This window comes from Colias philodice, chromosome 14, assembly GCF_061535455.1.
Source record: "Colias philodice isolate Cphi_HAF_F1 chromosome 14, ilColPhil1 Martin Lab GWU primary, whole genome shotgun sequence".
Classification (NCBI taxonomy): Eukaryota; Metazoa; Arthropoda; class Insecta; order Lepidoptera; family Pieridae; genus Colias; species Colias philodice.
Window position 1 is genome coordinate 3,475,374 of NC_143099.1, and position 121,896 is coordinate 3,597,269.

Here is a 121,896-nt window from a genome sequence, read left to right on the forward strand (position 1 = left end):
GTGCAATACATTACTGTTTACTTATTAAGATTGGTAAATTAGAACAAAATATTTATTATTTAGTTTACAAAAGCTTGGTTTATGAAAACTTGACAATCAAACTCCCATTTGAACAAATTAACTAATAGCAAATCATGCAAATAACTAACTAAAGGTTGTTCAATTCGGATTTAAACTACCATATGTATTTAATGAAACAAATAATATTAACAGACATCGTTTGAATACATTACAAACCTGAGACGACCAATTTACGGCGCTCGAATCTCTAATTAGTATCGCGTATATCTAGTGACAAAGAGACGCACAGCTGTACCTAAATAAATCATTACGACACAATTAATGGTTTATTGTCTTAGACACGTTTGCTTTAATTACGAGCTTGAACTGAATAAGATAAGAACAACAAGAATCTGTATAACAAACTCCTAATCACTACTGTGTCGTAATACGATTTAATGAAAAGCGAAAGCACTGTTAACGATATTGACAAAGACAATGCAAATGTCGGGCGTGTTGGGATTGATAAAATCTGAATATATTTATGCAGATAATTAAACTAGTGCATTGTAGGAATTGGAATTTTTGATTGATAACAGTTATTTAGCTGTCATATATTAACATTTTCATAATTATTTTTCAAACTATTTGCTAGTTAGTTTTACTACAGATATTAGATATGTTAGCAAATCAAAATGGTTACCATAAACTATATAAATGCTGTTGTTTATGATGATATTTGGGTAAATTAATGAAAAAGAATCGTGTTTGATTATTAAATTATTATTATTTTAATTCAATGGAAATCTCGCAAATGCTGGAGTACTATAAAAATGACTCAACGAATTAACGATAAGGTGAACCACAGATAATATGCTATCTATTAGAAAACAGATAAGTCATAAGCGTGATAATCATCTATTTTGAAGAAGATTATATTTATCAATTATATAATTTTGCTATCTCATAAAAAATTCCGATTCTCAATTAGAGCAAATATTTGACCAACCGTTTAATTATCGTGAGGTCATAAGTCGTGATTGTGTGTAAAGATAGTGTTATTTAATTCACTAATAAATCTATTAAACAAACGTCAGGTCAGTGTTGGAACTTAATTTAGAACTTTAACATTGTATTTATCGTATCATTGATCATAATTATAGAGTCCGCGTGATTAAGCATATTGTAAAATAATTATTTATTTGTAAACTTTGGCATTTGCAAACAATATTGAAACGAGGTAAATTTTAATGATAGGACAAATATTATGTAAAAGTTATATAGAATATATGAAAAATGAATCGATAAAATTTCCTTGTGTAGAAATTTCCTATAAGTACTAGAAATTTCTTTTGCTGGCTTCGATAAGCTATTTATACACAATATATATCACAATACATAGTTGAAGATAAAAAATATCTTTCTGCGTAGTATTTATTTGAAGAGGAAATTTTTTTTTTGTTTTTATTTACTTAAGTGATAAAGAAATATTATCTATCATCTTTCGTAAATTAAGTGAATAGAAATGCGATCGAAATAATACATATTATAGGTACTTAAACTTTTTGTATACCGTACCAGTTAGTATATATAACACAATACTAGATTGAATGCAAGTAAGAATCCTATTTACTCCGCACGCCTGTCTATATTTGTAACTTAATGAAGGGCACATTAAAATTTATATTAGTAATCGTACGAATATCGTAAGGAATGCTTGGATCATGACGTCAACAATGATGCAATCTCACGTCGTGTCCCGTCGCATCGATCACGTTTAGCCAAATGGAAATCAATCAATACATTTAATAATTATGAAGCTTATAAAACTATGCCCAGCGATTTTTCTGTATTGCTCCGCTCCTATAGATCTAAATGTGATGCTATATAGCTATATAGCCTTCCTCGATAAATGGGCTATCTAACACTGATAGAATTTTTAAAATCCGAGGCGTAGTTCCTGAGAATTACACGTTCAATCAAACAAACAAACAAACTCAGCTATAAAGCTGAGTTTGTTTGTTTGTTTATAAATATATATAGATATATCAAGAGAACGTACCTAACCTGTAAGTATTTCGCTAGTTTCAATGATCAGTTTCTCTAAACGGGCAATAATTTTCTGCATTACTGACCTCTCTATTATATCGGCCGTCAAATTATAAACAGACCACCTAGTGGAAATGGTAAATCTTATACCTATCTCTATAACTGACAGAATTCTATACCTCCGCATAATTAGGTATTAATTAATTAATAGATTCTTGCTATCATAGTTTACTTACGGGATTTATCATGTAGACATTTTCTTTAAGATTTTAGAAGTCATTACTGATTTTCAACAGTAAATTAAGTACCCACAGAAGATTAAATCGTCAAGTTTTTATTCTCCGCTGCGTTTTTGCATATTTGTCTGATTACTTACCAAAACTTTATACATTATTTGTAAATTAACTCTTTATTTTTTATTTAAACATATTACTTTTGTAAAATTAACTTATCAACTAGATCTTATTAACCAGACGTACTGTATGATGCTGTCGCTTAAGATCTCTAGTCTACAAACAGTGCTTTTGTGATTCTCGTCTTGTTCAATTACTCATGCTATATGTGTGAGGTTTAATTGCAACCTTCTGAGAGAAAGGCCCTCTTAGATTAGGTAATATTCATTAGTATAAATTGTTAGCGTTTTCTCAACAATAAATTGCTTACACCGATAGAGATTAAAATTTATCAATATACAAATTCAATCATAAAATTCATATTCAATGCTTTGGTGATATTGGACATGCAACGGGGAAAACAAACTCTATTAAAATAAGATATTGAAGACTTATGTCTGCTATACTCTCATCTAATTACCTAGCATAACATATGAAATATTAGACTACTTTTATCAAAAACAAACAACACTGTTGCTTTCCCTCCCAAATTTTCATTCCATAACAAAACATTTATTTCCTGCTAATTGCCACTTAAATATCGCATTTTCATAACTACATTGCCAATAAACAAATATTCGGTAATAGGTAATACCCTCTATTGCGAAAGAAAATTACATCCAAATGAAACATAAAAATTATAAACAAAAGCCTATAAGTTATATTACTATCATGTTCTTGACATTCAACAACTCACAATAAATATTTCACACAACGATAAGTTACCTTATTTATCTATCAGTAACAAGAGCAAAAGATATATCAATTGCAATGAAATGGAGTATTAAATATAAATCAAATGATTGTCTCGATAAAGCCTACCGCAGGCAATACCGGTTAGGCTCTGATGTATGGAATCCCAGAAAATGTAAAACATTTTCACGTCTTGTACACAATTTGCTGTAGTGAAAATCGTGAAAAACTATGAATTAAATTAATAACTAATAGATAAAATGTTTATGAAATAGGCGTTTGCGCTTTCCCGAAAATTTAACTTTATATGATTTTGGATAGACATCTAAACTAGGTGTTAAATATTATGTAGTTACAATTCATTAGAAGTTTATACACGCAGAATCTTTCAAAGCATGAGAGTATAATTTGTCAACTTGAAACATAGAGCAGGCTCCAAGGAGATGTTCGTTTGCAAAAATCGCGGACCTAAATCTGACTTCTGATATATATTGTATAGATCCCAGACATCCTATAGACAGATGTTGCCAACCAGTTTTGTGGTCTCCCTGCCCGCACCCCGGTAATATATATGGCATACAAAGAAAAAAATAAAAATTTCCAAAACATGCCGTGTGGGGTATCAAATGAAAGAGCTTATTGAGTAGATCACGAATATATAGCATACTATATACATTTCTTACACTTTCTCTAAGATTTTTTAGAAAATTTACGAAAATGGTCCATTTTTGAGTTAACTTTAAACCACTATAGATTGAAAACTCATGAATATATTTTTTAAATTATTATTTTAAATAATTAACAATAGTCCATTGTTTATGATTCAATAGTTCGTAATATAATATAAGTGAGCTATGTGGTGGATTTGATGAAAATAACGATATACTATATGAACTTGAAAATATACTCGCCATCTTTGAATGCTCCCCCACTCCCCCATGCAACTATTTCACTGTACGAAATATTGAATCGTAAACAATGGACTATTGTTAATTATTTAAAATAATAATTTAAAAAATATATTCATGAGTTTTCAATCTATAGTGGTTTAAAGTTAACTCAAAAATGGACCATTTTCGTAAATTTTCTAAAAAATCTTAGAGAAAGTGTAAGAAATGTATATAGTATGCTATATATTCGTGATCTACTCAATAAGCTCTTTCATTTGATACCCCACACGGCATGTTTTGGAAATTTTTATTTTTTTCTTTGTATGCCATATTTAATTACCGGGGTGCGGGCAGGGGGACCACAAAACTGGTTGGCAACATCTGTCTATATGATGTCTGGGATCTATACAATATATATCAGAAGTCAGATTTAGGTCCGCGATTTTTGCAAACGAAACTTCACTGAGAGTCCGGTCTAACATAACTTTATAGTGAAGTCACCAACTTGTCAGACGCACAGGTGCCAATTTTAGTGATCTTACTTTGCAATGAAATTTGAGTCTTAACATGTGGCAGTAATGTTCAAATTGCATTGTGGGTTGTAGAACGCTGTGATGAAATGTGCATATTGCAAAATTATGACTTTGGAGGTGTATATCGGTATAACCAATTAGTTTTTATGTGCACTATTTGGTATCTATGAATGTATTGAGTGGTGTCGCGTAAAATAAAGCCATGAGTGTATTTTGCACAATAGGTATCATAGAAGATTTTCTGCATTTGTCTTCAACCAATAGAGGAACTCACAATATGTATTCGGTTCGTTACAAATGTAATAAGTACCTACAATCGTTATTTTGTATAAAGTCCCCAATTTTTATACACGACTGCAAAAAATCTTAATTACGAATTCTTGTCTTACTTAGCCGAAGCTTTTAATTACATAATGGACTGAACCTAAGAAGTGAGTGCACAATTAATCTACATAAAATCGATGAAATGATAGCATCTTATAAACTGTTTTTTTATACGATAAGACCTGATAATCTAAGTTACCGTTGTAAACTAGACAATTACTAAGTGTTCTATTCCAATTTCATATAATATTGTTTTGAATCGTTTTTATTATCTCAGGATTAATTCGAATAAAAACAATTAATGTATTAATAGATCTACAAAATAGATATTCAATTAACGAGGTGTCTAATACGACAATTGTTACACCCACGTATCAAGTATTGAAGTGTGTTAATAAACGGTATTCGGCAACAAAATAGTGACAAATTTAAATTTATTTGAGGTTTTTAGGGTTTCTATTAAGATGTGTTCAAAAATTTTAAAACGTCTCAATTTTCAGTGTTAATTTTTATTTCTATTTTTATAAATAAATCTACTTATATATATATAAAACTCAAAGGTGACTGATATAGTGATCTATCAACGCACAGCCCAAACCGCTGGACGTATCGGGCTGAAATTTGGCATGCAGGTAGATGTCATGACGTAGGCGTCTAAGAAAGGATTTTAGAAAATTCATCCCCTAAAGGGGTAAAATAGGGGATAGAAGTTTGTATGAAACTTTTTGTTACTTGGATGTATTTGCATGAAATTTAGCACACATATAGAGGGTAACTTGGATAAACACATAGCATAGGTTTTATCCCGAAAATCCCACGGGAACGGGAACTATGCGGGTTTTTCTTTGAGAACGCGGGCGAAGCCGCGGGCGGAAAGCTAGTAATTAAATAAAAGACATCGATAATCATTAAATATATTTTCGTGTGTACATGAACTTGAATCCCTTTGTCGTAGTTAACGTTGCTGAGGGTTAGCGTAATTATTATATTAAAAGAAACCAATAATTTTGAAATACAAAATGCGTGAAATAAGAAATCTATAATGTCAGTTGCAATGGTAATATAACCGACAAGTGAGCAAGTCAGCTGGTCACCGACGTATAATTTGCGAAGTAATTTTAATAATGCCCATAATTACATATCTATTAAAGGCACTACGTTGATGTTAAGCTAATGAGGTGAAGTCAGTTTCAGTAAACCTATAAATAAAAGAAAATATTTTTATGCTAAAATTAATTTAACACTAAAGAATTACTTATTTATTAATCTATGAATTATTTATGGGATAGCTAATTGTATAATTGCTCATATTAAAATTTAATTTTTGTATAACTATATTTAGTACATTTTAATGTTTATTCAATAGGAGTACAAACAATAATTCTGATCAGGATTATTTACGAAGCACAGATTCCAATTGGCAGAGTTACAAACACTAGGCCATTGTATTGTTAAAGCCTCATTTGCCTAATCCTGCATATTTGATATAAACAATATTTAATATTATTTCTAATCGAATATATAAAAAACACAAACACATTTTCTTGCAAATTAATTATCTAATATCAATATTACCTATGTTAAATTCTTACCTTATTTGCGAATGGATTACATTTAAAAAATGTATATCTGCTAACACGTCGGCTCTATATTTTTGGGGTACATACCTCATTAAACTATTTACTTTCTATTCAAATATAAAACTGTTTGGTACTCCTGCAAGCTGCAAGTGAAATTCCGTCAAAGCTCTAGGTGTTTATGTTCTCCCATAATTGACTTGTCGTGTCAAATTACGGTTTATTAATGTTGCCACCGCCTTATTATACAACTCTATATTTATTTGCACACGGCTGTCAGTGACTAATAATATAATATAAATACGTTTATTAGGCGTAATTGGTTAATGAGAAGAGCGGTACTCTTGCAAGAAAAAATGTTCATAAAAGTCAAGGTGACATCGCAGTCCGTTAATTTCGAAAGTTTTTTGTTTTACAGTTTTTTAACTTGCTAGCTATATTGGGTTAAATGAAGGGATATAGAAAAAGCGTTCATTGAATTATTGGACGAAATTAGTTCATACAAATAATTGAACTTTAATTAAATTATAGTTAAGAATTTGATAATGAATGTTTTTAATACGTTAAGTTTTACTGCTATTGTTATAAAAAATACGGTTTCTTGAAATAAATTCTAGTTACTAGAATTGAACGGTTTATTTCTCTTTTTCAGATCTATATTAGAACACAGAGATCACGTGTGTTACCAATACCTTCTGTAGGCAAAATACATCTTTTTGTCATCCGTACGTAAAAAAAATATAATGTAATGTGGTATTAGTATTTTTAGGCAGTGTTTTTTTTTTATGCTAGTTTATTAAACTTTATTTATAAAGTCACCTTTGGACATTATTTATAGTTTCAACACAACTATTTTTACACATTACTGAACTAGATTATTGTTGAGTTAACAATTAAACATGTTTTTTTAAGAAATGTAAACTCGATATATGGGTACATACTATTAAGTATTCACAATACTACCTAAAACATGATTCGTAATGTTTTTATTATTTTGTATTACACATGCTGAATAGCAATTATTATTATGGCGGGGATTTAATGAAACCACGCAATAAAGTGATATTATCCGCTTTACTTTTTCCTTTTAACGGCTATGGTAGTAAATAGATAACCTTCACAGATTAAACAAAGATTTCATTCACTTCTAGTTTTTGATATCATAAAGTTAATAGATAATCATGATTTACGAAAAAATAAAGTGAGAGAGCAAATTCAATATTAATATGTATTTTCACACTACATTTTGTTTTTCAAAGTCTCATTTGACACAACTGTTATTTTAGTTCACCCTTGCAAAAAGGAGCCACTCTATTCATTCTAAAAAGAAACAAGCATAATTATTTCGCATATAAAATTTAAGGTTAACATTTTTTATTTGCGTTTAAATAATAGAAGCTCATATTTTAGATACCTATACTTATAGAATTGAAAAATAAGTATGTATTTTATCATCAATACTCTAAGATCTGCAAAAGCAGCACGAATGATCGAATAGAATGATGTTGATGAAGCAATTAATTTTTATTATTGTGTTAAAGATAGTAGGTAATCGTCATAATATTTAATGGGTCCAAAAGATTTAACCGCAATCCTATGAGTAGTCAGTAGGCTAATGTATAAATAACTCCCAACTTCCGATGTTCAGTGACTCACTATAGAATGAAATTGCCATATGTGGCTATGGGGGCATTAAGAGTGAAACATTCGTATGGAATTTGCAATTTAAGAAATGATCTTTTAACTACCGATTGTGTGATCTTTTTCAAAAGATACTGATGATAGAATGGAATTCGAATGAAAGGTAAAAAATTGCGCTCGGCTTATAATTTAAAATTAGTCCAACACTGTTTGTTCTTTAGCGCTGATTTGCTTATGCATTAGACAATAATTTATCATATAAGAGAATAAGACAAAAGTGAGATCGAATTACTCTTTAATTTAACAATTCCGCAATAATAAAAATCTTCAAAAGTTGATGGTAAAACACTCCGTTACAAAAACAAGCTTCTGAAATGTGTTTTCTTTAGTCCATTTTTGAAACAAGAATAAGACAGTAGGTACCCTCAATTACCATAATAATCTTGTTTCATTTTCTAAATGCAGGTTGTAACCCATCTTTGTATGGAAACATTAGTTATTAGCACAACTAATTAACAGCTCATACAAATTACTTGTAAAGCTAGCAAATGTTCGTCTTTCCCTGTATCCAACGAAACAAAAAAAAACAGACTAGTATTCTTTACAAATCTTTAGAGACTATTCCCAATGACTGGAATGCCAGGCATTATTTATTTTTTTAATTATTAAGTTAACAATAATTATTCATAAAATACCTACTAACCGAATAGAAATAGTTGATCTTCTTAATAATACTTAATGAAGTGAATCAAGCCAATTAAAAAACATCTATCAAAAATATGTTACTCATAACATATTTTTCGTGTATCCAATCTTAGATCTATAATGCGAACGAACGGTTCGGTTGATACAAAATGAAGAGTATGTTCCATATCCAGTTAAAGTAAGTATACCTAAACCTAGAGACAATTTTACATTAAAATGTATTTTCAATATAAAAATTTACCTAGGTTAGTGTATTTTTAATGATTTTCCTATGAGAATTTCGTATAAATTGTTAATATTTCAAATATTCAAATATTTCAAATAATTTAGGTAAATAAATACCAATTTTCGTGTAAACAATCCGCGTGAAATCTTTAAACCTATTTATTTATTTCTTAAATATTTCCCAATTAAGGTTACAATACCGGTCTATATGCAAAGGGCCGTAGTACGTGGCCCTATGGCCCGGTGTCGCGTGTCTGTTTGAGTTAAACTCAAACATTGCCTTGACGACTTGCAGCTAAAATGAAGTCTGACGCAAATCTTATGAAGATCATATAAATATAACCTCTCAACTTTGGTTACAATTTCAACTTTTTAGTAGTCTTTATATATGTACTTACTTGCCCTTTAATATCATTATCAATAATTTATTAAACATGTTGTAGTTCGTATTTTTACTAATAGGTATATAATAAATTATGGAAAGGATATGTTCATTTCGTTCTTTTTCTATTTCAATTTTATTGATTATTTTCCTCATAACATAAATTTCATGAATACAGACATAATATGTAAATATTTACGCAATTGGTTTTTGTAATATGCCACATTACTTGAAATTATTGATCAATCCTGAGCCATAAATTTCCATTATTAAATAAATAATAATTCAAATAAAGTATTACAGAGGTTGGATAAAATCAGCGATATATCTACGTAATTGCAGTGGAATGAATATTATCCTCATTAGACCTTTCAATGAGAGGCGACTTATTGAAATATTACACTTAATTTACAGAGTCAGAATATATCCAGAAAATATTCATCACAGATAACCTATTGCCTAGCATTCCGAAAGGATCATCTATTCATAGAAACATGCCAACAAAGCTAGAAATGTCGCCATGTAAATGTATATTATAGCAATAAATTGTAGTTAAGCGTGAGAATAGAAACTTTGACACTGCATTATACAATAAGCGATATATTTGTTAATAGTTAGCATAGAAAGCTTTATGGATCAGACTGTTATTAATTTTATGCCACAAAGGCGACGTATAAAAAAATGAGTGTTATAAGCAACCAAAGCTTTGTAAGTATAGAAAATATTTACAAGACTAGACATTTCTTGAGAAAATATAACGCAATTGTATTCAATGTTTTGAAAATAATGTGTTTTAAAAGACACCAACATTTAAAACCAGGTTAAACAAATTACGGAAGTATAAAATTACGTATTTTAACAGCTTGTTGTTTGTTCCGAGTCAATAGTCAAAGTTATGTCGATAATTTTTATTAAATATTGAGATATATATTAACTACGATACAAAATACATTGTAATGGGAAAATAAATTTATCTCTACAATCTAATAAGAACTTAATGTAGCTCCGAATCTTAATTACCTAGATACTATTTGATGTTTTATTTTTCTGAATTAATTAATATTATTAACAAAATTCATACTTTGAATCTAATTTTTAGATGTTAAGTACACACATCTAAAAATTACGTAGCATAAAATGAGCCTAAGGATTAAAATAAGGATTACTCAATGAAAGTATTATCTTGAGTCTCTTTTTATCAATGCAGTATACGATGACGATATCGAACAAAAACATTAACATGTTTAAATTTTTTTACAGGTAGGTCTACAACTTTATAACAAAAAACATACACGTGGGTCTTAATTCTTTTATATGTTATTTTTTATCAACTTCCATCAAACCTGCTGTTCCGATTGACATTAACAAGATCTAATTGGATCATTAAACATTCATAAGTTATCAATCGATACATTTAAATGATAAATGTTGTAATTTACGTTTACGTATTTACCCCTTTGGTATAGTAATTAGCATGTGCCTTTATAATATTATACGATCGATTTACAGCACAACTAGGAAAAAGGTATTTGAATTTTCGAAGGTGCAACTTCCTTCACTGCCTTCCGTTTCACCAGACTAGTCTTAATATGTGTGAGTTGCGACTTGTTCAATATAGGTACATAATATTATGTCGTCTGCCCAGCTAACTAGTCCCAATACACGTTGAACACTCGAACCTGAAATTCACATAGGAATAGATACTTCATTATATAAACAATACTATCTAGCTATATGCATAAATTCCTGTAAAAATTTTGGTAAGTACCTAGGTGACCCGACAGACGTCCTGTCTTCGTGCGAATTTTCAAACCGGAGAAGTTTCTTAAGTTTTTCGTTCATCTAGATCTTTCGCCTGATAATAACGCATAACGGATATAAGGGTTCATTTTTATTTGTAGAAGATAAAAGGTTCTTCTCACATGTGACCTGTTTATACATATATCATTTTACAAAGCCTTTTCAGGCATCACAGGCGGCATGTTCAAGACACTAGCTTGCTCACGCTACCATTTTGTTTTAAGGCAATGTTTTGGGTTCATTGACATCGGTCTTTATTATATTATACAAACATAGGTAGTTGTTATAACTTGTCAGCAAGTTTGCCGGCGTTTAACATTTGTAGTAGTAATATAACTAGGTTACAATCACGATCTTACATCGCGCTTTGCCATAAGTATAATATTATGATCTAAGTAATAACGTGGTGAAAGAAATTAAGGTAACCCTACCTCATATAAATCAATTATTTTTATATTTTAAACTTCGATTAAATAAATTTGCAATAACGTTGTGGCATCAATATTAGAAGTAGGCTTCAATATTAAATTATATGCAAGTTGGATTTTCGATACTGATCAAAAAAAAATTACTGCAGTACCAAGAACAGGGTATCTGGTGGTAGATTTATGTTTTAGAAACCAAACAAAACAAACACTTGCATACTTATGATGTTATTTTCTAGTTCAATGAAATCAGGAGTGATGCGGATTTTATCTTAATACTAGCGGTCCGCCCCGGTTTCGCCCGTGGTACTTAATATTTACGTTTTCTCTACATAAGAACCATCCTCGTACTTCAAGGAATATAATAAAAAAAGAATTATCGAAATCGGTTCAGCCGTTCTCGAGTTATGCGCTTACCAACACATTTTGCGATTTATATAAAAATTCTCTTGTCACAATGTTAGTCTGCATACTCCTCCGAAACGGGTGGACCGATTCTTATGAAATTTTCTGTGCATATCGGGTAAGTCTGAGAATCGGCCAACATCTATTTTTCATATGTACCACGGGCGAAGCCGGGGCGGACCGCTAGTCTTATATATAAAATTCTCGTGTCACAATGTTAGTCTGCATACTCCTCCGAAACGGGTGGACCGATTCTCATGAAATTTTCTGTGCATATCGGGTAAGTCTGAGAATCGGCCAACATCTATTTTTCATATGTACCACGGGCGAAGCCGGGGCGGACCGCTAGTTTTTATATATAAGAAGATATATGTATAAATTTCGTGTCACAATGTTTGTCCTCAATGGACTCCTAAACCACTTAACCGATTATAATAAAATTCGCACACCATGTGCAGTTCGATCCAACTTGAGAGATAGGATAGTTTAAACACATGTTACCTACATAGGTACCACGGGCGAAGCCGGGGCGGACCGCTAGTTATTTAAAAATGATAAATTCTCAATTCCGCCGATTTAGAATGGATAAATGGATAAAATAGTTTCTGTATAACTAGCAGCTATAAGCAAGAAGCTTTCTGAAAACACTACTCACAGATGTCTACCATCAATTACTGATAAAACATTTAATTTTATTACTAATTGCATGACATTTATTTATTTGATTAAGCCTCATTCCTGAGGCGTTTGGATAAAAGCTATTTAAACAAGATTAGAATTTTAATTGGCTGACATTTTTAGGTTATTAATAGCTTGACATGAACGAATATTCGAAAAATGTATTTCAACAATTTACTGGTGCATGCTAACGTAATATTTTAACTAATAAAATAGGTTTGTAAGTCGGGAAAAATCTTTCAAAGACATTTTCGAATAATTTAAACTCGGTGTCCATTAATAATATATCAGTGACGGCAGCCCAATTCTTGGATAGAGCCGCTATAAAGCACGCATTGTAAAATTATTTACGTACATAGGTCTGAATAAACATATTTATCTTTTATCATGGCGCCAGAGACTTATTTCCCTTATAATATTTATTCCAATATAATATTTATTCGTATTGCTCATAATATCTAGAATTATATTTATTGATATATTGAAGCGATTAAATTTAAATAATTTGTTGTACGCACAGACTAAAATCCGAATTGATTGGTAAAAAATTGTCCAAGTGTGAATTTATAAATTTTAAAATAATAGATATGTATGCATGAATATTGTTTACTTCTTCTACTTCATCTATATATATATAAATAAATATATATTATAAAATAACAATTTATATTATGTTCTGTAAGAATCGCCACGTTGAAAAAATTGAAACGAAATATAGGTACATGTTTGATGCTTGACAAATGTTTAATATCAATTACCAATATCAATACCAATTTTGCAATATAACATTAAAATGATTAATATTTTAGAACCAAACAAATTAAAAGTACCTTACGTTAAAAATGACTACTTCAGATACCTTTTTTAAACAGAATCCGTCCCCGGGTCGGAGTTGCCGTCAAAGAAAAAAAAACATTTTTAATTTCAGAACTAAATAAAATACTACTATAATATACATTTGCCCACAACTTACGTCACGAAATTAGTGATGACACTTTATTTGTATTTTAGTTCAAAGTGATAAGTTATCAGTGCGATAATCCACAGTGAGGTGTCAGTACTTCACGTTCTAAAAATAGCATGAACGTCAATTTAAGACGTGTGAACGATCTTTTAGATATAATTAGTTGGCTAACAGATGTAATTGTTGTTAAATATTGATATTTATAATTTTTAATTCAGACTTGATGATGATTAATATTGGTAGATTCAATAAATTTAGAATGTAGTCTATCATTTCACGTCACAACATCATAATCAGCACATATAATTTATATGTTCCCATTGCAGGGAACAGCAGTGAAGTTTTGGGCCTAGTCCGAGATACTTATAAACGATCTCAAACTCCCGGCTTTTCGTACATTTAATCACTGAGTCCCCACTGCTCTTATAGTACAAACTATTACAAACTAGTTCGAAAAAATGAAAATATATTTTCAAAGAATATGAAAAACTGCTAAATATAGTTTCTTTCTATTATTATTATAGGTAAGCTTTTTAATGATATAAAACTAAAATAATGTCTACACTAATTTAAAATACCTATTCAGATCCTGCCCGAACCAAGTCCCTACCTCAATTAAGTTCACAGCACTTAACCAATATTTGTTTGTTATCGTATCAAAACAGCTTTATATAAAAAGAAACAATATTATGCAACTCACATGATTATGGCAATAATACATAAGTTCTGAGTAATCTTCAATGAAACCTTTAAAAACATAATCTTACATCCGTGTATCGAGTCCTGATAATGTGACGCAAAATTTACCAACAAAGCCACGCCTAATAATATCAAATAGGCGTCTGAAAATTCCTAGAAATGTATCGCAAAAAGCGGCTGCATGCCCAAGCTTCGCATTCGCACTTCGAAACGCGTCAAAGTACGCTCCGTGACGCAATTGCCATGCTTACCCAAGTGTTCGCGTGCGATTATCGCCAAATATTTGAACGGTAGACTGGACCATACCCTATGGCCAGATTTTATACTTTTCATTTATTTATTGTGTAAACTTATAACTAGACATCGGATTATATGCATTTGCATATTTGCATATCAAATGCATAAAACTCTCTAATTACGGCGTTAGTGCATATTATAGCCTTTTTCCCCAATCGTGCATATTTCGTTAAGTAGCGGAAGTTTTGATTGGTCGACTAACCTTTATTAGCCAATCAGAACGCTCAGCGAGTAAACCAACCCTATTTTGGCATGGTAAAATGGCAAAAAATTACAAAATGGGCTCCATTTTAAGTAATTTTTGAGCCATTCAAAATAGGGCTAAATTACCCTTTTGGGGCTAAAAACTTAAAACACGGGTTGAATTCCAAAAAAAGGGCTAGATTTAGCCCGGAAAGGTCTAAGGTGGCAACACAGGGCTCGCGGGTGACAAAAGTCACAAATTTGCGATCGAAAATTTGGTTAAAATGCTAAATTATATATTGGCACAAAAACTATACTTACTTTCAAGAAAATTTCACTGGTTTTGTGCAATCTTTGATTTAAATTTAAAATTAATAAAGGTTTTTTGATTTTGTATTGTGCATATTTTAGGCATATCAGTCGTTTTTAGTGCATATTTCGGCCTTTTTTAGTGCATATGTATTTGCATGCATATTTTGGCATTTTGTTAGTGCATATAATCCGATGTCTACTTATAACATTAGAGCCTTAGAGGGTTATGATAGTGTAAGACATGTTTGAAATCGGTTTGCATTGTTTTCCTAAGGACTGAGATGATGATGAGAATGTTTAATAAAAGTATGTTGAATAAGGGAATCTAAAACATTCTAATCTGTTATTTTTTAAATATTTATACTTCATAGTTCAGCGAGTGAACACCTGACTTATAGACCACACCTTATCATAGTTTTATGAATTTTCGAGGCTTTGGAAAGTCCCTTCAATGCCGCAAAGAATTGATTCTGTTAAAAAATGAATTGTTGGTCCACAGTATTATGTAGTCACGGCAACCGCAATTACCATGTAGGTACTTAATTACTAATTTCTAATTGCGGTCCTTTTAACATCTAAGCCTATAATTTAATATATTTCCCTACTTCTTAATATTATAAACACAAACATTTATGAGGATCGACGGATAGACAGATGCCCCTTTTGCCCGTGGTTTCTACAGACGAAACCGCAGATCACAGCTAGTTGTATGATAAACGTGTGACTAACTAAAATAGTTTAAGATTTACGTAAAATTAAGATCTAACGCTGGGACAATACAATATGATAGTATTGAAATGGAGGACTGTTGCAACTCAGCGGGGGCATGAGATTGCGATCGGATGTAGGCGCTGCAGCGGCCTACGTTCGGTTATTCACGAACAACCCGGAGAAAATTGTTGATGGCCCGTGAAATACAGATAATAAAAGACTCCCATGATTGTACATAAATTATAGTGTAAAAGTTTTGTTTTCATAATTATTATAGACTGTTAAATGTTTGGTTTGTACAATAATTTCTGTGTTATAAGTCGCAGCCTATGAAGGTATAACGCAAATATTGGTTGTAACATGAAAAATTTTTGTGTTTTTCTCATGTGTTATCCAAGCATAATTGTATACCTAGGTACCTACAGGAAATTATTTGAAAAGTTAAACGTATTTAAACAAGCAAAATGTTTGAATTTAACCAAAATTGACATGCACTGTAAACGTTTCAAAGCTTAAGTTCATTGAAAATAAGCAATCGTGACCTGTGGGCTAATTAATTATTAAGAGCAATGCTACGCTCCAGTTACTGTGACAAAGTTGATACGTAGCTAGACACGTTCTTCACTTTAAAGCAAATAAAATAATTGTTACTAATTTAGAAATATGTATTGCTGAGCATTAGCTATTTTGTATCACAGCACATTTATTTCTCGACAATTTTCCTCTACTACTTATTCTTCTGGATAATCAATTAAAAATGGATCTTTAAAATTACATATACATATAAACAATTTGTCAAACTATGATCATTTAAAAAAGCAGTCTCCTATCGTTACAACAACGTTGACTTTTTTTCGAAAGGTTCGCGAAATTAAAAATGCAAGCTAAAATAGAAAGCTGGCTTGTTTCACATATAGATATAGTATTTATTTATTCAGACAAGGAGACTGTGTTTGTGTGTGTTATTATAATTAATATATAAATTCGTAACGAATGTTCCTAATGCATCTAAAATATAGTTGGATAATTTTTTTTAGGGGAATATATTTTGTGTGACTTTAATTTTTGATTGTTGTGTATTGTTTGATTGTTTGTTTCATTTGATTCCATAAATTTTTAATATTTTCCTTATAAGTTTTTATATAAAAAACGATGAATTTGATTCAAAGAAATCTTCACCACACTGGAAACTCCATTGTGTCAAGGCTTTCTCTATTAATTAAAACCAACAATGTTATAAAAAATATTCTAAGTACCTTATTTATCCTTTCAATTCTAGAACTAAAACCACAAAAATTATAAACTAAGAAATAAGTGGTTTCTTATGTTCAATTATACGCGAGGATAATTTATTTACTTTATTTATAAACGAAAGACTTAATGATTTATTCATTAAGCATATTATTTAACCATCTCTAATTTCAAAATAAAACTAACTTTCTTTTCAAAATATTTCGTAAACAAACAAATAAATTACATTTGCAAATATGTAACTATTAAAATATATGCACGTTAGAAAATTCCGATCTTTTTTTATATTATTCATCATAGTATCTAAGTGAAATTAATACTTACTATAAGCCGTAATAATTTCTAAAAAGAATAATGAATATAAAATAGACGAACATGTTTCAAACAAGACAATATTATCTTTTTATATAGGTAAATAGCTTTCCACCCGCAGCTTCGCCCGCGCAGTCAAAGAAAAACCCGCATAGTTCCCGTTCCCGTCGGATTCCCGGGAAACCTATCCTATTTCCCGGGATAAAAAGTAGCCTATGTCCTTTCTCGGGTATCAAAATATCTCTATACCAAATTTCATGCAAATTGGTTCAGTAGTTATGCCGTGATTGAGTAACAGACAGACAGACAGAGTTACTTTCACATTTATAATATAAGTATGGATTATTTCTACGTAAATATACATTTAGCATGAAATGCTTGTGCGATAGATGACAATTAGAAAAAAGTAACTCTCGCACCCGTTGTACAGTCTACGAAAGCTCCTACTGGCATAAGAAATATATTTCCGCATTAAACAAGTAATAACCGGCTTATGTACTTATTGCGGTGTCGAGTTATGGTCTATTCATCACGAGTTAAATCGAAAGCTGGCGAGTCCCGTCCCCTCATTCATGCGAACCGTCGGAATATTCACTTAAAGTGAACAATCGGCATAGTGCGGAGACAGCTATGAAAATAAATAGGATTCTCGCTACCTGATTGACTACAATGCCAGCGACGTCTGCGGCTATTCCGTTACTGTTTACGGAAACATTGATTTTAAGAACGATCGCTCGTTGAACAATTATACGACATAGCTATTTGTTTATTTATACACATGCACACACATTTTAATGTATACAATTACCAATAAAAAAAACATTGGAAAATTTAAGTTGATTAAAACTTTATATCTCATATTTTCACTTGCGAATTAAATGAATCGATGACGGGGTTATAACTTATTATACTGTTAGTAATTAATACTGTTTTCAAATTGGCCTAAATATGTCATACAACTTGTAGCAGCTGCTGTTGATGTGCAGTAAAATGTCTTCAGTTTAATGCAATATTACTTGATTTCTCCAATATTTAGCTCCTTGTCATCACTTATCTAGTACTTTATTGATGTTTTATGTTAAACTTAGCCTAGACTTCAATAAACGGATAATACAATTACTGGGTTGGTATGTACACTCCTATAAAATAACTAATCGGTATATGAAATATGCTAGAGCGATAAATTTTTCTTACAATTAGGTAAGACACTTCAATTCTGAATCCTTTTTAAAGACACACTGATTTTTTGCACTAAATCACTACTAGTCTACTAAACAGATAACATTTGTGGAATAACCGACAAACCATGTTTAAATACCGGCGGAGTCTTATTATACTTATTACAAATCATAATTATGACTAAAATGTATTAATTGCAATATGTGGAAAGATAAAACAATGACGGTAATAATATTTATTATACATGAGTATAAGGAAGAATTGTCATTATATTTACACATATAAGATACGTTTCTATTAAATTAGAGTCATAGAATTTACCATGTATCCATGCAATATGACCTCAAATATATATCGATTAACTATGGAGTTTCTTGCCGGTTCTTCTCCATAGATACTGCTTTCCGAATCGGTGGTAAATGTTAAAAATATGTAATGACGATTCGAAAGTGCTTCTAAAAGAAGTCTAATCGAATAAATTTTTGAGTTTGATTAAATATGTAATTGCACATTGTACACTTAGGTACATTTATTAATTAGTACATCTAAGCTGAAATAATAACTTTAAATCTAGTTTTGGTCGCCCAGTAGTCTACTAAATTGCAATGCAGGTCAGGCTTCGTGGTGGGCGTTCGAATCGTCTAGACACCTCTTAACGGAAGCTGTAAGGCGTAAGTTGACATTATCGTAAGGAGCCATTACCGATTTAATACATTACATGACAAATGCTCTCGGAACACATTTTTAATTGGGTGTAAACGTTGGACTCGATTCTCATTGTTGAAAGAATACAATAACCGTATGTGTACTTTTAAATGAAAGACTGAATAACGTTTATTGTTTTGATATTTAACATTAATTGTAGGTAAATGTTTTTCGAAAGTGGTGTTAATTTATGCTTTATATATATATTGATTACTTAATATGGTGACATTTAAAGGTAAGAATTCAGAAAATAGATGGACATCAATATAAGTTAAATATATCTTAAAGCAATTGCCTCTGTGCTTAACTTAAACATATACATTATTAATTTTCAGTCCTCAGGTCCCAAATTAAAATTGGAATAGGTACTGAGAAAAATTATTCCCTGGATGACATTAAGGTATGTTTCTAGATTCTGTATTTATTGATATTAAAAAGTATTTTTAATTATAAAGAACAGGCTATCTTTCTGGATGCGTAACGCGACGCGATCAAAAACAATTCCCTTATTTTGCTAAATCATGTAAAATGGGGGATCATTATCGAACTGCACGCATACTATAAGTATCAGTTCAAACATTGCATCATAGATAGCAGTTACACATAATGCCGGATGCATAATGTATACTTGCGGCGCGGTGCGTACGACTCTTTATCTGTCGTAACCGGACCATTTTTGGCGCCTATCACTGATTCATAGACAAATAGGTAGGCGGGCGGCATTTCATAACGTCACGCGAACGTCACCGAGTGGTATGGTAACGTGACAGGTGAGCTGTAATCGTATGGCTCACTATAGACCGAATTATACGGTAATCGGGTAGAGTTTTCCGCAACCTGGAGTTCTATTTGTAAGCTTATTGTTTGGAATATAGTCTTGACGTACATTTAGTTGGGTCTCAGTCTAATAGTACTATTTTTGAGCAGATTTTTATTTCTTTCTTTTATTTAAGTATACTAAATTCCTTGTGATTAACGTTAAGAACGACATTACTCTATGGTTTATCCTCCAATTATTATTTTCTGATCATCTATCCCGCTTTAATGAGATAATGCCCGAACACCAGTCCAGTCTATAAATAAATAAATACTTACTCTATTACCCAAATATAATATTTTATGTAACCTATATTATGAATTAAATTATCTTTATCTTTAGATACAAATTATCTAGCCTGTATGATAATAATTTGATTATAAAATTTATTTCCTTTATATACAAAAGCCATTACAAAAGTAATTAGTAATTACACGTGAATTCCAATTGTCTAATATCATTGATTGCTCGCGGTCAGTGCTGTGCTAGATTAACTCAATTAATAAAATAGGCTGAACTTACAATGCTTCTTTGAATAATTTATAGGTATTAGGAACACGATAAATACTCTACAATTGCAAAAAATGTGTTTATATTGCACACGGTGTTTAATGATAGTAATATGCCACCTACGGATTTATTAATTGGTAAACCTGTGTGAATTACTAATACGCGTGGGCCCCGTGGGTCCAGCCATCTTAAAATTTCATCTCGTGATTCATGTGTTAAATATTATATGACTAGCGGATCGAGCCCTTGTGAGCTCAACTCTATTATATAATCCCGAATATGAGTAATAAAATGATAATTAGTAAAAGTTTCCATGATCAAACGTTTGACCTTGGTTGTAAGCGATGTTCCCAAAAACGGCGGCGGTTCAGTTATTTTTTTAATCATGAGAATCGTTCTTTACGCGGATTTTTAAAGGATTTTTTATTGGTTTTGAGCATTGTTATAATCTATGGTGTCGTTCTTAATTTGATTTCGCTCCTGACTCATTTTACCAAATATGTGAATTTGAACTCACTGATTATGTTTGAACATAATCGAAAAATATAATATATATACTTAACGGGAGCTTTATTTGTTCGTTATAATTGGATTATACACACAAATGGTCAATTAATCTGTTGCGGATACACTACATTTGGTGCTTGTGGAACCCGCTACAAATCGCCAACTTCCTGTAGGTATTTGGTTCGCCTTGTCTTGTTATTTATGTTTATTGTCTTTTGACACTCTACACAAATTGTATCACACCTTTCCAAATATTGAAACAAGCTTTAAATCGAAACATAATTTCTAAATTGCTTGTAATATTGATTTAGTGACACCTAATACGAAACTTCCTTTTAAAAACGAGCTTTGTATTTTTAATTTTATAAATAAAAATTATAAAAAAAGATTGAGTGAATAAATTAATATTAAATTACTATTTAAATTACAACTTTTCAATTTCAAATTAATGAATGTTTTGAAGCTTTATCGAGATACGAGCTTTCCACCCGCCGCGCAGCTTCGCCCGCGCAGGCAAAGAACAACCCGCATAGTTCCCGTTCCCGTGGGACTTCCGGGATAAAACCTATCCTATTTCCCGGGATAAAAAGTAGCCTATGTCCTTTCTCGGGTATCAAAATATCTCTATACCAAATTTCATGCAAATTGGTTCAGTAGTTAAGGCGTGATTGAGTAACAGACAGACAGACAGAGTTACTTTCGCATTTATAATGGATTGTATTTAGAGACAAATATAAGTTGGGCTATTGTCTAAACAGATGTATTCATAGCTTTTTAGATACAAGTCATCAATAAAAACCTCAAAAATAAGTTCTACCAATCCAAGCGTATTCATATAAAAACACCCATTGTCCTTGATTAAACACATTAGATGCGGATTTCTAGTATCTGTCCGCGTGGGTGTGACAGCGTGAAAGTACCGTCTGATTGAGTAGAACAGACAAGATCATGTAACATTGTGTATAGAGGTTGTATGTGACGAAAACTTGGCCCCGCGTGAATCAGCGGCGGAAATCTGCGCGGAATGACTCCTATACTTCGAATGGATAAAAATACAGCTACGTTCCATATCCTGATTGCTGATTGCAATCAAATGTGTGATATGCGCGTTGACCAAAATTTATTGGACTATATCGATGGTAATAGGAGGAATTGACTAGGTATAATATAAGACAGTTTTGATAAATTAATCATATTGGTGAATTAGTCATATCAATTAAAATATCGCCAAGAATATGATGACATTTGTAAAAACAGTCCAAACCCTTAATGGGAACAAGAAAAATAAAGGCCTTAATATTAAATATCTAATGGTGGCAGTACACATGGGGCCAACGTGTTGGGCCAACGGGTTGGGCCAACGTGTAGAGAGCTACTTGGCGGTATGTTGGCTTCATTAGCCTAGTTGGCGCCAATATTGGCAGGCCAACCGAATGTTGTCGGTCGGTTTTTTGTGCACACATCAAAGGATCTTGGCGCGCTCCGCAAACAGCGTTCACACGTTGGCGTCTTGTTCAATTTGTTGTTACGCGTCAGCGGAGACAGTATCGATGCGCGTCAATGAAATTTACGTTTAACCATGTTCCAATAGCGATGGAGGCCCGAGGCGCCGATGTGGGCAAGCAATGAGGTTTTACAATTCGTAGAATTGTATCGACATGAAGGAATAATTTGGAATCCACGGCATGAACTACACAAAAATAAAAACCAATCTCAATAAATCAGATGTTTTATTTTCTATGTATTATATTATTCTAGATGTTTTTCTTATCTCACTTTCATATATAATGCGATAAAAAAAATATATTTATAAAGTGAGTAAAATAGTATTAAAAAGTTATTGTTCTTAAAAATTAAATAACAATATACAATGAGCATGGTTTTGATCAAATTGTGCTTTATTACATAAATAATATTATCATATTTTAATATAATAATAATTAATAATATTATTTAATCCTTAAAGTTTCGTTTTATAGGTAATTAAAATTAAATTAAGTGTAAAATGTACACATTTTAAACATTTGAAAAAATTTAAACATAATAATGTTTTATTTATTCAGAAATAAAAAAGGACAATAGAGATTGGAAAATGGTATCATCGCAGACGGCAGAGTACATTCATTGTTATTGATGTACATGTACGTAATAATTAAACGCACTGTATAAATAAATTGCCGCGGCTGCAAGAACTTCTACGGATTACGTCCATCCTTGAAGCGCCAATGCAGAATGATCAGTACGCCAATGTGTGAACAGGAATCTTGATATCCTTCATTTTTTCCCAACACGTTGGCCCAACGCCTTGGCCCAATGTGTACTGCCGCTATAACAACTTTACAATAGCTATAAAACTTTTGACATGTCGATAATATGATTACAATACTCATTAGTGGCGACATCATATCTTTTAATTGCTGTTAAAAGAAGCCCAGTAAGGTTAGAATCCCGACGTCTGGGGCAAATATTTGTGTCACTGTCAATAGATTACATTCAGAGACTATCAGTGATTGAAGTGATTAAATATCTGTAAACTTATAATACAGACAAGGTTTTACGCAAGTTACTCCATTTTTTATGAATATGGCAAATATATAAATATTTAATTAAAAACAAATGATTAATAAAACCAATTAGCAATAATAATAATGAAAAGCATTGAAGCTGACCTGTAAGCTACTGTAACCTATAACTTTCTCACAGTTTAAATACTTATATAAATTTACTAGCTGTTCCCCGCGGTTTCACCTGCATTGCTCCGCTCCTGTTGGACTTAGCGTGATGATATATAGCCTTCCTCGATAAATGGGCTATCTAACACCGAAAGAATATTTCAAATCGGACCAGTAGTTCCCGAGATTAGCGCGTTCAAACAAACAAACAAACAAACAATCAAATTAACAAACAAACTCTTCAGCTTTATAATATTAAGTATAGATAATGATGTATAAATGTTTTTGAGCAACCCATATTGTCTAACCGTGTCAAAGTGTGTAGTTTCGAGTAATGTTTGGACAAATATTGTACAAGATAAATCAAATAAGGTAAAAGTATATATTCGAAGAAAACTTGCATAAAACGTTTTGTAGTTCTGCTTAAATTACATAGACATGCAAATGACGATATATTCGTACCAGTAAATAATTGGACAGTAGTAATCTTTTGCGTAATTCGCGTATGACCAAGTCAATAGCAGACAGCAAACATTTTTGACATAAAAATAATATTATGATCTTTGTATTAAAGACGGTATAACAAGTGATTTCAATGCTTTTATAATAATTTATATTGATATTCTAGTAAGTATATCATATAATGAAGATTCTTCAGTCGTTACAACCCCCCGAAGCAATCGCGTAAAAGCTATTTCATTTCAGATATTCCATCATTAATTCTCACTCAAATTATCCTTATCAATGTGCAAAATCTAAATATTTTAAATAAGCGGATTGAGAAAAATGTTTGTCAGTATAGTCGTTTTAAAAATGTTCAACCTCAGATGTTTATGGTAACGTCTATTTTTCAATCGTATCCCAAATCCTTTGGTTACGGTAACGAGCTTTCTCCACCAACACAGGAAAGCACTCAAACGACACTTATCTTAATCACAATATACAATTTATCATAAGCGTTTGATTTTAGGCGTTACCTAGTAAAGGAGAGAGCAGACTGACCTTGATACTGATTCGCACCAGCAGACGAGACTATTCGTGTCATTTTTTTATACCGAACAACATTCATGCAAATAAAGGTACCGCAAAGAGTACATCGACCTTGCGTGTTGTTCGCCCACAGATCGTATGAAATTATGAGTCAAAGATCTAGCGTAGCCGACTCTTTTTACAAAGTAGCTCACAGTGACCCAGTGATTTCCATACCTCACGTAGGCGGTATCAAGGTAGGTTAATTTTTATCGAACGCAGGTGACAAGGGTCCACATATCATCAGCGATTGACGCGTTGACGTGATATTAATCACCCGACACCTTTATATCTATAGTCCTTTTCATTTAGGATGATTCCTGTGACACTTCATCGTGTTCCGAATTACGTATTTTATGTTTAAAAAGTCAAAATAATTTTAGTGCATAATATTTTTATTTTATGGCGGCATTATTACCAAAAATATAAAAATGAAACATCTTAAGCTTATAAATCAAAAACAGTATTGTTTAGTTTATTATAATGAAAAATAAAATAAAATAACACAAAAATATAATTCCTACGCAATTCGTGTACATGAAATGGATCGTTAAAAAATCATAGAGTTGGAAAATCATTTAATCGGCGCCCATCTTGTGATCGTTTGTCAATCGAGTCAATCGTCTGTACGAGTACGTTAGCCTTGTATACAAGTTGCATTTTTATATTGATACTTTACGTGGTATCCTGTTATTTTTACTAATTGTTATTGTTGACTTTTTGTTGCTGTTGCTTGCTAAGTTTACTTAGTTAATTGTTGGCGAAATGCCGAAAAAACTAATTTTGGTACTTTATTCAAATCGATTTCATTTCCATATAGAATATTATCGATTATCGGAAACAATTGATATGATTTCAGTAACCGACATCTCTACACGTGTCAAAAATCGATGTGTCACAGAACTCATCTTAGGTGGAAAGGACTATAATGATTTATGCGAATAATTACTTTGACATAGTCATTCGCATTGTATAGACAGGCGTAACATCGTCCTCGTAACCTTTATGAATGAAGTCGTTTGCCAATTTTACAAATTATTTCATGTTTTGTTTTAGTACATGTAAATCGTTGTTAATATATACGTCAACAGCCGTACAAATAAACGAGTTATAACATTTTATGCAAAGAATAAACTAAGAATAAGGGAAAATCATACAAATAAACACGAAATAAATGTAACCTAGTATAACTTCGTAATAAGTATTCATACTAATGCTATTCCGTCCTTATTACGGCTACCACCCTAGTATAAGTCTGACATAACCGAGTATAACATATCTTTTAGTACATTGTGCTGTGTTTTACAAGTTTTAGAAGCAATTTTCAATCTAAATTTGAGATAATAGCAATGAGACGATACGAGAAGTAGAAAAAGTTGAGCAAAATAATAATTTCATTACGTACCTATTGAAATGGAAAATTTTGTATGAAATGTCAAAATATACGAAATTATGAAAAACCCTTTTGATATTTATAATGATTTATTTATTTACAACATGCGCCAAACCATACATACATAAAACTTATTTCTAAACTTATCACAATAATATAACACTTTCCTTGAAAATATAAATCTTCTAAGCCTGGAGTTGTATGTTTTGAGTACCAGTTATTTGGCAACTCTCTATCTCAAGGTTGGTTTATCTTCTGTTCTCCAGATATTGGATAGCGTTATCTATCATTTGCTTGCATATTTAATGATATATTTAAATTATTTCCAATAAATATTTAAAAAATAAATAAACAGAACATCGTAACTATGATGAAACTTCACAACAAATTTGACGAAGTCAAACGAGCGTCAGCAAAATGACAGCACCAAGGCTTAACCGTAGACAATTTCAATGTTTTTCATAATTTTGTGAATGAATTGCGACGTTGCCGCTTCGCGCCCATTGCATAGCGTGAGCATAGATACATCGACGTTATTCCAAATTTATTTGTAAGAAATTATGACATCCTTATTCTTTATTTATTCTTATCATATCTATGCATTGCATAAGGTTTGAATAATCAAGTTTTTATTTGTACGGCTGCAAGTGTTTTACGCAAGCTTTTAGCGGTCTTCATTTGTTAGTGAAACTTGCGAAAATGCACTTGCACTATTTGGTGAACCATTTATTATACAAGTTTAAATTTTTATATAAAATGGTAGATCACCATTGAGTTTTATTTGTCCTAAAGCTTGTGAAAAATGTACCCATTTTGTATTTAGTATATCATTTTGTCAAATATTGGTACGTATTTAATTTTTCGTATTGAATTCCCATTATGATGCAATAGACACAGCATTCACAAGTCACCGTCCGTTCTAAAGCTCAGTCTTTACGCCAATGCCATTTCATCGCTAAACGGCCGTAAACATTTATTGGTGTCTAAAATTAACGTATATTTTGTTTTACATCATCTATTAAGTATATAATAAGTATCAAAAATATTGTACGTATCCAATTTTTCAAATTGAATTCCCATTATGATGCAATAGGCACAGCATTCACATGTCACCGTCCGCTCTAAAGCTCAAGCTTTACGCCAATGCTATTTCTTAATTCAATAAGGCATCGCTAAACGGCCGTAAATATTTATTGGTGTCTAAAATTAACGCATATTTTGTTTTACATCATCGTCACAAAACATTGTCAAACAAACAAGTAATCAAGAAGCCAAATTTACACATGTCGAAGTTAAATAAACCTTAAAGTTTATTGCATAGAGGTTTCGTAATGATGATTGAATTTGTTGACAATTTCAATAAAATAATAACTGCTGGAGTTTTATTATTATGGATAGAAGAAAAGATATACCATGCCGTGACCGTGTATCGTCTTCTTTATTACGCATCTACATCGACTAAAAATTGTTGAAGTGCGAAGTATACAAAAATATTTAAATATGTCTCATTATATACTATTGCGTATTCATGCAAATAACATCTGTTTTGACGTAATACATATTATTTGTACTCGAAAAGCTTTGAAGCTTTGCTCACATGAACCTTACGTTCTCTATGCTACAGCCCATATTATGTCTCGAAAAGCCACGGCCGCACGCTAGAAGATCCATTACACGTATGTGAACTTCAATGTACATTTAAGCACAGCACAGCCAAATTAAAAGCTCATTCCGTGCTTTTGGCTTGATTGAGTAATAAACTCAATCTATGCATCTATAAGCATACACTTTTTCATTTATAAGTAAATATTCAAATCAAATCAAATCAAATTTTATTTATTATTAAACATACATACATACAATAACAATTACAATTTATTACAATATACAATTAATATTCATGTAAAATTATATAAATAATGCTATTTTATATTGTTATCAATAAATAGAGAATTAAAAAGATTTTAATGGAATAAGTTGAAAGTGAGATAAACGTTCCATTAAACTAAGATAAAAATGATATAAAGATCCTGTTATGTAAGTGGAAGTCGAATCAAATGCTACATAATATATTTTGATTTACAATCTTTTATGTACTTAACTTTAATTACAGTTCGCATTATGCATCTATACTTAATAATATTATAAAGCTGAAGAGTTTGTTTGTTTGTTTGTTTGAACGCGTTTGTCTCAGGAACTACTGATCCGATTTGAAAAATTATGTCGGTGTTAGATAGCCTATATTTTATCGTAGAAGGTTATAAGGAGCGGAGCCACGCGGGTGAAACTGCGAAGCGCAGCTAGTTATACTATGCAAAGTATTCAGGATCTCGGAAAAGTTTTACAAGTTACCATTGTAGGTACTAATATTAATATTATATACTTCCTGCAAGCGTTCGCTCACCTATAGTTTTTGTGCCTATCACAGTTTTAAAACAATGATCTAATATAAAATGATTCATTATCACGCTTGATTATAAGTAATTTAACAAATCATAATTTTTAATGTTTATGATGTCATAGAGATCAACTGAGACTACAGATATAATAATCCGTTGAAAAAAGAAGGCCCCTTTTTGAGCAGTCCTATTTAAAATTGGATTCATTTGTTACGATAAAATTTGAAAAGTAACACAGACAAAAAAGAGTAGTTGATGTATTAAGATTACTCATCTAAGATGTAGTAATTGCACGACTGGATTCGTTACGCAAATGTCTTCAATACTCACCTTAAAGCTTTGACCAAGAACAAAATAAAAAAAATTATAGAGACGCATTAAAGACGACAATTTTATTCGCATTTATACACTCTTTACATGATGTATTTGCTTCCTGATAGTTAGGATCATCATAGCCGCTCATGTGCTTTTAACTTGCTTATGTATACTCTAAGCTTTAAACGTCTATCTTCTAGCTTCGGCATGTAAAAACGCAACGTATCTATATTGTTAGGGTGACATAATAATTCCATACGTAATTCACTAATCTGTATCAAACATGCAATGTTTATATAAAGAAGTATTGCCATATAAGAAAGAGAGAAGATGTTCACTTTACAATAATTTCAGTAACAAATTTTGATATTTTTATCCATTTTTGGGTATAGGCTATATATTTTACAATAATATGTATTAATATCTTTTTTATCAGTTTACAGATCTAGGAAGAATCCTGCAATCAAAAGTAATGGTTTCATAATCATGTATTACTTATTTTGTTGAACTTGATATTAACATACATATTGTGAGTATATAGTAGCATCTGCTGTATATACAGGACATGGGATAATAATTTGAAGTACTTACTTTATAATAACAAACAGAAAGAAGTAGGATGTTTATATTCAATAGTTGCACAGTGGCATTAACAATGAAACAAAGTCATTGTATAAACATAATGTCTAATTTAATCTAAACATACTTATATGAAATGTTATCTACAAAAAAATAAAACCACAAAATTTATTTATAAATATTGCTAAATATTGTAACCAAGAGAGAGTAATAAAAAAATATTATGATGTTTTTCGAAAATTTATAGTGTCGGCTGTCACCAAATTTGGGTTTGCTCGTTAACAAATATTCTTTTTAAGTCGATTAGATTAATATAGAATTATTAACTGTTTTATAGAAAAAAACAATAAACTTTCATTATGAGAAGAATCGGAAGATAGTGTTGGTTGAAAGAGGTTAAAAGGTTATTACAGCTTTTGGTGCGATTTTTAAATGGTGGTGGAAAATTAATACAGTAATTAATTTCAATAAATGAGTTTAGTTAGATTAGCACAGGTTAAGTTTTCTCTATTTGTATAATAACAGAAAATAAAAAAATATATTTTGTATTGAATCAATTAAATTAACTTAAATACAATAAAAATAGTCACTATGACTCTATAAAAATTAACACTATTTACGTAATAATATTGCAGTTACGTTTAAAAGATATGAATCAGTTTACGCGAGGAAGGCCAACAGTATGAAACGTAGGTAATTTTTCTAATAGATAAATAAATATTTATCGTGCATCGTGTATTATAAGAACTTGAGAATTCCCATTTCAACAATGACTTATGTCCGTTTCACTGTTTGTTTTATTCATCATTTTCGACAGACAACCTTTGATAGATTTTGAAGAATTGTAGCAAATAAGACGTGTGCCTTAAGTTAAAAATAGATATTATGGCTAATAATAATTATTGTATCAATTTCACGATTTTTATTATGTCCTGTAACATGCTGAAATAAGACGAAACAGCCATAATATATATAGCACGTATAAACGTGTTATAGTAAATCCGGATAATATTGATGATTAAAATATATAAGAAATAGGGCTGTACTTCCTACTGTAGGTACTTTCGATACTTATTCGAATAAAATATATTTTAATTAATCAAATTGTTTTGTTTATTTTCAATAATTGGTAAGAGAATCTACATACATTATACAGTTACCATACAGTCTTGAGAAAGAATCTTTTAGGAATGTTGCGCGCAAAAAAGTATTACTACTTATACTAGACAATTACCGCTATTTAATGCGAATCTCAGAATCAATTTCTGATTACAATAGGGTATAGTAAAAATGATGGAATTTGTGTTGGCGTGCAATTTTATGTAACTGGGGAACAGGAAATACAGGCCAAGTGAGTGGGCAACAATCATTAGCCTTATCATGTGGAATTAGCATTTTTTCTCAACACCATTAATGTCTTTTGCAGCCTTTCATTTGTATTTTCGTGTTCGTATGCTACAAATTTTAGGTTGTTCAAATTAACTTGCGCTTTTATTTTTTCGTTGTTATTCATCACGCGTTTAATAAGTTTTTTTGTTAATTTAAGATTTGTAGTCTCAAAACTGAGTGGACGCAAAATATTTTTATAGCTACATTTTTTTAATATTTCTCAATAAACTTCCTTTTTTATGTTTTTTATTATTAAAGCAGTATGTAACAGTTTTTAAAAACATTCTGATCAATTAATAATAAACAAATATTCATGAATCGCTTTAATTAAAGATTGTCGTCGAACTACAAAATTTTTTGTTCATTCAAAAAGAGTGAGCAAGTTTTTCAGTTTTATCGAATTTGTAGGGTTTCAAAATGACTATATGTTGTTTATTATATTAAACTTAAACAACCTATAGACGTATGAATTGTTAGTGTTTCAAGTAATATTAAATAAAAAAAAAATAAAGTTAAACCTTATCTACCATATTTTTTTATACATATTTATATTCGATTATTAGGATTATAGGATTAAATATTTGTGCGTTGTTTTTTTTTATTTATTAAAATATAATATTTTTTAAAAAGAATATTTTTATTGAAAATAAATACTTCTGTGTATGTATTAAATTATAAAACTGAATCGTCTGTATGCTCTAGAGACGATAGATGCGCATGCACTTGACCGGTTCTTTTTTCCTCTTTGAGCAAAAGAGGGCTGATCACTTGTTACATATATAACTACATGGCCGTGACACTGAAGTGTATTATCGCAGAATTGTCAGCACAAACAAAGCAATCCGTGGGATCGTTGCACCGCATATGAATAGCATTCACTTGGAAAAAACAATATACCTTTCCAGTTTTTCCGGTAGTGTAGTCGCGTTTCACTAATCGTGATTTAAACAATTCCTCAGGAACAAGATTAGAATAATTATTATTGTATGTACTACATTTTTATATTCAAATCACTCTTTGTATTGTTTCTCAATCTCATGGTGTTATTTCACCATCATTTTACATATTTCTCGTCCCATTTTAATAGATCTATTATTTACTATGTCTTGTCTAAGACATGGAAATTAATCTGCGCCGTATAACTAGATTCTACAGAGAAGTAGTATTCAATGTAGAGAGACATTGAAAAAATCACGGGCAATATTCCTATTCGTTAAAAATTGTTCTTTCTTTATTTTCTTTTATTGAGTAAGGAATGAGGCAAATTTATTAATTTTATTTAAAGGAATACAATCGAATCCGGAATCCTTTCGGTACATTGTAAAGAAACCCTCAATAAATGAATGAAAATAAAACACTTAAAAGTTTTCCTCTATATCGAATAAGATTTGATTGTCTAATTTCGACGTTCATTTTTCATATTAGACGTTTCAAAAATAGTAAAGGAACCAAGGAAAGAATGTGATGGCATTTCCTTTAAGTTCTCATACCTGCGTCTGTTATTGTTCTCGGAACGCCTAAGGTCTTAAATATCTAAGATGTGGTTAGTCATCGGAGGCATTTTTATAAATCATAACCGAATTATAAGGCATTGTTTATCTCTTACGTGTTTATTTTGACCTCGTAAAAACCTTAACTCTCTCTAAAGTTTTAGTTAGTCATTATATAATAAATATCTTAAACAACAGTAGATCCTGCTATTGAGATGTTTTCAGGAGTTGCGTATGAAAAGCATTTATTATTTAATAGTGACAAAAAGTAAATTTTACTGTCTACGCAAAGCATAAAATATATTTCATTTATACTTTATAAAATTATTAGCACGTAATAACTACTAAGTATAAGTTTTAAATATAGTGATCAAATAATTATTAAGTGTGTTAATAAGTTTTATTGATAGTTGATTATTTAATTAATATATAATCAACAGAAGACGCACCTTTATTGGAAAGTTACTCTTCCTTACATTTCAACCATACCATATTCAGAAATGTACCGCTACCGATTTCCGATAAAAATTGTAACATTTAGTCATCAATTTCTTCAAAATTCTACACACAAAATTAAATATTTTAAAGAGAGGAATTTTAAATTATTATATCTAAAAAATTAGGTTTTAAAAAGCTGCATGAATGTCATCAAAGCTTTTAAAACTTTACTTTTTTATCCTTACTTTTTATTAAAAACTAAAAAATATTTTTTATAATTTACTAAAGCATGTTTGCATCTTACAAATTACAATACCAAACCTTAAATTACAAATTACGAACTGCTGATTTTAAAGGCACCTTCCTACTGGTTTTTCCTTTTTTATGAGTAAAATATAAAAATATGTGCCATGTGTTCTAGCCCGCAATGTAGGAGACGAACATATTTCACCTTAAATCGTAAAATACATTTAATTTGTCATCCGTTAAATTTAAAAAAAAATGTTAAAAATGGAAACAACACTTCCCCCCACAAAGAAAGTATCTTAATATACTTTCATCTAAACGCTTCTGAATTCGTAGCGCCTTGAAGCCATCGTTCAATAAATAAATGGATACGGCACTTCCAAGATTCAAAGATGCAGTGTACGTGCCTACGTGTGTGTTAAATGTGAGAATGCCACGTAACATCGGATATGACAGCATCATAATAGAATTGCGGATTTGCATAATGAGCATACAAATTACAAATGTTTCAGCGGGGTTTTTCGTCGGGCCATCCTCAAGCAGTTTCTCTGAAACCACGTGTATCAAGGATATTCAAATAACCCCACCAATTATTTATCTTTATATACCTTAGATTTTTCTAAATTCCCATTTTTTATTTAGCCTACGATTGTGACGATAGCGTGGCCGCTATTCACACCGCTTCGAGTTTTTACAAATAATATTGAAGAACCTTTTCATCGTCTATTTCACACAATTATTTAGACAGAAAATATAAATAAAAGCATTACATCACAAATGGTAAATATAAATGTTTGGTATGGTTTTCCTTCAAATTTGGTGACGTAACTGTAACATTAGGAAAATATATATTTACTCAATTTACATAACGAATTGGTGTTACATAAATAAGGATAAGCGATAATTATAGAGATCGTTTAAAATTAAACAGGGAAATCGCAAATACAAACCTTTTATATAAGTTTCCATACAATGCGAAGTACCTATTTATTAAAGTGCGGTGTTACAGTATCTACGGTGTGACAAGAGCCAAACGTAATTGTCTCTTTTGTCTCTATTAATTGCGTATCGATACGTAATAATTATTACGTTGGAAACGGCGTCTCTGTGTTACAAGTAAAATCTGTATTGATTGTAAGTGATTATGAACATTGAATGGTTTATTTTTCTTTCATAAAAAGTGGGTAATTAACGTAATTCAATTAAAGAAATTTTTTTTACTGCTATGGAATAATTAATTGATAAACTTATGAACATTGTAAAATAAAAAAAAAACATCGAGCGTTTTTAGTGTGTCATAAATCTCACACATGTGTAACTTAGATAGAATTCCTGATAGAAATTCCTGTAATGGATATTGAAATAATCGATCATAGTTAGGTACTTAACATCTAGCCAAATATTATCTAATTTTCATTATTAAAATTAATACATTTACAATGGTATTCCAGATATAAACATCAATTAGGTAAGCCACTTTTTATTTTTTTGTATATTATTGATATTGTCTTCAATTTGATACTAAACTTTTAATTCTACTTAGTAGCCATCACGATCAGTTGATGTTGTTAATACTATAGAGTATATTTTTGCACGATTGTATATTCTACTTCGACCTTCAATTCATCCTCATATCATAGCGTTCTCATAAGTTTTAAAATTTAAGTACGAAACTATATAAACCAAACCAGTATATATTTATAATAACAGCGAAAACAGTAACCAGATTGACCTATTTTGCTGTAACTCTATTGACTGGCGCGCAATTTGCTTGAATTTGATAAGTTTGAAGTTTGAACACCATCTGTATGTAATAGGCGAAGAGATTACAGAGGCGGCCAATCAAACAGGACTATTTTGGGATTTAAATCGAGAGGCGGAACTCTCTCGGAGGCGGGATGATAGAGTAAGCAACTCCCCCGTTGAAATTGCGAATGAGTTTCGCTCCGTTGCCGCCAAAAATCTATTATAATCTATGGTTAATTTTAATCGTCGTGTGCCAAGTACGTATCAAGGATTCCGCCATTATTAATATTGAAAGATGTATGTGGAGACGATTAAAGCGTTATGCTCGCCTGAAGACTATTTATAATCTGTGTTTTAGTAACTTCATGGCGAGTGTGAATATACATTCTACTTCATTTTTCAATGCCGAATCTATTGAATAAACAAACTGAAATAAGAACAGGATCCTTCAGCGTTAACTCTTTTGATATTTCAAGGGTCACTTAAGATTTTGTAATATTTTTTAAAGGGCTCAAATATCTACAAAAACAAATGTTTATGCGTGACCTTACTCAAATATTTAAGGTTTACGACATTCTGTAAAAAATGTATTTATTTTTTTAAGTATCTATTAATAAACTATATGACGCAGCTACAGCTATAAATAATAAAATTTTGCACCAATTTCGATTTTCACACATCTATCCAGGATCCGGCTAGGGACCACATGTATCTATTTATTTGAACAGCGGGTTGCGTAATAACACATGCCCGTTTACGTTCTGATCGCGCGCGACGTCGTATCTGTGACGTAATGGCGGGCCCTCTGCAAACAATCGGTTTTTTGCACCCTTTATCACAGGAGCGCCGGCCAACTACATAAAAGCCGTGGAAATCCGTTCAGGACATACATTACACGTAACGCGGCGATCTGAGCGTAACCGCACAGAGCCCTCCACGCGGTCCGAAAGCCGTAGACAACTTTCAAATATTCACTATTTATTCATCCATAATTTCGTGTTTATGTGCCAGTGTTATTAGATACAGATTACTGTGTCATCGTACCAAAGAGTATTTTCTGTGATATAATTGTAACAGCAAAGATGATAGATAATTGTGCATTGTGCATTGGATGTTCACTGAAGAAAGCGCCGGCAAGGACATCTTATGGTATATGATTTTTTTTTTATTTATGAGATAATACATACAATTTCTGTATTTGTTATATTAGTATTATCCGCAAATATAATAATGACATCAAAATTATGACCTAATGTGCATTGAGTAAGAGATAATATTTCAATAAAAAAAAAACAGTATCTGAAACTTGATTCATTTACAATCTTATCATCTCGATCATAATTATTTTGATGATCTAATTCATAAACTGGTAAATTAAAAGTAAAGCGCACGCGCAGGCTCTTTATACATAGGTACCTACCCACCTAAATATGAAAACTACAAAAAGTTATACTATGCAAGGATATTAAAATTTAAATATTCCTTAATTATTGAATCCAGGAAAAAACACGATGCCGATGATTAAATTATATAAATAGTGCCGATGAACGATGTCCTGTAACAAAATTACATTATTAATTAGATTTATATATTGAGTCATAAAAATTTCATCCAAAGCGGTCCAGTCGTTCAGAAGTTCAATCACGCACACGTACAAAATAATTACCTATATCAAAGTATTATATTAATTAAGCGCAGTCCTCAAAGCTCAAATCCTGCAAACAATAGAGTATCATAAAATATTCGCAAGCATTTCCCATACCATTACTTTCAGTTTTTTTTTTTTGTCACCTGTCTAGTCTATACTCTGTGGTGTTAACGGGTAACAGTTGAAGCTTCACAATAGTGTGCAAGCTAGCTTTGATTTATATTGCGGCAACAATGCTATTTAGTTTTAGCGGCCGCGGAAGCCGTGTTTGGTTTACGGTAAATTTAAACGAACCGAAATTATGTTGGGTGCATTTAATACAATTCCATATTTTAAAAGTAATACTTAGTACTATATTATAGTACTAAGTATTACTTTTAAAAAGTTACACAGATACCAGAGCTTTTCGTTAAACGCTTAATACACATAGAAGTTTTCGTCAACTTAATCAAATCATAAACTACATACTACCTATATTAAAAAAAACATTAGTGAGCTCATAAATCTATGAGTAATAACAAGAAATGGCCCATCCGAGACTCGATACCGCTCTTGTAGGCTTTCAGACGCTTTCCACCGTGACGTGGGTTTCGCGAAAATTTGGGAAATCCGTGACTCATCGATGAGACAACTCATTGTGGAACTTAATTCTTTCCTTTACTTATAGTAGCAAAACCATCTAATATGGAAGCATTTTATATTCAATCGTGACTCGTGACTCTTAGAACGTTACGGATCTCCTCGTTGGTTTTTACCTTAGATAACCTATTCGCACATTTACCCTTCTTTTTATAAAAAAGCAAGTCAATCAGTCACGTAGTAGGGTCATTGTTCTTATAATTACACCATAATTCCTATGTAACTATAGGACATTAAAAGATTCGCAAGCACTGTCTTCAGTCGTCAGTATTCAATCTCCATCCATCGGCAATCAAAAGATGCCTTCAGTCAACAATTAACCATTATTACTTTCAACAGATAACATTTTATATTCACGACACAACACTCCGTAAAAACCTGACGATTCGTTTGAGTAAATGCACAGAACACAATCGCCGACCGGAAAGCCTCTACTTAAGCTAATTACAAACTCATTTTCACATAAAAACTACTAATTGACGAAAGCTGTGTCATCATGTCACAAGATGGAATGACGATGGGAATCTCTTTTGTGTCATCGTAAAAAACGTTGTGTCTACCCATTATTAATCAATTTGTAACAAATAACGAACTTTATTTCAAAGGATACATGATACGATATCTTTAAAGCACCAGCACAATCACACCCTGCAACTTATATCTCGGCATTACCACATAACCTACTGATCTACATTCCTTCCGTTTAGAAAAAGTAAAAAAGTAAAACTTTCGGGAAGTGTTATTAATCATGGACATAATAATCATCTATTGACACTATCAATAAGCAGTCGAGTACAATGGCATCTCCTTGTTAACCGCGGGACAAAAAAACGTGTCAATGTAAATACACCAAGTGCCCGTTCAAATGTTTATAACATAAACCTCATCCGAGTAATGTTGCTTGAAGATTATCAAGAAAAAAAGCAGTAGGTCAAAGAATACAAGGGTTATTTTATTGTATGTGTAATTTTTATGAGTGTTGTATCACAACAATCGTTCTGGCGTCTACGTAGGAGAATCTGGTCGACTATCTTTCCCATACTTCAATACTTTTTTTTGTTTTTAAAGTTAGTTTGTTCAAGTTTGTTCTTTTGAGTCGTGTTCGCATCGTTTAAGACCGAGCAGTAAAAAGAAAACGAAATGTTACTTTTATTGTGAACCTCTAAGCCAAATATTTGTTTTATAATTTGAAGAGAATATTTAAGCGTCGAACAGTTAAATAAATCACGACGTTATTCTTTAGGATAATCGAATATTAAACAAATTGAACATAAAAGCATAACACAGGTTTACGTGTGAATATCCTTTTTAGTAGGCTCCGTGAAAGTCGCGAAATTAAAATGACACTAGGGTCACCATAATTCTATACTGTTAATGTATCTTTGGCTATATGTAAAACGTCAAACGTGTGCGTCGATAATAAAACATGTAAATAACAACGAAACGATCATTTCAAGCTAATAGATGAATGGTATGTGTTTGTCGATGACGAGTGCTCACTGCTATCGATAAGGCTTGAACGTAATCTCCGCAAATGTGTTAATCTGTACTTAGTTTACGTAAAATGAAATTAACTGCGGAATTTAATGGCATTGCAAATAATTTTAAGCATTAATTATCCGATAGGGTTTTAGGATAGTATTCATACTACACAGAATGATAATTGCCGTAACGTTATTGATTAACCGAAATGCATTGTTAAATTTCTTACTATCTAGGAATTGGCCACAAAAATCTTTAAAAAAAAACTTAATTTAATTTGAAAGAGAGCCTAAAAATATATATTTTTTTTATAAAATGTTACATTTTATTTTCCCTAGCAATGACACACAGATAATTAATTACGTACTTATCTATTATCACCATATTATCACCTAATAAAAAACGCGGATGTTATGGTAGTTATTATATCATCCGTGATTATTTCGTTTGATAATCAATTTTTTGTTTGATACAGTTCGTAAGGTAAAAAATGTCGCACACGTGCTCGCCCGCGACTAACGTCCGATAAAAAGTAACATTAGGATAGACTCATCGATGAATCAGCGTCGAGGTCTAACCGAATAATAATTGTTCACTTGCACAAGATTTAGAAAGCGAATGGCGTGGAGATGATAAATTATGTAAATTTGTTTAATATCATAATTTATCGTATTTAAATAATAATCAGTCCAAACACTTGCAATTTATTTTAAAACCGTTCAATATACATTTTAAAATATCCGAAATGTTTGCTTTTCTCAAGTGAAATAATCCTATTAGGTGAGTAATGTCTATGACGTAATTTACCTAGATTGTGATTTAATATCCATTTGGAATTATGAAATCGAATGTGTATCGTTATAAATGCGATTAGAATACTTGAATTCCCGTGGGCGGCGAATAATAACGTTGGAAGGATGTCTCCGACGGGGTCGGAGTTCGCTTTCCGGCGGGCGTAAGGGTTTTCGCATAGTTTGAGTGGCTATTTCATGTACGGTGCCGCATTTCGGTGCTCATTCAACGAGCGACGATTGCCCGCGCGCCGGTCTCGCACGCTCTCTCGTCGATAACACGTACTCAGTAATGTCCTGTGACAGAATAAACCCCCAGTGACTTGTGTTTCGAGTGTTTTGTGAATTATCGTCGCGAAAATTTCGATCGGAAAATTATTCACATGAATATGGACTTGGCTAAAGGAGCTACATCAATGCGTTGTTCATGGATGTCTTTTTAACTGGTGTGTGAAAGCTTATGTTTTGGTGCTATTTGTCAAGAGAATAATTTAATTAAATAATAATTGCCGTGGGTAGATAAAAATCGTTGTTACCGTATTTCGAATCAAATGTGTTTGTTTACTTGATGTGTGACATTTACAACCTAAATGGTATCTACAAGGATTTAAATAACGATGTGCGATGTTAAATAGTAAAATAAGTTAAAATTGTCCTTTAAAGCTCATTTTATTAATATAATTGAGATGTTTGTAACGGTTAAAAAACAAAACGTTGCGAAATATTGAAATTCAATTAATGTAAGTACGTGTTCAAATCAATTGTTATTATTAAGATACAATTGATCGAGCGTTTTTGGAAGTTGACAATACGAATTAAGAAAGAGTTCGGTTTAGCTGAGCGAGCAATTCGTGTGGGAATGTACAACAAACGCGCCGGCAGTTCAAAGTACTTAATTCGATTGACAGCAAAATTTCCAAACACATATGATAAATAATATTTTAAACATATAAGTGCTTAATTTTTTATAAGGACCAATATAACCACTCTTTAGTTTTCCAAACAATTTACTAACAATATCGCGGTTATCTATAAAACCTGCTGGGAAATCCCCACGGAAAATCACGTCATAACTATACCATCAGTTTTCGTTGTAATATAGGTAAGCATTGTTTGTCGGGCACAATCTGTGATATAGAAATCAGTGGTCACAAACAATGGGCACACGCTAAAAAAATTCTATTCTCTGGTCAATTTGAACAAACGATTCGCGGCTCCCGCTTTATCGTAAGGCTGTATTGACTTAACACACATTCGATTGTCAACGACACGGATTGACCTAATGATTCACTGACCATAAACCTCCGCTTATCATCGTTTGACGTAATAAACGTAATAGGTAGCGCCAGTTCCTGTATTATGTGTTTGACTTAATAATAACCTTTTACATTTTAATCGCAGTTCTCGTTACTAGACACACGTAATGTTACATATAAGCAATTATTTTACGGAGAATTTTTCATTTGGAATTCACCGCATACATTGTTTGAAGAAACACTATTTACAATTCAGAATAAATACTCGTAGCCATTTACTTGTTATAGTGTATTCATTGAGAGCAATATGCATATTTACAAAACATACTTGTGTGCATATACCACATCCAATGGCAACTTTCTACGTTTTAGCACATGGCTTACAAAGCCTAACGTCGCACGGGCTTATCTCTTAAAAAGTTTGAAAACGTCGCTCGCAGAATTACGAGTCAGTGTTCGAACATAAAATATGTTTTATGAGTCGGCGCAAACATCAAAACCCTCAATAACAGTCAAACGATAAATCGAAAGAATAGTGCTTGCCATTTTTAAGCAATTCCACAATGCAAGTGACGCTCCCACTGACTTCGTATTCAAAATTTATTATAATAAAAACTCGTTCACCGGAGGTGCAACTGTTGAAAAAAATTACGTGCGTGTCCCAAGCAGCTAATGGTCGGTGAGAAAGTCGCCTGGAGATGAAGATTGTACGTAGCTACGGGTTTATGCACATCATGTTATGGTCGTAGGAGTGCGTTCACTAAAATCACGGAGGTTATTATTTTGTATGTGACTCCTGCGCGGTCGTAGTTATGCAGCGCTCGTGTCTGCGACGGCTTTGTCGAACAGAAATATTTAAGTGTACGAGATGGCACTGAGTCCTTTCGACCTTCAACTTTATAATGAGTTCATTTACATTTACAAATTAAAAATCTAGACTGCAAATGACGTCGATACTCAAATATAACTTCCTTGTTACAGGTTTTCCCAAAAGGCTATTGGTGGCTGTATCCGTAGTTGTAATCATAGCCATGTGTATAATGCCGACTGAAAGTGCCAGCCTGCCTCACAAGAAACGCCATCAAAGGCAGTCAGAAACCATGGCGCAACTTACCAAAGATATGTCAGCAACGCTGAAACGACCAAAAAACCTCAGTATAGAGAATTATAAGATCGCGACTAGAAAAATCAAACACAAGTTAAGGAACACGAAAAGGTTCTTCGATCAAGATAAGAAAGTATTGAACGAAACGAAAGAGTATCGGGACGGGATGCCGTCGTGGCTGCCAGCAGTTAACTTCGTGGACATACACTTCCACGAGTACAGGTCGTCGAGAAAATTGGGGAAATCGATTTCAGAACGAAAGGTAAAGATCACTTTAATGTATAAATTCTATCTACTTTTATTAATTCTCCGTCACAAATTATGATTAGCATTATGTTTTGAAAGACGACTTAAATATTTGAAGTGAGCTTTAAGCACTCTGACAGTATAATTACCGTAGCCCGATCATTTCGCGTCTCGAGGGTGTGGTAGTCCAGCCCATTACTCTTTTTGTTTTCTCACTGTTTTTACATGATTTTTAATTTATTTTTGCCTTATTTGAGACAAAGAATCCCTTGTATATTAGCTCGGCTCGAGGCTGTACCGTTGCAGCTTAAATGAGGTTTCGTCGGGCCAAATTACATGTGGCGGCCTTTGTACCCCGTTTATTTACTTCACATTGTACTTAAGGGCAATAACTAGAAATATAAACCCTTAATTTATCCGCCGCGTTTCACATTTTAAATCCCTTATAATCCATACTAATATTATAAATGCGAAAGTAACTCTGTCTATCTGTCTGTTACTCAATCACGCCTAAACTACTGAACCAATTTGCATGAAATTTTATATGGAGATATTTTGATACCCGAGAAAGGACATAGGCTAGCTTTTATTGCGAAATATGTACCACGGGCGAATCCGGGGCGGACCTCTAGTATTAAATAAATTGCCAAGATAGTATATATAGTAGTATCCTATTACTTTAAGTATATAATTAAAAATGTATAATGTATTGACGTGAGTAGATAATTAAAAACAAAGCTAAGGTAGAGTTCATACTCAATGAATAATGAGTACAAATAAATGTCCGATCTTATTGTTGAAATACCATAATAAGCGAGGGAAAAAGTTCACGTTAGACTGGTGGCAAATAATTCTGAAGCTTTTGTGTAAGCGCAGTAAGAGCACAGTCAAAGTATCCAATTAAGGCTTTCGTGGAAATTTGCATAGATGGATACCGACCGGCCACGCACGCGATCTGTAAATGCCAAACAACTTATTTAAGTTGAAAAGAGATACTTTAAAATACCATCTATCTTGCGAAACTCATTACATCGTTGTTAGGGATTTTTAAGTCATGACAATGGTGCGATTTATTTTTATTTAGAATCTTGTGTTTTTATCATAATTAATAAAAAAATTGGTTTATATCTACATTCCTTATCAGTTAATAATAACGCATAGGTAACAGTTATTTCTCTAATTTTCGGTCAAATGAAATTACAAAACACGTAAATAAGTAAATAATGTCTTAAGTCTAAACAGTGGTATAAAAGAAAGCAAACAATCTTGACTCACACGGACAAATTGATTGTGTCAATAAACCTTTTATTTGCAAACGGCTTCCACGATAATTAAAAAGCTTAGGTGCAATAGCAGTAAATGAGTTTTTCTTTAAATATTCATCGTAACACCTCCGCTTTTAAAATATCGACAAACGCATTGTAACGGATCTTTCAAAGCTTTTATTATTTACCGAGCACACATCTGGACCGCGACTTTCTATTACGTATTCATATTGGACACCCACTAATTAGTACACAAAAGTAAATGCGACACGAGACAATGAATGTGAGCATACAGTGTCCGATGTCCTTACACACAAGAGCTTTCTGCCTCGCGCGCCATCGACGAAATCGTTTCTAACATGCCAGTGTCGAGTCGCCCAGTATAAATGTCAATGAATATTAAATCGTTCTTGTGTATGTTTCGACAGTTCGTCAATGCATGCCCACTTAAGAAATTTAAATATTTAACTTTGGGCAAAGGAAAGCGTTAGAATTCAAGTGATCTCAGCATCGCTCGGCTCTTAGTTGACTTATGGACAATTTAAAAATTAAATACCGCTTAAATGAGATGTCAAACCAGAGCCGTGACTAAATCAATGTATGAATAAACCTTCGGTGTAACATCGACAATTATTAAGATAAGGTTTAAATAAATCACAGTAACCAGCGTGCGCATAAAATATTAGAATTCACTTAGAAACTAAGCCTTAGTTTACGCGCACTCCGTTCTTCTACATAAAGGACTAAGTAATCGCGTCGTAAATAAGGATTATGTATTTCAGCGAGCAAAGACTAAAGGGCAGACATTCCACAGATGTTAACACGGAACGCTTTCACGGTGACAGAGCCCGCGAGCCGCTCATACGTCTAAATGTTTGTTCAGTATTTACGATTTAACAAAACAACACGAAATGTTAAAAACACATTATTTGTCCAAGTGAGACTAATGTGGACTTACGATTCCGGCGCAACGCGTTTGTCTCCGACACGTTTCACAGGTTAAGCTCAGCTCTTTAATGCGAAAATACTGCTCATTGTCGGGTTTTCAGCTTTATACTTCGCCATATTTGCTCTCAGGCCTCGGCGCTTTTATTATGGCACTCGACAATTTCTTCCCTCACAATGCCCTCATCTGGGCAGTTTTATGAACCGTAAAAGATTAAAGATCAATTTTAGAATCGCTCGTTATTACTTACTTACTTACTTACTGGAGTGGCGCAGGGACCCAAAGTGAGTCTTGGCCTCCGACAATAAGAGCCTCCATTTTACTCTATCCTGCGCCATCTCTTGCCAGTTTTCGATTTGGAGGGTGCGCAGGTCTTTGGCGATTTCATCTTTCCAGCGGTACCTGGGACGTCCAACCGGACGGCGTCCAGATGGCTGTCCCAGGTACGCTCGTTTCGCTGCTCGATCTTCCCCCATTCTTTCTACATGGCCGAGCCATCGGAGTCTTTGTGATTTAATCTCACCGATGATATTTGGCTCAGCCATTAGGTCTTCAAGTTCCAAGTTTTTCCTCCTCCTCCAAATTCCTTCTTCTGTAAGCACCGGCCCAAACATCTTCCTCAAGATCTTCCTCTCAGTGACTAGGAGCTTGCCTTCTTCCTTTTGTGTTAGTGTCCATGTCTCACAGCCGTACATTAATATAGGTCTTAATATGGTTTTATAGATTAAGATTTTTGTTCGTCTGCTGAGGATCTTCGACACCAGTATTTTATGTAAGGCTGCACTGCAACGGAGGGTATTTTGTATTCTTATATCAATTTCCTCTTCCCTCGTGTACGTATCGGTCACAGTGCATCCCAGGTATTTAAATTTGTCCACACCTTTATAGACAGTGTCTCCTACTAACAGGTCGATCCTAGGTATCCTGCTGTTTTTGTATCGGCGCATATGCATGTATTCGCTTTTGCCGTGATTGATTCGCAAGCCTATTTTCTTTGCTTCCCTTTCCAGGGTGAATGCGGAACACACTATCTCTTCCTTCCTACCTCCTAGTAAAGCAAGATCGTCGGCATACCCTATCACCTTATGCTGTCCATTTAGTGCAATTAAATGGACAGCATCGCTCGTTATTAGCCCTTTAAATTTCGTTCAGAGCTGGGCCAAGAATCGTGAATCACAATTCATGAATGATTCAGATGAAATATCATTAATTAAAAGTGGCGCTTCGCCTAGTGGCCATTGAGTTATCCCGTTCCCGGAATGCTCAATGAGATGATTTCATTCATGGCTCCGTTCAGCCAGACTGTTTTCCTGAAACTGTTACTCACGGAAATGCGACACGATTTTCAGACCATGACATAACGTATTAGTCAACACTGTGTCGTATGCGTTACAATTATGTTATTGAACTTGAACTGTTAATAGGAAAACCGTTAATTTACCGCATTCCTGCACAAACTACAACAAGCGTATATTTTGATATTAAATTATTATAACCTTAGTTAATATATTTCTTAATATATTTATAAATATATTATTAGATATTCTATTTAGACAGAAACCTATTCATTTAAAATTATTATACAGTGATTGCTTCACCTCGGGAAAATTGTCCAGTAGCAATAAAAAGGCAAATATCTGCCTTGTACTAACGATAAAAACAATGTAATATGCAACAATTGGCGTAACCGGTTGGTCCTGTAAACCGAGTTTTGTCGGACATCCATCATTGTTGTAAGGACTCGTGCCTACTGAGAGTAATATTGTCGTAGGCCCGTTGATTTATTCGCCTTTATGTGAAAGCTTTCACGAATATTTAGACAGTATAATAATCTTATTTGTACTTAAATTACGAATTTAAACAATCAATAGCATAGTTCACACAATACAGAGAGCGCAGCGGCTTGTTGAATAAATGCCATACAAACAATTCACCGTGATGATGTAAATATTATATCTGGTACATGTTAATTGCTGTATTATAAATTGTTGAATGAATGTCCTTCCTAATCTATAAACGATTAACGGTTGTGGAGCTTATGTCATACATCGATCTTATTCTGTTGATTTCATAACCTCAAATGTTTAATACCTTGAATGAACAGAAAACAAAACAATTTAATCAACATTATTACAAGTATTGAATCGTTGAGAAAATTATGCTCTAATAAACTTTAGTTATTTTATTAACTACTATATACTAATAGAGATATACAAAATAATTCCCAATCACTAATATAAACCATATATATATGCTATCAAAATATTTTAAATTGTCTGCTGATTGAACAATACTTTAAACAAATCAATAAATTATCTCGTTGGAGCTTTTTGTTTATATTAAAGCCACTTATGCCGGCATATTGTTTGTAACTGAATAATGCCATTCCAATAGTTACACGGATCAAGACACTGGAACATATAGCCTCGACACCAATTAGCCACGTCGTTAAATATTCACGATAAAGGGCTTTATAGAGACGCACGTATTATAAGACCATATTTGTGACACATCTTTCCAAAGTGTATTATAGTTTTTGATGTATAAATGTAATTCTAATGATTATTTTCTTTTGTTACAGTTTACATATCTGATGCCGAAGCTATACAAGTCGTTGCGAGAATACGAAGTGATCTTCAAAAGGCTACGCAACGTACAAGTCGACCTATCCGACGATCCGTTCAACACCTACGTCGCAACCAGAGAAAAACTGTTAGCCGACACGTTAGACCGGCTTTACAGCACCATCGCTGAAATAACTGAGAACATGGTGGCAGTCAACATGCCCGTGCCGGCGTTCGACAAGGGCAAGATGAAATTGGACTCGCTGGCCATGAAAGTGGACGCTACGCAGTGTCTCAAAAACGACTACATTGCGTTCAGGGGTTACGGCAACTTACTCAATAATTGGTATTCAGAATTCAAATGCCCACTCAACAAGAAAGACAGGAAATGCGCAGATTTCCACGCAAAGCTGAGAGAAAAGAGCAATAAGCGGCCGAAGAATAAAAAGTCGAGTCAAGGATAGGCTTTTTGTATTTATTGTTTGTGATGTATTGTCGCTTGTACTTATTTATTGTTAGATGTAAGTGTTCGCTCTCTGACGTGTTATACTGAGTTGCTCGACGATACGTTTTGTTGATTAAGTAATGGGTACTCGCTCTGTGATATTTAGTATTCTCTAGTTAGTGATTTTAATTTATTGAACTAGTACTTAAGTATAATTAAGTTCCTCTGTTTCTGTGTACCTATCTGTCGTGTAAAAATCTCTATCCTTATTTATTTTGTTGTCTATTTCGAATTTGCTGTGAAATTATCTTGAGAAGTATTAAACCTATCCTATGAATAAATCTCCACTAGTATTACTAGCCGGCAATTGCCGTTTTAGAAAAGAAAGACTTTTAGTGTTTTTATTAAGTGCTTATTTATGTTTATTTAAATGTACTTATAAACGTGCCGTTAGTTTTAACATCAATGAACTGATACCATGTGAGTTATGACAATGTAAATATATTTTTATAATATTGATATTTCGGTATTACATCTGAAAATTGATTGCAATGAAATAAATTCACTGATTTTGATATTTCTGTTGTTTTTGTTTATAATGTTCCTTATATATTGATACTACACAATAGGACAGTGTTTATTGAAGGTTCATAATATTTTACATTTTCTACTACCTACCTGTATATTATTAAGAACCTGTGCCTATATGTTATTTAGAACAACAACAGGATTTTGTTGGATTGATTTTTTTTTTTTTATTAATTTTATAATTTATAAAAAGGTACTTACTACAGGTAAAAGCTCTTCGATTATAATGTAACGATCAAGGTATAAATAGAATAATTACTTACCTATTATTAAACAATTGATAGAAATGTTCCTTTGATTAAATATATTAGGTACCTATATTAAAGAAAATGAGTTTTTGAAATCCTTTGAAATTTGATGAGGTATATTCGAACTCTGAATAGATAAACTATTCAGAGTTATCTCCTGTACAAATCTATAGTTACTAATATTAGAATTTAGGTACTACATTTCCGCCCGCGGCTTCGCCCGCGTTTTCAAAGGAAAACCCGCATAGTTCCCGTTCCCGTGGGATTTCCGGGATAAAACATATCCTATGTGTTAATCCACGTTACCCTCCATATGTGTGCTAAATTTCATTGTAATCGGTTCAGTAGTTTTTACGTGAAAGAGTAACAAACATCCATACAAACTTTCGCCTTTATAATTTTATAATGTACATTAAGATTAGATATTGAATAATACAAAGCTAAAGAGTTTTAATACCTATTCGTTTGTTTGTTTGAATGCGCGCATCTCAGGAGCTACTGGAACGATTCCAAACATTCTTTCACCCTTGGATATGGTAGATAATTAATAGGTCATGGAGAAAAAGTACCTACTTTAAATATTGATTAAGTAAGTATAGCAAATTTAAATAAAATGAAACATTCATGGTGTACCTATAGGTATCTACCTACTATTATTTCATTAATTATTTTTATTACCTATATTGTGTTGTGCCTATATATTATTAAGAACAACAACAGGATTTTGTTGTAGAGATTTTTTTTGTTAATTTTATCTATACATCTATACAAATATTATAAAGAGGAAAGGTTTGATTTTTTGTTTGTTTGTTTGTTTGTATGAATTGAATAGGCTCCGAAACTACTTGGCAGATTTGAAAAATTATTTCACTGTTGGAAAGCTACATCATTTCTGAGTGACATAGGCTAGGTTTTATCCCGGAAATCCCACGGGAACGGGAACTATGCGGGTTTTTTTTTGAAAACGCGGGCGAAGCCGCAGGCGGAAAGCTAGTAATTTATAAAAAGGTAGCTTACTGCAGGCACAGACTCATAATAATATACTACGTCTGCAGGTAAGGTAAAATTTGCGAGTAACATTAAAAAATTCAAGTAAAATACAAATCAATTTTTTAATCCAATAGACATTAGACACACAGATAAATTTATTAATATAATATTAGAATCTATTATAAATAATTCATTATATATTATTGTTATAAATTTTTGATATTTATTTGATATAAGTGACATCTATTGAATAATTTATGTAGTTTATACATTCTTTAAGTTTCTTCCTTCAGGTACTTCTTACTACAAAATATAGATGGCGCTATACTCAATTCCATTAAATATTAAATACGCTGGATCTATTGTTAGTTTATTTTTTTATAGTCTATGGTCACTTTAATCGTTCTACAGATAATGCCACTCGTCGCTAGATGGCGCTTTCTTTTATTGTACAATAATAATTATTACGAAAAAAATATTGTTAAGCGTGTACCGTCAATTCAATTAAAATTAAATAGAGTTCAATATGGACGTTTGTTTTCTAAAATTAACATTCTTATTAGTAAGACGTTTCAAGATAGGTAATGTAGAAATTAGAAAGGGCATTAATAAATTATCATTTTTATCGCTGCATAGGTAATATTAGATTACCGTGAAAATAATTTTAGCAACCAACGTGGAACATTGTTTAAATCGGATCGGCTAACGGCCTTCATATTTCATAGTTGAAGTATTTCATCAAGCTCCTTCCGTCGATATGGACAATTATTCCGTGTTGCAAGCAACTTCAGAGCGCCACACCGAAACGATAAATTCATTGTTATAATTTTAATAAACATTTTGGCAAAATGTAAACCTATATAGTTTATTTTAAATGTATTATGAAGTTGTCAATAATTATGTACAACAATTAATTATGTAATAGCACAGGTAATAGGTATGTACCTATTATAGATACTATTTGTATGTATTGTTGTATTATGTTAATATAATAAATCTTATAGATACTACCAATACCCCGCTGTCTATATCTTTAGGTTTTCAAACTTTTATCTAACAAACCAGAAATTATAAAAATTTGTTCAGGAGTCCTTGATAATACCTACTGGAGATAGCAAATTTTGATGAAAGGAAATATTCCTTTATGTTTAAAATGAAATAGAACTTGCATTCAAAGATTTTCGAAAATCCACTTGCTTCGACTGGGAATCGAACTAACAAAAATTTTTTTTTTCAGTATTTTAAGTTTACTTTCCCCCCAGGGCCCAACGAAAATTTCCACATAAGTATAAGGAGTTTTTTTGGTTGCAGACTTTAATGGCTCTAGTAGATTCAGTCATTATGTAGAGTATGGTGATATATAGGTAAATCTGGATTGATTAAATGGAAATTGTTCCAAATTTCCAAATATTTTTTGTAAGCGTGCAGTTGTACAAAAAAATATGGGTCATATTGGGTTATATCACTTTTTAAAAGGTGTGAGAAATTTATTTCTAGAAAATGTAACTGCACTAATTGTTAAATTAAAATGACATTGAAATTTAATAAAAAATTTAATTAAAAACTGAATTTCTAATATTCCAAAATAATGTTAAGGTTATAATAATCAATTTCAATGTCTGCAAATGTAGAATGTTCACCACAACGTTAACGGTATTTGAATACCTATCTACGTTAAAAAATAGATAATAAAGCCTTACAATAATTTAATTATTTAATTCTAATTATTATACCGACAAGGAAATATCTTCATAACTCTTATCGAGACCGAAGCTAGGAAGAGCTTTTAGGACGAAATTTTTTAAGTTGACTGAAAATATTAGGATTTAATTTTATGACGCAGAACGCTATAAATATGACGAGATATGGTGCAGTGATAAACAAACATAGAATGGTCGAAAATACTTGCATATTCTTAAATTCAAGATTACCTATATTATTTCAAATAAATTACCCATGGTAAGGACTTTTTTTCTTAGATATGCATCATAAAAGTTCTTTTAAAGAATAAACTTATAACAATATAAACCCTTAAGATATTATTAATCGATTTTTACATGAATATTTCATGATAAATTCAATATTCATTGATCATTAAACCATGAAAATCAGGTTAAAGATGTTTTTCCAAACATTTGATGCACGCTCTATTTCTTTCAAAGCCTATGTATCTACGGAACCTAAGTTATAACAACAATTAAAATAAAAAAAAAATAGATTTGATAATTTAATGATATTCATTTGTTTTATTTAGCCTATTACGTTTTCGTAAAAAATTAAATTTAAATTCATTTAAATTTTTAACATATAAATTTTTTATATAGAAATTTTAGTACTCTAGATTACAGAACATGTTGAAAAGTATATGTTGAAAATATGTATATTAATATGTAGTTATAATTTCAATTTCATTTTTCCATACTTGGAAAGAAGCAATAAATAATTTCTGCATAAGGCAGATATAGAACAAGGGATAAGGCTCCCAGGCCAGGTATACCAGATAGATAATACCATAATCTCACAGAAATTCCATTTCCCGCGCAAACAAAGAATGTATGATAAATTGATAACAGTACGATACGGGTGCATTGCGTCCGCACATCGCCAGCTGATAGAAAGTCGCTGCATACTGGCGTAGCTCGCAGTTGACAGCCGACGCTGCTGCACGCTGGTGTCGACGCAAATGTTACCGGCTTCCCGCGGAATATAGTTGCGTCCTCGTGTACTAAAATTCAAAGATAATAAGAGAAAAAATTTAAAAAAAATCTCAAAAAAACATTGCAAAAATGAGTGTCAGTGTCAGGATTGTGGCCTCGTTTCTTCTGATTTCTGCAATAACAGCTGTTCCTGTTAAGGAGAAAAGCGAAAAGATCGATGGTATGGTATAATAATATTTATTTAAAAAAATAATTAATTAGTTCTATTGTAGTAGAAAAAGTAAAATCAAAATAATAAAAGTGCATTTTTTATTCATATTTTAATTGCCTATTGTACATTTTTTCCTTCTTTATTCATACATAATTAATTCATACTTATCAACATTTTTTATATATTATTTTAATTTATTAAATAATAGTTTATGTAATGATATCATTATTAATTTAGTTGGAAATATAACATCACAAAGAATATGAAATCGATATTACCTTATAATATTTAATAAAAACATTTAACAATAAGCCGTTGCGATCGTAAAAATAATTGCACAAAGTGTCGCAAAGGGGTTAAATTTGCAAGAATTACTACAGCGCAAGTTAATTTCACGCGAACGAAATCTGTCGCCGTGGGCCTGTCAATGACAATGACCTACTGAAACCACGTTATACTATATTACCGATTTTATGGCCTATTAGCTGTTAAACTGTTCGTTGATATCGTTCAACTATCGTTTTCCATTCAAGATTTATGAAGTAATTGATAGAGTTCATTTTTTTTTAATAAAAATTAATTTTAAACACAGTTTTGATGTTACTTTTCCGGCTCAGCCATGAAAATAATATCGCAACAGGTAATACCTAGTCAAAATAATTTTCACTTAAAGATGCTTCATATTATAACTAATAACTTTGATTGAATGAGATATTTATAATTTGATAAAGGTTAGCTTAAAAAAATATAAATAAACGTGACCAAAATCAGGAACGTCCACTAGTGCCTACCTAAATATGTAACTAAAAAATACGAATAAGTACCCGAAAAACCTATTTTATTCGTCTACAAAAAGAATTTATAATTGTAACGGTTTATTTAACAACCTCCGAGTTCATTTATGTAAAAAAATTGAAACAAGTTGACGTAAAAATCATAACTGAAGGCAACGTTTATTTGCTACAAATTTAAAACATTATGTATAGCAGTTAACAAATTACGCATAAAGTTTTCACTAGCCAAGGTTTTCCCTCGTTCCTAGCGTTGCCTAATTGCTTGAACCGGTAACAATGGAAGCCAAGGTAATGCTCACAGTTAGTTAATTTTTAAAGCATTGTTCAATATGTCGTTATGGAACGGAACCCCTCACTTCCTAAGAACACATTAGCCGAAAATAATTTAGAGCTTTAGAAATCCTAATTAAATATTCATTAAACTTTTTCGATGGAGAAATTGCACCTTCCTTCCTCCACATCTAAATGAACTCTTCTAAAAACATTTAGAAATAGTCAGTGAGATTTTTCCACTATTTTTTCAGGTATTGGAAATTTAAAAAAACAAATAAAACCTTTCTCTATATACAAAAGTTATAAAAAGAAATTGCAAAGCGGAATATTTTAATGCACCTATAATAAAACGATTTCAATCTCCTTTTAAATGAAATTTTATTGGTCCGGGTCATCACTTGTCCCATAAAATTTATTGCCATCAATTTTCACATCCGATAAAGCGCCTTAAAAATGAACTTCGATTACGTGATTTATCAGAATTTGTTAACATCTGACCCTAAAGAATTCGCATAGTTATTAAAATTACGTAAAAACTGAAAGCTTCTTTATTATTTATTGCATGCAGCCTTGATTGCATAAAGAAATCACAATCAGTGACTTATAAACGCCAGTATATATCCTGAAGAGTTAATAGTTTATTAAAATCATATCAGATACACATAATTTCATTTATGAAATTATCCCTATATGATTCTCGTATAACGACGAAATGACGATGTTTTTGCATATTTAATTAAAAATCATGTATCTCAAAAATGTTTTGTTCAAAAGATCGATTTAATAATTACGTTCAATTTCGATTCATAGCCTTTTAAAATGTATGATGCTATTAAATCTGAATATGTACGAACCTTAAGGAAAAGCTTTTATTTATAACTGCTACTCGAAATTACTTTTTGCTTCGTAATGCGGTTAAGTCTTTCAGTTCGTTACCCTTGGGAGGATCTTGAATTCAATATTTATATTGTGACTGACGTTTACGACTTACGAACCCCTCTCATACCTACATGTAGAATGGTAAATGCGGTTTTGTTTTCATACACAGCTCCGGAGCTTTAATTCGCCTTTTGGTATTCCTTGTCAAAAATTTAATTCTGATTAAATTTTAAAATTTAAATTTGATACGAACTAAGAATACGAAGAAATAATATATTTTTTCAAATTGATTGAATAAACAAATAAAAGTATCAATCTTATGTTAGATATTATTATTTTTAACTAGATCATACGTCTCGTATTCCTGTAAGTTGTATGATGGTATCTACAATAACTTGACACAATGTTAATTCTTGATAAAAAAATGTAAATGACGAACCAATGATAAACCAATGTTGCTATTAAGTAATAAAAACAACACGATGATTCATTATCACCGTTAAACAGGTGAGCTATTTACTCGATGCATCGATAATATCGACATATCGATAAATCAATTAAGTCACGTACGTATTGATTGTATTTATATCGACTTCATTTTTGGTTCACTTGCAGCACTATTGGCAATATTTGTTTCGTTAATTCTGTGCAATATAGTGTTTTCTAAGAAATGATTGCACGGAATTATCATACATTTGATTACGTGTAATTATTATCGATAGTGTTACACTTATGTCATGATGCCATCAAGATTACATAAATGCAATATATTAAGGCTAATAAGTTTTAGTGGCGAATACTTAATTTTTTATGTTTTTCAGTGAAAGTATATAAAGTTAATTATAGCAATTGGATCTTTAAACCCATTAATAGTCACTTTACATACGTTGTTGTGTATGATTTATATAATAATTGAGATAGTTACGGCGCTTCCGATCGTATCTTCATTGTTATAAAACGTTTAGAAGATTTTCAAACCATTTATATAAATTATTTATTTTTGGCTCTTATATAATTGCTCTAAATGACGTTATTTGTATATTAATTTAGATTATTTATATTTACTGTGTATAGGATCTCATTTTGGGAAGGCGATTTTATAATAGGGCTTTCACTAGTAGGAGAATCATCGCAACTTATATTGTCATTTTATCCTCACGCATCTACATGATTTAATCGAGAAGATCTGCGTCCCTTCATATACCATATAACTAGTATTATAATAAACAATACAATTAATAGCAATGTTGATGAAAATTGCGTTCAAAGTGTAGTACAGAGACGGCAGGATCAAGAACACGACCCAGAGCTGACATATTATAAAATTGTTTTGCTAAATTATAGCGTTTACAATTAAATAAAGGCCATCGGTTTTACCATCAGTTATAATTATTTACACGTTTTCAGTAAACGTATATATTTGTTACAATATTTATATATAGGCTAGACTTTTTGTATTATCTGAGCTGCACTTCTACTAAATACGTTTGTTTTAATAAGTTACAGATTAATGAACTTTTTAAATAAGTGATGAAGGGTCTCAGTACATATCTTATACTTTTCTTTAAATTTTCTCGTAAGCAAAATCTCAACATTACATTTTATGATAATCCGATGCGTTAAAATTTAATTGATCCAGATGGCAATAAATTCAACTGTCGATATAAGTACCGATACATTTTACGATTCGTAATGAACTATAAGTATATAATCAGTTTTATGGCAAAGCCGACTTATATGAAGTCGTAAAAGTTATTAGAAATAAAGGCTTTCGGTGTCCATGGTGTCCTCTAACGAAAGGGCTTACGTCAAAGCTAAGGTCATTGCCCCTGCATACAGATAAAGTGAAAGTTCGAAAATCGAAAGTGTCTTTGAAAAGCCAACACATTTATGTGCTTTTCAATTTGTAATTAGTTATTGTCCGTGGTTAACCATGGAGGTGCCGATAAAAAGGTAGAATTCACAATAAAATGAAAGATTTTTCATTCTTCACGATATCCGTTCTGAAGTCCAAAAATATAAGTAAGTTCAAGTTGCGTCTTTTGAAGTTTAGATAACGATTGAGGCTATAAAAGTGCATATCAAGAAAGAAAGAAAGTTTATATCGCATCATACTGTGATGTACAATATATGAAACTTATAAAAAAATATTGTTGTAAACAGGAAAATTGTCAGAATAAATTTAGTCCTTACAATTTATATGCATTCTGTATGCGCCGTTCATTGTTCGAGCAATGATTACTGATTTCACACCAGCATTTTGGTCCTATAATGTGTCAAAATACGAACATGTATGATTGTCGAACAATCATCTCCAAAGGTCTTCAAGGAATGATGTCGGAACTGAATGTATGACACTTCGTTGCAACATCCGATCACAATGCAACGCGTGTCTGTTGCCAGCTATGTCGCAAACGGTCTCGTTGAAAAGTATCTGTGCTTAAGTGCTCTGTATTGGTTAACATTACACGGATTTAAAAGGCAAATAAGTTTGTCTTCCATAGTGTACAAGGCCACGCTATCAGCTTATTTTCATCATAAAAACTTTTACGGCTTTCATATTTACCCGACGAATTTTATACTTCGTTGAATTTTAAGTCAGCTTTTTGTCAATCTGCGGGCAATAAATGCTTTCCTTTATATATATAAATTAAAACTAAAAATAATTATTCCAGTTGTTAGTTTAAAAAAATATATCTACCTACTATAGGACTAGCAGAAGCCAACAGATAACATAGTTAATTGATTATAATTAATTTCTTTGCTACAATAGATGAGGTGTCAGATTAGTATGGGCATAACAATTATGTACACAATATTATCGTTAAGCAAGACGTGTAATCGTAGTATTGCGTGGGAGAGAGATAAAAGGCTATTGATATGAAAACATTTAATGCATTAGTCAGGATGTGGCAACGCACATGTAAACGAGGAAATAAATATTCACGTAATTAAAATTAAAACATACAATACTGTCGATAAGTCGACCACTTATGTCCTTCATTAAGGCTCATCGGAAATTCCTTATTCCTAATCCATAATTCAACTAGCTTATTATAGGTATGTACAGTTTCACTAGAGGGTAAAAATCAGGAAGAATGGAACATATTTTTAATGGAACCTGTATACATCATTATTACATTTCCAAGAACATCAAGGCTATCCAAGCAGTTTGTTCTTGACGCATTATGTATTCTGGAAAAAAATTGGTCACTGTTTAGTGGTATAATAAAAGAATAATAATTAGGAAAATGATTTAATCTTAGATCTTTTCCTTTATTACATACATTTTCTTGGTGCGAAACTATCTCATTTATTCTAATTCAACAGCTTTAACTTAAATAACTGACAACTGTAGATGTGTTATATTATAATATAAACAAATAAATAAACTTTGGCACCGCATTAACATAGATACAAAGATTTTGCTGTATCGACTTGTATCTATGTTTACAATTACAACTTTCAAGGTTTCATTCAAATTGATTAATAAGCATTAATTACACTAACTATTTTACATATAATTACGTAGGTACTTACCTACATTCAAAATTTACGATCAGCGGAAAATTCACGAACAAAAAAGGCTTCAACGTAATTTGCCATATATACTTGCCTTGCATATAAACATTAGACGTAAAGCAAAGGGTTTTTAATACCAAAATATTTAATTTTTAATTATTTTCATAAATCAACGGTGTTAATTTTCGGAATTCTATAGATTTAGATTGTCTAAATAACTTTTGCAACACAGCGAACTCGTGACGCGATGTTACCAACGCGAGACAATCACTGCAATTTGACAAACTATTAACCGTATGAAATGTAATAGAAAATTATCACCTCGGGTACTTATTGTCCCGAATAGTATAATCGGTAAGAACAATTCGTTTTGTGGCCTTCAACAAAATTGTACGGCACTGCAATAGCATTGTCATCAAACATGTCGGTTTAATTTCCCAGGCTTTACTTGTTCTAACTATGTCAATGCGCTTGAAGAGAAAAATCCGCCGTTCGTGGTATTGTTAAGTCAATGGAAGTCTCTCATATCCGGATAAAATTTATTGTGCGTTCTAATGAAGTTATAGGTTTACTTGAATGTATTTCCCATTATTTTTATAATTAAATATAGTATTTGTTAAGTTTTGTAGTACTTACCTAACAAGGCAAGTACCTAACTAAGTAAATCATAATTATGAAACGATTAACATTCATTATTAAATTCAATCCTACTTGTTTTTATTTTCAAACTCTCATTTTTAAATAATTGCATACCCATACAAGAACTGAAACCAGATCTGCGTACTGAAAGCCTAACAGTTATAACCACTATTATAACTTTAATAACGTTGGCATGTCATTGTATGTAGATCATGCTGTATCTGTCAACATGTAAATTCATCATAGTTATTCATATCATATTTGACGAACAATGGTCAATGCACATTTCATATCTACAGATCTTGAAAGACAAATACCGTAGAAAGTTACAGCGCTTATTTTATTGAGTCGCCTGACGTCCTGACTCCGCCCTCCTTTATCAAGTACTAGCAATGCCCTGCGGTTTCACACGCATAGATAGCGATATCGTTACAGTGAAAAGTCTACTATAGGTCGGACTATAGGTTTAATTTTTAATCACATGAAAATCACCTTTACCCCGTCCCGCACTAAGGCCTTTTTTTTTGTTTTAGTGGGGAAATCTTTCATAAGATACCCACGGCCTCCGGGGGAGGGGCCGTGGGTTATGTCGGATTCCTACCGACCAAAACCCCACTGTGTTCCGTCAAGACGCATATTGGTAGAATTCCTCCGTGACCCCCGCACTACGGCCTGCTCGAACAGTATACCTACTATTTTCTGTAGATTGACACTTTTAAAAATTCGTTATATCTTTTGAATGGAATATCCAATTCTTTTCATTTAAAAAGTATTTTGCTGGTATTGAAACAGTCTATAATAAAACATCATTTAATGGGATAAGGATTAATATATGTGTATGGATAACATGGTTTGATTACTGTCGGCACTTCTATTTACTTTGAAAACGTAAAAAAGTTGTTGTAGTAACATAACTACTGAAGATGGACATATGGTATCGCGGACTTTCTTGTAGATATTGATCCATTCTTTAATACCGTAGAACATTTTTTTGTTCTATCTTCAATAGATTCCGCAGCGCACGCGATGACAGAAGTTTTATTGAGGATTTTTTTACACCTTGGGTTACATTATTGCATTTTTGGTAAGGATCTCTAATTTTTTTGAAAATGCAATATAGCCTATGTTGCTCAGTAAAGATGCAGCTTTCTAATGGTGAAAGAATTTTTGAAATCGGTCCAGTAGTTTTTGCGTGAAAACCATACATACATACATACATACTTACATACATACTTACAAACTTTTCCTCTTTATAATATTAGTATAGAAGTATAGATAATAAATAATAATAGATGTACCTATATCTCCGACGAATAATACATTTTTCCACTAATTAAAAATATAAATAAAAAACAATCGATTACTCAGCTATTTACTTAATAGGCCAGTAGAAATCGACACTAAAAAACCCTAAATTCGCAAAGCACGATGTAGATTTGAATTTTTGGTATGTTGTTTGGATCAGTTAGGGTGATGTAAATCCCAATTTGCAACTTCGAAAAAGTTGTGCTCGCTGCGCACCACGTGATAAACTGCGAAAATTTAGGACTTTTTTCACTTTTTGCTCTAAAAGTCATAAACTATGCGTTTCCGACAAGTATGATTCAGTACATAAATTAAGGTTATTAAATTTGCAACAATTTAAGCCTAACCGCAGCTCTCTAAACCTTATAACGACTAAACTGTGGCCATTCGAAGATGGTTCATTTTTCCCGAAATATTGAAATTTTTAGTTTTGCTCCCGTTTGAAGCAAAATATTGGCAAAAACCGCTCGTTCTATGAGAAGTTCGTATAATAAAGTTGTAGTGCATTTAATTTTCTTTCATAAGAGCATAGAACAAAGTCTGTGAGACAAATAGTTCACTCACAATATCTAAAAAACAAAAAGAAGGTAGAAATAGATTTTTAAAGAATTGAAACTGAGGGCATATAAAATCATAAAAAGGATAATACTTTTTCATTTGCAGGATAGGTAATTAACAAAATTACAAAGATAATTAAATTTGCAACAATTTAAGCCTAACCGCAGCTCTCTAAACCTTATAACAACTAAGCTGTGGCCTTTCAAAGATAGTCAGTTTTTCCCGAAATTTTCAAATTTTTAGTTTTGCTCCCGTTTGAACCAAAATATTAGCAAAACCACTCGTTCTATGAGAAGGTCATAAAATAAAGTTGTAGAAAATTTAATTTTGTTAATTACCTATCCTGCAAATGAAAAAGTATTATCCTTTTTATGATTTTATATGCCCTCAGTTTCAATTCTTTAAAAATCTATTTCTACCTTCTTTTTGTTTTTCAGATATTGTGAGTGAACTATTTGTCTCACAGACTTTGTTCTATGCTCTAATGAAAGAAAATTAAATGCACTACAACTTAATTATACGACCTTCTCATAGAACGAGCGGTTTTTGCCAATATTTTGCTTCAAACGGGAGCAAAACTAAAAATTTCAATATTTCGGGAAAAATGAACCATCTTCGAATGGCCACAGTTTAGTCGCTATAAGATTTAGAGAGCTTTAATTAGGCTTAAATTGTTGCAAATTTAATAACCTTAATTTATGTGCTGAATGATACTTGTCGGAAACGCATAGTTTATGACTTTTAGAGCAAAAAGTGAAAAAAGTCCAAAATTTTCGCAGTTTATTATTTGCGTATAATCTTTTTTCCTACTTTCCCAAATTTTGTAATTTTGTTAATTACCTATCCTGCAAATGAAAAAGTATTATTCTTTTTATGATTTTATATGCTCTCAGTTTCAATTCTTTAAAAATCTATTTCTACCTTCTTTTTGTTTTTCAGATATTGTGTGTGAAATATTTGTCTCATAGACTTTGTTCTATGCTCTTATGAAAGAAAATTAAATGCACTACAACTTTATTATACGAACTTCTCATAGAACGAGTGGTTTTTGCCAATATTTTGCTTCAAACGGGAGCAAAACTAAAAATTTCAATATTTCGGGAAAAATGAACCATCTTCGAATGGCCACAGTTTAGTCGTTATAAGGTTTAGAGAGCTGCGGTTAGGCTTAAATTGTTGCAAATTTAATAACCTTAATTTATGTACTGAATCATACTTGTCGGAAACGCATAGTTTATGACTTTTAGAGCAAAAAGTGAAAAAAGTCCTAAATTTTCGCAGTTTATCACGTGGTGCGCAGCGAGCACAACTTTTTCGAAGTTGCAAATTGGGATTTACATCACCCTAACTGATCCAAACAACATACCAAAAATTCAAATCTACATCGTGCTTTGCGAATTTAATGTTAATTTCCACTGGCCTATAATTTTATGTTTTCCCGTTACAAAAAATCGTACCTCTCCGATAATGCTACATAGTATTTTATTTTGTATTTTTTTTGTTAAACTTATCGTACAGTTTATATGTTTGTTATTATAATTTAAATCATTTATTAATTGTAACAAAGATTGACATGATTAGCAATTGACGCCATAGCGCAGCTAGCGTTGCAATGACTCAACAAGAAAAGTGGTTTAGCTGCAAATTTTAGAGGGACCTTGAACTGATATTATTCGATTTAGTTTGCAACACAGTTTAAACAAAATTAGCCTCATAGTTTGATTCAATCAACTTCGCCACTTGCGAAACAATGGGTACTGTTATGATACAATTTGTTTTCAATCATAATGTGTAGGTATGATAAATTGTACTACGATATTCTGCAAGAATTCCAATTAAATCAAGGTCTCCTCCTCTGCTCATTCGGCTGATGGCACACTAACTACTATTTAATAACGCAATTAAAATTATTTAATCGATTAAAAAAAATGGCAAAGTTTGCTAATGAACATTTTTATCTTAGGTCTATTTAGGTATTTTCCAAATGATCTAACACGAAATTAAGTACATAATTTAATAGCCAGTAAAAATATACCTAAAAGTTATTAAAACAAAGTACCTTACTGTATGCAAGTAAATAAACACAGTAAAGGTCAAAACATTAATGCTAAATTATATAATTAAAGTTTTTGATTGTTGTCTCATGTCCTTATACCTAAGGTCGCTATGATGGTCGCCTCATAATAATTGTAATGCATTATCTTTCATTGTGACATAATAGCATCTAAGATCTTTAATTACTGCACAAAACTTTTCATACACATAGGTTGCAAGAAACAAGGTTGCAATAATACATTACTATGAAAACATGCTCAGCAAAATTGTGTGTTGATATCATTATCGATATCATTTGGGACTTCATTAGGTACCTAGAAGATATAGCTAGCATGCTGACACTAGACTTTTATTTGACCATATAATGATATCACATATAAATCAATCATAACATAAGCTCTATTTCTTTATAACGTACTTACTGCATAATCATAGAGATACAACCAACCATTAATTGTTTAATGCTTTAAGACTTAAGTAATCATACGATCACAGAGTTCTATGAATAAACTGTAACTATACTAAATTTTTGTGTGAAAAATGTGTTATTATGAACTGTTTCTCTCGTTAGGTATATCTGATTAGTGATTAGGTAACTTAGTATTTTGTTTGCATTAAATAACAACCAAACTAACCGCAATCATACGGAAATGTTAAAAGATACGTTAAGCATTGTTCCGTGTTTCTATTATTTATGAAACCTTACGTTTAGAAGTTTTTTTAAATGTATTTCGATTTAGGTACACGTCCAATTTGTTTCATGTTTGCATATTACCTATAACACATCGTTACGCATCATAGCACGGATTTACATAAAACTATATATTGTTTGTTTAGTATGATAATGTTAGACAAAAATGTGTAATGAAATATTAAAAAATACGCAAATAATGAACACTTCGTAGTTAACTAACCTTTTCGATGTAAGTGCTTTTAACTACATTAAATTCTAAAATTAAATCACTAAAAGGTCACCAGAAGGCAAAAGCTTCAATTACTCATGCACGTAATCACTTGCGAGAAATTTTTAGTACTAATCCAAAACTAGTACATTGCTTCATACATATTAACGCTTGACTTCATAATCTCCAACGCTCTTACATATTTCACAATATACCGTGTTTTATAAAAAAATAAAGTAGGCGCCTTTGATCCTCATAACTACGTCGCACCATTTTAGGACAAATTAAGCACTTAATATTTCGTAAATATAGTTATGATTTTAAATGCTAATTTGTTGTGTAAACATGCAGTTCACTTGAAATCGTAAAATTTCCTTGAGACTGCAATCCTTAAAACTGTATTTAAATCCTTGTAAAAAAACTTAATACATTATGAAAGCTTTAATTAAAACTGTTCGAAAATCTCTACATAAAATAAAATTACATTCCGCTTTACTTGCGATGATTAAATTTTTTTTTTCTGTTATCTGTGCTGAACTGAGCTTCCTTGACACATCTTATGCATGATCTCAATTGCTTTGGTATCGATTGTAATCGATTTAATTACTTGGAGCTTTTATGTTACATTTTTTTATTTTGGTATTTGCGACTGATTGTCGATACGAACATGTCTTATTTACCCGACTGAATCAGAGAGATGTTCATATTTTTAGAGAGTACGTATGTATGCTGTACGTAGGTATATTTCTTTGGTACGCCCTGCACCGAACTATGGTATCTTAAATCAGAATTATTTCCAGAGTGTTCAATTTAACAATTTAACGGTGGAATTTTTAACGGTGATTCCTTAGGTGATTCTGATATACATACATAAATCATGTTTCATTGCAGAGACGAATAGGAAATTCTAAAAAATCACAATTCACACTAATAATATAAAACTAAAAAGTTTGCAGTCGGTTTTTTTTGTTTTTGTAATAAGAATTCTTGTTTGAATTGGGCACAAAACAAATATAAAAATTCTCTCCTCCTCCTGTAAAATAAAAACTCCTGTAAAATATTTTCCGATTTTCTTGAAATTTACAATTTTAACTACTTATTGTTTTAAAATTTAAAATTATGAACACCATTTAAAGCATTCAAACGTTGCATAGTCTTTCGTTCCGATTTATAAAATCTAACAGTCTTCTGTTGGGCATATTCGTAATAATTATGATCAATAAGCTGACCGATATTATAAAGTTTCGTAACATTCTTTCTTTGTTTTCAGGGTTCCGTACCGAAAGGGTAAAACGGAACCATATCATTACTGAAACGTCGCTGTCCGCCTGTCTGTCTGTCCGTTTGAAACCATGCTATATGTATCTCATAAGCCGCGACAGATAAACACTTGAAATTTTCAGACATGGTGTATTTCTGTTGCCGCTTTAATACCATAAAATAAACAAAAATCTAGGTTAGGTAAGGTACGGTTATCACAGTCATAAATTCACGGGTAACTAATTTTATTTTTGCAGTAGCTCTGAACGGAACTTAGTGCCGCGAGTACGACTCGCGCTTGACCGATTTTTTACCTACTAGCCAGTATTACATGAACTACTAACCTCTAAGTACCTACTTTCGCAAATCTCATTCAATTGACAATTGAATATCGAAATGACCAGAAGCTACATACTAATCTAATTTTTAATACCCTTTTATAAATGAGAACCTTGGTTATTACTTTTTTAATTAAGTGACTGTTCATAAGAAAACAGAATTCATTTAATTTTTATAATTGAAACGACACAACGATTATATAACACACTATAAATAAATGATTTCCTCTCGCTAAAAGAAATAGAACTACTCACATTTGACTTCTCTTAGCAATTGAGGAAGACATTATTAACTTCAATTTAATATAAGTACAGTTAGAATAATTTATTAATTTAATAGGGTAAAGTTTATCAAATAAAATATAAATATTTAGTTAAGGTACAAAAACCTCTACTTATCAAAAATGCAGTAAAGTCCTCTAACAATTACTGACGTGTAAAATATATTTAAGACCTTGGTCTAATGGCATTTAGTCGAAGTCAATCACCCAATAACATACTCGATATCAGATGTCAAATTGCTTGTTGCAACTTGGACATCTTTGCCTCAGTGATATGAAATATAATGGCGTGCATATTTTTGGAATTATTAAATCGAATCAACACTTTCTCTGCACAATATCGTCTAATTCAATCGAATAAAACGTGATGGATTGGCATTTAACTATTTAACTAGGTCAAGGTAAATTCTACATCCACTGTGACCTTTAATTTGACGTTGTAGATCATCGACATTGTATTAACAAGCTTTAACTAATTAAAACAATAATAATAGATTCAAAATCGATAAGTTCAAAGATCTTTGACGTTTGTTTAATGATCGCGTATCTTATCTATTCAGATATTAATATTTTAATGACAAATGCCGGAAGGGTTTTGCAATTAATTTTTAATTAATGATTATAATAATTAATAGCAATATCTCAAAGCATCTCTAAGTTATAATAATACAGAGAATTATAGACGAAACAATTACACGTTTTTGCCAATAGATTAAATCATGACACTCAACATTCATTTTTAAATTATAAAGTATAACAAAATATAAATATTAATAAATATTAAATATTAATAGTATTTTATAGTGTTACAAAATGATACCATTAAATAATATAAATGAATTGTTGTTATGTGCATAAATTACGGAAAAGAAACGCAGTGAATACTTAATGCCAATAAAATATTATGTTATGTAATTACCTGTTTACGTTTTACGACTTTCTTTGCTGACTATGCTCTTGTCTAGCCTCAAGTAACAATTTGCTCTTGTTTTACACTTTCCGTTATACTTAGGTACCTACAAACCAGTACGCTTTATCAAGCATAACACACGATTTGTGCACTCAATAATAAAATTGTCTTCAACGAACGTTATTAAAACGAAATATCGAAACCATTGCATACCACATACGTAATGTAAATTGAATAATTTACGAGTGTCAATATTGACGGAAATAAACACAGATAAACAACGCACTCGCCCATGCGTATAATCCAATACTTACAACAATATCGTAAAATATCCGTATATAGCATCGGAATTCGATCAGCCCACTAAAATCGTTAAATAATTGCAATCGGTTACTGGTTCCGAATCGTTTATGTCAATATCGACCTACTGATTTGAATAACGAGGTTTTCCGTTTGATTTAAACGCTGACATAATGTATTACCTACTTAATAAAATTTTCTAAATACATAGTATATATCCAAATTAATGTCGTTTATGAAACTAAAACTATTTTTTTTATTTTTTAATAACGAGTCAAAATTTTCGAAAGAAAATCTCAATTTACCACTGTTACCTTGAAGTTTTAAGTAATAAGAAAATAATACTTATCCTACTATTAATTTCCTCATCTCTTAATTTCATATAATATAAATTCAATACGATAATCGTGCAAAAACTGAACAATACAAACGAGTGTCGGTGAAACTGTAACTTATGCGAAAGTGAAACTTCCATACATTATGGGCATTGGACACGACACGATGCGCGGTTATGTCATCGATTCGGATCTGCATCGAGATATTCTGTTCACGCGACGCAAATCTTTATTCCGGGAATCGGATTTTTGCATTGCAATAATAACATTATGCATTTTATATGTTATATGTTGCTATTATCTAATACCATATATATATTTAAATAGTAAATAGATAATATGATGAATTTTGAGCTATTTCTATGTACATAGTACATACCTACGTACAGAGTCAAATTCGAGGTAAACTGCATTTTTTATTAAAACTATCTCATATCCACATCCTTGTTGCGTAAGTAGGAAGCATAATAAATAAAAACGGCATGATTATTTAGAAAAATAATTACGCGAATAGTGACCTAAGTAGTCCATCGAATAAAAAGTTCTAGAGTGCGTGAGTGAGTAACGTAAGATGTTTCTTTGGAAACATGTCAAGAGTCCCTAGGTAATAAACATACTAAAACCCCGGGACACTAGGAGGAGCCCCGGAGTGGGGGGAGGGGGGGAATGGGTCCATTTTTTCATTTTTCGCTTAAATCTCAAAAACGGTACATGTTAGAGAAAAACTATCAAGGAAAAGTTGAAAGGCCATAAAATTATCTACAAGTTGTACCTAAATCATTTTTTCCTTTATCTTACCGTTTCTGAGTTATACGCAGTAAAAAATGATTTTGGCTCAAACAATTTCCCCATACTACACATCAATCGATCAAAAAATATTTCTTTCTTCCAAAAAACTCAAATGTGCAACTTGTGACCGGTACTGATAGATTGCTCTTAATTAGGTCTATAATTGGTAAAATAAACACATTCCTCCATGGAAGCCTTTACTAACTCACGCACTCTAGACCCCTCTTGGAGGGACTCATTCAATGGACTAAAGAAATAACGTGAGAAATGTATTTAGAAATTCGCTTCAAAGGGAACCTTACACGCCGATCACAATTATTAAGAAATTGTATCTAAATTGCTATTGCTTAAATGTAATGACAATTTGTCACATACAAGCATAAGATAGTATAGGTAAACCAGAATCTGATGGCAATTAGGGAAATCAAAATTTTGAGTGTGCAACCCTAGGGAAAATGGACTGAACGATCTTGATACTGCTTATTTTTTATTTTGTCCTCAATATCATTACTCACATTACATAAGTGGACAATACTGTACTTAATAATGAGATATCCACTTAATATTATGTAGGTACATAATATGTACTTACATGTATAATATACAATTATACAAATTACTTTTAAAGTGAAACTTTTATTACATCGTCTCAAACTTTTTGGTCTGTGTAGCGCATGTCGCGTGTATCGCGGCTGCCGAGTAGGTATACCTACTCGGCAGCCGACCGTCACGCGACATGCGCTACACAAAGCAGTGTTCGGAACCGTTCGAACAGTTTCACTTTTACCGTGGTTTCATAAAACCACACAACATTTTTTTATACAGGTAATACATATTATTATTATTTTATATTTACACATACCTATATTTGTATATATTCATTACCAGTATGCCATGTGAAAATATCGATATAATGATAATGTAGATCAAAACTGCTTATAATTTTTTATAAAATAAAATAAAAATAAAATAAAATTATGTTTATTTTCGTAAGTATTAACAGACACACATTATAAAATTGACTTGGACAGTTTGGACTTGACGAATAGCCGTATAATATAACTCCTGTAATAAGTTTTCATAAAATTATATTCTAATCAACAAACAATATTATAGTTACCTACATATAATATTTTTTAATTTATAGTATCAAAACGGGTAAGTCCAATTTACCAATAAAATCTTCAAAATTGAAAATTGTGATGTGTTTGACCCTTCTTCATCGAATGTTTTTCTATACACATTATAAACAACACCTCTTGCTTGTGATCGCAGCGGCTTTTTCGACATTTTCGAAGATTTTTTAGACAAAATCCTAAAAATTATTCATCAACTGCAAAAAAGACAAATAATTTGACATCCAATTTGATAGTTGTCAAATAAGTTGCCACATAAAAATCTTTTATTTCTTAAATATAAATATGCCATCAGATTCTGGTAGACCTATAATGAGGCTTACACAATTTCGTGACAAATATTTATATATCTGTAATTTATTTGCTGTGTTTACGATGAACATTGCAGTTGTCGTAAAAAATGTAGGACAATATTGTTATTAAAATATAGGCCTCTACCTCTTTCGCAGTGCAATTATGCGATTGTATTTTTTATTTTCATATTAATATTGAACGGCTTACAATATGTACAATGTACCGGTTATAAAATAAAGAAAAAGGTCACTTATCAATAACGCATTGGCAAACATGTACCTACCTACAGCTGTTGTTTCATTAGACTGAAAGTGCATTTGTTGTATCTACCTTCAAATATTTTATAATTATTTGTGACAGTTTTAAACATTTTTTTTAATAATATGTAGATAGGTACATTATATAATTTATTAGTATTAATAAAATTCTAATTTTATCTAAGATGATTTCGTATGAACATTGGTATCTAATGTATTCGTTGTTCATTCGGTAAGTAATGTTAGAAAAAGGCGTCCTTGAACTACGGAAGCTCACACACAATATCATATTACCATCAACCTACATAGAAACTGAAAGTGTAAATCGGAGTACGGAGACCGGTTTACCTAACTAGACAAATAGATGGAACGAGTTCACCTTTTGTATGCGTTGCAAAGAATCTAGATACTATCTCAAGGCGCACAACTATCTCCTTCAATGACTTATATAATATTTTGTAATTGCTTTTACACATAGCCGCGTAACTGTGTTCTTCCTTAAGCTCATCTCTTCCGTAAAATTTTCTCCTATCATCAATCTATGTAACATCTCAAAGTACAATATTATACGCATGTAAATAAATCACTTTATGGCCTGTGTGCGCGGTAATTTACGTTGTAAATCTAGTTTAGATGAGGCAATTTATGTTAGATCATTTGTGTTCTTACTTCTATGTTATGTAGTGTCCGCTCTAAAGCTACTTAATTTCCTTATTACATTTTTTATTTCAGTCCAGTATTTTTTATAAAGACAATCTCTATTTTATTGATAGTAAAAACATTCCTAAATATATTTATGTCTTAATTATATAAAAGTAAATAAGATATTTTTTGATATTATACAATATAGCAACACATCAGATTTATTTACTGAAAACAAATCATATTGCATACGCATACAACTAGCGTCCCGATAAATCTACAAAAGCTCGCCTAAAACCAGTATTTAATTGTTACAAGTAACCATTGTCCTTTATGAAATATTAATAAACAATCTTGTATCAGACGATTTCTCATACATAACTACAATAGATTAATAATCTGTACACAAGTTTAATTAGCATTACAACCTTGCGCCCCAACAAAATAGGAATAATTACCAATTAAGTGTAAAATATAAGACTTAACGATGATTTTAATTAATTGATATATTTTCATGCAGCTCGATCATGAGTTCAATCATTGGATCAAATAATCGCATCCTTCAATGCAAATTCGTGTCTTAATTCTTAAGACAAGTCACGGATTCACGCTGTTGCCCTAAAAACTGACTTGGTTAAACTTGGAACTTGGAAATCGTATTTATTCATGACTTTATCAAAAATCATTACGATAGATATTACTCTAGGTTGACTAACTACAGTGGGATTAAAACTGCAGGAACGCGTTAGTACCAATTATAATTAGTAGTTCCCTATGTCTCAAATAAACCTTCGTCTAGGTTTTCTGTGTGTCATATACCTAACTAGCTTCCGCCCACGACTTTGTACGTGCATCCCCGTTTTTCCCCGTTCCCGCAAGAATTTCGGGAAATCCTTTCTTTGCGGATGCCTACGTCCTAGATGCTCCTAGGTAGATGCTGCATGCCAAATTTCAGCCCGATATGTCCAGTTGTTTGGGCTGTGCGTTGATAGATCACTATATAGTGATCACCTTTGAGTTTTATATATATAGATGTACTAACATAGGTACAATTCAATTTTTTCACTCATCATAAAAACCATGATATTTTCTCTGCATGTCATTAAAATAATGATATCAAACTGGTCAGGAGTTCTTATAATGAAAATACTACATTATTGAGATACATATAACGAGGTACTATGTAACATTTACAACATAGGAGAACTAATGTTTTTCGCTTATTTCTTAATACATATCTACTCATCTATGATATTTCAAATTAATTAACTTTTTAGTTATTTTTAATTGAAAAAGAGAAACAGCATCGAGCATTGCAAAATTCCATAATATTTTGTTTAATAGCAAACAGGAAGTATTAAATCATATTCTTTTCATCGATTCAGTTTATTAGATTATAACGATTGCATCGATAAATAATAACGATTTTTAATATCGCGCATTCAATCTTTAACAAGGAAGGTGTTAAATAAAAGTAGAAGGCATCAGATAAATTTTTATTACTAACTATCGTATTGAAGTTCGTTTCGAAATAACAACGGTCGTCTTATAGATTATATTATATTATATTATAATAGCTATTCCCTAGTCAATAAAACTATATTAGTTCGTAGAATGGTTAGGTTATCATAAAGATAGATGTAATAATATGTTACGTTTGTAGCTATATATAAAAAGAGCGTGTGTGCCGAGCACACATATCAGAAGTGAAACTTCTTTGGCAAGATTCAAAGATCAAAGATACCAAATCATTGACAGAGTTACTTTCGCATTTATAATATTAGTATGGATTTGAATGCATTTAATGATTAAACAACAATAGCAGATCACGCTCAGCATTATGCAGCAGAGAGCGTCGCATCGTGACAATGGAGTTACAAAACGAGCCACAACTAATTATAAACTTACATTTTTTTCGCAACTCTTCTTAAACGCAATTTGAATAAGAATATTTTCACAAGTTCTTGTGAAATATCGGACAAAAGCATAAAGCACAGAGTAAACAACGATCACAGAACATTTAATATTGTACACCTATTCAGCTGTTACCTAACAACTTTTTAATTGTAGAATGTTTCACATGATATTTTCTCACAGGTTTATAACGAAATATACATATTATGAGAAGTCTACTCTATGATTCAAGTGTGAAAAGCTCAAGTTTTTAAACTATTTAAGTCCTATGGCTATGCCACCAAATTTTTCACTTAGTTTTATATCCAGTTTAAGTATTCTATTGCACTATGAGCGCTTTAGCTCAAACATCCCAAGTATCTCCCCCAACAAGTATCTATACATATAATAAATCTGTAGAAGGGTCATTTCTGTACATTGAAAATATTGAAAAAATAAATAGCAGGGGGTGTTACTGGATCGATACCAAACCCAAATTTGTGATTAAAAAAATTTTTGTCTGTCTGTCTGTCTGTCTGTATGTGAAGACATCACGTGAAAACTACCAATTCGATTTCGATGAAACTTGGTATAATTATACCTTATTATCCTGGGCGTAAAATAGGATACTTTTTATCCTGGAAAAATACGTAGAAAAAAAATTAATCTTAATTTTTCAGTTTTATCCATAGACGTTGTTCTGTAGAACCACGAACACGTTGCGTATTATTATAGGCCTAGCCGTATTTGGGTCCAATAGATATTTATAAGATGTCATTGTCAGAGTTACTCAAAATGGAGAAATAAACCATCCACGCGAAGACCGACATCCGCGCGGACGGAGTCGCGGGCGGAAGCTAGTCTTACTTATTTTTAGTTATGCGATCTTAAGCTTATATCTGGTTTACAACAAAGTAAGAATACTCTGCTGTTTAATAAAATCCTTCAAAGTTATTGTTGTTCCCAACCTTGTACACGTCGTGTAAGTCTTATGCAAAACAATTATCATAACAAGCGACTGTCAAAGCCGCACTAGCAGCATACCATAAGGTACGTATCATCCATTATTGTGATTAGTTACGCTACCCACCTTATTATGCTAAGGCGTTAACTGTATGTTAATTGTGTCTTAAGATAAATCTCCAAAAGAATCTCGACATAACCAGTTACGTATTGTACACTTCCGTAATGTGTCTCGGAAGAATTGATACAGACGTGTGAACAGTGACTTTTCGACACATTTTCAGCGATTGTCGGAAGTTCTGTGCGATAACTTGATACCACGCGCAAAACGTGCGTGATCACTTGGAAGTGTGCTTTCAAAAAAATCTTATATGAGTTTTGATATATTATGCATTAAAAAAACAACATGAATATTTCTTCTTGTCTTCGGTGAATCGCAGATTTATAGAACTTTTGTACCTACCTATAAATTATTAAAATTTTATCTAATGATCGATCGCCACAAGCTAGTTTAAGTTGAAAATACCTTCATTGTTTTGCCAAGAAATTAATGTCTTTATGCTATATCCTAACGATAACTCATTAATAATTAATGGATTTAAAAAGTGGGACAATAAACCAAAGTTCGCACATATTTACGAACGAGTGCAATAAACTTCGCCGTGTCAATGTTCGCACAAGCAATCAAACAGAAAACGTGCACTGACTCATTGTTTGGTCAAGAAATATTGCATAAATATCGCGTCTATAGGGCTGCTGCTAAATAGAGTCGGCTGAAAAAATGTATATAAACATAAAATGTTTGGAATAATTGAAGAAAATAAAGTAGATCATAGAATATTGTTGCGACAATATTTACTGAAAATCTAATGTAAGTATAGATCATCAGTCAAGTATTTGCATTTTAATTGTATTTTTTTTATACCTAGTCTTATAGGGAAGCGCGCTGCATCTTAGACCAAATCTTCGCTCGATTAAACTGAAGGTCTTTTGGTCTTTTGTGATGAACAAATCTATCATACTAAACATAATGAAGACCTTATTGGTAATGTTTCGCTAAAATGACAACCCTACCATCTAAATTAAGAAAATGTACGAAATATCTAACTGTAAGATAAATTTCTTTCTTCTTCTTATATGGTCAATGGAACACTTTACTTCCAAAGACATGTCCTAATTCCAATCAATTCGTGAATCACTTTGTCAATCTTCATAATTTACCAATTGGATAGAGCTTTGTTGTTTTTTTTTATAATATGTGTATACTTTATAGGTAACTAGAGGTCCGCCCCGGCTTCGCCCGTGGTACATATTTCGCAATAAAAAGTAGCCTATGTCCTTTCTCGGGTATCAAAATACATATCTCCATACCAAATTTCATGCAAATTGGTTCAGTAGTTTAGGAGTGATTGAGTAACAGACAGACAGACAGAGTTACTTTCGCATTTATAATATTAGTACGGATGCTATAAACTGAAAATTGATGTCTTTGTTATAGCCAAAGTGAGTGAGAGAAGCAAAAAAATAAGAAACGAAAATTATAGTGGACAACATAACAGACAAACGCTAGTAGTCTATAAATCAACATTACGTTACGGCTGTTAATACTTCATTCAAACAAATATCAAAATACTGTTAGTGAATATTGTGCCATCATTTGATGAATGGCCCTTAATATTTGTACTGAATAGAACATAACATACAATAGCTGTTTTACAGTTAGATGTACCGCTTGTAATATGCTTGTAATTACGTTTTATATGAATGCTATAGTAATTGATTTACCTTGGTCATTTCATGGCGAATATTTTTTAATTAAAGCATAAATATATTTAATAGGTATTTCTGAATGTTTATTAAGCGTTAGGCGAAAATACTACACAAGGTTTTTAGTCCATGTATCAGTTAAAAACATCAAGTCAAATACTTACCTCAAATTATGCCTGGGGGAAAACATTTTCATTTAAAATTAATGAACAGTTGAGTTTGTCAATTCTTCTGTTCATTATTTCAAGTTTTGTTCAGATAATCTCATATTATGTAATAGGCTTTGCCCAAATCACATAATATACATTGTTAGTACAAGTAAGGCAACAAGCATTACGCACAATTTTTACAACTCTGTCCTCATATTTTTTGCATGCCCATTCCCATAGATACTCATCCATCTATAGAACTGAACGCCATTGTTTACCTGAGGTCAAGGACACCTGTTTGTAATTAGCTGCTGTTACATCCATCAAGTGGACAGCCGGGTATACTTTCTACGTTCGTATTAATTATTGTTTTTGTCTGTATTTACGGTATTTGCCGTGTATAATAACTACTATGTCATGAAATGATTCAATAATTAACTTATTGCAACATTTATTTTTACTGTGAGCGTATATGTTTGCCGTGTTTGTTAAGAAAGATTATGAACTACAAAAATAATTATTATATTCCATTAGAATATAAGCAATTTACATTTCCCACAGCCGGAGGCCCCAAAAGAAACTCAGATATACTTAGAAACTATATTTAATGACTAAAGTGAGACTTTTACACCCATGTCTGCACGATGCAGACCGGAGTTAAAGAATGAATTTATACATTTTAATAATTATAAATACGTAAGCTTGGATGCTAACTCAGGGAAATCGGACCAACATTCTATTCCCGTGCGAACGGCGTTCTCATCAGTTTCGTATGAAGGCAGGGCCGTAACTAGCATGACAGCAGCAAAACAAAAACAGCTTTTTATAAACAAAAGCTGTTTTTGTTTTATGTTCTCGTATATTTTACTTATCTTACAATGTACCTCACGTCTTGATTTTTAATGAATCAAAGTTTTAACATGATCTTACCCGCTTACCTTTTAAAACTTTTTTACCTCCAATCCACCCTGAATCACTCCAATCCACCATCCATTGATTTTCATAATATGTAAATAATGACAAACCTTCATGTTAAGGCGGTATGAGTATGATGGATGAGTATTGAGTATCTAGGCGGTATATTTTATTGCACGATATATCTTGCGTGTTTAATTAAAACATACGAAACATATCCATATTGATGCATTTCATAGGAAACGCATCCTGTAATGCAAAATGTCCATAAATATTTACATACGTTCGCAATAAGTTAATTCATTTAACCTTAAAAATATAAATAGAAATCGAACTTAATTTGAACTATTAGAAAGTTATTTTATAATTAGTCCAAGGTTACTAGATAGCGTAAAAAGTAAAAAAAATCCATAACGAATTTCTAAGCACGAGCCATTCCGCAATCGCCTAAGTAATTAATAATTGCTACTGTCAAAATAAAACGGAACTTTATAAAGATATTAATGTAGCAAGTCACGAATTACCAATTAACTTATACAATGATAATCGTAGCATTTCGTTGAGTGAATTAATATTAAAGCTAACTATGAAATTGCAAAAAATATAAACTAAGTTTAATTTTTATTGCATTACTGTCTTGAATTTTGTTTATAATCATAAGAATCGTCTTATGATTACAGACAAAAATAATTGAAAATGTTTTATACTAGGAATTTAGTACTATAAATTATAAGACAATTATGCTATAAAGCATTCTAAAATAAACATAATCGCTATATTATACTAACTGCATTCAGGATGATTAAGAAATAACTGAGTAACGAGCACAAAACAATACGCTTATGAATCCTTGATCAAAGTAGAAAATGTTTGAACATTCACGTCATAATTAACTATTGTGCTTAAACATAAGACGTATTTAACTTTACATATTTCAAGCATTCAGTTTACAATTTATTTATCTTGTAGTTTGAAGGATAAGATTGTATACTTACTCAATCCATGATTCGTCATATTATATGAAGTAGCGTAAAAAATATCGTGAAATCGCCTTTTTCCAATCCATTCACATACCTTTAAAACCTATCTCGTAGTAACTCAGGCCCCGGAACCACACACAATAGAAAATCTATTGTGTCTGGGACCGATTGGGCCGCTTGGGAAGTAACTATTCTCTAATCTGTGGCTTGGGGCTCAATGGGTTAAAGGTAACGAGTTCTTTGATTGTATTAATTTTTAAACAAAATCTCGACGAAGATGAAACAACTCTTAATTTGGCGGACATTTACCTTCAGGGTTTTTTGAATCTTATAATTAAGGTTAACAGATTAAACCATAACGTTCAATAGCATAAGCGACTTTACAATACATGCATGAGTAATCTTGAAGGTTCCAGGGCTAGTTAAATTAGACACGACCTTTTAACCTTACATGAGTAGAATTGAAGTATTTCTTGAACGGTTAGGCGTGATCTTCGCGGCATTCGGATCTGCATGACCTATACTTACCCTGCATTTTGTAACTAACAATCGGCTGGAGCGCTGTAACTGTTCTTATATGAATAATAGCTGTCGTATTAAAAGCGCTGAGAAGCGCTATAATGATTGCAAATAGTTGCACAATAGCCATGTACACGCCTGTATTTTATCGAACTTCCGAAAAGGCATTCGTGATCTTTATTAAATCTCATGGGAACTAGTCGATATATATGACTCTATTGAATCAGTCCAATAGGTTATTGGTATATATGAACAATAAGTAAATGTTAAACAATATACCCATTAGTAGTCAGCTAATGCTTCGCTATCAATTTGGTCTCGTTCTTAAACAGATCAGATTAATTTTATCAATTTTTTTTATTCTTTTCGAGAGCTCTGTACTTTTACTTATTGCAAGAAATAAATAATAATTTTATACTTATTTTAAACTGATGTGAGGATTGCGTGTTCCATAATCTGCTATATATAAAATTCTGGTGACCCTCCTAATCGGTTGCGGTATTAATTTGTAGTTATGTTGGTTGGAATACCCGTTGGTTGCCTTGTTTCACTGAAAAATCGTAATACCTAAATGAGTATCAGAAAATAATACATATTTCAGATCTATTTAAAAGTCAGTTGAGTTCTGTAACACTTAACTCTACCTATTGTTTTTGAGTCAATTAGAATAATGTGAAATTAAATACCACATGACTGATGCTATTTACCTAATTGTACTTCAAACTAAACCAAGTATGTAACCTCTTAATATCTTCTACGATAATCTAGAAGGGAGCCTTGAGAATCATGAACTTAATTCTGAGAATGTATTGTTCTTTTTAAAAATACATTAATCGCAAAAATCATTCACAGGGCAATTATTATTTAACATCCACATTGTAATAGTAATATTTGTAATATTCACTTAGTGGCGTAATATACTTGTGTTACCAATAGATAAGCAAACATTAATTGGCTTTCGGAATGATAAAAGATCATCGGAAGACATTATATTTCTTATGTAACTAAAGATTCGAACAAATAATACGGAGTCCAAGAATCACTTGACTTCATTTTACATTATGTAATATGATGATTTATTTATAGGAAACTGTGTTGATGCAAATTAATAAATTATCGATTTTTTTTAATAATATTAGTAGAAGGAAGATAAATATTTGTTCTATATACATACATTATATTTTAACCAGATTATTTTAACATTTCTAAAAATATAATGAAAATGTTTAAACTGTCGCATTTAGAGCCCTAACACACGAACGGAAACACACGTCGACGACACGACATGTGGCGACGGCTGAAGTAGCCTCTGCCGTTCGTCTGTTAGAACGCTTATATTAGGCCAGTAGAAATCGACACTAAAAAACCCTAAATTCGCAAAGCACGATGTAGATTTGAATTTTTGGTATGTTGTTTGGATCAGTTAGGGTGATGTAAATCCCAATTTGCAACTTCGAAAAAGTTGTGCTCGCTGCGCACCACGTGATAAACTGCGAAAATTTTGAACTTTTTTCACTTTTTGCTCTAAAAGTCATAAACTATGCGTTTCCGACAAGTATGATTCAGTAAATAAATTAAGGTTATTAAATTTGCAACAATTTAAGCCTAACCGCAGCTCTCTAAACCTTATAACGACTAAACTGTGGCCATTCGAAGATGGTTCATTTTTCCCGAAATATTGAAATTTTTAGTTTTGCTCCCGTTTGAAGCAAAATATTGGCAAAAACCGCTCGTTCTATGAGAAGTTCGTATAATAAAGTTGTAGTGCATTTAATTTTCTTTCATTAGAGCATAGAACAAAGTCTTTGAGACAAATAGTTCACTCACAATATCTGAAAAACAAAAAGAAGGTAGAAATAGATTTTTAAAGAATTGAAACTGAGGGCATATAAAATCATAAAAAGGATAATACTTTTTCATTTGCAGGATAGGTAATTAACAAAATTACAAAGATAATTAAATTTGCAAAAATTTAAGCCTAACCGCAGCTCTCTAAACCTTATAACAACTAAGCTGTGGCCTTTCAAAGATAGTCAGTTTTTCCCGAAATTTTCAAATTTTTAGTTTCGCTCCCGTTTGAACCAAAATATTGGCAAAACCGCTCGTTCTATGAGAAGGTCATAAAATAAAGTTGTAGAAAATTTAATTTTGTTAATTACCTATCCTGCAAATGAAAAAGTATTATCCTTTTTATGATTTTATATGCCCTCAGTTTCAATTCTTTAAAAATCTATTTCTACCTTCTTTTTGTTTTTCAGATATTGTGAGTGAACTATTTGTCTCACAGACTTTGTTCTATGCTCTAATGAAAGAAAATTAAATGCACTACAACTTTATTATACGACTTTCTCATAGAACGACCGGTTTTTGCCAATATTTTGGTTCAAACGGGAGCAAAACTAAAAATTTGAAATTTTCGGGAAAAACTGACTATCTTTGAAAGGCCACAGCTTAGTTGTTATAAGGTTTAGAGAGCTGCGGTTTGGCTTAAATTGTTGCAAATTTAATTAGCTTTGTAATTTTGTTAATTACTTATACTGAAAATGAAAAAGTATTATCCTTTTTATGATTTTATATGCCCTCAGTTTCAATTCTTTAAAAATCTATTTCTACCTTCTTTTTGTTTTTCAGATATTGTGAGTGAACTATTTGTCTCACAGACTTTGTTCTATGCTCTAATGAAAGAAAATTAAATGCACTACAACTTTATTATACGACCTTCTCATAGAACGAGCGGTTTTTGCCAATATTTTGCTTCAAACGGGAGCAAAACTAAAAATTTCAATATTTCGGGAAAAATGAACCATCTTCGAATGGCCACAGTTTAGTCGCTATAAGATTTAGAGAGCTTTAATTAAGCTTAAATTGTTGCAAATTTAATAACCTTAATTTATGTACTGAATGATACTTGTCGGAAACGCATAGTTTATGACTTTTAGAGCAAAAAGTGAAAAAAGTCCAAAATTTTCGCAGTTTATTATTTGCGTATAATCTTTTTTCCTACTTTCCCAAATTTTGTAATTTTGTTAATTACCTATCCTGCAAATGAAAAAGTATTATTCTTTTTATGATTTTATATGCTCTCAGTTTCAATTCTTTAAAAATCTATTTCTACCTTCTTTTTGTTTTTCAGATATTGTGTGTGAAATATTTGTCTCACAGACTTTGTTCTATGCTCTTATGAAAGAAAATTAAATGCACTACAACTTTATTATACGAACTTCTCATAGAACGAGCGGTTTTTGCCAATATTTTGCTTCAAACGGGAGCAAAACTAAAAATTTCAATATTTCGGGAAAAATGAACCATCTTCGAATGGCCACAGTTTAGTCGTTATAAGGTTTAGAGAGCTGCGGTTAGGCTTAAACTGTTGCAAATTTAATAACCTTAATTTATGTACTGAATCATACTTGTCGGAAACGCATAGTTTATGACTTTTAGAGCAAAAAGTGAAAAAAGTCCAAAATTTTCGCAGTTTATCACGTGGTGCGCAGCGAGCACAACTTTTTCGAAGTTGCAAATTGGGATTTACATCACCCTAACTGATCCAAACAACATACCAAAAATTCAAATCTACATCGTGCTTTGCGAATTTAATGTTAATTTCCACTGGCCTATATTGAGATATTCAACGAGCGCACAGCTCAACAATAAAATGCATGATGAATTATTACTGAAATAAAAATATGTACAATGTACCTACACAATATTAATGAATAAATAACTTATTGTAATACGATAGCTTTGTTTAGACTATTTATAACTATATAACAAAAGTGAGTCAAAACAATGTTATTTAACCTAAATATTACACCGTAATACAAGCTTGCAAAACATTCCTTTTAAAACTAAAGCACAATATACAATATATTTACAATACGAATTAGCTAGCTTCACTGAAAGTGCTAACAAAACGCTTTTTCAAGTATGTATTTGCAAATCAGCGTTAGTGAGCAGAATAAAAAGAAAGCAGTACATTATTGGTTTGGAGATCATGAACAAATATTACACCTCTGTGTATACAGATGAAGAATGTTTGTAAATGTCCAGTTACCTACTGGTCAGACATTTATTTCTGTCTGTATATTTATTGCATTTGTTTATGAATTGGAATATAATTTAGTAGATATTTATTTAAATCATCATTTTTCTTGAATTTTTTGCTATATACGAATAATATCAATTGTTGTTTTTCTTATAGACATTTAAATATGCTAAGTTTCCGATATTAATTTTCAATCGTGATACCAATTAAAAAATTGGTTATTAATTGGTTTGGTAAAAAATTGGTTACATAAAAAACGGTCTAAGACAACGGTTCTTTTTACGCATTAAGTAAACAATACAAAATCTTTCACCAATCAATAAAGTAATATTCATTGTTTTGCATGACCCAATAAACATTAAGAAATGCATGACCAAAGGGTTAGCAGACGGATTAATATTAATATTTATTTGGCAAATCTTTATTGTTATTTTCATTTCAAATCGTATTTGAAAATATTCAAGGTTGCACTGAACTATGAAACTGTGTAATTTTCAACATTGAAAGAACGTTATGCTTTGATGGTCTTGCGATGAATTGATAACAAGCATGTATTGCAACAACGATGGCTGCATTGTTAATACCTGTGTAAAATTCCAATCTATTTATTGTGTTAGATGTTTAAGTTTTTCGCAATATTAACATGGAAGATTGTAATAAAGGTAATACTTTGTACATAAAACATTTTATTAAACAATTCTAAGTGCGTTTTGCTGTAATATGGTCAAAAAGCAAATATGTATGTACCTTACATACCTTTTGGGGAATTTTTTTATGTTAAGTCATTGATATATTAGCTTGGATAAAGTTGGAACACACCATATTAACATACATCGCCTTAATAAAGGCGGAACAGCCCAAACATAGTTGAACGACCCTCTTTCATTTACAGAATAAGGACAATAAAATAATACTGCGGAACATAACATTTCTATTTACAACAACTATTTTTGCCTCACTTTAATTATAAACTCATCTTTGTACTCTTCTGATCATGTTTAATACAATCATATCAATAAATCGAAAGTATCGTTTAATTTCAAAAGGTCAGATAAAGAAAGTTCAATGAATGAAGATGATCATTAACTGAAATGGCAAACAGATTTATATTTTAGTAAAAGTATTTGTTACGTTATAAATTTTCGCAAATTCTAGGTTAAGAATAATGTATTATTGTGGTACTTGCATGTATTATTTCATTATTCATCTATCAAGGTACCTAAGAATAGTAATTCGTAAATGATAATATCAATGCTTAGTATTTCAATTTGTAAGGAAAATCGTGAGAAATGAACCTTCCTGTACTTCCGTGAGAGGACTTTAGAAAGCTCATTTACATATTATCGTATTTTGTTCAATGAATAAATCTTATATAGTCTGTATGTATTTTAGATTCAAATTATATTTAAATAAAAAATATTTCGGGTTGTGAGTTTAAAAATATATCTACTTTTATTTATTATCAAACTTTACCAAAAAAATACTTGTTTGGTCTTGGTCATCTTAAGAGATAACATAGAAAAAATTGCATATATACTAGTATCATAGAAATGGATGAAACTTAGTATAAGAAAAATTTGCAAGAAGCTTAATTTCAAAAGGAGGTTCTATCAGTATACATCATTAAAACAACGCAAAAACATAGTCATATCAAAGGATAACATAATATAAATCTATTATCCCAATATTACCCAGATATTATCGAAAAATATAGGCGATGGCAATGTTAAATAATAATTAAGAAAAATATAAAATATAATCTTAGAACTACTGCATTTATAAAAATATAATTATCGTTTATTAAAATGATAATCATACATGTAATTACGGAAATGCTTATATACGATACAGTCCCAAGGGTAAAATAGAAACTTTATTTGTATAATTTACACTAGTTATCGAGTATTTTAAATGTATGTATTTGTATCTTTATACAGTCTATTTAACAAGTATCAATTGATTAATTTAATGAAATAATCATTACAAAAGCTAACACGTTTAATAAACACAATATAGTTGTTTGTAGTCGTAGTCAGTACATTTTACATTATATTTATTATGTACTTAATTAATACTCAATTATTCAGATTCTCATGCCGGAAGGGTTTTGTTATTAAACAATAAATCGTTGATCACATGTCTTACATAATAACAACAATGCCACGCGTTATATAATATGAAATATTTGTTTTGATACGCCCATAAACCTTTTATATGACATGGGAAAAAATATTAATCAAGCAAAGGCACAAAGGTCAATTTTTAACAGTTCTTGCTATTTAAATATTTTTTTTGCTTGAGGCAGAGTTTAGTGAAAGTTGATGTAAGTGTTGAGACAAAGTTATTATTACACTATATGTGACCCAAATTTAAATAAAAAAATCTTAGATAACTGTATGATGTATATTACTTACATATTAAGTGTAAATTAAAAATAATTTTTATAATCATGATCACATATTTTTGTTTATTATTTATGGTATTATTACTTGAATTAATTAATTAATTAAAATAGAGATAACAAGAATTTACCTAATTTATTAGATTTTAGACAAAGCGGGTGAAGCCGCGGGCGGAAAGCTCGTTTGAAAATATAGTTCAAGTACATGCATGCTTTTGCGTAGGTACGTCAAAAAATGAATACATAAGTGATCGATAACTATCATACAAAATACGTCATTTAAAGTTATAAATCATTGTATTGAAATGTAACATAGTCTAATAATGATTTACATAGTCCGACATATTTGACAGTTTACACCGCTCTATTTTTTATCATGTTTTACTTCCTCGTATCAAATTACCTCATTTAAAAACGTATGTCACGATTACAATTATGTGCTCATAAATGCATTAACATCATAATCTATTTGTTCCGGGTTTCTTTGAACTGAAGACATTGAAATTTTGAATACGTAAGCCCACACTCAATACATAGATACTTATAATGATGATGAGTCAATTCAATGGTGTGATATACATATAAATACTATCTTTATACTCTTAATGGCTGGTTGATACGCGAAAGCTAAAGCAGGGAGTAGAAAGTGCGTTATAATTTTACACTGCAGGAAATAATTATATAAATTACATGTAATTGTAAAGCAATATGAAAACGACGAAAGTGTAGTTTCGTTCGTATATCACATGATGAATGATGATTAAAAATTTCACATCTCCATGACTAGCCGATGTTTTACCAATGTAGTTAGTGTTAGTAATGATAGATTATAATACATCCGAATGAAAAGATCGTGACTATATAAAATAATATGCAGCTATGTTACTAACGAATACAAATACCTATGTTTCGATACGGAATTCACATTATTTCAACTGATGATCTATCACCACCATACGTTAAGAACGTGACAAGAAATCACTCAATCTCGAGCTTTCAAATTCGTTACGAACACAAGAGTCGCTTCAGTTGACATAATGTATGCGAATTGATGTCATGCTCCACATTTCGTCACTATTCACAGGGATGAGTTAAGAAACCGCAATGTTCGTAAGATAAAAGATTATTGCATTTCTGTTCACAGATCGTTGCTAGTTACACCCTTTGAACGTTACAAGTTTGCAAATGGTAGAGCTATGTAATGTACTCATTTACTACTTGTCACCTTTGTTTTATGAAAGGTTTAAAACGTTCGGATCGTTATTTTTATCTTATTAATGCTTTATTATACATTTTAAGAAAACACTTTATAAGATAAATGACCAAAGTTTAAAAAATTCCCCATCATGAGTTTCTGGTCATGTTATTTTGAAAAGAAATTATAATTAATCAACCCGGGACAAGAGAGGAAACTTCATTAAATGTCTGACATATCTCTTAATAACAATGAAACGTGAATTACTCTTATACCTACATGTTATTAACCTGTCTATAGTTCAACCATGCCTTTGTCACTAGCATAATTTATATTGTTTATTGACTTGAGATACAACTGAAATAAAGTACCAGTTTTATAGCAATTGCAAAAATGAAATAGGTTTAATGTCATAGGCGAGGTAATTTACGAAGTAATAGCTTCCTTCAGTTATAACGTTTTCCTGACTGCCTCAGGTTAAACAAGTATTGTAATGTTTATGCTATTATCGTGTATCCGTGGAATTAGTAACTGCTCTGTGTAAGTCCTTAACAATTTTTACAATAGGTATAAATTACGTATGGAAACATAAACAAAGGGTTTATTTAAAACCAAACTACCTGTAGTGCTCCGCTCCTGTATTTAGCCCATAGCCTTCATCGATAAGTGGGCAGTCTAGCGCCGAAAGAATTTTTCAAATCGGACCAGTAGTTCCTCAGATTAGCGCCTTCAAACAAACAAACTCTTCAGCTTTATAATATTAAGTATAGATTCTTTTGAGACTGGTGTATATGCAAAGATTTGCCTATAGGATATTATTCGTATGATATCATTGATAGAAACGATTGCAACACATACTATACGATGTGTAACACGAAAACATTACATCCTCACTTGAATGGTTAATGCAAATGCACGTATTGAAAGCTTAATCGCCTATTACGTATTTCTGTGTTACGATAATGTGTCGCTTGACACTTCAATGTGTTACATTTAAATATACGTGCCCAAATGTTCGCTTGTTCTTACCTAATGCTCATAGGTTTTGGTATTTTGGTTTTTATAGAAAAGTTTGTTTTCCTCTGTTACCGTCAGTTAAATTTAAAAAAAAAATGTAAGTGTTCTTTCAACTTCATACCTAGATAGTTCTTGCTGAGTTATTGCGACTTGGTTGAAATATGACGATTGATGCAGATGTCGGCACCATTTACTATCTCAGAACATATTTCACATTTCCTAAAAGATGACCCGAAAATTAACCAAATGGTAGAAGCATCCATAACAACGGGTCACCATGAAATTTGACTTTGATTGCAAAGCATTAAATTTCGTAGTTTAGGTCGTAATTAGACGGAAAAAAAATATATGGCATGAAAAACTTTGCTTTTGTGCTTAGAAGACTGATTGAAGGAAATTTTAAAAAATCTCGGATTTTAATTTTTGATTGAAAATAAAACTATTGAAATAAAAATGTTTATTATTTTTATTAAGTTTTACTATCAAATTAGCTTACAGAAAAGTGGAAAATAACTTAAAAGTGCACACTTTTGCTTTTTCTTTTATGTTCATAGCTACTTTCTCTCAATAAACCCCAAATATAGTCGCCCATCATGTTTTCATTGTATTGGCCTTGATAGCGTTGTTCAAAATTCATGATGTCCTGATGGAAACGTTCTCCTTGCTCTTCGGAATAGGCTCCCATATTGTTTTTAAATTTATCCAAATGAGCATGCAGCATATGTACTTTTAATGACATCCTGCAGCCCATGGCCTTAATATTTGTAATTGGAATTTGCCTTACCTTCCAAACACCATTTACAATATCTACAAGCAACATGTGGAGCCCATGGCTTATCTTGATTCCGTACAGGACAGTCAAAATATGCTTCATAGGCTTCACAGAGAACGTGAGATGTCTTTAGTTCATATTTCACGTCTCGAACTTTAATAAATTGACCACATATAAAACAAAATGCATTAGCATCGTATTTGCACTTTCGTGACGACATTTTAAGTTATTCTGGGCTTGTAAATAATACAAAATGGTTGTTTATCACTCGGGTGCCATCTAGCGGCACAGTGTAAACGTTAATATCCCACTCTCACCACGCGGTCTTTTTAAAAAATTAAAATTTATGAAAAAATTGAAAAATTTGTATTATTATTATAACTATCACAAAAGCAAACTTTATACCGAAAAAAGGTATTTTCTTTTCGTTTTTGTGCATAACTAACTGGAAATAATAGTATAAACTTTAGGACAAAGAACGAAAATTTTTTTGTCGAGTCGTGTAATCACATTTATCACAATACATATTATAAAACCTGAATGCATAAATTTCCAATAAATTTTCCATCACTGAAACTGGCATAATTTTTTCCGATCGCAATCCTACTAATAGATATTATAAACAACGACTAATCATATTAATATCATAACGAACGTTTGTGAGTACGGATGGATGTTTGTTAAAAAACTTAAGAACGGATTTGAATGATGCTTTACATTAATATAGGTTATGCATCGGAATAACATATGAGCTATTAGAAATACTTGAATTTACCCGTGGATGAGGTAGTCCACGGAAGCCACGCGGCACAGCTACTCCTCCATAATTTCCCTATTACGTAGATCAAGAGGTTAACAAAACTGTAATAGAGCCGAACCCGCAGGTAACGCCTAGTTCACTACTATTACTCAATCTTAGTAACATCATCTTAATACCATACCATACCGACGTAACTTTACAAAATTATGGCAATACGTATTGCATGGTGTTTTTTTGAATCGGTAAACCACAATATTAGTTGCGTTCCGAATTTGATAATTATCTTAGATTATCACAATTACGACATGGAAGCAAAGCCCACTCTTTTATTTTTTTAAAGAATTACGTTATGTTGATAAATGTACACACTACATATATTTTTTTTATTTTCAAAATGTTCCTTTTTTCAATTTGTTCGGTAATAAATCGTGAAAATTGATAACATTAATATACTTACTGTAAAAATAATGTTATACAAAGATGACCAACTATTGGATTCAATCTCAAAAAACTTACGTCGCAATAAAATATAAACTTTTGCCGAAAAGAGAAAATATTGCAAAACATTTTTCACATATTTTATAAGTTCTAAAAGTATTGTGTAACCCGGATAGCCATATTTACCAAATTTTATGACATAGGCGTTGAGTTACGAATATAATCTAGCTTTCACTCTATGTTTAAAGTAAAATTTGTTAAGCCAATGTAACTAAAAAAGAATAATCAGTATAATACCATGTAGGTTGTACCACGTGACGTCGAATGGTGCAATTCTATTGGTCGATATTTGGGTCGGAAAAATAATCAAGATAATAAACAGAAGGCTTTACATAATAGCAATTATAATAAGAGTAGGTATAATAATTTATACAAAGAAATTTTACGCACTAAATCACAAAGCTATCAGAGAAATGATCAAACACAATTTTCATTATGAAAGAAGCAGCAAATTAAATAATGAAGAAGTGTAAATAGAAGAAATTTAAATTTTTCTCTTCTTAACTATACTTAACTATAAGTCCTTTCCACCTAAGATGATTTCTGTGACACATCGATTTTTGACACGTGTAGAGATGTCTTTACTGAAATCATATCAATTGTTTCCGATAATCGATAATATTTTATATGGAAATGAAATCGATTTGAATAAAGTACCAAAATTAGTTTTTTCGGCATTTCGCCAACAATTACCTAAGGAAACTTAGCAAACATCAAGAACAAAAAGTCAACAATAACAATTAGTAACAATAACAGAATACCACGTAAAGTATCAATATAAAAATGCAACTTGTATACAAGGCTGACGCACTCGTATAGACGATTGAATCGATTGACAAACGATCACAAGATGGGCGCCGATTATATGATTTTCCAACTCTATGATTTTTCAACGATCCATTTCATGTACACGAATTGCGTAGGTATTATATTTTTGTGTTATTTTATTTTATTTTTCATTATATTAAACTAAATAATACTGTTTTGGATTTATAAGCTTAAGATGTTTCATTTTTATATTTTTGGTAATAATGCCGCCATAAAATAAAAATATTATGCACTAAAATTATTTTGGCGTTTTAAACATAAAATACGTAATTCGGAACACGATGAAGTGTCACAGGAATCATCATATGTGAAAAGGACTATAATAAGTATTTTATTTATTTATTTATTTATTTATTTATTTAACACTTTAATAATTGTACAGAAGCCTTAGAACTACTTACACAATACACATAGAACAGAGTACAACTATTTTGGCGGCCTTATCACTTAATAGTGATCTCTTCCAGGCAACCACGGTAAAAGGTAAACAAGCAAAAAGATCACTAATTGGCGGGACGAGAACAGAAAAAGAATAATTATTACTTAATTAAAAAGCAAGAAAACAAAAAAAAATAATAATAATAATATATATCTACCTTAAATAATACATATCCATATACAATATCACATATACTATACATATACATACACAATATATAAATATACATATACATAAATAAAATAAACAGATATACATACCAATTACATATTATATAATAAACATAAATAAATATATACTTAGAGGGAAACACACTGATATTGAATAAGATAAAATTATTATACGAATACCATCTATATCTAATACAGAGTAAGTATGTACCTAGATAAAGGAGGTACCTCATTTTTTGATAGAGTAATATTACATTATTATATTTTTATTTTTTACTATAATCAAAAATATAAAAAAAGACTCAAAAATCACGATATTTAAGCTTTTTTATTTTACTTTTAATATTTTTTATTTATCTTAAAATTATAAATATGTATGACCAAATACTTTATCAAAAGCACGTAACTCAAGTACCAAATTAATAACTACCAACAAATATGCTTTCGCAACCTTTAAAAGCTCATACTAGGAATGATTCTCGTATATCACGACACAGAACTCTGATGACTTACGAGGCGGGTGACCCATCCAATTAGCCCTAAACAATTCATAGAACGTGACCAAAATCGTAAAACTTCACAGATAAGTCGCGTATTTCAATATACGAAATACAAATCCTCGTTATTCACGATAACCCCAAACTTTCTCCTCACCTTTGACACAGTTTCAAAACTGACATGGAGTTTTTCGATAAAAATGCACATTTTAATGAATATTTGGATGATTGTAGGCCGGAGGTTACAAAGGTTAGCCAAATACATAATCCGGCGATTATTCAAACGCAACTATGTGTTACAAATACACGTAACTAATAGTTTGATAATATGTTTCACAACAAAGAACTACTTAGTTAATTGTTGCAAATAATATAAGCTTAATTATTATTGAACGAAATATGTGAAATATAATATTCCCACCCTCATTATTTTGAATTTTGATAGCTAGAAGATGCGCATGCGGTTACTATGTTTATACTTTAGTGAAGTTATTTTTTTTTACTATTAGAAGTATCTACATTTTAAAAATGCTGACTAATTACATGAGAAGTCGAAGTTAGTATTAACGAGAGCGTAAATAATATTATGTTGATGAACGTTAAATGTTAGTAATGCAGTTGTGAATGAGATATCCACAGCATCATAGCATCAATACTTGGACAGTCAAACACCTACGCATATTACATGTTTGTGGTTATAAATATTTTCTGAGAGTCTTCATTTTAGGCTTTATCATTTCGTGTCTACTTTTCTTCTAAATAATATGTCATGTGACATAATCAGAGAAATAAACACGTATAAGGCGAGACAAAGTATACAAACGGAAACCGCGGTCGCAGACGTAATATCTACGTAATAACGTGAGACATAATCAAATAAAAGTAACGGAATTAAGTATAATTGTTTGTTCTTTTATTAGTTAGATATACAATGAGCTTCTTTAGAACGCTACTGATATAATGAAAGAGAAGATGGAATCTGTCTATAACGTTATTACTTCAACTGCTGTCTATATTTTTAATAAATTAAATTACCATTTGCATTTATTACACATATTCATATGAAAGTTATCTGCAAAATCAATTCAAAACTAGTTGGCTATTTTAAAATTTTGTCTCTGCAGTATTTATCTTTACGGTTCAACGAACAACACAAAAAAGCTCTTCTCATCAAAACAAATATTATAACATCAAGCACCTTTTAACCTTTGACCCCAATAATATCTAGGTGAATGTATAAAATGTAAATTAGATTTCCACTTCACAGCCGTTTTATGTAAGAATGCACTGGCCAACTGTTTTAATCCAATAAATATTTTTAACATCATAAATAATTGTTTCCATCGATACTCATAGAAGCGTGAAAAGATAAGGTCATATTGGTCACATTAACTATATTAACCTCATTTTGCTTGACATTGTACAATATTTGGTTTATTTTAAGAATTTCTGTTTATTCATGGATATATTCTAGTATGTAATGATAGCCCTTACTCTTGTTATGATGATTCAGATTCGCAAACCGTGGGAAAAATAATACAGTAAGGCTTATTAGCATTTGTTAGCATTCATTTCTTTCTAAATGGTTGAAATAGTAGTCTTGTAAAGTAAACAAAATAGAAGTTTTTCGCAGAGTGTTCATTTGTTATGATTGTATTAAAAACATCGCTACTAATTTTCCCAATTTCAAAATGCCTATGAGAATCACTACATAGTACAAACTTTAGTACAAAAGTCGCTTTCTCTATCCCTATGTCCCTACATATGTTTAAGTTGAGTTACTAGTTAGTAAAATTACCGTAATTTAAAAGCGCATTTACAGATAGGTATATCTCTCACTGATTTATATTACATAATATTGGATTACTGAGAAAAAAGATATATAAACATGTGTGGAAACAAGACTTATGGAACACGGAAATAGTTTCTAGCGTAGGTATGCTTTTCCCGATTACCTCACACACATTACTTATTCGATCAGGAAGAGTGATTTTGTACAAGTCACTCTACTAGTCGGTAGTCACTTAAACGTTCATATTATATGTCTCGTTAGAACCATTTCAATGTTATTTAAGTACACCATACGCCTACAGAGTGCAGATAACCCAATATTTTACCCATTTGTAAACGTTACACTTTCAATGGTCGAAATTCGTACTATGCATGCCATTGTGCATTTTTGTACAATGCATGAAATATTTATCAGTTGATATTATGTTACCTGAGCAAAATAATTGCATGAGGTGTTATCCATTATGTATTAATCGCAAAACGCAAATTAAATACGATTTAAATTTTGTGTACTTAACAAAGCTATCATAAAACTAATAAACCTTTCGCTTATCTGCAAACCGAATTGATAAAAAATAGGATAAGCTAACCGGTCACCTTGAAATTCGCTTTTGTTAAACGAAACTTTTTACAAAGTTACTACTTTTTTACCTAATATGAATAAAAAACTAATTTCAGTTGACAACGAAAATAAACATAAATCACACTGTTTTTATGTTTATGTGTTTCATATTGTTTCGAGCATTAAAAACTTAAGCGAAATTTATTATTGTTACAGAATTCACTGGAGATCTTGAAGCAGAATCATCAGAAATCATATCAGAAGCAGTGGCTCCACCAGCAAGCTTAAGGCAATTTAGGTCACGAGATACAGCACCAGCGATCGGTCATGGGGACCATTCTATTGAAATCGTCGGCGATTCACAAACATTTTTCCCCACGTTTGCTAACTTTTTTGAACCAAAGCCACAACAAAATAACTTTAGATTCGGCTTTGGCAACCAAGAGGCTGCGTTCAGCCAGCGACCGAATTCCTACAGATCTCTCCTGAACTCTCCTCTATTTGGAGGCTACAGAGCTATCGACAATTATTCTAAACAAAGCACACCACACGCGTCTGAACCTCTCGTAGACGCTAGTTCAAGTGTACTTGGTTCTGGAAACTTTGGAATCATCAGAGGAGGAACATTTTTCGCCCAAAATGACGAAGAATCAGACTTCGGTGATGGTCTTTCCTACTACAATAATGGCCATGGCAGACCCTCATTAAACTTGGGATACATTGCGAATCCACGGCCTAACTACAATCACGATCAATTCGCAAACTTTAAAGATTTCGCTGACATCAACACTCCTTCTAATTCGGATTACTCTCACTATGTGGTTGTATACGCTAACAAAAATGCGACACTCGATGAAATAAGTGAAGAGACGAAGCAAGTAGTATACAGACCTAAAAATATAATCGAAACGCTAGAACAAATTGACACGACAATTGCTCCTAAAGTATCGAAGTCAAAGGCAAAATTAGCAGCGACTAAACAAAAGATGCAAAACAAAAAAGAGAAATGGAATAAAACATCGAAACTGTCAAGCATAAAACATGATCCAGAAGAACCGTTATTAGCGTTAAGTTAAAAATGTAGTTACAATACAAAAGACTTGTTATTGCCTAAGTGTTATAAGTAATCTAGTTATACATAGATATAAATAGTTGCAGCATTTTATCACTAAGGAAAAGGTGGTAAAAGCTCACTAACTAAATTAATGTAAATGTACAGTCCCGAGAGTGTTTGTTGTAAAGTTTATTTTAAGGAGTGATTGATAATCTGGAAATAAATTAATATTTTAAGTATTTTAAATCTGTATTTTTATTTATAATCTTAGATGCACTTTGCAGGGATTGACGAATAATAAAATATAATTAAATAGATATCTAAATCCGTAATTCACTGTATACATATATCAATATATTATCTTATTAGTCAGTTCAATAAAGAAACGAATCTTCAATGGCGGCCAAAGCTGACTTTGACAGATGGTAGGATCACCAAAAAAGAAAATAAAAATAACGTAAATTGATAATTATTTTATTAATTATTTCAAATTGTTTGTTGACAAACTTTTTTGTTATTGTATTTGTGTATTTATATGAATTATCATATTTACGTATACAGAATGTAATAAAATCCCCATAATACTTGTAATAAGCCCATAAAACTGAACAACTTTTCCCAAAGAACATATTTTGTCAAATTCCAATAAAACATTATTTACTTTCGCAAATGCATAATTGTCATTGTAAATTTATGATAAAAACTATTATAGGGAAAATCAAATACATTTTAGTGATTTTATTTTTCCATTTTTTTTTTGCATACCGTACGGTCGTGTGTGAGCGAGAGGGAATGATAAGCGCCGCCATTGAAGATTCGTTTCTTTAAAGAACTAACTAATACTTACATTTATCTTTTCAATGTCCTATGACAAAAAATATGCAGTGGAGATGGCAGTTGGCACTACAACAATGAATTTAACTAATATCTATCGTCCCTAGTCTATATACCAGAAATCAATAAAATTTAGCCAATAGATTAAAATTTTATCAGTTTTCATGATATCAATACAAACTACAAAGCAACCTGTAGAATAATTTGTAGATAGCAGTTAGGTAAGTACTTTTACTCATAATGTCTTACCTACAATCATGGACAAAGAAAATCAGACAGACAGCAATGTAGATATGTTTCTTTCTCGTTTCACCCTTTCGGTATGGCACCCCGAAAACACCAACATCAATGTCTGTCACTTCATGAAATCGTAAAGTGCTTAAACTCTCCTTGTGTCATTTATAGACCACTCGTTAATTAAATTTGTAGGTACAAAAAATGTCACTTTTTAATTTGATGAAAAAAAATATTACCTATAATTTCGTAAAAATATAACCAATAAATAGGTGGTATCCTCATTTATTGAGGTATTGTCGTCTCCGCTAAGTAATAAACAGCACCTTAAAAAGTTAGAATAGTGAGCAAAGAATATTATTCGTCCATGACTGTTACAAAAATATATGAAATGGATCCTCGATCGATCCTCTGTAGATAAATACAGTATTATGTTATTATCTATGCTCTGTATTCTGAAATTAATTACCTATAATGACAGTTTCCATTTAGGTACTCATTATCACCAAATAAGCTATATCATATTATTAGAATACTGTCATCCGATTCCCTACAATGAGGCATGTTCATGGATACTTAGGCCATACGTTAGCATAATAATTATTATTATTATCATCAAATAGTAAATACTAAATACTCACTTACCTACGATGCAGGCCTCACATAAGTCCTGTTATTGTTCTAAAATATTTCAAATTTACTGCAAATTAGTTTTGTACAATAACATCATCATTTGTTTAAAAAAACACCAAAAATCAACGCTTCTGATTCAAACAAAATAACAAGTGCTGCCATCTATAGACTATAGTACAATAAAAAAGAATTTAGGTATAATAGGTACTGGAAGCCTAGACCATAAATAGTAGACTGACATTTTACCGCGCCATCTAGCGGTGATACGGGTGATTAGCAAGACATATTTTTAGCTGTCACAACTTCACAAGGTCCCATTTAAAGAATATTTTAGCTTTGAACGTAATTTCTTCAAATACTGTACGAGTTTAGAATAAAATTTCATCTAACACGGTCATACTTCCATTTATTTTTTAAAATGTAATCATATTGTATTTGGATTTGGTCTATGACCACAGTCTATGACACAGAACATGTAAAGCGTCTTATTCACGGTCCATTCCCGACGTACGTCAGCTCAAGGCCTCGGTGCTGGATGTATCCTACTGACGATCGTGCGCACATCAAGCATGGCTAGGGTTGCCAACTTTTATTTGAAGATATAGAGTATATCTGATTTTAAAGGAGGTAAATAAAGAGTAAATAAATATTTTTAAAAATATATTTTTTGGTACTTTTTGCAGTACCTAACAACAATTTTTCATTATTTTTAAATGAATTATATGAATCCAAACATTCCGAATCTAAATTAATATATTTCAAGAGCTCATTTTTAATTAATTTTTAATGAAGCTCGGTTTCTCTCTTCCCGCCACTTCACATTCATGACCGAAAAGACTCTTTCAGTAAATGCTGAAGTGGCGGGAACAGAGAGTATATAGCTAATCATTTTTTTAAACAAACAAATTCGTTAGGACATTTTTTTTTAATAAATTGCCATTTTTCTGCAGTGGACTTTTGCATAAAATCTGTGTTATTCATCAATTCGCCTTGGAGTTCTTTTAAAATAATAACTTCTGAATATAAACTGTCCATATGTACTAGGTTGATCCAAAAGTGATGATAATTGGGTATTTCGTGTGTACATAAAAAAAAGTGTGTGCGTGTAACCTTTACGCGCGATTGAAGTAAAACGCACATGTCAATATAACCTTGTTATTGAATATTATAAAATGTCGCAATTGTCAGAAAATTTATTTTTAATTTACTTATTTTAAAAGTAATAAATAAACAAGTATATTTAGAGATTTTCAAAAAATTTTGCAATTTAAAATAATGTTTTTAAAACTGTTGAATTTTTCATTCACTTTGCTATTCACAATTGATCAGCTGGCGTATAAGTCAAGAAGCGTGTAGTATATGACATATACTTACAACCAATCAGAATTATTATTTTTAAATGGCGGAAACTACACAGCGTTACTTCCGTCAGAAAAAAAATCTGAGTTACTCCCTAGTCGCGCCTAAAGAAGTTTTACTTCAAAATATAAAATAACTGTTTCTTGCTTGCTCATGTAGGTACTCACTAGGTTATCACAAAAAAATCATATCAATAGGACACGTTTCCAAGTACATATTTACATTAATTAGGTACTGTTGGCAACACTGATCTGCTGTACGTCCGCGCTATTCACTGTCCATCTGCACGACGTTCGCGGTGGTGGGCGTGCTCGCTGGATGAAAAATTGGTCGTGCACATCCAGCAAGATAATAATAATAATTATTGACGTACGTCAACACTATTCACTGTCGTTTTGCGTCGTGCATCGTGTATGACCTTGGCGGGACGTACGTCAAGATGGACCGTGAATACGACGCTTAATATAGGTCTATGCGTAGAAAATATATTTAATCTGTGAATACTACTGTTTAAAAAAATTAGACATATGTCTATGTTGGTCTATGAAAAGCAGAAAAGATTGTGCTAATTTTGCGTGCGAACTGCGAATGAAAGCTTTATTTTTTCTGTAACTACCAAATGGAAAAGTTTAATATCACGTGCCAATGTTGTAAAGATTAACTTTTATTATAAATAATTGGAATTTACTAAAATATTGTAGATAAACAATTTAACTACAACCATGTTTTCGGGGAAGGATGCCGCTACGAATGTAGGGTATCCGACACAATGGGCACTTAACCCAAATGCCTATCAAAATGTAGATGCAAGCCAAGTAGACTGGGCAGCCCTAGCTCAACAATGGATTGCTATGAAAGAAGCTGCGGCAATTGTCGGAGCACCTCAAGCAAAGGCCGAAACCGAAGGTGGCGAAGCACCTATGGAGGTGGAAAATTCAACAGATGTTTCCATGCCACCTGGTGCTGAATGGAATGCGGCTACCAACTCTTGGGGTGGAAACTCTTGGAGCCAATGGGGTAAAGAATTACATATTCTGTATTCATTATCACTCACACCGAAAACTTCAAAATGTTTGCACTTTGCAGTTTTACTATAGTTTATGTACATATTATATTGATTGTTTTGTATTATTCAAAACTTTACTGATACTAAATTTGATCTTATCTATATCCTTCAATAATGATTTGAATATGTTGTTGATTTGAACATTTTGGAGATGTTCTATACAAAACTGTAATAGATTTGTGTAAATACTACTAGTAATATACAGTATACAAAACACAGTATTGTGATCATTTTATATTTTATTATAGGATGTTTAAATTAACTATATGATTCTAAATCAAAGATCAATAAATATATTAAAAATTCGATGGAATCAATTGTAGGAAATGTACATAAACAACCATAAATCCCACGAAGGGTTTATATGTACATTTTCGTAAATAAGTTCAATAAAATAATTCAAATATGTGTAAGTGATTTTTATGAAGACCAACTATCCAAAAATACCAACAATATACCAAAAATCACAAACACAGTAAATCTTAGCTTAAACATGCATCTCTTTCATAAAAGAATTTATTTAAAGCTCAAGCATTTCTTCACACAATAGAGTTATTTTACGAGCACTTTTAAATTGTCTAAATATATAATTTCATTTCTACCATTGATTTGGGAAGCAGTCTATGCAAAGAATATTGAAGAAATTCTGTAATGGCTTTTAACGTGACAACGTCTTATAAATTGGTTTGCCGGGTGACACTTCAAGAAAATGCGTTATGCTCGGCTCACGTTATGCGCTCACAATAAGAGCGAGCGAGAGGCACGCGTCCCTTCCACTCGGGCATGGTTAGCCCGCCAAAGAGCGAGAGAGACAGACATAAAAAGTTGTTGTCACGTAAAACTTTCGCCCGTATACCGACTTTACAGGCAACCAATTTTTTTATATTTAAAATATATCAATATATCAATAAAGATATAGAAAATTGAACTGTTATTTATATTAATATCATAGAATCCTAATCAACCTAATCAAAGTTTTTTTTGCAATGGCCATAAAAATTCAAATATAAAACAACATATAATTTTATAAGGAACCTTAAATATATTCTTTATCCAGGCTGGGGCTGGCCAGGGTCTGGTCCTGTGGATCCTAAAATGGCTGGGGACCCATCTATGCCAATGGCTCCAATGATGGATGGATACCCAGTTACTGACTCCACTGCTTCAATGCCTGGGTAAGTATATCAAAACTACATAGTATAAGTTGCTCCCCATCCTATCTGGCCGTTGATTACTTAGATTACTTGTTAGTAATAAGGCTGTGTTGTATGTCCTAGCTTAAGTTTTTATTGTACCTACTATTGCTATTTTTGCAGCACAATAAAGTGTTTAAAATAAATAATAAATTATGCAACATATTTCCATGCGGTTTTTTAATAGATAGATTATTTCAAGTAGAAGCACACCCCGGACACTCCATACAAAATGATCGTTTTGACAGACACACTGTAGAGACTGCAAATGTGTGTATTAACGCTTTATGGTTGGCACATTTGTGACTAGCGTAAAAAAAATTCGCGTTTTTCTGATGAAATACATCCGTAAACAGCACAATATCTAACCATTTTCTACGAAAAACGATAATCACAAATCCAAAATAATAAAATTACTTTAAGTCAATTTGATTAATGTTGTCAATCTTCGTTGCGTATCGTCCTTGCAGAAAAATATGGCCCATTTTATGTCTGATCGCGCGGGGGTGAGGTAAGTTTAATTTTGGCGGGAGGCGGAGAGTGTCCGTTCTGTAGCGTTTAGCTACTATTATGTATTCTGTGGTAGAAGGTTAAAATTAGGGTAAAAAAAGCTAATATTATAAATGCGAAAGTAACTCTGTCTGTCTGTTATGCTTTCCCGCTTAAACCTCTCAACCGATTTTGATGAAATTTGGCACAGACAATCTTTAGACCCTGAGAAAGTACATAGGCTACCTCTTATCAAAACATTACGCGGGCGGAGCCGCTGGCGGAAGCTAGTATGCTATATTTTTGTAACATAGTTTGATCCTGTTAACAATATGTGCAATTTGTTTTTGTAAAGAAATTAAATTAACTAAGAATAAACATATTTACAGCTACACAACTGGAACAGTACAAACACCTTCATTTCAACATGGATACTGGACGGCACCTCAAGCAGAACAACAGAGCAACAGCAGTAGAAATAGAAGTAGAAGTAGTGATAGAAGATCAAAGAGCAAAAATAGAGATAGTAAATCATCAAGAAGTAGGTCTCACAGGTATGTGGATAATTTTTTTTATAATCATACAGTATTTTATTGATTCAATGTTAGTTATAACACTGAATCAATAAAATACATCCTTATAACATCCCTAGAAAAAAATGTATATATAACTAGACAACTAGTTATCATAACATAATTTATAAATTAACTAGCGTGGTTCTTTCTTTAGCTCATGTACATATAATTTTATTTGTACAACCTATATTACTGAAAAATTTCATCTAAATTATCCAGTATTTGCGCCAATTCATTTCAAACATTGTTACATACAAACCTTTCTTCTTTATAATATTAGTATAGCTTTTGGTATAAGAATGTGTGGCCACTTATTAGTGAATGACTATAAATACCCAACTCATATTGATGTCATAATTTTCTTTTTCTGAAATATCTTCTTAACACTATTATAAAGGCGAAAGTTTGTAAGTATGGATGTAAGGATGTTTGTTACTCTTTCACGTAAAAACTACTGAACCGATTACAATGAAATTTAGCACACATATAGAGGGTAACTTGGATTAACACATAGGATAGGTTTTATCCCAGAAATCCCACGGGAACGGGAACTATGCGGGTTTACTTTGAAAACGCGGGCGAAGCCGCGGACGGAAAGCTAGTGTTTGGATAAAGTAGTAATAATACAAAACTTAAACAAAAATTATATTTACAGAGATAAACCATCATTACCACCAGTAGTGGAGCCAATAGTGCCTCCGGCACCTACAACAGCATCTACACTTGATGCAGCCAAGAGAAGGCAGTTACCAGCATGGATTAGAGAAGGTATGCTTTATATATACTAGAGGTCCGCCCCGGCTTCGCCCGTGGTACATATTTCGCAATAAAAGGTAGCCTATGACCTTTCTCGGGTATCAAAATATCTCCTTCCCAAATTTCATGCAAATTGGTTCAGTAGTTTAGGCGTGATTGAGTAACAGACAGACAGAGTTACTTTCGAATTTATAATATTAGTATGGATTACATTAGAAATAATGTATTCTTTGTTTACATTGTGACATTCAAAAGTATACAAGATACAATATAAGAGCAAGACAAAATTATCTAAAGAGTTTTCAAAATGTATTATTATATCGAACTGTTATATATGTATTAAGATTAACTGAATAAATATTAAGATTTTCTTAATAATGTTTAATACTTTATTAAACTTAATAATAGTTCCTGAAAACAATTCAAGGTCCTTAAAAACAGATAATCATATGTCTTGAAGTTACCAGTGTGAACTAGCTTCTAAACTAAATTAAAAGATGTGACAGGCAGTTCAAGATTTTCACACATTTGCATATTATGTGCAGAACTGCACAGGGTGATATATAAATCACGTGTCACAATGTTTGTCCTCAATGGACTCCTAAACCACATAACCAATTATAATAAAATTCGCACACCATGTGCAGTTCGATCCAACTTGAGAGATAGGATAGGTTTTATCCCGGAAATCCCACGGGAAAGGGAACTATGCGGGGTTTTCTCTGAAAACGCGGGCGAAGCCGCGGGCGGAAAGCTAGTTACTTTCTATGAATATTAATTTTAACAGGTCTAGAAAAAATGGAAAGAGAAAAACAAAAGGCCATAGAAAGGGAACAGGAGAAGAAAGCTCGAGAAGCAGCTGAGGTGGAGAAGAAGAAATTGGAACAAGAAGAACTGGAGAGAATGAAAGCGGTAGCGGGTGGTAGACCAGTAATGCCAGCTAAGAGCAAATTTGTGAGTTATTTTTTCTTGATAGTAGAATCTTAACCTCCTAAGACCCAGATCAGAACTACCAAAGGTAGTCGTAAAAACCCACTGTACAAAATTATGCACAAATTAATTTATTGCTGTCAGACCCAGAGACGTAAAACGTCGTAATTTTGAAGCTATACCTTTTAGGGTTTCGAAAGTATTTTTACCGTAATACCAGGTGTCTATGGGACATTTTTGGTCACCTTCTGTAATTATATCTTTTGTACAAAATTTTGTACAGTGGGTCTTAATGTAGCAGAGAAAATAATAAATCAAAATTACAAAAAATAAAGTTTATTATAGAAATTAAATAGAGAACAAAATTTTTCCATTTGAGATCTTTAGGCTTAACTTCTATTAAGGCAATATTAAATTACGCGTCCTCGACTTCTACTCCCACGACTTCCATCTTCCGCGAGTGGTTATAATATTTCTTCCACGACTACAACCACGTGTCCAAAGTAGACGAATTCGTGTTCTGCTGCGACTTGATCCTCGCAAAAAGGAGAATCATCATTGTCATCTTCAATAAGCGGCTGTTCATCTTCACTAGAAGAACTTGAAGATGAAGATTCCTCTCTTCCATCTGGCATGTACTCGTCATCTGTCTTATTATATTCAAAAGGGTCCTCTTCAGCTTCTGACTCATATTCTAATTCATTTAGACACTGAAGAATCTCATTTTCATTAGAATCTAAAATAAAAACAAAAATACTCTCTATAAAAAGCAGATACCTAACGTTTGATACTGAGAACCAATGTACAAATTATTGAACAAAATAATTGATGACTTTGTGGATCACCTTTATTCAATACAGCAACAATAAATATGAATAATGTGTAATATTTACACCTTATAGTATAAAATAACATTAACAGTGACTTGGGAAAACTAGTGATTATACAGGGTGCCCCGTTTATAGTGGTCCAAAAATTTTTTTCAGCTTGTGAGCATCATGAGTAATCATTTAAAACAAACTTTAGTTAAGCGAAAACTTATGGTTTAGAAATTATGATTTTTTTTTATAAATAATCCGGAGTTTCAATATTTTTGTCACAAAACCACTCTGTTATGAAAACTACTGGACCGAATTGAATGAAATTTGGTATAGGTATAGCGCAATAACCTACCTATCGCACTATAGACTCATCTTGTGTAAATAATTAAACTGCATTTTTTTATTTTAACTTTTTCTTTAGTTTTTTGAATTTCTCGGCAAAATATTGATTTTTCGAAAAAATCCTGTGAAAAAAAAATGTACCACCAAGGTTTTGCTGGTACTGCTAAAAACTACCTTAACATAGGGTTATTCTTGACACAAAAAATCATAGTTGTCCTTCGATTGTAACATCTTCAAAAACAACATCATGTACATTAAAGCATGGAAATCGAAAAATTACGAAATTTACCATAATTTAATTTTAATCATTTGGAACGGCCAATTTTTGATTAAAGAACCATTTATTGCCATAAAAGTCATTACAAATCAGTATTCACATGGCTATAAAACTATTTGAATGAAATAAAATTATAACCTGCCAGCCAAGATAACGTAACTTTATTCTAATGTCAATTTATTGAGTTTTTTTGTTGTTTAGTTTTTATGTTTAAATCTTAATAAAAGGTTTGGAGAATTAATAAAACAAAATAAATATTAATTAACATATTGTTTATTTTTTACAAAAGGTTTTCAAAATGCCGTCCGCCTTTCGCTAAACATAATCTGCATCTGCGTAAGAAATTTCTTCGCAGCCTATTAAATGGCTGCCGGCTTTCTTTAATGACTGTTATATCCACTTAAATTTTTAGGTATGAACCTATGGTAATAAATGGTATAATACCATAAATTGGTATACAAATGTACCTATGTATAATTAATGTATGGTTATTTATAGGTATAAATTCAAGTGGCTATAACAGCCATTAAAGAAAGCCGGCAGCCATTTAAAAGGCTGCGAAGAAATTTCTTACGCAAATGCAGATTATGTTTAGTTAAGGTGGACGGCATTTCAAAAACCTTTTGTAAAAAATAAACAATATGTTAATTAATATTTATGTTGTTTTATTAATTCTCCAAACCTTTTATTAAGATTTAATCATAAAAACTAAACAACAAAAAAAACCTCAATAAATTGACATTAGAATAAAGTTAAGTTATCTTGCCTGGCAGGTTAAAATTTTATTTCATTCATTTTAAGTTTTATAGCCATGTGAATACTGATTTGTAATGACTTTTACGGCAATATATGGTTCTTTAAACATAAATTGGCCGTTCCAAATGATTAAAATTAAATTATGGTAAATTTCGTAATTTTTCGATTTCCATGCTTTAATGTACATGATGTTGTTTTTGAAGATGTTACAATCGAAGGACAACTATGATTTTTTGTGTCAAGAATAACCCTATGTTAAGGTAGTTTTTAGCAGTACCAGCAAAACCTTGGTGGTACATTTTTTTTTCACAGGATTTTTTCGAAAAATCAATATTTTGCCGAGAAATTCAAAAAACTACAGAAAAAGTTAAAATAAAAAAATGCAGTTTAATTATTTACACAAGATGAGTCTATAGTGCGATAGGTAGGTTATTGCGCTATACCTATACCAAATTTCATTCAATTCGGTCCAGTAGTTTTCATAACAGAGTGGTTTTGTGACAAAAATATTGAAACTCCGAATTATTTATAAAAAAAATCATAATTTCTAAACCATAAGTTTTCGCTTAACTAAAGTTTGTTTTAAATGATTACTCATGATGCTCACAAGCTGAAAAAAATTTTTGGACCACTATAAACGGGCCACCCTGTATAAGTATTTTGAGATTAAACTTACTCTTAGCACGAGGGAGCGGCAGGTTTCGTCGTTCATCACAGCTAGTTTTGAAAATATACTTATTTTTTTGTTGGCAGCGTTGATAACATAGACAATACAAACTATTTAAGTAATTTTGACATGTGAAACTATTCGCGGGAAGATTTGAAAAAAACTACAGTTGTTAAAAGAATAAGTACAAAAAATTGTACACTGGGCGGTTACTACTATAAACTATATGACAGAGCTGGGTCAGATAGCACTATTTTATTTTGTACAAAATTTTGTACGCGGGGTCTTAGGAGGTTAATACTATTATAAAGGCGAAAGTTTGTAAGTATGGATGTATGGATGTTTGTTACTCTTTCACGTAAAAACTACTGAACCGATTACAATGAAATTTAGCACACATATAGAGGGTAACTTGGATTAACACATAGGATAGGTTTTATCCCGGAAATCCCACGGGAACGGGAACTATGCGGGTTTTCTTTTGAAAACGCGGGCGAAGCCGCGGGCGGAAATCTAGTATTAGAATACTATTTAATGAGTATAAAGTTGTTTTGCATTCTAATTAAATGCGAAAGTTTAAAATAATTTATGGTTGTAGGTCTTTCACGCAAAAACGTTTCTTAAATGTGAAACACACACTGCACAGTATATGATACTAGCGGTCCGCCCCGGCTTCGCCCGTGGTACATATTTCGCAATAAAAGGTAGCCTATGTTCTTTCTCAGGATCTAAAGATTATCTGTGCCAAATTTCATCAAAATCGGTCCAGTAGTTTATGCGTGAAAACCATACATACATACAAACCTTTCCTCTTTATAATAGAAGTATAGATGTGGTACAGAGACAGATTCATTATAGCCTTATAGGATTAGTAGACAGACTACTTGTTTTTTGGGAATCACGCCAGTTTCGCAGCGCGTTCCAGCTAGTTTTTAATTATTTTATATTATTTTTACTTATTATTTCATATTTTTACTAGATGAATGTTCGTTACTAACAGAATTGTGCGTGTTTTTTTTTTCGTTACACAAAATACATTTTTCACATGGAAATAAAGGAAGCTTTTCTCTTTTGTCCCTGTTCTGTCTATATGTTCAAAGAAAAATATTAAAATATTATAAACAGACCCAATTGTATTTTCTTTTTAATTTTTCAAGCCAGAAACTTGAAATAAATACTGATATCTGTCTGCTAGAAAATACATCAAACTTCTCTGACGACGCGGTTGGCGCAGTGGTAAAGTAACTGCCTACTGAGCCGACGGTCCCGGGTTCGATCCCCGGTCAGGGCAAATATTTGTGTGATGAACTCAATTATTTGTTCTTGGGTCTGGGTGTTATTATCTATATATGTATTTATTAAATACTAGCAGCCCGCCCCGGCTTCGCCCGTGGTACATATGAAAAATAGATGTTGGCCGATTCTCAGACTTACCCGATATGCACAGAAAATTTCATGAGAATCGGTCCACCCGTTTCGGAGGAGTATGCAGACTAACATTGTGACAAGAGAATTTTATATATAAAGATTATATTTATCGTCGCCTAGTACCTACAACACAAGCCTTAATTGAGCTTACTGTGGGACTAGGTCGATTTGTGTAATAATGTCCTTTAATATTTATTATTATTATTCTCTTGCAGGAGACGGACTCAGAAGGAGAAGAATCGGAGAAGGAAGAGCCAGTGCAGCCGGAAGTGAAGCAAGAGGAGCCGATAGAAGTGAAAGAGGAGCCGGTGGAACAGGAGCTCGTCAAGAAGAGTAAAGAGGAGATCATGCAGGAAGTTGTGAGTTTATTTTAGACTAGCTACCGCCCACGACTTTGTAACGTGCATCCCCGTTTTTCCCCGTTCCCGCAAGAATTTCGGGAAATCCTTTCTTAGCGGATGCCTACGTCCTAACATCTACCTGCATGCCAAATTTCAGCCCGATACGTCCAGTGGTTTGGGCTGTGCGTTGATAGATCACTACATCAGTCACCTTTAAGTTTTATATATATAGACTAGTTGCGCCCCGCGGTTTCACCCGCGTGCGTTACTGTGCCTTTTTACCCTAATGTTCATGTGGGATATCGGTACAAAAAATAGCTTAAGTTACTCCTTATAACAATAGCTTTCTGTCAGTGAAAGTTGGTCCAGCCGTTCTCGAGATTAGACAGAACAAACAAACATACAGACGGACAAAAATTTTAAAGATTACTATTTTTGTATATGTATCTACAGTGTTAACATTTAGTACAAATTGGTTATTTCAATATTGAAAACACACTCCATATTGGTATACATGAATAAGTATCATATGGAGATTGGAGAAGGAAAGTGGAAGTTATAGCCTGTGCGTGCTGCATCGCTCTTCTAAAGTTATTTCGCCAACAAACACCTAGATTTGTGTATAGTATATTGGAATTTGTTAATTAATAAGCTATATATTTCAGCACATCCCAGGTCTAATCGGATTTTTTTTTTTAATTTATTGAATTTATTTTTTCGAAACGATCCCTTTAGTTCCGAAACAAAGCCAGAAAGAGCATTGCATTGTTGCAGAGTTCAACTATTTCGATGATGAATTTAAATATAGTTCAAAAAACATCTTCATAATTGGCATCATTTACACATTATGCTTCAGTGGGTATATTAATCCATGACTTATGTACATACCTATTAAAAGTATACATGAGATTTATAATGAGGCATGACGACAGTATCCATAAATGATCTAATTAGTGCTTTTAAGGGAAAATGTATAATAAATAAATTAAAAATAGTGACTTAGAAATAGTAAAAACATTAAGATTGATGAGATTATCAATAAAATAAAACATTGAAATTCTGCAGTCGGCCATTTTGACCGAAACACGCGTGACGTCACGTCTATGTATGTAATCTGTTTAAGATTCGCGTCAGGTGTATTTTGTTGTTATGAATATGTTGAGAATACGAATTTTTATTTATTTTCTATTTTTTCACGAATGCTTTATCGACTCAGAACAGAAACATAATTGCGAATTCACGAATATGTGGTTTGGGTTTCTCTCCGTCCAATTTATACAATCATTTCATATTATTTTCTCGCTTTAGACAATAACTAACACTTTTTTGGGTATTATTTTTATGTAGATTCACATTGCAATACTGCACACCACTTATAAACTTTGAAATTAGATACTATAACACTTAATAATTAAATATTTGTTTAATTTTGCTTCGCTATGCATACAGATAATTACGTATTTACGTAATAGTGTCGTCACGCCTACGCCATGACACCTGTGAGCTGTTTTGGCACAGTTAATAAATATTTTTTGAAAAATGGCTTTTATCTTCGTTAAATTTAAGTATATTAGCGAAATATAGGGGTTTTCTTGTTTAATAAACGTATAGGTACACACATTATGGAAGAGGTTTTGAAAATCTTTCGTCATGCCTATACACCGTTCATTTGTTATATTTGTGTAAAATAGTATTTGTTTACATTAAAAAATTAAAGTAACTTTCTACCATTGTAGATCAGGACAATCAGCTAGCTTTTTATATAATTTTACTATCATTACCTATACTAGCATCAATCAAAGGAAGCAATGATGGTAATTACTGGGGCAAGATACTATTGCCGGGATGCAGAGACTCATTTTTAACAATATCTTATGAAAATTCGAATTGTTTTAAGCAGTGCCTTATCTAAATTAATTCGAATGATAAATCAAAATATCTGATTAAATTTAGAATTGCAAAAGATTAAATATTAGTAATCTCTAAAATTTTAATTGACAATTGAAACTTTATCAGCTATCACATTATGAAAGTGATTAAAATATAGGTTACTATCGTAATATGACTGTATCATATAATGATAACGTGTGTTTATATTTCAAAGTGGACAAATGATTCTTGTATTATTTTTGTTTCTATTACATTATTTCAAACCTTGAAAATCAAACTGTGTAAATATTAGGAATAAATTGTTTTTCGAATCTCATAATACAATGCCCTAATTTATTTATAATTCACGTGTAAATTTGATTCAATTTCAATTACATAATTTCTATTAACAGCGATAAATCGAAGTGACTGAGATGTTTCAATGTAACATCTAAATTTGTCCATGTATTAATCTCATAATACTAATCTAGAATCTTTTGCAGTCTATTGACTGCAAAATATTTTGGATTAGGATTATGAGATGCTATTGCATATGTTTTAACAGGAATATTCTTGCTTTTATCCTTTGAAAAAGACTTCAAGCACTTAATTGCATATATAGGGCACATATAAAGAAGTCCTATAATCATTGAGCGCCTCCTTGGTACAGTGGTTGGCGCTTGAGCGTAGAACCGAGGGGTCCTGGGTTCGATTCCCGGTGGAGACTGAGCGCCTCCTTGGTACAGTGGTTGGCGCTTGAGCGTAGAACCGAGGGGTCCTGGGTTCGATTCCCGGTGGAGACGAAGAAAAAAAAATGTCTCGGTCTGGCAGGAGGAGTCAGGACACAGAAGGCTGATCACCTACTTGTCCCTAAAGAAAATCGATCAGTGAAACAGATGTATGAATAATGCATCTGCCCCTTACCCCACTACGGGGACACGGGACTTCACATAATCATTGAGCTACAAACAAATAGACTCATAACTACAAGTTAGGTGTTAATTTCAATTAATGTTACACGCTCGGACATTCCTTGACGACTTTTTATTAGGCGAAAGAGAGTATCGTTGTTTATAGTGAATGCATCTTACGTAATTATCGTTGTTCTCAGATGTTAGCAGTCCGTCGCTCGCTAACAGAAATCCTGCTAGAAGTGACGGACCAAGAGATCCAAACGGTGAGCCAGGAAGAATTGGCCCGGTATACCTCGGCACAAGGTATTTCCACTCATATAGGCTTATGCCCAATGGCCAGACTCTATATCAAGACATTGCTCTATCCAACGTGAATCGTGTACTGACTATCATAGCATTTGTGATAAATACATCCATGATTATATTTCGAAGTGTACAGGAAGAAAATTGTGTGAACTATTGTGAATTAATTTCATCGCTAATAAAGTCTTATTTCAGATGTTGCCCGTTGAATGAATACATGTATTGTGTGATTAATATTGGTTTTATTTATATGGTAAAAGCGTCGCGCCTCAACGCTATGAAAGCATCTCAATCTAAGGCATTCACCGCTATTGCAACTGGCCTCGGTGAGTGCTTTTCCTAAAGATTTCCTAATGCGAATATCTCGCAAACTTTGCGTCAATTTTCGGCCTACCCTCATGTTTTTGCCTCCGTTTGCCAGATATTTGCTTCTAACTTACATGGTGGTTTATCTAACAACCACCACGTATGTTACGAGAGCATTCTATTTCAGCATTGCTGTTTTGATGTTTAATTATTGACCATATTGGCAATTTATTATGTAACTGCAAGTGATTTATATAACGACTTGTGGAATGAAATTGGTAAGAAAAAAGTATTTATTATAGATGTTAGCTAACGTAAGTGTATGCTATTTCTTGGGTTCGATAAGTCTTATGTTATGATCATTTATTTATGTTTCGAGACCTTGATTTCATGTTATATAATTTTAAAATAGATTTAATAATAACAATATTAAGGGGTTATTGATGTAAATGATCCATTGATCAAAGTTTGTTGACGTTACGAGCTAAATCCTGTTTCAGCCGTAACTAACTATAAATTAAATTTACTACCAGTAAAATATGCTCTTCCTGAAGCAGTATCTTATAACTAGATGGCGCGTTGTACATTTTACGAAAAAATGTTCATATCTTTAAATCAGTTTTAATAATGATTGAAAATATTAAAGGTGTATCAATCTGTACTACAGTCAAAAAAGGGGATGTATATTCTAGGGCAATATTGTACACCGAAACTGTTTTTGGCGTGCTATGTACCAATTTTTGTTCGAATAGTGCTATTGGAAAATGTCAACAGACCAACATTAAACTTACAATGCCTATATTTAAGAACTAGCTTTCCGCCCGCGGCTTCGCCCGCATTTTCAAAGATAAACCCGCATAGTTCCCGTTCCCGTGGGATTTCCGGGATAAAACCTATCCTATGTGTTAATACAAGTTTACGGTTCAGTAGTTTTTACGTGAAAGAGTAACAAACATCCATACATCCATACTTACAAACTTTCACATTTATAATATATTATTTTTCACTGAAAAACGGTCGGAACGTTAACATTTTCCATAGTATCTATTGCGTGTGTGCCAATCGATCGCTAGTTATCTGAGGCGTTGTGTGCAGGGCTCGGCGCGTACGAGAGCAGCAGCGACACCGACAACGAAGACGATGTTAAGGACGTTTCGGATCAACAGTTGCAGGTATCGTTGTACATATTATTTATTTATTTATTACTTTATTGCTCTTAAAAATTACAAATTGAGACTTAGGCCATCTTCACACTGCCCCGCATCATGCTGCATGTTGCGTGTCGACGCACCTACGCGCGTTCCTGCGGGAGTGCAGATCTGCATCATCGTGCGGGTTTTTTGCGCACTCACGCGCGTAGGTGCGTTTGTATATTCACGCACGACGGCTCTCATTTATTCGTCGTTCTCCGTGGTGGTCGTACAATACTGAGCATCACGACGCGCGGCACTGCGGGTTCGGTGTGCCATACCTTGCGTCTCGCCCCGCACCTACGCGCGGGGATGCATGTTTCTCCGCGTGTATGCGCGTGATCCGCATGAACGCGCGTGGTTGCATTTTCAGTGTGTTGGACTGTGCGTGTTTTCTAAACAAACGGAGATACTTACAAGTAACGTTAAACACGCAGTCACGTAACATGCAGCGTGGTGCGGGGCAGTGTGAAGATCGCCTTAATCTAGGATACATTGTAACAAACGGCGGCCTTATCGCTAAATAGCGATTTCTTCCAGACAACCGGTAGACATTATCTACTAGCTGCGATGAGTTTTTCGTTCTAATCCTAATGTTTATTGAAATATGTATCAGAATAAAATGTAGCCTAAGTTACTCATTACTTCGGCTATCTGTCCCATTAAAATCGATCCAGCCACGATTCCAGATTCCAGAGATTCCGGAACAAATAGACAGACAATTTTTTAATATTGATTACTACTTTATTCTATTGAATTTAGCTTTAATTATGGCATTAATTTAGGTTTATTAAAATCGGTTCAAAATTTTAAAATACATATTTTCATATACCAAGACATTGTTTGCATTCAATCTACATTTATATAGCTGTTGTGACAATGATTCTTTCTATACTACTGGAACAAATTGGAGATCCTTTGTTTCCAGTGAAGGTGAAATATAAATCGTTTCTGATTCAGTATTATTGTAATACAGTATATTGAGAGAATGAGTATATGATGAATTTACAGATAGTTAATAGGCCTGGATAGCACAACATTTATTTCTTAGCCGGGTATCACGCGAGTGAAGCGACGGGCTCCAGCTAGTATCCTACTTATATTATAAAAAATGCGCATAAAAATATGTCGCTTTTCGATGTAACTTCTGAGTTTATTCAATACTAGCTTACCGTCCGCGGCTTCGCCCGCTTTGTCTAAAACCTAATAAATTATATACTAAAACCTTCCTCTTGAATCAATCACTCTATCTATTAAAAAAACCACATCAAAATCTGTTGTGTAGTTTTAAAGATTTAAGCATACAAAGGGACATAGGGAAATAGGGACAGAGAAAGCAACTTTGTTTTATACTATGTAGTGATTCATATCCATATTAGATTTAGGATCAACAGTTTTTATTTGGATACCTAAAAATACCTATGTAAACGATAGAAAACTTCACATTCAGTATACAAATGGAATTAAATTTAAATATTCAATAATAACTAAAAACTAAAAAGCATATAAAAACTTAATTATTCAGCTATTTCGAATCAACATGATTGTATGCATTGAATTTTACAATTCATGGTAGCCCTGTTGATTGACGTAACAATAATTGTTTAAAGTTTGAACTTTGGTAAAAACATGTGCATATGATTTGGATTATTTGATGTTGTTTTAATAATTTAAAAATGTAGATACACTGATTTTAAAGCTGTGACAACAAGAATATGAAAAACGTCATTAATAAAAAAAATAACGATATTTTTAGATGTTACTTAAATTCATTTTTTGTATGAGATAGACAAAATATTCACTATTAGAGTGAATAGTCTCGTCTATTTCATTTTATAGCTACATCGCTAAACAATTATCATTTATTCCACGGTTTTTTTTTAAGAACAGGTAATGGAAATGGATGTAGGAAATTATCATGAAATTTCACGCATGCATTTAAGTCTATTATAAGTTATAACCTAGTTTAACATACTGTTTTATTTAAGTTTTGCACCCTAATATGTTTATAAAGGTTTATTTAATAAAAACAAATAGAAGCATTAAATCATCATCAATGTTTTAAAAATAATCGCTACCGGAAGATGAAAAATGTCCGAAGTGTATGAACTATTAGCTAATAAGATTCAGTAACTGAAAGTTTTGCACCCTGATATGTTTATAAATGTTTATTTAATAAAAAAAAATAGAAGCATTCAATGTTTTTAAAATAATCTATTCAGTAAATGAATGTAGAGCGTACTGAATGTAGTATGTGGTATGTAGGAGATGATTCGTCGCAAGCGGGCGGAGTTCGAGCGGACGTCGCGCGAGATCGAGGCGGAGGTGAAGCGCGCGGAGCTGCGCGACCACGCGGACGCGCTCTCGCCCGCCGGCACGCCCAAGCGGACGAGTACGTATACATATACTCACAAACCCACATGCATGCACATACATACATGAATACAGATTAGGTATTTCTTTATGAAAATAACACACCCGTCTTAAAAAAAAAATATTAAATGAATAAATATTAGGAATTGCTTATTAAAATAACACAAACCGTCTTTAAAAATGCACACACTCAAGCGTATTCACACTATATGGACACATGAATAGATATAAGGTTTTTTTTATTAAAATAACATACCTACCCGACTTGTTTTAAATATGTAGATACTATAATATTTATATCTGATTTTTATCATTTGCTTTGTTAATGCATATTCTACGTGTAAAACACGTTTATGCTAATCTTTTGAACGCCCTCTACCTTGGCATTGTGCAAAGTAAATTTTAGACTTTTAATTTGCAATTAATATATCTTTGTATTAGTCAGTTCAATAAAGAAACGAATCTTCAATGGCGGCCAAAGCTGACTTTGACAGATGGTAGGATCAGCAAAAAAGAAAATAAAAATAACGTAAATTGATAATTATTTTATTAATTATTTCAAATTGTTTGTTGGCAAACTTTTTTGTTATTGTATTTGTGTATTTATATGAATTATCATATTTACGTATACAGAATGTAATAAAATCCCCATAATACTTGTAATATGCCCATAAAACTGAACAACTTTTCCCAAAGAACATATTTTGTCAAATTCCAATAAAACATTATTTACTTTCGCAAATGCATAATTGTCATTGTAAATTTATGATAAAAACTATTATAGGGAAAATCAAATACATTTTAGTAATTTTATTTTTTCATTTTTTTTTTGCATACCGTACGGCCGTGTGTGAGCGAGAGGGAATGATAAGCGCCGCCATTGAAGATTCGTTTCTTTAAAGAACTGATTAATATTTTCCTATTCATGAAAAATTTGCCTGCTTGTACCGCTTTTCGAAATTAAATTCCCATACCTACAGATTTTTTCAATATTATACAAGATCTGCATATATTTCATGACCGTTTTAAACACTATTCTGGGTTAATTGATTTTAAGTAATTGGAAAACGCGATAATAAGCATTCATTATGCAGTAGTTTTATAGGTATAAAGCGTATTTTGTATAATAATGCGCTGTTCAATGTATAAAAAAATAACATAGTCAGAAAATTATAATTCAAATGGGTCAATGCCAAACGTCTATGTGTATTTTATTTGAAAGTTCCTTATTTTACTATAATAAATAAAAATAAGATAATCACTGCATTCTCTGACCGAAACGGAACTAGATAAAATATTTTATGTACATAATAATTTGACCTTTTTAATTTTTTATCGCAATCCTACTTATGCAACCGACACAAAACAAAATACAGACAGACCTTCGACATTGATTCATTTTAAACATTCGTAATAGAAAAAGTTGAAACTCCTCAAATTATATTAATTATAGATATTACTCTTATAGGGTCGTCCGCTACTCCTCCTCCAATAGAAAGTGCCACTCCAGAGAAGAAACCGGAACGGCGACCATCGAGAGACAAAAAACCTAATCATAAATCAAATGATAAAGTAGATGGTGTCCATAAATTAGAAACAGTACATGAAGATAAACACAAAGAACGGAAGCTTAGCAAATCTGAAAACACTCCCAGTCCACAGAAGAATAGCAAAAATAATAATAAAGAAAATTCCACCACTAGTGATTCGGAAGATCCATCGTCCAGTTCGAGTAGTTCTTTGTCAGAGAGTGAACCTGAAGTCAAGGTCGAAACTCGAGCTAAAAAGCGCAAACGTAAAAGTTCCAGTTCGAGCGACTCGCACAAAAAGTCCAAAAAGAGCAAAAAGTCGAAGACTTCCAAGAGCGATAGGAGCTACTCGAAGTCAAAACACGACGAGCATTCGAAATCAGAAAAGAAATCTAAAAGAGACGATTACGAAAGTGATTATTCTAAGTCAGATAAGAAATCAAAAAGGGACGATTATGAGAGTGATTATTCCAAATCCGAAAGAAAATCAAAAAGGGACGATTATGAGAGTGACTATTCCAAATCCGAAAGAAAATCAAAAAGGGAGGGACACGATAGTCACAGGTCAAAACGGGAGGAGAAACATAGACGAAGGGACTCCGCGGAGGAAAGGCCGAAGAAACGTTCGAAGCGGTCGAGGTCCATAAGTTATGAATCTCGTTCTGGGAAGCGGCGTTCCCGGGATAGGTCCGAAGATAGATCTCGGAGGCGAGACAAGCGGTCTTACGATAGGGACAATTCGAAGCGCGACAGGGACAGGTCGTACGATAAATACGATAGGTATGAGCGTAGGGACGACCACCGGAGGCGATCGCGCAGCGGCAGCCATTCCAGACACCGCAGATGAACTTCAGGTTATATGAACAAAAGGTGGTATTTGTTTTTCATAGTGCACATGAGTCATATCAGTTTTTTTGGTAATAGTATGTTGAAATGGTTGGATTTATTCCGCCGATGCCAATTTGTCCGAACTTTGAATTGTTTGTAGTGTAGTTCTTCAGAAATTTGTTAGAAAATGTAATGTAATTTTGTATAAGTAAATAAAAACATACAATAAAATTAGAGATAGGTTCACTTCTGTGATAATATAGTAATAAATTAATATTTTCTTTTGCAGGTAGGTTTGCTGAGATGTTTGCTTCTACAACTGTAAATATATTTAGTACTTGTGTATATTATTGGCTTTACATGCATTGCATTATATTAAAAAACTTTGATATTATGAATGTGTTTTAATAAATTTACCTCTAAAGACATCTAGATTCTAGACACAATTAAAGCAAAAATGTTTTCCATATTCAAATATGTACTACAATAAAACTGTTAATATCTTAAAAATTATACTCATTATTTGTGATACTCATCTTTAACTTCTAACTTTCTTATTGATGGAAAACCCTTTGAAGTGTCTGTATACTGCTCCATTAATGAATTATTTTAAATGATTATATACTTTTGAGTACAAAGTATTTAATGTATTCAATAAGAAACACCTATTAGGACATTGCTGTATAAATAAATAAAATATTAAATTTCAGTTTACAATATAATTATTTTCATATAAGTATTTACAGAAACATTTCATACAACATTCAGAGTCCACATGTAATAGAACAATACAAGTTTTCTCAATACATCAGTTAGACTACATGCATAATGTGAATATGTAATCTACAGCAATAAATATTACAATAAATAATATGGAACTATTTGTAGGCCAGCTACTATTTACTTCTCATTTACCAAACCTAAGATCACATTTATTATACTTATATAAAGCACCTAAATAATTATGCACATTTATTTTATGATTAATTGATATTTGTATAAATTCTGTCAATCTTATATGCCATGGTAGAAGCCCTTGCGTGCAACAGACAGGACCAGAATATAACACTAGATCAGGATCAGGGATTGATGGGTACATTATTTTAAGTATCCTGTCCAACTCTTCGGAAGTAAATTCCTTACTACTCTCACATAATTCTTTGTTTTGAGATAGTTTCTGTATGCATTGAGCTAATTTTGGCCTACCATCCTTATAAGATATAATATTTACAGAAATTGTATTTGCCCGCACACCATTTGTGTAGCCATTTAGATTAGGCTTATTCGACCATTTTATACAGCCAGGTATTCCTTTCTTTCTTCGTTCCACCTCATAAAAAAACACTTCTTCTTTGTTTTGTAAGTCCCCTGTAAAAAAAAATCAACCAAATAGTTTCTTTATCAAATAGAAATATTGCATCACATAAGATTCCCTAGCAAAATATAAATATTTTGGCAAAAAGTTACCTGTTATATCATGAAAGCTTATGTGAGGTATTCCAAATGCAAGACTCCAAATGACAATCCGCGCTAGGTCTGCGATACGATGGTGATCTGTGTCTGCTAACACAACCAAATGGTTCAGCTTCTTGGTAATCAAAGGTACATGCTTTAGTACAGTGACTACTTCTGATTTTATCGATTGATGCTTTGGTATATTCCTTATTTTAACACATAGCCGGTGATAAACATGATGAACAGCAACAAGTATTTTTACAACCAAGTGTAAGAGGATAAATAAAAGTTGACGAATAAGCTTCGATAGCATGATCAAGGAGTATAATTTATCTAAGCGCTTTTGTATTTCATTGTCTTGAAACAATTTTTAAAACACCAAAACCCATCTGTAAATGTGGAACTCACATCGTCAATATATGTATGATCTGTCTATTTCTACCGCTTTTTGAGATAACCAATCACGAGCTCATGGGTGTCAACACATTGCTACCAACATTCCAAAAAATATGAACGTTCAAAAAAAATAAATATCCATGCAATGAAGCAACTCAATTATATATTTAACAGGAAAATAATTTATTACGAAATTATATTCTATCCAAGTAAGAGCGAGCGCGCACGAGCAACTTTGTCTCCGCAACAATTTTGTCTCCGCAACTATTTTGTCTCTCCAGCCATGGGCTAGTATGAAAGTGCGCGTACGTAGCGACGCAACTCCCGGGAGACTTTTTTGTCCGCGGGTTCGGAGACAAGCCCGCGACGCAACTGTGAACTGTCGCCCTATCTATTGGTTTCAATGCAAGTGCGCGCACGGCGACAAAAATGTTGCCAGGCGACGGCCGCCGGCCAGTTGCCGTGTAACCGGCGTAGCGATAATACCTATTTATGTCAACGTATTTATTCTCGTACACAGTAGTTTTAACCGACTTAAAAAAAAGGAGGAGGTTATCAATTCGGCCGGTATATTTTTTTATGTATGTATACCGATTACTCCAAGGTTTCTGAACCGGTTCACGTGATTCTTTTTTTTTTTTTGATGCGGAATGGTGTGGAATTGGTCCCATAAATTTTATTCGGATAAGCCCAGTAGTTTTTATTTTATGAGCATTTTTGTCTGGTCTCGATGACTTAATTGAAATGTAGCAAGTAACTTTGATTCATTTCCAGGAAACCGATTGAGCTGAAATTTTGTATACCTACGCATGTAAATTGGATAGCGATGAAACATTATTATGAGATAGAGCTGATTAATTGATGATGGAATCGGAAGGTGGCCATAGGAACTTAGTAATATATTGACTCAACTTTATCGAGGTTGAGCTCGTTTGATTCGTGTTGAAAAATACACTAAAAAGTATTAAATAAAAATAACTTTAATAAAATAACTTTGCCTGGCAGAGATGGCTTTGAGCCATAAGGCCGCCGTTTGTACATTTTAAATGGTTTTGTTTTATGTACTTTCATTGTAATATGTTGTACAATAAAGAGTAAATAAATAAATAAATAAATAACTTCGCTAAAAACAACTGACTTCAAAAACGGAAAAGTAAAAAATAAAAAAGATTGATATTGATATTATTAATTACTACATATTATTTAGATGTGTTATTTACTAAAAAGGTTTGATGTCGATGCACGGGCTTAATACTACATAAGTGCTTGGCACCGACTTCAAACCTATTTAATAAATTAATAATATTGTTTTCAATTAAGTTATTTTTATTATTAGTAGTTTTCTGTCTATAGTAGAGCCATTTTAATAGGCAACATTGACAGTTCAACAAAATTCAGCAACGTAATCTAGTAACGACGCCATAGAAAAATATGTTATTTCGTTTTGTTGGAACTGCACATTTACTTAACTTTTTTCAATTACGATTAGGTACATATCTATACTAATATTATAAAGAGGAAAGTTTTGTATGTATGTATGTATGGTTTTCAGTTTTCACGCATAAACTACTGAACCGATTACAATGAAATTTAGCACACATATAGAGGGTAACTTGGATTAACACAGAGGATAGGTTTTATCCCGGAAATCCCACGGGAATGGGAACTATGCGGGACAAGAGCACAGACCACAACCGTCTCTTCGAAAACCATGTTGATAAATGCAGAAAATTTTAAAGAAAAAGTTGCGTTGCTGTCGCTTTCGTGTGCGCATCGTTCAAAACTTTGCGAGGAGACAGCGACAGAGACAAAATAGTTGCCGGGCAACTAAGTTGCTTGTGCGCGCTCGCTCTAATTAGATTTACAATTAATTAATTTCTATTCAAGAATAATTAAGTTTAATTAGTTCGTCTGCTTTTGTAAAATTTTTGAATAGAGAAGTCTGTTCTAGTACATAATATTTTCAACTTATACATTTATTATAGCGTTGTTTTAAATATAACGATATTCTGTTTTTCTTTTTAAGTTATCATTAAAAAAATACGCTTAATTTGACATTTGTTCATAAATAAATATTTTGTACGCGTATCCGATTTCTTTATTAATCCGTTTCCGAGCAGCCATTTTTGTTTCTTTTATTTGTCAGACTTGGCTGATAGGTTAGTGCGTAAAATATTTTCATTAATTAAAAAATCTAATGTCGTTATTTTTTTACATTTATATACGTAAAATAGTTAGTTTAATTTAGGACTTAATCTGTGTAATGTTTTTATTATTATTTTATGTACATTTTGGACTTGGTATCATAAAATGAAGTGTCGTGGTGACCACGCCGTAATGAGGTGTTGCTTTTTTCCAGAAACTCCAAGATGCAATTGCATATTAGAGGTCAATCAACACATGTCCTTGATGTCAATGGAGAGGAATCCATTGCCCAGATCAAGGTAAAAAATGCTACCAACACATAATGTGTAACCTAACCTTATTGATTAAACTGTCAACAAATTTAACATTTGAAGTGTATGTTTTATTGTAATAAACGTGGTAAAAATGTATCTGATAAACTGTTGACTATTGCTTGTAATTCTGTAATCTGTTTAGCAATTTATTTAATTTTTTGTTGCGTTTAGTGGAGGAAGATCTATTCTAGTGTTCACTTTGTTATCTGAATTTCAACAACAATGAATAAACGAGAATACAATTCAATGAATAAAATTCAATCCAATTGCATATTAATTATTTATTATTGTTTTTAGGAGCGCATCCGCAGTCTCGCTGATGTAGGCGCCGAAGAGCTCACCTTGTCAGTATGCGGTGCCCCATTGGAGGACAGTGTTCTCGTATCCGAGCTGTCTGTCACAGACTTGGACCTTACAATCCCACTTCTCGGTGGTAAAGTGCACGGATCCTTGGCTCGTGCTGGTATGTACATATTTACTTTATTCTAAAATTTATCTGCTATTAAGAAAAAGTGCTAGTAGTAATAGTGCTAGTAAGAAATAATATGGCCTTCACCATAACCATGAATCCCTATTCATTCAAAAAACCCAGAAACTTAAAATATTAATATCTTCTATTGCTATGTAAGTTTATTTGTTTCATCATAGAAATTTCCATTATGGTTATTTCAAGTGTATTGTTTATCTAACTTTAGGTATAATTGCTAAGCTTATAAAAGATAAGTGAACAAGTGTGATAGTGTAAAATGCCAATAATTATTTATTTATTTATTTGTACAAAGGTACTTTACAGCTAAACATAAATTAAATAGAACATTTTACAATTCTGTACGCCAATTTCAAGGTACACCAATAACAATCAGATACAGTGTGTGAGCAAAAAAAAAAACAAGAGATACGGAGGTAATAATTAACAAATCCTATAATATAATTAAATTATACATAAAGAATGGCAGTATGTTATAGTTCCAATATTATGCGTATATACCTAATTTAAGAAAAAAATGTTTTTGTGAACACATTTATTACCTACCTTATATTCATATTAATACTAAAAAAAAATTTCACATTTCAGGTAAGGTAAAGGGACAGACACCCAAAGTAGAAAAGCAGCAAAAGAAGAAGAAGAAGACCGGCCGTGCCAAGCGTAGGATCCAATACAACAGACGGTAATTAATATTAATTAATATTTATATATAAAAATGAATCGCAAAATGTGTTGGTAAGCGCATAACTCGAAAATGGCTGAACCGATTTCGATAATTCTTTTTTTTATTATATTCCTTGAAGTACGAGGATGGTTCTTATGTAGAGAAAACGTAAACATGTACCACGGGCGAAGCCGGGGCGGACCGCTAGTATTAAATAATTTTTTTGTTTTTCACGTGACAACGTCTTATAGACGATAGAGCCGGCTGCACGCACGAAAAAACATGACTCATGCGGCGTTACCTCGCTCTGAGGCGTTCCATAGTGCAAGCGAGAGCGCGGAACGAGCGACAAAGAAGCACAATCGGACGTTGTCACGTTCAACTATCGTCAGTAAACCGACTTTACAGACAACCAATTTTTTTTTATAAGCTGTAATATTTTTAAACTATTAAATCATCTTGTATCTTTATAAGTATATTAGGATAATATAAAAGGTCCAGTTACTTATTTCAATATTTGTACTACGCACTGGTTAATGTGAACCAAAACATAATTAAATTAATGCTTAGAACTAGAATAGAACAGTAGACCTATTAAGACTGAGCTCCAATTAATGTTATTTATAATTTATTAAAAATAATGAAATTGCATCTGTTCAGTGCTCCCAAAATGACAAGGAATTTCTAAGATACTTACAAAAGAATACCAGCACTGAATCATCATATTTTATATTAAACCATATTTTTAATTAACTATAAAATGATTTATTTTCTTTATATTTGATTTAATTTCACAAGAACAACCTAAGGACCACAGGTTTACTAATACTACGATGCTATTATTTGGTAATCTTTTTACATGCAAAATAGATGTATTTTTTTATGCTTTATTTTACATAAAATATTTTGTTTACAGATTCGTCAATGTTGTCCAGACCTTCGGCCGCAGACGAGGACCTAACTCAAACTCTTAAATATATGTTAGTGTTTATAAAAATGTCAATAAATAACATCTGAATTGACGCCAAATTGCTTTTCATTTATTTTTAGTTTACACTTAATAGTCCATTGAAATGTTACATTTTTTAGGCCTAACCTTGCGTTTTTTAGAGGACGTAATTTTATTTTTTTGATGTGTAACTGTAACTTTCCAAAAAGTAACTTTTCAATGGACTAAAATCTTAATATAGAGATAAGAAATAATATGATGCAATATAGCACAAGGAGTATCACTATGCCCTATCACTGCAGTTATCTCTTCCAGGCAACTATGCCAAAGCAGTTACTGCAGTTCACGGTTATAAATTCACGGGCAAAAAGCGTGTCGCCGTCATTTGGTTGAATCTGCTATTTAGTTGAATGACTAACGCTTTAATTTTACGATGACAGTTCCTGATAATTTCGCCGTTCCAAAGATTAGTTGGAACAATGGTTGGAACAAACATAATTCGGCTAATATATTTTCCACCGCAATATTTGAATGAACAACCGTAATGACGGTTATTTCGAAATTACAGGTTGTATGCTTTGAATACAAATTAAATTGTTGGCAACTATAGAATAAGCAAGTATACCTATAGGTATGACATAGGTATATATTAACAGTGTTACATTATCTGCGATATTATATTAGACTCCAATATAAAGCGCCTTTTATTATTTTAAACAATACTTTTGGGAAAGTTATAAGAAAATAATTCTAAAACCGACTTTAAAAAAGTAACAGTATTTAACAATACATACAAACAAAAAAATACAATAAAAAAAACAACATGAGTGCATAATGCATTTTACT

General features: G+C 31.9%; 5 protein-coding genes across 7 annotated transcripts; 4 read left to right on the forward strand and 1 right to left on the reverse strand.

Annotated features, from left to right (window-relative positions):
- The first annotated feature begins 39,589 nt into the window (after positions 1 to 39,589).
- On the forward strand, positions 39,590 to 47,824 carry LOC149482726 (uncharacterized). Its single transcript, XM_089703492.1, has 3 exons — positions 39,590 to 39,868; positions 41,660 to 42,045; positions 46,822 to 47,824. Exons 1-3 carry the CDS (start codon positions 39,850 to 39,852, stop codon positions 47,266 to 47,268), a joined length of 852 nt encoding a protein of 283 aa, XP_089559618.1. The 5' UTR covers positions 39,590 to 39,849; the 3' UTR covers positions 47,269 to 47,824.
- A 3,848-nt stretch (positions 47,825 to 51,672) lies between these two features.
- Positions 51,673 to 92,873, forward strand: LOC149482727 (uncharacterized). Its single transcript, XM_089703309.1, has 2 exons — positions 51,673 to 51,952; positions 91,790 to 92,873. Exons 1-2 carry the CDS (start codon positions 51,862 to 51,864, stop codon positions 92,647 to 92,649), a joined length of 951 nt encoding a protein of 316 aa, XP_089559435.1. The 5' UTR covers positions 51,673 to 51,861; the 3' UTR covers positions 92,650 to 92,873.
- A 3,349-nt stretch (positions 92,874 to 96,222) lies between these two features.
- Positions 96,223 to 115,034, forward strand: LOC149482728 (uncharacterized). Of its 3 annotated transcripts, XM_089703267.1 has the most exons (12): positions 96,223 to 96,704; positions 97,811 to 97,928; positions 98,825 to 98,989; positions 99,666 to 99,778; positions 100,554 to 100,720; positions 105,203 to 105,346; positions 108,309 to 108,414; positions 108,675 to 108,740; positions 109,816 to 109,892; positions 112,176 to 112,302; positions 113,752 to 114,682; positions 114,930 to 115,034. In XM_089703267.1, exons 1-11 carry the CDS (start codon positions 96,410 to 96,412, stop codon positions 114,657 to 114,659), a joined length of 2,286 nt encoding a protein of 761 aa, XP_089559393.1. In that variant the 5' UTR covers positions 96,223 to 96,409; the 3' UTR covers positions 114,660 to 114,682; positions 114,930 to 115,034. The 3 variants fall into 3 exon arrangements, with proteins under 3 accessions (XP_089559393.1, XP_089559394.1, XP_089559392.1); XM_089703268.1 differs by having other exon boundaries at positions 108,309 to 108,481; positions 108,544 to 108,740; positions 113,752 to 115,034; XM_089703266.1 differs by having other exon boundaries at positions 113,752 to 115,034.
- Positions 115,035 to 115,344: 310 nt separating this feature from the next.
- On the reverse strand, positions 115,345 to 116,583 carry Tango14 (transport and golgi organization 14). The gene is made up of 2 exons (XM_089703494.1): positions 116,108 to 116,583; positions 115,345 to 116,008 (listed from the first exon to the last, which is right to left on the reverse strand). Exons 1-2 carry the CDS (start codon positions 116,406 to 116,408, stop codon positions 115,548 to 115,550), a joined length of 762 nt encoding a protein of 253 aa, XP_089559620.1. The 5' UTR covers positions 116,409 to 116,583; the 3' UTR covers positions 115,345 to 115,547.
- A 2,007-nt stretch (positions 116,584 to 118,590) lies between these two features.
- RpS30 (ribosomal protein S30) lies at positions 118,591 to 121,130 on the forward strand. The gene is made up of 5 exons (XM_089703495.1): positions 118,591 to 118,650; positions 118,851 to 118,935; positions 119,248 to 119,413; positions 120,026 to 120,119; positions 121,018 to 121,130. The coding sequence occupies exons 2-5, from the start codon at positions 118,861 to 118,863 to the stop codon at positions 121,073 to 121,075; spliced, it is 393 nt and encodes a 130-aa protein (XP_089559621.1). The 5' UTR covers positions 118,591 to 118,650; positions 118,851 to 118,860; the 3' UTR covers positions 121,076 to 121,130.
- Positions 121,131 to 121,896: the final 766 nt, after the last annotated feature.

Coding starts and splice junctions, on each gene's coding strand:
- LOC149482728 (XM_089703268.1), top strand. CDS start 96,410: ATGTTTTCGGGGAAGGATGCCGCTACGAATGTAGGGTATCCGACACAA. Junction 98,990..99,665: donor TCAAGAAGTAGGTCTCACAG/GTATGTGGATAA, acceptor TTATATTTACAG/AGATAAACCATCATTACCAC. Junction 108,482..108,543: donor AAGACATTGCTCTATCCAAC/GTGAATCGTGTA, acceptor TATATTTCGAAG/TGTACAGGAAGAAAATTGTG.
- LOC149482726 (XM_089703492.1), top strand. Junction 42,046..46,821: donor AATCGATTTCAGAACGAAAG/GTAAAGATCACT, acceptor CTTTTGTTACAG/TTTACATATCTGATGCCGAA.
- Tango14 (XM_089703494.1), bottom strand. CDS start 116,408: ATGCTATCGAAGCTTATTCGTCAACTTTTATTTATCCTCTTACACTTG. Junction 116,009..116,107: donor AAGCTTTCATGATATAACAG/GTAACTTTTTGC, acceptor TTTTTTTTACAG/GGGACTTACAAAACAAAGAA.
- RpS30 (XM_089703495.1), top strand. CDS start 118,861: ATGCAATTGCATATTAGAGGTCAATCAACACATGTCCTTGATGTCAAT. Junction 118,936..119,247: donor AATCCATTGCCCAGATCAAG/GTAAAAAATGCT, acceptor TATTGTTTTTAG/GAGCGCATCCGCAGTCTCGC. Junction 119,414..120,025: donor CGGATCCTTGGCTCGTGCTG/GTATGTACATAT, acceptor TTCACATTTCAG/GTAAGGTAAAGGGACAGACA.
- LOC149482727 (XM_089703309.1), top strand. CDS start 51,862: ATGAGTGTCAGTGTCAGGATTGTGGCCTCGTTTCTTCTGATTTCTGCA. Junction 51,953..91,789: donor GAAAAGCGAAAAGATCGATG/GTATGGTATAAT, acceptor TTATTGTTACAG/AATTCACTGGAGATCTTGAA.